The 105,562-nt window shown below is 41.4% G+C and overlaps 3 protein-coding genes across 3 annotated transcripts; 1 reads left to right on the top strand and 2 right to left on the bottom strand.

Moving 5' to 3' along the window:
- Positions 1–2,369: 2,369 nt before the first annotated feature.
- Positions 2,370–39,635, top strand: SLC2A12 (solute carrier family 2 member 12). The gene is made up of 5 exons (XM_074948453.1): positions 2,370–2,657; positions 11,459–12,796; positions 30,940–31,062; positions 34,050–34,182; positions 36,960–39,635. Exons 1-5 carry the CDS (start codon positions 2,531–2,533, stop codon positions 37,057–37,059), a joined length of 1,821 nt encoding a protein of 606 aa, XP_074804554.1. The 5' UTR covers positions 2,370–2,530; the 3' UTR covers positions 37,060–39,635.
- Positions 39,636–43,825: 4,190 nt separating this feature from the next.
- On the bottom strand, positions 43,826–68,599 carry TBPL1 (TATA-box binding protein like 1). The gene is made up of 7 exons (XM_074948452.1): positions 68,444–68,599; positions 58,977–59,163; positions 57,480–57,562; positions 51,869–51,932; positions 49,723–49,826; positions 49,528–49,622; positions 43,826–45,771 (listed from the first exon to the last, which is right to left on the bottom strand). Exons 2-7 carry the CDS (start codon positions 59,109–59,111, stop codon positions 45,692–45,694), a joined length of 561 nt encoding a protein of 186 aa, XP_074804553.1. The 5' UTR covers positions 59,112–59,163; positions 68,444–68,599; the 3' UTR covers positions 43,826–45,691.
- Positions 68,600–81,176: 12,577 nt separating this feature from the next.
- On the bottom strand, positions 81,177–84,204 carry TCF21 (transcription factor 21). Its single transcript, XM_074946957.1, has 2 exons — positions 83,623–84,204; positions 81,177–81,692 (listed from the first exon to the last, which is right to left on the bottom strand). Exons 1-2 carry the CDS (start codon positions 84,070–84,072, stop codon positions 81,603–81,605), a joined length of 540 nt encoding a protein of 179 aa, XP_074803058.1. The 5' UTR covers positions 84,073–84,204; the 3' UTR covers positions 81,177–81,602.
- Between the last annotated feature and the right edge of the window lie 21,358 nt (positions 84,205–105,562).

Raw genomic sequence — 105,562 nt, 5'->3', positions numbered from 1 at the left:
AAAGTAAATAATACCTGCACAGATTGCTGAATCTGAATGGGCTCAAAGCAGGGGGTAAATATTTTATGAAGATTTACAGTGTCACCTTGAGGAGGGAGGAAGGGTAGAAGCTCTAAAAATTCTTGACATTTGTGAGGAGGGAGGAGATAAACCTAATTATAGTACTTTCAGTGCTGCCTCCTCTGTTTTCTCAGCCCATCCTTCTAACTCCTCAGGGGCTGTCTCTGTTTCCAGCAAAACAGCCTCTTCTTAGTTGGAAGGCAAACATAATGATAACCCACAGAAACAAAATCAGTGTAATCTCTGACATATATGATTACTTACTGATGGGCCATATTTTCAGATCTGATCCATCAGTCACTCCATGAACCCAAATTTTAAGGTTTGACAAAGTTTTGATTAGCCCCACCACCAAAGGAGAATGAGATGGTGGAAATCCACCATGGTTATTATTCTACCTTTATGATTTTCTACTAGGTCCTCCTCACAAACACAACCCTTACCTTTGCTAGACACCAGTGAGGGCCCCTAGGTCCTCTGATAACTTTTCTGTGGGGCCCCAGCTGCCACTAAACTGAAATCTCATATACTCTTGGATACGCAATGTATTATGGTATATATCACCTCAGGGTTTGAAACATTACAGTGGGTCAAACAAAGAATCTGGCTACCCCACAAACTAGCAGTCAAGAGAGGGAAATTGAGCCGCACATGTGCTCTCAAAGACAAGCATCCAGGACGAGGGACTTGTTTGCAGCCAATATGCCACATAGGATAATGCCCTCAGGCATCCCAAGTTCATTAAAGAGAGAGGGGCTAGGGATTTTGGACACTAGAAGAAACAAGGGTCTGTTTAGAGGTCTAACTGAAAAAAGAGTCTAAGAGTTTTGTCTAAGAGTCATGTTCAGGGAGGGAGCTATTTGAGAATCGCTCAAGGAGCAGGGCAGGCCCTCAGACTGTCACAGGGAAATCTCGCCATAGATAAAATTTTCATAATTAAAACAGATTTTCCAAAACAAAATTACAGCTCCCCCCCCCATGGAAACAGCGTCCCGTTTTTATCAAAAATTAAAAATAAACATGAAATGTTTTTTTTCTTTTTTAAATGTACCATATGTAAACATATCTCACTGGCAGTAGTGAGTATTTTTTTTTTTGACAGACTCTGACAGCATCCAACAGCTGCTGACTCCTTGATATGCTCTTATTTGATTTTCTTTCTAAAAAAAAAATTTACCAGTAGGAGAAGGATTAGTCTGACTCTTGTAACACAATGCCAAATGTACCGTCAAAAATAAATAAATAAATAAATAAATAAATTAAATAAGGCCACAGCAAGAATCTTTGTTATTTTGGAATCCAAATGTTCCTGCCTGTAGACTTTCCTGTGACCCACCTCTCAGAAAAGACATTTATTTTCTCTTCTGTAGAATGTCCTTGTCAAACAAAGACTGATAAGGGATGTTTGGTGTCTGTTTTAATTAAGGTGAAAAACGTTTAGGAATGCTCCTTCCTGAAAATGCTACTAGGGCAAGAGTTACCAGCCTTCCACCTCTGCCCTCGCCTTCACTCCCGTTCTGTCCCCACATGTTAATGCATTAACTGCAACAAAAACAAACAAAACAAAAAAGAAACAAAATTAAAAGTCTACACCACCCTAGCGGCTCACTTGGTGCATGCCTACATTTGCAGCTCGCCTCACTGATGCTCAAGTAAGGGTTGCACAATCTAGCCCTATGTACATAGCTCATCTTTCACTGTTGTAACCTTTGTCTTGCTTCCCCCCCCCCTTTGTTTATTATTGCCCCTTTCTTTGGTTGTAGTTAGTGGGAATTGTGGGTACTTAGCAGTGCCCAGGATTGGGCCCTTTGACTCTAAACTCATGTGGCAGGTGCTTGTCTTTTTATTCATCTGTAAAGTGCCATGCACAACTCCGGCATGGTAGAAATGACTAAAAATATACCATCACTACTACTGGGCACTGCACTCAGAGGCTGAAAGACTGACGCTGCTTTGCTCTCTAGAATTTATCTCAATAACTTGTTCATCGTTCAAAAGAATTAATTGACACCATCTGTGTGTATTCAATGCCCTAACTTTAGCTGACGCAGCAAATAGTTTAAATCTCCCTTCATGTTCCTTCTCTGTTTTTATTTTTTTTTAAAGGTACATTAACACAAAAGAGATCCTTTAAGCTAATGGCTAAAGAATGTGCCTTGAGCTCTGTGTGAATGCCTAATGGCTTCAACTGTTTGTTTAAAGGCAAAACCAATACTTCTGCAAGATGGCCCTCCCACTTGCCTGTGATAGGCTACCAAGAATAGCAACAGCCTGTGTCACTAGAAAGGGCAAAGCCTTCTGAAATAGAAACAAAGTTGTTCACAAATCACTCTGTGCCATACACTCTGTAAGCTTCTGTATCACTCTGCCATGAGGAAAATAACCTGTGTGTTTGTTGGCAGCATGGGACGGACAATTGCCCTGTGAAGTGTTTCTACCCTGAAGTGTGGAATAGAGCTGTTAAAGGGCAATGGTCCCTGTGCAGAATGCGGAGGACCTCAACCAGCAGGGCAGGAAAATGAGAACAGGGGAGAGTGACGATAACAGAGGCAGCCGCAGCAGCAACACCAACCTACACAAGCTTCCCACTCAGACAGGTAATGTGGCACAGTTTGAATGCCAGCTGTGACTGAATGACAATAGAGCAAATATGTGTAACTAATGTTCGGGTTTGGAAGAAAATAGCCTGGCAAAAGCCAGGAGAGTCTAAATTAACACCTTTCGTCTGCCCCCTAATTCCTGGCATTGCAAGAGAGGGAAAATGTGAGCAAAAAACAAAGTGTCACCTTTCCTTTTCAATGAGGGTGTTTGAAATACTTCCCCCTGAAGGCCTTGATCCTACAGCTCATGTATGCACCCTCTAATGTGTAAATACTTCTCCTTTTGCAGATTAGTCACCTGAAAGATCAAAAGAGCCACTGATGCCCACAATGGCTATTCTATTGCGACCCATGCACACAAAGGACCAAATTCAACCCTCCCTTTGAAATCACTGGAGCTCATGGACTTCATTGGGAGTTGCACCTGCTTATGGCAGTTTGACTTTGGGTCTGCAGACTAGGAATCCAATATGAAATTACTACTGAAAAAAATATTTGCAAGTATAGAACAACTTTAATCCATCTGCACTTTGCTGTTTTAACTGTCAGTTTCTCCCAATCTCTGGTGTAACACATTTTGTACATCTAGAGATTCTTTTACTGAGATCAGAAGGAGGGGACACAAAATCGTTACATTCTGTTACCGTGATTTACAACTGAGGCAGAAGAAGGAAAATATTGCTGAAAACCAGAGAGGGCTATGCCTGAGTTAATGTTCACTTAGAAATAAATGAATTGCAATGAACTAACTAACCCAAATATGTTAAGATACTATTGGCACAAATGATATTGTTGGCGTGTAATAAAAAGTTATTGATAAGGCCAGCAATATCCACTGATATCTGGGATCGCAGGGAAGCTAAGGTTAATGAACAAAAAGCCATTCAGTTTGCGGACACATTATTGAACTATTGTTTTTACAATCTGTGCATTATTTATGCAACATAGTCGTCAGGTTACAATGTATCCAGTACCCCATACTTTCCAACACCTCAGTCTTTTGCACTTACGCAGCCACGAAGCGTGAACTGGGTTGGGTTTTCTTTTTGTCTTTGTTTTCTTTTTCAGGCACATAACAATTGTACAAATTTCAGTTTTAAAGTACTGTGTTTTCAGCAAGATTTTTTAAAAATATTGTTAAAGGGCTGGAGAATTATGAATATATGAAATATGTATTCCACCAGCTGGCTTGAAAGTAATCTCCAGTTTAAAGGACCCATATCCTTCTGAACTGTTTTAACTTCCATGGGAAAGAAAAACTTTCCCCCCTATGTAAATAACAAATATCGCTCTGTATATGAATTCTACTGTGTTCTCACACTGTGTGGTGGATAGTGCCATCAGCAGGAACTGAATTACTTAGGTACATGGCAATGGGTGCTGCATATACCTGAGGTTTAAAATGAAGCTCCCAAAATGAACAGTGCTTCTGAACTTGCTACACCATCTAGTCAAAATTTTGGATAGTAAAAGTGAATATTATTATATGGGGTGCAAATAAAATGTTATCTGACAAGGAAAGAAATGAGATTCACATTAAGCTTGCTACGTGACTCAGGTCCCAATTCAGCAATTGTTTAAGCCTCTTGAATCCAGTTATAAGGCTGGGGCCTAAAGCAAGTAAATTTAGGAACTGGCAATTCAACAAGAGAAAACAAAGATATTTTATGCCTACCCTTTGGCCTCATGCTGGGTCTAAAGAAGCCTTGAACATCAGAACAGGTCAATGACATGTATCTTTTTCACACTCAGTTTTAGAGAGGTAGACTGACTACATGATGGTATAAAGGTTTTATTGCATGAGATTGGGATGCCAACTTGCTTACAAAAGCCAGACCCAAGAATGAATTATGCAGCCATTCCCAACAAGCGCCAGCAAACCACACCACAATGTATACACAATGTATTCTGCATATGCGACATGTTTTAGAGAAACACTATTTTAGAAACATATTTGAGCATTTTAAAAACTTTTGTTAATACTTTTTTCCCATATCCTTCCACCTGTAAAGCCAGGCTCTCCTTATACTATCCAGTCTAACTGTCCAGCTCTGAGAGGGAGAGGAAAGAGATAACCAGGGGAAAATCAATTTTCCATACAAATGTTGCAGTTTTAAGGTTTGATATCTCATGATCTACCAAGGCTACAAACAAATGCCTTGTCCCATTGGAGAGGGGGAATCCCATTGTTTGGTAGTCATATCTATGTGATGAACTCCTTTCATCATGCACTTTTGACTGCCTGACCTATTTACCATTAACCTATTTTTGATAGAACTGCACCTAACTTTCCAAATCTCTAGATAGTTGCAAATAGCGAACATTTAAAAATATAAAAAATTATAACCTTCCCGAAAGCTGTTTGCTTCTTTCCCGGAAATGGAGACTTTCTCACTCCAGATTACCCTTGAGGCAGTTCAGGAAGGTGAGGGATTGAAAAAAATTCATCTATTTCCAGACACTCTGACAGTGGGCTGGATTTGTAGCAAGGGCGCAGAGATGAAAGACTCCACATCCCATAGCCAACATACCTGTTTGGGCAGCAATTTCCTTCTGTCTGCATTGTGGGCATTAGTGTACTACAAATAATAAATTATAACAACAAAATAATTTTATTTACAATTTTTTTTAAAGAAATTGTGTCATTATGGAGACAGAGAAACTGAAATGTGCTTTGTGGAATAATTAAAAAACAATGTAGAAACATTTGTGCACAAGAGGAATCTCCATGCCTGGAATAATCTCAGCTGTGAAGCTGCTGTGATGTGCTGGACAGAGTTCGAAATTTCCATAGTCAGGAGCCTGCTACAAATTGAAGGGCAGATAAGGATGGTTTTACTTGCCTCTGATGGAATCACCCCTTCTCTGAAAGCTTGTAAATCTCCCCTGCCAGAAATGACTTACCCGTGCATCTCATAATATACAGTTAACTTTAAAATGGCTCAGATTGCACCAAATGACAGGTTAAAAAAATTATGGGGAAGGATTCACTCCTTCCATAACATTTTCATCCCCCATCTCCACCCCTAATTTCAAATTACACATGCTGAACTCTAGGCTATACTGTTACTATCCTCAGTCTGTTTTTCAGGAACAAAGCATAAACCTTTTAGCAAATGCTCTTAAAGATAAGTTTGTTTGCCAGGCAGTGCTGCCTTCTTCCTTGGTTGTTAGAAAGCATTTTTATTGAAATGGAAAAATAAATGAATAGCTTTCTCAATCCTTTTTATTTTTAGTCACACACCCATTGGCCATGGGGTTTATCTAGAATTTTTTATGGAAGCCTCCCATTAAAATATATATATTAGCAGCTCATGACTGTGAATTGCTATATATATTTTAGGGTTCTCACAAAAACAAAAGAAATATATATATATTTTTAAAGAAGCATTTTTTAAAGGGAATGTCTAAACCCCTCTCCGCCCAGAAATATCACAAAAAGCCTGCATTTAAAAGGATTCAGAGTAACAGCCGTGTTAGTCTGTATTCGCAAAAAGAAAAGGAGTACTTGTGGCACCTTAGAGACTAACCAATTTATTTGAGCATAAGCTTTCGTGAACTACGGCTCACTTCATCAGATGCATACTGTGGAAAGTGTAGAAGATCTTTTTATACACACAAAGCAGGAAAAAATACCTCCCCGCACCCCACTCTCCTGCTGGTAATAGCTTATCTAAAGTGACCACTCTCCTTACAATGTGTATGATAATCAAGGTGGGCCATTTCCAGCACAAATCCAGGGTTTAACAAGAACATCTGGGGGGGGGGGGTAGGAAAAAACAAGGGGAAATAGGTTACCTTGCATAATGACCTAGCCACTCCCAGCCACTTTGTTCTACAAAGAAGATAACAGAACGCCACTAGCCGTCACCTTCAGCCCCCAACTAAAACCCCTCCAACGCATTATTAAGGACCTACAACCTATCCTGAAGGATGACCCAACACTCTCACAAATCTTGGGAGACAGGCCAGTCCTTGCCTACAGAGAGCCCCCCAACCTGAAGCAAATACTCACCAACAACCACATACCACACAACAGAACCACTAACCCAGGAACCTATCCTTGCAACAAAGCCCGTTGCCAACTGTGCCCACATATCTATTCAGGGGACACCATCACAGGGCCTAATAACATCAGCCACACTATCAGAGGCTCGTTCACCTGCACATCCACCAATGTGATATATGCCATCATGTGCCAGCGATGCCCCTCTGCCATGTACATTGGTCAAACTGGACAGTCTCTATGTAAAAGAATAAATGGGCACAAATCAGATGTCAAGAATAATAACATTCATAAACCTGTCGGAGAACACTTCAATCTCTCTGGTCACGCGATTACAGACATGAAAGTTGCGATATTACAACAAAAAAACTTCAAATCCAGACTCCAGCGAGAGACTGTTGAATTGGAATTCATTTACAAATTGGATACAATTAACTTAGGCTTGAATAGAGACTGGGAGTGGCTAAGTCATTATGCAAGGTAAGCTATCTCCCCTTGTTTTTTTCCTAACCCCCCCTCTCCTCAGACGTTCTTGTTAAACCCTGGATTTGTGCTGGAAATGGCCCACCTTGATTATCATACACATTGTAAGGAGAGTGATCACTTTAGATAAGCTATTACCAGCAGGAGAGTGGGGTGGGGGGAGGTATTTTTTCCTGCTTTGTGTGCATAAAAAGATCTTCTACGCTTTCCACAGCATGCATCTGATGAAGTGAGCTGTAGCTCACGAAAGCTTATGCTCAAATAAATTGGTTAGTCTCTAAGGTGCCACAAGTACTCCTTTTCTTTTCATTTAAAAGGAGTGTCTGTAAAACTACTGGAAGTGCTAAAGCAAAAGTCACATTGAAGTCAATGGGAATTTTTTCAGGGGAAGCCTTGGAGTTTGTCTTCACATACAGTGCTACAACTGCACAACTGTAGCGCAGGTGAAGACATTACTACGCCAACAGGAGAGCTTCTCCCGTCAGCATACTTAATCCACCTCCATGAGAGGCAGTAGCTATGTCAACAGAAGAAGCTTTCCTGTCAACAGAGCATTGTCTACGCCGGGGGTTAGGTCGGTATAACTCCGTCGTTCAGGGGTGTGGATTTTTCACAGTTATACCGATATAACTCTGTCGTGTAGACTTGGCCTGAGTGGAAGCTGAATAAAGCTCTCAGGATTTAACCCATTGGAAATTGTGCCCAAGTAAGGACTGAGTATGGTAAGGGACATTAAGATTTGGCCCAATAATAAGAAAAATAGGTATAGTCTTCAGGGAAAAGCAATGACTGCTGATTAAATGTGATTCACATAGAACTGCTGAGAGAGTTTGCTCCTGAGATTGTAGAATGTTCTATTTGCCCTTTTCATGCCAGGAGGTGCTGTACATTCAAGGGCCAACTTTGAAAAGGCAGCACAATTCATTTCCAAAGGATGTTAGGATTGACAGATGATAGGCTCATCTGCAGAACTGTGGTGGGTGGGGGTCACTGTCAGACAACAAATGGGAATCAGAGTCTTCCCTAAAAATTAAAAACCTGCTCGACTGGTATAACTCGCTGTTCCAAAACCTGCTTTGGGGAAGAGAGAGGAGGTGAGAGCTGTAGATCAACAGCGTAACACTAGTTGCCGCAAGTTTGTAAAACTGAGTAGGTCTAATAACATGAGCCTCAGGCCTTAGAGGAGGTTCTCAAACTAGGAGTGAAAAAACAAAGCTAACATTTAAAATTACCAATACAATAACCATCCTATTCTTATTAAACATTGGCATGTATCAGTGGTGCACAACCTTTGTGGCCTTGAGTCCCACACTGGCAAGTTCCAAGCTGTCTGAGGGCCACACCAAACTGGCATACTTTTTTAAATCAAAAATAATTTATTTTAAAATAACCATAATATTTACCCCGGGGGCATAAGTAATGTCTTATTCCTGCCCCACTGAATTCCTCCACCGGGACCTAACTGGAGGATTTTTTCCCCCAGCACTACTAATGTATTAAAAGCAGAAGATCAAAGGTGGGAGAAGGTTAATTTCTGCAGTGAGGTTAACACCTGTATCACATATGTATACCAGGAGCTAGATTTGTAGCAGGTGTAAATTGGAGTAGCTCAGTTGAAGCCAATTTACGTCCCCTGAAGATCTGGCCCACAGTGTAACTTTGCACAAATCAGTGCTGCCAATAAACCTATTGTTCTTGGATACTGTAGGCCTAAATGGAGAAAAAAGTATTGGGTACAGTGCAAAGGAGATCACAGCAACTGAAAATAAATACAGAGCTATCCATTAAATGCAGAGCTATCCATTACTTTCCGATGGACTAGGTATCTTTCTACCATACACCACGCTCAGGCCAAGTTGACTGAACTACTCGTCCAAAGCTGCCCCAAAAGAATTAGTTGAAATACTGTCTGTGCTATGTTGCAGAAGCCACTTCCCACTGGTCCATGAGCTCTCTGCAACTAACTGGAAAATCAGCAGTCAATTCACTTGGGCTCTAATTGTGTGGCAGCCAACTGAGAAAAAACAACAACTATGCTGAGTGGAAGAATTAACCCAACAATAATAAACTAGAATTATCCACCAAAGGCTAGGGTGCAAAGGCTTCACAACAAGCAGAATATGATTAGTTACATCTTTCTTGTAGTAATAAACAATGAATCTCAGTTGTATAAAACACAGTTTATTTTAAAGTGGAGATACAATGGCACATGTTCTCCATTTTGTCTATTCTAGCACCATCTGGTTTTTATTCCCAGTGATGCAGCCATCAGAAACTATGTGAAACAGAGGCGATGCTAGCCCATCGGGGGCCCTAAGCAGGAATATTTTTAGGGACCTCCCCACACACAACACATACTAATAATTAATAGGGAGCACCCTTGAGCTGCTCGGGGCTCTAAGCAACTGCTTAGTCTGCTTACGCCTTGTGCTGTTTCTGATGTGAAATAGCTGATCTTTTTGTTAAAAAGAACTCAAGGATTAATGATGAGTGAATCCCAAAGTGTTCAGAGGTTTGCACCCCAAAATTTGGCTTATCTGAAATATCCAATCTATCTATCTGGAGCAGCAAAACTGGGTTGGAAATCTTAGTCTGGTTTCCAGTGGATAAGTGTCCACATCACAAAGGAACACCCCCAGAATCAGCAACCGTAGCATTCTCAGCAAGGCCAAGGATTTAATGGGAGTCCAGGATAAACTATATTCTCACATGTTTCAGAGTAGCAGCCGTGTTAGTCTGTATTCTCAAAAAGAAAAGGAGGACTTGTGGCACCTTAGAGACTAACAAATTTATTTGAGCATAAGCTTTCGTGAGCTACAGTTAGTCCCTCCAAGGTGGGACTGAAGCACTTTGGTTAGGAAGCATGAACTATTCTTGTCTATAATATACCAATTGTGTGGATAAGGGTTCTAGGGCTGTCAGTCTGATGCCTTTCGTGGCGACTAAATTCAACTCAGGAAAAATGTTGGAAATTTAACAGGAAAAAAATGCTTTCTTGGCAAAAGCCTCTGTATTGGATGTCTGTTCCATTGTCACTGTTGGGCAGGCTTACTTCTTTAGGGTCTGATCCAAAAGCCAGTGAAGTCAAATGAGAGCTGGACAAATTTATGAGTGTGACTGTCTGATGTGGTTGCTTGTGATGATAGGGGACAGGGCTCAACAGCCCTGCGGTTGGCCCACTTCTTGTTTACGTCTTACGTTTCTAAAAGTTCATGTGTCAGGGCTTCAGCTTACCACTTGCAGGGGTTAGGATTGGAAGGGATTTCCCCCAGCACCAATTTATTTTTCTCTTCTTCTTCTGAAGCATCAGGGATGGCCCCGGCTGGAGATGGAACACTGGACAGAGAGCACCAGGGCTCTGAGGTGGCGCCAAACATTTTCTCTCTCAAGTGCTTGGCTGGTTGGTTTATGCTCACATGCTCAGGGTCTAACTGATCGCCATATGTGGAGTCAGCAAGTGGCAGTGACCTTGTTTTTTCCCCCCTTCTCCTGAACTGTGTGGGTGTGGGTCACTGGCCAGGATTATCTGCGTATATCTCACTTACTCATTCCCCAGGCACTGGTGCACCTTGGTCCCTCCTATTCTCTGTCTGTGGCACATAATAGTTTAGTCTCCTGTGGGCCGTAATACTTTGGTCTAATTGCAGAGCTTGTCTTCACGTACAGCACTACAGCAGCACAGCTGCGCCACCGCAGCACTTTAGCGAAGACGCTACTATGCCAACAGGAGAGCGTCTCCCAGCGACATAGTTAATCCACCTCCCTGAGAGGCGGCAGCTATGTCGACAGGAGAACTTCCCCACCAACACAGCGCTGTCTACATAGGGGGTTAAGTTGGTATAACTACATCACTCAGGGGTGTGAATTTTTCACATCCTTGAGCAACGTAGTTATACCAATATTTATCTGTAGTGTAGACCTGGCCTCAGTTGTTGGGTTTAATGTGCAGGTGCTGGGTAATGTTGCTGGCCTGTGATATACAGGAGGTCAAACTAGATGATCTGGTGCTCCCTCCTGGCATTAAACTCTATAACTGAATGGGAGTCTTTCAATGGGTTTGGGATCAGGTGCTTAAGAGATACTAAAAATAAAGGGGAAAAACGAAGTGCATTACATGATGTATTTTTTCCTGCTTTCAGCAATGTCAATTGATATGATCAATGTTGTTGGGTTTTCTTCATTTGATCCTATCGTTTCCCCCCAAACTGAGACCTCAGAATAAGATTTTGAGGACAGGTTTATAAAATAACTTTATTATTGATGACTAGAATGGTACAGAGCTCATTTTGGTTTTCTTCTGTAATTCCAGGATGTGGAACATTTACTTTTCTATCATCTACCATTGCTGCCATCAGTGGATTCCTAATGGGTTATGAACTGGGACTCATCTCTGGGGCTCTTCTTCAGCTAAGCAGTATACTAGCACTTTCTTGCAAACAACAGGAAATAGTCGTAAGCTCCCTCCTCATTGGGGCCTTACTAGCATCACTTACTGGTGGATTCCTAATAGACCGATTTGGAAGGAGAATTGCGATTATTATAGCATCTTGTTTACTTGTACTGGGAAGCCTGATCTTGATAATCAGTTCATCATATGGCATACTTATTGTAGGACGGATTGCTATTGGTATTTCAATATCATTATCCTCAATTGCAACATGTGTATATATCGCTGAGATAGCCCCACAGCATAGAAGAGGTCTGCTTGTATCATTAAATGAACTTATGATTGTGATTGGCATTCTTTTTGCCTACATTTCAAATTATGTATTCACCAATGTTTCCCATGGCTGGAAGTATATGTTTGGCCTTGTGATACCAATAGGTGCCTTACAAGCTATTGCCATGTATTTCCTTCCACCGAGTCCTCGGTTTCTTGTTATGAAAGGTAACGATGAAGCTGCTAGCAAGGTACTGGGAAGGCTAAGGGCAACTTCAAATACTGCTGAAGAACTCACTGTGATCAAGTCTTCTTTGAAAGATGAACATCAGTACAGTTTCTTGGACCTGTTCCGTTCAAAAGACAATATGAGAGCCCGAATGCTAATAGGCCTCACGCTAGTGTTTTTTGTGCAAACAACAGGACAGCCTAACATTTTATTTTATGCATCCACTGTTTTAAAGTCAGTTGGGTTTCAGAGCAATGAAGCAGCTAGCTTGGCCTCGACTGGAGTTGGAGTGGTTAAAGTGGTTAGTACAATCCCAGCCACTGTTTTTGTGGATCAAGTTGGAAGCAAAACCTTTCTGTGTATTGGTTCTTCTATTATGGCAGTGTCACTGGTCACCATGGGATTGGTAAATCTTAATATACACATGAATTTCACTAATATCTGTAGAAACCAGTTCCTGGAAGATTCCATTTTTCATGGACCAGGAAACGTGAGTGCCAGCAATGAGAGTCTCAGGGAGCAGTTTGCTGGTATGCCTTCCCAAGGCAGAACATCGCTAACCACGCTGAGAAAATTTGAAACTGCTAAGACAGAGGAGCAGAACAGCACAGCCTTGGCAGGAGGAAAGACCTCTGCAGCAAGCCAAAGAGGATCCCACATAGTAATAGACAATGTAGAAGTTCCAGTTGCTCTGAAATGGCTGTCTTTGGCCAGCTTGCTTGTTTATGTTGCTGCTTTTTCCATAGGTCTTGGACCAAGTAAGTGTTTCATATTTTTTATTCCTTTTAATGATTTATTTAAAAGTAAATTAAGCACTGGTTTTAGATGCCCGTGTTGACATCACTGGAAACTGAAGTTCTCAATCCACAGAACAAACATCACACTAAGCAGCAGAATGTGTTTCCACCATGCTGCTCTGCCAACAGACTCTGGAGACACCAACCAAGGCGGGCGAGAGAGCAATTCAGTCTCCATTGCCCAGTCAGTCTTTGACCTCTCTGCTAAGATCGCCTCAAGAAGCACTAATGGTGATGAGGGCATGTTACCACTACAAAGTAGGTTGAGAAATTTTAAAATAAGTCTATAGAATATCCAAGTGATGGTAAGTTTCAGGGTGAAATCCTCACCCCATTGAAGTCAATGGCAAAGCCAGGATTTCACCCTCAGTCACTGCCAACTGGTGTTGATTTGAATCAGCGACCTGTAAGTGAAAAACTCTGTATCACATTAACTGTGTCTAGAACCATTTTTAATTCCCCCACACTCCACCCCTTTTCTTTTCTTTTCTTTTCTTTTCTTTTCTTTTCTTTTCTTTTCTTACCATGTAAATGATAATACATAAGCTATACTGTGATGGCTCATAAACCCAAGTTAAAAACATATTGCTAGATGCTTCAAATGAGCATAGCATTCCCAAATCAACAGGAGCTACACCGATTGACTCCAGCTGAGGTTCTGGAGCATGTAGCCACGCTGACCATGTAACCCAACCTACTGCTAGGAAATGGAAAACATTTAATCCTACTGAGTAAACTCTCTTGGCCCATACACTTCCTATCCTGAACAGAATAAACAACAAAAAGTTAAGAATTGTTCAATCTATAAAATATCCATTTAAACCAAAGTGTGCTTTTAGAAGAAACACCACTGCAGGGTCCTCACTAATGATAGAAGACAACTTTCCTGCCATTCCCATTCCCAGTGACTAAAACTACTCTTTTCCTTCTTCTTTTTCACATAGGGTTGATTTTTTTTTAAACCAGATTGTAAAATGTGCATGCACAAAGCCCATTATTTATTAACAGACTTTGTGTGCCTGTGTGCCCTGACACACACTTGGCTTGGAAACATACTGTACTCCTTGAAGTTAATTATGACAAAGAGTTTACCAGGAGCATAACAACCCTACTGTCATACAAAAGGCAAAAATGTGAAGACAAAACCCAACAACAGTTATTTATTTAGGATAAATAGCTCACTAGGATAGCTGCCTGAGATAAATATTCATTGCCAAGAGACACCTAAAGGATAGCAGTTTGACAGTTACTCCAGCATACTTCAGTACATTATAACCAGTCTAAGGACTGTTATCTGTTCTCAGTTACATGGGTATAAATCCTGAGTTACATCACTAAAAAGAGTTACTTCAGATTTACACCAGTGTAACAGAGAGCACAAACTAATCCTAGAATAGCAACCAGTAGGGAAGCATCACAAATTCAATTCCTTTTCCATTAACAAGTTTTCTTAAAACAAGGAATTAAAAGTTTCTTCAAATGAAACAAAATGTGGACATCTATTTTATTGGAAGGGGCAACTTATTCCAGCATTGGGGATGCAATCGAGTTGCTTTCCACAGACGCTTGAGTTCTAGGGACTTTAAAGTAGATAGGTTTGAACAAGGGCATGTCTGCGATGTACACTGTATATGAAGTAAATCAAAATATGGTGGTGTATCTATGCAGTGTAGTAACTCAGTGTCCAATGCTCAGCTAAAACTGATTAAATACAGAAAGCTCAGATTAACTGAACCAAGGAATTGTTGGAGTCTATAAATAATAGAGGGTTTTATATATTGTAATTATATGTGCCGTGGCTGAAAGGCAGGATAAGGATTGAGTTTCATATGTAACTCCTGGCTTCTTCTGCTTGCAGCTCAAACACTTTAAAGATATTTCAAATGTGTAGATTTCGTCTGTTAAATTAAATTTTCTTAGTGTTAGCTTTTTTTAAAAAAACAATCCCTCAATTATATAAAATGGCCCATTTAAAATGTTTGGATTACTCATCCCCTCAACCTGTTACACTGTCTACCAAATTGTTACTTTTAAACCATGTCCCATGTGGGAAAGGGAGGGGCAATGCCACAGTATAAGTTCCAGAACATTCTGACTGACAAAGCCAGACAATCTGCATGGGGCCCCAGATGGTGCAGACTGTAGTGGAGGTTTCACTACCCTTTCAGTGAGTGCAGCATGCAACTTCCCTTCCATGTCTGGCTTGCTCTGTTGGTTGATATGAAGAAGGAGAGCTGGGGCTGACCTCACTTGGCATCTGTATTCTTTCTTGAGTAATGAGCACCTCCAGGCAGATGGAATTGTGCCTACCCTTGAAAGGGGCAGAAGGTTTCTTGCACCCACCACCTCACCCAGCCGGGCAAAGCTGGCTACAATAGCCTTTTGTCTATTTAGAAAACATATGATATTTAGAGTATGTGTAGTTCAAATCCTTATGGAGAGTGCATGTGAATCCATCATTCCAATCCAACTCTTTCATCTTCCTTTTTTCCTACTGTGCAAAGACTTTTGGCTCTAGTGTGAGGTCCAGTTATTATTGCCTTTCTTGGTAGCCATTTTTTGTTTTATTTTTGTACCTCAGTGGTTTCTTCTTTTTACCAAATTACTAGAAGCAATTAGATTTTCTAATGAACTGATTTGCTAAATATTACTGTCTATTACTGCTTATGAAAGCACTCAGGCACAACCGTAATGAAAACAGATAGATTAAAGCCTTTTTGCATTATAAAAGAGTTGTAGACAAGAGAGCAGCTGTCTAGTCCTAGTTTAATTCCAATATATTGTATATTTATATAAACAAGCCCTTATGCAAGATAAGAGGGGCAGCTTTATTTCTCTGTTTTGCATTAAGTTTGATGAAGTGCGATCCAGCTTTTCACTTACACTCGGTTTCAGACAATGATTAGGGTATATTACAAGCACAATAAATCAGTGTTGCACCACACTGCAGGACAGCACACATTGTCTCGCTGACACTGCTCACATAAGCACCATCAGCTCCTATTAACTAAAGTGCAGATGTTAGACATACTTGACACACCTTTGGCTTCTTTATCTTCTGTCATCAACATCTGGCATTTCAAAAAGGTCAAATGGGGAGGAGTCCCCTTCATCAGGAAACAAAAATACTTGCACAGCAGATAATTATCAATCCATAGTGAACATGAAGCTGCAAAGGCAAGGTGAGTGAAGTAGAAGCTTGTTTGATTTCAGTGAGTGTTTGCAAAGAGATGTGGGCCCTCAGGACCTATGTTCAGGCATAAGAACTTGCCATACACTTAGGACTTGAGAAATCTGAGCCTACAGATGACACTATCCTTAAAACAGAACACAGAACAGAAGTGGGATGTTGAGTTTAATGCTGTACGTAGATGGATCACAGATACATTGCCTATATTGAAAGCTGGATGCAATAGTGAAAATGTATTTAATATAGACTAGGAAACAAACGTCTTCTATAGAGGGTATCTGCTCATGACCACATACTAAAGGAAGAAAATTAATTGGAATAATAGAAAGTAAGTCATATCTATGATGTGATAACCATTTGGGGACAGAAATAAAAAGTTCTTTGTTGTAAATAAAAGTAAACTCCTCCATTGGTCACCCTTAAGTTGTAAGACTGAGGCAATGGAAATTCCTAATGATGAGATTATTTTCCTAAATGAGACCCGTGAATTTGAGTGTGATAATCCTGTTGGTTAAAAACACATCTAAAACAAAAAACATGCAACATCAGCCTTGTGTTTTCCCCCCAAACAATACAGGCACTTTCAGACCTGATATAAGTGTGTACAGTTCCACACTAAGAGTAATGGAATGGCACCCGTTTACAAAGGATCAGGTCCCAATCTGCTCCCTTTGTGCCACTTAGGACTGAAGCTCACGCTGTGCAAAGAGAATGGAAAACTCCAGTAAATCCCCTGCTGGGGATATTCCCAGCATCTGGAATTCACAAAGAAACAAACAAAAGAGCTGGCAGAGCCAGCTCCTATGCATTCCACCCCACATCCTCCAGCCCAGGGGTTGTCTCAGGCTTGGGAAAAGTGAGAGAATAGCCATAGCATGAAATGCAGTTATAGCCAACTGGTGCGTGATTTGTAGACGACCGTACCTAGCTGGCCTAAGTTAGAGCAGCCTTCAACCAGCTCAAACCTGAAGCAGGGCCAAGGCCAGGGCAGATTATCAGGAGCCATAACCAGTTCCTGATGGCCTCTCGCTAAAATGGACAAAGCACAGAATGTATGGCAAGGTCTGAATTTATTCCAACAAGTGAAATTAAACTCATGGACATAAGAGCAATTCACAGTTTGAACAGAGCGGATAGAGTTTGGGGCAATGGCAAAACTAACACAGATAAAGGAAATTCTGCACGTGATTCTGAAATTGCGGGGACGAGTAATTGTCCAGATGAGATCTACACATTTCCCACAGCTTGTAAAGCTGTGAAACTGACAACACTGACTTCTGTTATAGAAACACCAGATGCAGATCACTTCTCCCAAAAGGTATAGGTGGAGGGACTTTTTCTGCTGTTTAGGAACATCATTTGGCACTTATTCTATGGTGAGGAATGCTTTTATTGAAGGGGAGCATAAATAATTTTCTGCATTTTGGTTATATATATATGTGTGTGTGCGTGTGTGTAACCACCACCCCCACAGCATGTTCTCTAAATACTTTTGCAAAATGACTCCTCTTTCTAATGTAAAATCTTAGCCTGTTCTCTTTGCAGATGTAGAGGCTTTTAGGCTCTTGAGCAATACACTTGGGGCCTAATCCTCTGCTGGTATAAATTAGTGCAGCTTCCTTGACTTCAATGGAGATGCACTAATTTACACCAGCTGAGAACTTGGTCCTTTGTTCCCAAATATCATTCTCAATAAAATCTCACCTCTGGCTCTGTCTCTACACACACTACAGAGGCCTGATCTTGCACACACTGACTATGATAAGTACTGCTGACTACCTTGATTATTCCCATTGACATCTATTACAAAGTAGGCATTTGCAGGATCAGGCCCTATATTTGTATTTGTTATCATTAGTTACATCGTGGGAATTGATATCTGGGAGCCTTATCCTGAGAGTGGAATTGTACGTCCTTTACAGGACTTCAGAGGAAAATGAATTTCCCAGTAAGCAGTTTTATAAAATTGCAGCGGCAAAGCCAATTTTAAGTTTTTGTTCTCGGGGGTGGGCTTTTTAAAAAATTAATAAAGCCTAATGTTCACAAGTTGACATTTTCACCAAGAAATAAATGGACATTCTGTTAACATCAGCCATTCATTATTCAGCATTGGGAGAACAGAACAGAATTACATATTGATTATTCAGTTCATCACTTTTTCCCCTTAACTTCTAGAGTCAGAAGATGTTGCATAGCTAAGCAAATGGGATCTACTCATGCCTCTGTGTTTGTGGAGAGGTCATGGCAATGCAATCACTGCACCGGGGGAAGGGCAGTGTTGAGATCAATTTCACAGTGGCCTTTGCATCCTATCATGCAGAAAGTGTTTGTGAGTATGGTATAGGGGACAGGGGAGGGCCTAGGCATTTTACGTGGACCCTCCCCTTTTCTGTCCCCACCCCGTCATGGAAGAAGTATGTGGAGGTCCAGTGCAGCCTCAGTGTTGCAATAGCGGTCATGGAGCAAGACCACAGCTGATCTGTAGGGAGAGAGGATTCCTATACTCACGCCCACCCATCTCCCGAGCACCCAACCTAGCTACTGTGGCTGGGCAATGGGCCCAGTAAGATAAAAATGATTCTATTTGGACTGCATTAAGTGCCCTTTCAAATTAATTTGCATTGAACAGAAGATTTTTGCTCACTAATATCATCACTGCAGAGCTAACTGGGTGGTCAGCACCAGGGTTACTTTAGTTCAGGTCTGAGCAGCCACACTGCAAAGCCTTACCTGAGTTACTGAGGTTTCATCTACACTTCGAGCTGGGACGTAATTCACAGCTTTGGAGACATGCCTGAGCTAGCTCTCATGAGCTAGCATGCTAAAATTAGAAGCACAGTGAGACCAACATAAGGGATGAGAGGGTCTCATAGCTCCATACCTGTGCTAGATGCTAGCTACATACCTGGGTGGCTCTCCCCTCCCTCTGCTGCTGCTGCTAGCCAAATATCTACTTAGCATTTTGGATGTGTGTGTACTGGGGGTGGCTATCCCCTCCCACTGCCACAGCTACACTTATATTGTTAGTGTGCTCTCTCGATCAGAGCTAGTGTGATATGTCTCCTCAAACTGGAAAATACAGCTTCCAGCTGCAATTTGGACATACCCCGTCTCCTCACACTGGTGCTGCATTCACCCATGTGTATTGCTAGGACTTCTAGGGGCATATTAGATAGGGTGAGATCCGAGTTACCCAGGAAAGAATTTTCTGTAGTATCTGGCTGATGAATCTTGCCCATATGCTCAGGGTTTAGCTGATCGCCATATTTGGGGTCGGGAAGGAATTTTCCTCCAGGGCAGATTGGAAGAGGCCCTGGAAGTTTTTCGCCTTCCTCTGTAGCATGGGGCACGGGTCACTTGCTGGAGGATTCTCTGCTCCTTGAAGTCTTTAAACTACAATTTGAGGACTTCAATAGCACAGATATAGGTGTGAGGTTTTTTTTGTAGGAGTGGTGGGTGAAATTCTGTGGCCTGCGTTGTGCAGGAGGTCAGACTAGATGATCATAATGGTCCCTTCTGACCTAAATATCTATGAATCTATCAATCTATGAATCTCATGGTCCTTTATTCTGCAGTAAGCTGAGCCACTCTCTGTTTCTATCTCAGTGAATTGTAGGACAACACGTCTGTCCTTCTGGGCAGACAGAGGGAACAGTGGAAAAGCATTGAAGGATTAACAGCACTCCAATGATTTAGCCCACATCCGTGGCACAAAGGGAAAGGGGGTTACTAGTTTGAGTGTAAGAACCACTTGGGTTTTAGCGTATATCTCAGGAGAGGCCAGTAGCCTGGATGTAAAGCACCACTAAGTTCTGATGAGAGGGTTTGTGCGTGGATGGGAGCCACATTAGGGGCAACCCAGTGAGAGCCTAACTCTTGGCTGAAGACATACCCTATGTAGGACCAATGTTTACTAGAAGCCTGTGAAACTTCTAATAAAGCAGGATGAAACAAGCCTAGCATCAGGTTTTGCTACAAACCCAACTTTGGGCCAGTTTTGCCAAACTCACCAAGAATGGGTTGAAATTCAGATGAGATAGAAGCCAAATTCTGGGTGAAACCTAGATAATTTATGCTTAATCTGGAAATGTCAGTTTTGGATGAGTTTTGCTGGGAGTTTTTGAGCTTATGTAAATCCAAAGACTTAAGGCAAGATGCAGGAGGCAGTATGTGTGTATGTGGAAATCTAGTCAAAGCAGTGAAATATTAACCACTGAAGGAAATGAAGGGGACAAATCCCCATCCAGCTTTTTACTATTTTGTAGTAGTCCTCTTCAGTGGGGACACATACCTCATGTGTTTTCATGTGGTTTAGAATAATTAACTTCCAAAAAAACCAAGTATCTGTCTATACTGACATGCCCTTGCAAACTGAAACCATGATCCTTGCAGTAATTCCACTGAAGTCATTGGAGTTACATCAGGGATAATATTGGCCCACTGCATTTTGCACATCTGTAATCATTAGATTTACTTGTTACATGGTTTGAAGATGCTAAGTGTCTTGTTTTGTACATTTCTTTAGCATATTCCCTTCAAACACTTCATGCAAATTTAAAACAGAACAAAATAGCCAGCTTCACTTCTGGCTTTGATCAACCCACTGATGTGATGACAAGAGTGATACACCATGCCCATATTTATGATCAAGACACTATTTCCCTCCACCCCTAACATATTACTGCAGAACCCAACTTTGATCAAATTTTAAATGGGGACATCGCGTCTCCTTCAAGAAATTGGAAAATCTGGTAACGAAAATAAGTGAGTGAGGATGCAGTGTCACTTGCAACATCATTAGAGCTGTGCAAAGTTGAAAAATATTTGTCTGGATCAAATGAAATGTTCCATTAATGCTTTTAAAAATAAAACAACATTCAAAACAAGTCATTTTGAATAAAAAAATTGAAACATTTTTTAAAAATGTCAAAATGAAATGTTTTGATTTTTTCAGGGGGTTTTTCCTGACCGAAACGATTCTGCAAATTTGACATTAATTTACAAAATGTTTCAGACAACCCCAGTGTGTATTTTTCAGTGAAAAAAGTTTCAGCCTTAAAATTTTGCCCATCTCTAAACATAACCCATTCCTCTCAGCAGTTGTTTTAGTTGGATATTATTCAGCTACAAAATAGCATAAGCCACATGGCCTTACAATAGATTGGAAGACACTGGTAGAAGATGTGTGTGCTACAGCTCTCATCAATATCTCTGACACTAGACAAAGTAACATTTCAAGCTTTTATAAGACATCAATTTACTATATTTGTTTATAGTGCACATACATTTAATGTTAATCAGTCATGCTACAGTGTTCCCTTGTACATTTGTTTGAAGCATTGTATTTATGAGTTCATAAGTTTTACAAACTCTTCATGATCTTGCCTTACAGTTCATATAAATAAAATGTCCAGCGTTTACATGACTTAAAAAAGAGCAAAGCGCTTAAAGTTAATCATGTGCTTAAGTGGTTTGCTGGATTAGAGCCAGAATGCTCAAACCTGGAAAACATGTGTTTAATCGGTTTACAGCAGGGGTTCTCAAACTTCATTTGCACTGCGACACCCTTCTGACAACAAAAATTACTACACGACCCCAGGAGGGGGGACCGAAGCCTGAGCCCACCCAAGCCCCACTGCCCTGGAGGGGAGGTGGGGTAAAGCCCAAGGGCTTCAGCCCCAGGCAGGGGGTCTGTAACCTGAGCCCCGCCACCCAGGGCTGAAGCCCTTGGGTTTCACCTTCAGCCCTGGGCAGTGGGGCTTGGGCTTCGGCCCCAGACCCCAGCAAGTCTAAGCCAGCCCTGGCGACCCCATTAAAATGGGATCCCGACCCACTTTCGGGTCCCGACCCACAGTTTGAGAACTGCTGGTTTACAGGGTAGAAACCCTCATGTTCAAACAAAATTAAAAAGTGGCATATTTTAGGGTTATTTTTCCTAGAAAACAACTGATTCATCTTTTTATTTTGAGGTTCATAGCATAGCCAACATGCACAGCAGAGTCATTTGAGAGTTTGCTCTGCTCTACTACACTGATGTTGTTTTGGATTTGATGCAGATAGAACTTATCCAATTCATTGTTCATGTGCTATTCAAATAACACCACATGTAGTCTTCATAGAATCATAGAATCACAAAAAGAAAAGGAGGACGTGTGGCACCTTAGAGACTAACCAATTTATTTGAGCATAAGCTTTCGTGAGCAACAGCTCACTTCATCGGATGCATTCAATGGAATCACAGAATATCAGGGACCTCAGGAGGTCATCTAGTCCAACCCCCTGCTCAAAGCAGGACCAATCCCCAACTAAATCTTCATTTCATATAATGTCCACAGGCTGATAGGCTGCAGTGTAGTGAGCGCAGGTGCCAAAACACAAGAGAAAACCCTTGCTCTGGATTGAACACCATCCATCTGCCAGCATTCAGTTTGAATTTTCATAGACTACTTGATGCAAGTAAAGTGCCAGCTAGCTTGAATTATGCTTAGGTAGTCTGAAGCTGAATTATAAACATCACAGAGCAGTGTGAGTTTTCTAAACTGCCCTTAAAATAGATTAATCTGAGCCAATGTGATGGAATAACTAAGTATTGTTTATTTTATAGCAAGAAAGAGATTTACTTAATCTGTGCATAAGAGTACTGAAAAATTTCATAGAAATCATTTTTTAAAAAATGCTGAGATTCCAGAGTTTTCCCTTTGTTCAATTAGGATTCAATTCTGCAAGGTGCTGAGTAGTCTGGCCCAATTCAGCAAATCACTTAAGCAGGTGCCCAGCTTTTAGCACAGGAGTGGTCCCTCCCAGTGACTTCAAAGGGCCCACTCAAGTGCTTAAACTTAAACCTGGAAGAAGTGCTTTGCTAGATCAGATTGAAGTGCTCAGCGCCCTAAAGGATTAAGCCTTTAGCTACCTCCAAACAAATGAGTTGCATGTTGAGAGCATAAACCCAATTCTGCTCTCCCTGTAACCCCACTGAAGTCAATGGAGTACACACATGTAACAAAGGGCAGAATTTGGCTTTGTGAGAAGAAAATTGATGAGGACTGAGGCTAGCTGCCTATATCTATAAAAGACCTTCAGTACAATGGATTAAAACTTGATGCTATAATGTTAGGTATTCTGACCCCAGTTCAGCACAGTACGTAAGTAACTTTAAGCTTTGCGTAATCCCATTGACTTCAATGAAACTACTTGTGCTTAAAGTTAGGCATGTGCTTAAGTATCTTGCATAAGCAGGGCCTCTGGTAGGTGCAAATGGAGTTCCGTATTGCTAGGCCATAGAGCTCTACTTAGGAGCAGAACCCGTGTAGTTCCACTGTGCAAAGTGGGAGGTTGCATGTAAGGGAGCTGTGCAGGAGGTGCACGCAGGGGCTGAGAGGAGTAGGACCTGGTTAGCTAACATGTGCAAAGTGTTTTGAAGAGCCAAAGCACTACATATATGCTGAATCTTATTTAGTAGCAGCAACAGTAATGCCACTGACCCAAACTCATGTCGAATGAATTTTACAAATGCATGCAGACCATCTCATTCATATATATATTATTGTAATAACAATTCATTCTAACATTTTATTTTTATGTGACGGTGACATTTTCCTTTGCCAGGCAGCACACAAATAAAAATATAGAACCTTTTATCTACTATCAAAAGGCCGCTATTAGTTACTGTATGTTTGAATTTAACATTTGCCCTTCATGTAATGTAGGTCAAATATTACATTCAAATATGCAGTAAATAGTGGCCTTTGATTATCATAGTAAAGGGTTTACATTAATTTCACTTGACATTCACTGGAGCACGTCTGTATGTGGTCATTGTGTGAAAAAGTTTTTTAAAAGTGTGTCAAATTCAACACAGTCCAGTTTCTACACTTGGGAAGATGGTATTTCAGAACTTCCTTGATCTTGTGCAGGCTTAGTACAAAAGTCCAGAGCAATTTTAATTCAATAGGATGCTAAATGCAAACACATTACTAGATTTCACTGGCAAAGATAAATACATCATATCAAATATTGTAAGGTGACAAGGTGCTTGATGCCAAAAAAGTATGTTTTTTAAAAAGTCACAAGTTTATAGCTTATCCAAAGTAAAGAGTTCAAGGGGGCATGTTTTTCAAGGAAACAAATGCCAAGAGCATTTTAGTGGCATATGAAGTTAGCTCAATCCTGCTGCTGCATTTTGCTGTATGAGGCCTTGATCCTGAAAACATGCGAGGGCTTAAATTTAAAGCATGAGAGTAGTTCCACTGAAGCCAACACAAATAGAGTTGTCTGCCGGATTGGGGCTTTAGGCTCCAAAGTAACTGACTCATAAGGTAGGTCTGGATTTACAGCAGTGCAACTGTGAGAAAGATCTAACTCATTCAATGTGACTGTTTGCTATGGGGAATATATACATGGGCTTTTCTGAAAAAATAAAAAGGCATGTGCAGTATTGCCCATATCAGGCCCAACTCTACAAACTTTCCATGCACAGAACTTTGCCTTCAGTGGGACTTGTAGGATCAAACCTCAAAGGGAGATGCTCAGAAGACAATCAAGAACAGATATGCCCTGAACAACCTCACTTCATAGGAAGGAAACATCAAAAACATTCATACTTTTTCCTGTTAAAAGAATACACTTTCTGTTTGAAAGCACAAAACTAGAATTGTCCCTGTTCCTGGGTCTCAATCAGCAGTCATTTCTGTTCCGCGGTCCCCTCAGGAGTAGAATGTACCCTGTCTTCTGTACTAGAAAAGCAGGTACATTCAGCCACCCAAGTTGTGTACTTTTTTGTCTCCATACTTTTCTGGACTGAAATATGCAATAATCCTGAGTAGTTTGTGCATAACTTGTTTATGAATTAGAGCCTCTGGCTTCTATGGCCATTCCTGTGCAAATGCCTCCAAGGATTATCTTAGATTCAATATTCAGAACAAACACTCACAAGTAGAAATACATATTCCCCATTTTAATAAGAAAGGCATTTCTTAAACTACAGTATGTGACTTACTCTAAGCAATTTTCCATTGAAGCTTATTTTTTCATTCTTGTGTGCTTGCCTGCCAAGTGGGCTGTTTGTTGATGGAGCAGCATGAATGCCGACATGGGCAAGAACAAAAAGGAAACAGATTGTGTAGTAAGGTTACAGAGAGAACCTTTACCTCATGCTTCAGGGTTTAAACCAATCTCTATTAGAGATTAGGATGAAACCTGATGTGGGAGGCAAATTGCCCCATATCTGTCTACTGCGAGGGTTCTTACACTTTCCTTTGAAGCATCTGGTACTGGCCATGTTTGCAGACAGGATATTGGTCTAAGTGAAGCTGAGTCCTGATGCAGGATGGCAATTTTTATGTTCCTATAGAACAGACCTGCTCTTACGTAACAGTAATCACCTTTTATAGGGAAGCAATCCACATTCATGAATATTATAGGGAATTTTATAGGGAAATTTAATAGGGATTTTATAGGGAATTTTATAGGGAAATTTTATCAGGAAGCAATCCACATTCATGAATATTATAGGGGATTTTATAGGGAATTTTATAGGGAAATTTTATCAGGAAGCAATCCACATTCATGAATATTCTTTTTCTTCTACATATAACTGAATATATTCGAAAAAGAATATTGTATTGCTTCCCAAAGACACTAGAGTTGCTACAATTTGTATCAAGTATCTAGCACACAGAAAAGAGGTCATGGGTTCTAACAGGGATGTTTAACTGCTCTGTTTTAACATGAATTGGAGGAGCAGACAGAAGGAGGAATGAGGAAGAAGTACATATTTTAGTTCAGAAGAGGGCTCCGCAAAGGATGCTGATATTATTGCTCAGCTTATCTCCATATCATTGATGCTCATGGTTTGGACACAGACTAATTATTTTAAGGACTTGAACACTGTTTTCTACAATCCTGATTGTCTTCCATATGTGACTTCCAGGATTTGGCCCACAGAATTTATCATAGCAGAAGGGGAAAAAAAGTGCATTTAAAATTTGCCTCACCAGTCCAGACCATTGGTCCATCAATTCTGGTATCCTGCTTCCAGCAATAGCTAATGCCCATTTCATGTGAGGAAAGCAGAAATAAGATACCCAAAACATCGAAGCACCTGGAAAACTGTAGAATGAGGTACATGGGAAAATGTTTATTTCCTGATCTCCCAAAGAGTTGGGATACACACTGAGGCATGACATTTGATTACCCTTGTCTTAGCTTGCTAGTCTTACCAATGGTAATTAAATGCAGTCCTTTTTCAAATCTAGACACAGTTTTTGACTTGATGTTCTTTTACAGCTATGAATTCTAATAGTTGATTACAGGCAAAGTAATATATCCTTTCACTTGTTCCATATTTACTGATTATTAATCTTGAGTGACCACTCTTGTCATAGTATGGGGATAGAGCCAAAAAGGAGGATTGTGTTCATTTACACAAATTTTAAGGCCAGGAGAGACCATAATGAGAATCTAGTCTGACCTCCTAAACAAGACAGGCCATAGAATTTCTTCCCATTATTCATGCATCTTAACTATCTTCTCTGGTTTGGAATAAAACAACTGCCTCTAACTCTGCCTTTTTTCAAGTTTAAACATTCCTAGCTTTTGCACTTGTTTGTTTGTAAGCCTCAGCATACTTCTAGCAATCTTTGTTGTCCTTCTCCGGAGTTGCTGCTAAAGTATTTGCAAATAATCAAATTCTCTGGGGTCAGTGTCAAAACACTGTACCGGGTGATGTTAATGAGGGTCATATGGCTGTAAGCTCACCACACAATTTACAAGAGTGATTTTCCACAGTATGTTTTATCTGCCTCAGAAGAAAAAGGTTCGTTTAGCCGTGTGACCTCACTCCCGTTCCTGTTATATCTTTAGTTGTCCCCCGTAATCACTTGGAATCCTGGACCTGTGGATCCCTTAAGCTGGGGGGAGGTCCTTTACCAGCACTTCCTGGATCCCAACACGGATCCATTTAGATGGTGGAGGAGCAACTGGAGAAGGAAAGGGAATGGGTAGAAGTAAAGTGTTACCAGTATGGGGCAATATCTGATTTGTTCCAAGGGGGAAATAAAGGCAAGCCAGGGAAGGAATTGTGACTCACTCTTTGAAAGCAGCATAAACTAAACTAGAAAAGTCTCTTATTCCAGAATAAGAGTGTCTGCACAGGGAGCTAAAGTGGCATAACTGTAGAGGTATAATACCAGTATATCTCCTCATGTAGACAGGCCCTCAGAGTCACAGAGCTACTTGTTCAATCTAGACCCCATTACATGTACTCCAAAGGCCTGTATCTTACTCTGCAAGAAGTCCCATTGAAATCGGTGGAAATTCCTGTGAAATAGCATACTATTTTTTGAGAGTAAGCAGAGAAGCATCTGGCCCCAGGTAGGTTAGCAAAATGTGGAGATGTCCTTCACTGCAAAGTACTTGATCATCTAACTCTTTGGAAATGCTTAGAGCCAGGAGTCCAGCTGGAGAAAGACCTAAGGAGAGTTTGCCCTCAGAGCAAACTTCATTCATTAGCTGCACCCTCTGATTCATTGCTTCTCTGCACAGTTTCAGTGTCGTGCCTGCTGTTTTATTTGCTCGCTTATTTCTCTCCTTGACTTTGAAAGTTTGTTGCATCTCTAAGCACCCTTTGCCTACAGATATTCTGCTGACATTGCTTATGGGATAATCCCCTTCTTATCTTCAGTTTGGACCTCTTGTTGCTAACAGACCATTCCATTCCTTTCAGTCTTGCATACCTCTACTCTTTCATTTCTAAACTGTAAATCCGCCTAATCTCTTCTCACAATTTATGCTGCTAAAACCCTGAATTCTTTCAAGTACTCGTCTTTTTAATTCTGTCCATCAAGGACTTGATTCTGCACAACACAGGTGCAGGAAGGGAAAACACGAGCTGAATGCACAAGCCCAATTTCTCATTGAAAGCACGGCTGTGCAGCCACTCTGCGTACTAGCAGGAGTGAGGTCAGAGAGGGGACTTCTTAGTCAAGTGCCTCATTTGCGGATTGAGGATCACACTTAAAGCCATGTAATTCTTCAGATATGCTCATTTTTACCACACCCTGCCCCTGGTGTGTGGTTTTGTTTGGTGTGGTTTGTTTTTGTTTTGTTTTGTTTTGTTTTGCACTCCACGCTTGAGTGTAAGTGAGAGAACACACAGGGGCTGAGGCATATTTTCACTTAGGCCTCACCCAAAGCTCATCTGAAATCCATGAGAGACTTTCCCTTTGACTTCAGTAGGCACAGGGCTTAGCCCTCAGCTCAGAGGCTCACGCTTAGGCTGCATCAACACTCAAGCTGAAGGCACAATTCCCACCACAGGTAAACGTACATGTGCTACCTTTGATCGCACTAGTACGCAAAAAATAGCAGCAGAGCCATGGCAGCACAGGTGATGGGATGGACTAGTCACCCAAGTAAGTGCCTAGGATCCTGGCTGGGACTGTACTCCGGGCAGCTAGCCCCTCTCCTCACCTGCACCACCACAGCTACACTGCTATTTTTAGCATGTTAGCTCAATCAAAGCTAGCAGATGTGTCTCTCCCCTACCTGGAAATTACACCTTCAGCTTCAGTGTCGATGCACCCCCTATTCTTACCGTTACTCCTCGGCTCATACTCAAGTTGAAAAACCACAGCTTTGTGCTCTCTGCAGAATGCACACCACCCAAGGACTGTCCAGATGTATGCTGGGTGATTATTACTATAATGCACACTTGAAACAATGCTGGAATGCTGTACGTGGTGGGGGAGGGGCATTATTTTCTGACCCAGAGTTGCGGTTTGGGCTTATTGTTATAGTGCTGAACATATCTGCTGAAGCGAGTGCAGGTGAAGCAGTCAGTTACTCTGCAGAAGTGGCTTTAGAGATAGGCAGATTAGATTTTCAGAGCTTTGCATGGGGACTAGAGTCACAGCTCTCAGTATTAATTATGACGACAAACAGAAGCTGACACCTAGTTACTGGTATCCCAAGAGGAAAATACAGCCCCTTTGTGCCTCCTGCAGCTGCTGCTTCTTGGCAAAAGGACAAACGGTGATAGCGATTCCAGAGAGGTGTCAAAAGCCAAGAATCGTTCATTATTTACTATTCAGATTAGGGGAAAAGATGGACAGAACATATTAGGGCACGTCTACACTGGCAGAGTTACAGCGCCAGCAGTTACAGCGCTGCTCAGAGAGCACTGAAGGGAAACCTCTGTTGTGTGTTCACACGGACAGCTGCCTGTGCAATAGCGTGTTCACCCTTGCAGCGGTATTTGGAGCGGTGCACTCTGGGCAGCTGTCCCACAGAGCACCTGTTTCTCTTCTGCCGCTAAGACTTGTGGGAAGGCAGAGGGGGGTTGCGGGGCATCCTGGGTCCTGTCCCAATGCCTCATGATGCATTGCTTCACATCCCAGCAATCCCTGTGCTTCTGTCCGCATTTGGCACCATCTTTCAACGGTTTGTGTCCTGCGCTCCCTGCCTCTTCAGCTGCAGGAATGGATCCCGAACTGTTGATCAGCACGCTGCTCGCTCTGACCAACACGTCACGAGTGGCAGTGGAGTTATTCCTTAAACTACAAAGACAAGAGGAGTGGCTTATATTTCTCTACTTCCCCTGGGTACTAAACCCAACCACTCGGAGCCAGCAAAGTGCAGGTTATCCACATTTTCCTCCCAAAAATGTCTCTCTTTTCCCCACCTTTGTCACTGCCGTGGTGTAATGAGTTCTGTCCCTGCCAAACAGGAACCCTTTAGTCATACTTGGTGTGGCATACGGCCCAATGGGAAGCACTGGCAATGTTCTGTTTTAAAATTGTAATTTTCAGTGATTTTAGTGTAAGTGAACAGGAAACAAGCATTTAGTGTTCTATAGAAAGAAAATCATTAAGGGCCCAGTTCTGGTCCAGAGTCATGGTTGTGACCAAAAACCTTTAGATGCCTGTGCCCCACCTGTGTGCTCTCCTGATGTTGTCCACTCCTCCTGCATAAGCTATCACCATCCTCCGGCTGATCTAAGTTATGCTCTGCTGCCAATGACCTAAAGGATCTGTTATGACAACAATGAATTGTCAAGGCACAGGAAAGGCCTAGTAGTCTTACTTGGGACAGGTGGGCTTAGGGTTCACTGGGGTTCTCCTCTTGTGTCTGGCTAAAGCAGTTTTTGGATCACTTTGCCCTAGGGGTATGAAGCATAAAGCAGCCACAGCACAGCCAAAGATCAGGACTCTGTCTTCAGTTCCACCTATGCAATCCAATTAAAATCACTGTGTGTAAATGAAGTCAGAATTTGGCTTTATGTGTACATGGATATTAGAGTGATATAATATTATATATAAGACAAAGGCAAGACACTCATAAAACAAGAATAGAAATATATTAATCATATCTACCTTTACCTCAAGAGGAAAGAAAACTTACATATATAGCATATGGCTGGAATAGCAAACTTGCTGTATTTTTGGCAGGTATTCATAATTCAACATAACATGCAGTGCTGCTCACAAACCAATGGGTACTCTGTCTCGCTACCTCCACGTACGTTAACCTGTATTCTGAGAGAGAGGTTTAGTCAGTTCCCTCTTTCACATTCAGCTGTGGAGGGATAGCACTGTCAAACCTTGCCTCACACTTTTCAGACATGTAGTGTTATGCACACGCTTGAAGCAGGAAAACATTGTTCTAGTGTTGGGTTGCCCCTGAAAACCCTATAGTACAGCAGTTGACAGGCATTTTATTGACTGAATGTGAGTCACATGACTAAGGTACCACACACAGCTTGGAGTTCAGGCCTTGGTCCTGTGGGAGCTGCTGGTGTTCAGCACCACAAAACAAAATAAGGTCACTCATTCAGGTGCCTAATTGTGGATTTATGTCCCTAATTTTAGGCACCCAGGTGTCCTTTCAAGAATAATGTCTTTTTTCCCCTTCCTTTCAGTGACCTGGCTAGTGCTGAGTGAAATTTTCCCTGGTGGGATCAGAGGACGGGCCATGGCTTTAACCTCTAGCCTGAACTGGGGTATAAATCTCCTCATCTCCTTGACATTTTTGACTGTAACTGGTAAGAATTCTTTGTTTCTTCTTGAGTGTATATGCCCATTACCGGGCATTGTGATGCATTCTCAGGGTGTCTAGCACTGTATGTCATCCTGTTAGCCCTGTCTCTCATCATAAAAGGGAACTGTTGATGTTAAACTGAGTGACAAGGGAACTGTTGATGTTAAACTTTCCTGCCACTCCAGTTGGTTAGCCAGCCCCACAGATCCCTCAGGACTCTGCCAGTCCTAACTTTGCCTTGCAGGTTAACCCTTGGTGCTCTTCAGTTCCTGAACACTCCAGAAGCATCTCCCTTCAGCATCTAACCCGTTACTGGACGCTCACAGAAATTACGAAGTGCGCTGGCTCTAAAGAGGCTTGATTTCACCAGGAATTCACACTCTACTTATCACAACAGCACTGAGATGTACTTACAATGAAACAGAGAAGTTTATTAACCAAGAACAGAAATTTAGGTGATACTAAGCAGAGATAATACACAGACAATGGTTACAAATAAAACAAAAGTATTATCACACTTTCTAGTGACAAACTTAATGGGCTTCAATCCTTGTCTAAGGCAGACTTCTCAACTACAGCCATTTCTTAGTGACAACAACCCGCCGTTCATGGATCCACCATTCATGGTTACAAAGAGCACTGACCTCTTTGTCCCCTCAGTGTTGGATAATCAAAGCTTATTTTTGCTTCTCCTTATATTCCCCAAAGTTGGTCCTTTTCACTAGTCAGGATGAACCCCTGGGGATCAGACTCCAGTGTCTTCCTATGCTGATTTCTCATCCTCATGTTAATTTGCTCCTTCTGTTTACCTCCAACACAAAATGAACTGTCCAATGTTTCTGGCATCACCATGCTCAATTTATATCAGAATGAGGGAGATAACTGTTCTCCCTCTTGTCTGGAAGAAAACCTGTTTCACCCTTTGGTTACAGATTTTAAAGCTTAATATCAGTAAGTATCCATAATTCCTCCTATAGTGTTAATACACAATGTTAATGTTTCACAATGATATTAATGACCAGTGTATCACCAGCTTTCATTTGATATCTCACACAACATTCTTTACAGATAAACACTATGACAGCAATGTGTGAGGTGTAGTGAGTTTTTCAGGCCTGACAAGAGTTGCTGATGCAGTAGTGAACTGCCAATGCACCTCTGCATCACAGGCATAATGAATCTTTCCCATATGGACAACATAACAATCTCTGAAATGTTAGAAATAAAATGCAAGGGCCAAATTCAGAGGTGATTGCTGGTGGGTGTTCCAGTCCCCACAGAGAGTACACTAGATCAGTTTAGACTTCATCTGCAGTCCTGACTGCCTTCTGCTCACACGCCAGTAAGTAGGGGGTAAATATGCCTGAGGAAGCATAATGGATTCAGATTAAGAGACTAACTTGTACTACCTCTGAATCTGGCGACGGTCTCTTACTCGGGCTATCAAAGACCTCTTCACTAATAAGCTATACAAATAACAGTTAGGACTCAATCCTGTTTCCTTTGAAGTTAATGGAAGTTTTACTCTAGAGTAGTGCTGGTTGAAAATTTTCCAGTGAAATTTTTTTCCATTTAATCAAAATTTACACATTCCTGCCAACTTTCAATTTTGATGAAGTTCTGTTTAGAAAAAAAATGGAAAAAAGTGTTTTGATAAGGCTGAAACATTGTTTCAACCTTATCAGAATGAAATGTTATGTTTTTTTGTTTTGAAAAATAAAAGACTGTTTATAAATTATAATGTAACAAAATAAGAATGATTTGATCAACCTCAAACAGTTTATTTCCAGAACTTGATTTCACCAGAAGTTTAGAAATGTTTTGGTTTTAGACCATTTCAAACAAAAACAAATTTCCAAATGTCAGAATTTCCTGCAGAACAGAGTTTCAACCAGCTCTACTAGAGTTCAGCAGAAGCAGAGTCAGCTGTCAGCTGATTATCTTGGAACTCGCTGCAGGTCTGGTAGAGTTCAGTAATGTTAGATGGAGTGCTGAGATTAGGTTATCAAGAAGAGGTATGATCCAGACTTAAAACAGGGTAAGGAAAAATAGTCTGCTTTTCCCTGGTTAAAACTCAAGAGAAATTTCAGGCCAAATTCTGTTCAGTTAAATGAGTGTAAATCCACAAGAATTTGACTAGCAAAAGTGGAGTTAGTCTGGATTTACACAGGCTGACAAAATTTGGCTGTTAGTCTTCAGGCAAAAGACTGAAGGTGCATTCAGGTTCCATTGAATCAAACAGGAGTTGTACTTGCATATCTGAGCGTACAATACAGCCCAGAGTGTCAGCCTTAACTTTCAGCTCATGACACAAATTGACAGATGCTAGGAGATTGTGACTCTGATCTCTTGTATTCTCCATTGTTCCAAATGTATTTTCAAAACCTGGTTATTCACTGGAACCAACAGGAGTTAACTCCTAGATCCATTACTGGCACAGAGTGGACTGTCAGCAGTGGAAGTACTGGAAACTGCCAGCATGAAAGGATTAGTTAGAGCTGGCAACTACAACTGTGTGAAATATGTTTTTTTTGCTTCATAAAATGTTCACATCAAAAATACATGTTGGAGGAATTTCAAAGAGCCTCTGAACTTTCAGACCAGCACCAGTGGTTACCAGACCTGCTATCGGGGGATAGCAGTTAAAAGTCAAGCCAGTAGAGCATTGCTGAATTCTATTTGTGGTTTCTTAGTTCGCTTGCACAAGGCTAGAACTAGGGGTCCTGGGGATGCTGCCACATCCCCTGACTTGAAGTGGTTTCCTTCCATTATATGCAAGGTTTATAGTTGGGTTCAGTGGCTCTCAGCACCCCCACTATACACATTGTTCCGGAACCCCTGCACCAGGCACAATTAAAAATATAAGTTTTCCTTGTGGCATAACACTTACTTACAGATACGAGGGCTCAATGCTGTCAACCCTGATTTCAATGGGACTGCCTTAAAAAACCCTTTTGTAATACTAACAAAACATATTTTTTTCTTTTATAGACCTAATTGGTCTGCCATGGGTGTGTTTCATTTACTCAATAATGAGTCTAGCATCACTGGCTTTCATCATTGTGTTTATACCAGAGACAAAGGGATACTCTTTAGAGCAAATATCCATGGACCTAGCTAAACAGTAAGTATCAAGTGTATTTGCATCCCCACCACACTCCCAATTAATCTGTGGCCTTTTACTGCCAGATTAATAAACAGAAAGTTACTTTGGGTTTGCTTGCAAGATCAAATTCCTTGAGGGTTCCTTCATTCACTGAAGTCAATGGCAAACCCCTCAATGGTGAAGGACCAGGCCCCAAAAGAGGATTTACAGTCTCCCACTATCAACTTCATTGTGATGAATAAGTAAACAGTAAGAGTATCTAAACTAGAGTTCAGGTTCTCCCAGTACACTCCAGCTGCTTTGTATCAGAACAAAAGTGGAAGAGTGCACTAGTGAACCTATCCTTTAATGATGGGGAGGACCTCAAAGCTTCAGAGGTTCAGATGAGTTTTAAGCACACACAAATTCTGATCTGAAAGAACCTTCCAAATTGCTCAGGTCTGCAGATCTGTTGGGGAAATCTCACCAAAAAAGACCTACCAGGAAGTCTTGTGTATGTCCCTACTCAATGGTGTAGGGCAAACTCCAGCATAGCAATAGTGGAGTTAGATGGCTACATGGGAATGAGGATACTTGCACATTTTCCTTCTGCCTGGCCCATTCTGACCATCCTTTATTTGATGGAGTTCCATCTGCTCCCTTCCATAATGCATAAGCAGAGAAGGTCCTATGTGATTCCATATTTAACAATGAACCCCCAAATCTCATAGGGGCACAAAGTTACAGTTCTATAGTATTTATATGCTGTATCCACATTCTTTAGGTAGGAGCTTCACTGATCAGAAATTAACTGATGCCTTTTAACAGTGCGCTAATTTTTGTGTGTGTCCCCTGAAACAGGGATACACAGGACTGAGGTGTAAAACTCAGGACTTTCCTGACGTGTTCGAGATGGGTTGCAACCCTACATAGGGCACAGGACTGCAAAGGACCTCCTGGGTCAGAGGCTTCATAGGGAATCCAATCATATAAGCCTGTTCACAAATTTATCAAGCTCCATTTTAAAAACTAGTTCAGTTGTTTGTCCCATTACTCCAGTTGGAAGGCTGCTTCAGGGCCTCACTCCGCTGATGGTGAGAAGCCTTTAGCTACACCAGCTGGCTGCTTTAATGAAGATCAGCCTCAAAGGAGTCCAACATCATGGAAAAAGGGGTAGGGAACTCACAGAAAAAGATAGTTGACCACTGTAATTCTTATGGGGTCATGTTACAGATGTCATAGGGTAAAATCCTGGCCCAACGGAAGTCAATGGGAATTTTGCTATTGTCTTTATTGGTGAAATCCTGGTCCCATAGGATTCTTTTGGCTAATCAAATCAACCATTATCTGAAATTGAGTAGACTATTGCTATCCCATCTCTGCTGCTGCTTTATGCCCCTTCACTAGGTACTACTAATTTGAAGGACAGGATATAACAAGTTCCATTGGCTGGATGTTGAAATGAGAAAAATTCTTATAAGAAATAAGACATTTTTGACAGTGAGGGTAATTAGCTATTGGAGAAAGTTATCAAGGGAGATTCTTTATGCCTTGGAGTCTTTAAATCAAGACGAGCTTGGCCGTTCTCATTGGTGGCAGATGAAAGAACAAGGAGTAACAATTTCAAGTTGCAGTGGGGGATATTAGGAAACACTATTTCACTAGGAGGGTGGTGAAGCACTGGAATGGGTTACCTAGGGAGGTGGTGGAATCTCCATCCTTAGAGGTTTTGAAGGCACCGCTTGACAAAGCCCTGGCTGGGATGATTTAGTTGGGAGTGGTCCTGCTTTGAGCAGGGGGTTGGACTAGATGACCTCCTGAGCTCTCTTCCAACCCTAATCTTCTATGATTCTATGATTCTATGGATGTCTTTCTAAAGATACTCTGTAGTTCAACCAGAAGTGATTTGTCTTGAAAATGTTCACTTACATAGAGGAAAGAATAATTCCCTCCACTGTAGGAATTCATAGGTGAAATTCTGTTGCCAGACTAGATTATCATAGTGACCCCATCTGACTTTAAAAATCAATGAATTCCTTGAGAATACAATAAGGTAGTTGCTGACTACCAGTCTGAGGAATACATATTTATTGGACAAGATTTAAGGACTCAGTCTCCTTTGCTCTCACCATTCTTCTCTATCATTAAACAAACTGCAGAAAGAGAAAGAATCATTGTAAAAATCAAAGCTAGCAACATCCAAGTGTCTGTTACACATGGCATAACAAAGTATTTTCCTTTCTCCATCGAATTCCAATTTAAAAAGAAAAAAAAAAGGTAAGCCAAAACTGCCACCTAGTGGAGAAGTAGGGTAACATGCTCCCACAGTTCATGGGACCATGTCTTTCTCTTCAAAGCTCCAAAGATATCTATAAAAAGAAAAGGAGTACTTGTGGCACCTTAGAGACTAACCAATTTATTTGAGCATAAGCTTTCGTGAGCTACAGCCCACTGCATCCGATGAAGTGAGCTGTAGCTCACGAAAGCTTATGCTCAAATAAATTGGTTAGTCTCTAAGGTGCCACAAGTACTCCTTTTCTTTTTGCAAATACAGACTAACACGGCTGCTACTCTGAAACTCAGCAAATAATGTTTTATGTGATAAGCTGTAAAAACTGTTTATTGAATAAATCTACTCAACAAATCCTTGCAGCAGTTGTTGAATGTATTACTAGCAAATGATTGTGCATTATGTGACCAGCTGTAATCAAAACTTATTTCTGTGTCACTGAACTAGCCAAAGAGGTAGAAATATTTACAAGGGGAGAACAAACTTTGACCATTTGATTGAATGCTAAGTGTTTCTTCTCTTTCAGGAAGTATACAAAGAGCTCCATTTGTTGGATGGGCCAACGTAGAGAGAAACTAGTGCCAACAGAACTTCCCAAGAGAGATCATCATGAGCCATTCTACTAGACTGGAGAAGGATATTTGTCCAAGGGCAACCGAGACAGTTTCCACAATATTGACACTACTACACAACACTTAGTCTGTATTCCATTCTTTAGTAGCTTTATATTGCCACTGAAAGAAAAACATTTAAGATTTTTGTAGTTTAAAGTTTATTAAAATGGCTTAAAATAAGTAAAGCCAACATTCCTCACCTCCAAATTAACCCACCTCTGAAATAGGGGAGGTGAATGGGTATTGAAATAAAACAATTACAATATTTAACATAGGGATAGCCACACTCCTAACTTCTTCAACTTGTGGGGACCCTCAGGGAGATGGAAGGGATTGATATCTCCTCTATCCTAGCAACTGGAGACAGGAACAATCAGAGTTGACTCCCAGATCACTTTGTGTTGCAGCACAGGTCACATTAGACTGGAATATATGAAAGGAAGAATCTGTGCAGTGCAGTTAGCAGTTAGCAGCTTTATTACTGTATTCACATCTGGCCATGCTAGAAGTCTGCATGACTCTCTCAGCACTCTTGGCCCCAGCATGCACAAGGTCTTGTGTGAAACTTGGATTGGATTTCACTGTCTACTTTAGTTATTCCAGAGTCAGGAACATGAAAGTGATCTTCCCCAAACAATCACCACTCGCCCTTCATTAGGCACTATTTGGCTCATGGTCCGTTGCTTTGCTGAGCAATAAGCTTGATTAACTTTTAAAACAGCAGCAATAGCAATTAAAGCTACGTTGTTGAACTTCTAGACTTGAGATGCTATCTGGGCTGGTACCTGCTAAAGGAGTACTTGGAAAAAGCAAATCAGCGGAACACAAGTTGCCATTTTCCAGTGCCCTCTTACATGCTGAGACACATAGGATTTCAATCTGTATTCAGCGGTGACCATAATTAACTGGCTGTACTGCTTAGAAATATCAAGCTGTAGCTGTCACCAAATGCAGCCTCCAGTACTCAACAAAAGTAAATGGAGTGGACATGGTGGTTACCCTGGACAGCTCAAGTGGAGAGACTTCTACTCTCTTTGCCTAGAAGGTCATGAATGTTCTTGTAGAGTGAGCTCTTAGAAGACAAATAAGTCACCCAAACAGATGGGTATCAAGTCTTTTTTTTTAGGGAAATCCTGATGGCTCACTGCAACCATACAGTGGAACCTCTTCTCCTCATGACCAGGATTTAGTCAAGGAATCAGAAATGATCCCTTCAGTTGATATTTTAATGCAACTTTGGGCAAGAAATCTGGCACTGCTTTAACTACTCTCATCTCATTGAAAAAACAGATTTTTTTTGCACAAGAGGAACTGTAATTTTCCAACCCATCTGGCCAAAGCTATAGGCCTACTCAGGCTATAGGTTCTATGGCAATTAAGCTTTCCATTAAGGATTCAAGAAGTGCATATATTAAAGAATTGAATACGAAGTTCAAATCCCATAGAAAAGCTAGACAAGAGTCAAAGATACAATTTACTAGCAGCTATTAGGAATTTAGCTACCTCGGGATGTGAGCCTACTGATCAAGCTTCACCTTATCCTGCATGCTGTGGAGGGCTACAGCCTGATCTCTCAGAGAACTGACATCAAAACCCTACCCAATCTTTTTGTACAGGAAGTATCAGTTGTAGTCCATCCTCCTGCCAACAGTGGAGTTTTAATACCATGATATTTTCCAGAGCTTTCCTTGTTTTAAAGGACACAGGCCCTGGAGCTTCCAGCAAATCCCTTAGATCGTTGCTTCGGAGACTGGTAAGATCTCATGGCTGGCCATCTTTTCCTGACACTGCTGCCGTCAATATTCACATTACCGTGCATGTCAGTTTTGGGCTGAATTCTGATCAATCAGACAGATCAAGAATTTTGCATGAGTCATCTGCAGTTTCCCTTTTTGACTAGAGCTATAGTCACTGCTAAGAACAGAGGTATTGCTGTGCTCTCTGAGTGGGGCAGAGCTCCAGAGCAGGTGAAGCACAACAGGGTGAACCCATCCCTTCTACTGAGCTCAGCAGCAGCTTCCTCAAACTCCCCCTTTCCCTCCAATAGCACTACAGTGCAGGAAGGAGGAGTTAATAGAGGTAGGAGCCTCACCTGCAGGCTGGAGCCAGAAGGCAGCTGTTGGAGCCTAGAGGGGAGGAATTGTGGGGCAGCTGGAGTTTGGCAGTGCGACGCTAAGAAGTGGGGGGGCTAGAGAAGAGTGGAATCCAGGAGAGCAGGATGTGTGTGCACACATACATTTTCTATGCATTTCAGTTTAAATTTCCAACCTGCCATTGTTATACACACTTTGAAGATGGCAAGGGGGTGTGCAAAAGCCAGAGAGCAGGCCAAAACCCATAATTTATTCACCTTTTGAAAGTCTCAGGAAATTTTTGGTTCAGACTCATGATTTTCAAACTCTTAGGGTTGGCCATACTGTAAGTCAGCCTGAATTTTCCTTCCCTTAAGGCAGTATAGGCCGGTTAATCATTTAAAAATACTAGTGTCCTTCCCTGTATTAAATTCTCCACTTTGGACTATTGAAATAGAAGAATATTAAAGTTTATAGTGTACTGTTTATGCCATGTTTATTTTGTGTTTCTCACCACTTGGATAATAAAGAATCTATGCTGTTATGTTTTATGTTTTGTTTATGTGTTAAACACACACCAGACCGAAAAGCAGACAGATTCATTTTCTCAGACATTAGCAAAATATTGTGTTAGGGCTGCAAATGCTGCAGTGTTAAAAAAATACAGTGACAATAAACAAAGTCACAGAATATTCCTGTTGCTCCTAGACATTTGCACAAATGTACTTTTAGAAAAGAAGGTTTGGGCCACATGTAATGCAACAGTGTTCTATTCTTTATATGAGGTTGTTCTCTGGGCTTCCATGTGCAACTGCTTTTCTCATTTTTATCTTTTTGGAACTGGAGGAGAGTGACTCCCCAATCAGCAGACCCCCTTCATGGCTCAGGATTGGGTAGCAGGCTCTCATCACCTGGAACCCCCTGCCAAACACCACTCCAGCCCTACTTCTTCTCATGACTCAGCTCTCTAGCCAGGTCACTTATAGTCCCTCCCCTTCCAGGGGTAACAGGAAGTCCTACCAATAAATTATTCCGTGACCTTGTATTAGGTCTTCAGCCCCTGACTCTGGTCTCTGTCATCCTTACACTCCTTGTCTCACAGCCTCAGACCGTCTCTACCTTCCCATGTTCCCTGGCCTCTCTAGGTTCACCCTTTTTTCAAGGAAGGGGCTTCCAGGTGTCTACTCTAGAATTCCCAACAAATTCCAACTAACACCATGAACTTAAACTGCTTCTATCCCCCTTAGGCTCAATTTTTCATCCCTCTTAAATTACCCTTAGGCGCCATTCCTTAGCTGAACATGGAGTCCCAAGGCTACCTCTCTTAGACTCTAACTCCTATTTCAAGGCCCACCACAGAAGCTACCTCCCTCCTACAGCTTTCTCCCAGTTATCCTGCTACCTAACTTCTATCAGGCTTAGTTCAAAAAGAGGGAACTCTCAATCTTCTAGGTACATTCCCCCAATCTCTCTCTCTCTCTGTCAGCCTTCCTTTCCCAGCTGTCCAATAATTGCAATCAAGCCACCAATCAGGATCAGCAGGAGAATAGTTACTGCATCACAGGTGCAGCTGAGCTGACCCCCTCTCCCCCTTAAAGGGCCAGCTAGCCTTTGACAGGCACTGATCCTGCACTGAGCTCTACCCAGACAGATCTCTAAGCCCTCTTCATGGTTACACTTGTAGAGAATTATCAGTATCGTATTCCAGTCAGGCAGCTTTGGACAAATTATTTTTCCCCCCAAGTCATCCACTTCAGTCCTTCAATCATTCTTGTTACTTGATGGATAATTTGCTGCCAATTTGTCAACATTTTTCCATTACTAAGAAGTGCCCAGGAATGAATGCAGCATTCTTAAGTTGGTATAGTCTTAGCAATAGCATTTGGCAGGAGACTGTCAGCTTCCTGATTTATGCCTCTATAGCTTCACGATGCCTCTACGCAGGTAGTCGGAAGCTGTATTGGTTTATTATTAGCACCATACTACATTCTTTCTACAGGTCTCATGTAATTTACTTTCCACTATCAACCACTTGGTCCTTTGCAGTATTACCGTTTTCTAAATAGATGTCTGCCACTGAATATTGGTGTTATATCCTGCAAGTGTTCCCACAAAAAAAAAGACAATTGGCTGAGGAAATCCTATGGCAGTTACCTCCCAACCCATTCTCATGAAGGACTGGACATGTTTGTGCTCCAGCTCTCACCTCGCATTCCCCATTGACCGGGCACCTGGCTAAATAAATAAATAAATAAATAAATAACTCTGGGTGCAGGCACAAAGCCACCATTAACTTTGCTGCAGCTATCTAACCGGACATCCAACATCTCCAAAATGAGATAATGTAGACTGTGGCGTTCCTTTTTTTTGGGCAAAGCTCTATGCAGCCCCATCCCCCTGGAGCTCCAGTAGGGGGATTTACACAAGGTCACAGTGAATGATGTATGATGGCACAGAACTGGCATTTCCATCTCCATGGTCCACCTAAGTAGGGTCCCCTTTGGGATGGAAGTGGAGGGGAAGATAAGGATCTATAAATCTAATCACAGGGGCCTTTTGTATTATTTCTGTCTTAACACAACCTCCCAATTTGCAATTATCAGGAAGTTTAACTATCACACATTTTGTCCCCTCTTCCAGGTTTTTAATAAAGATATTAAATAAAATGAACACGGATCACTGCAGCAGCCCACCATATGCCTTCTCCCATCTTGGTGCATTGTTATGTTTCTTTATCCTTCATTCAAACTCCATCAGGCAGCTTTCACTTCAAGTAACTACTAATATCCAAGACAGTATTCTTCCTCAAATAAATTTTAATGAAAATCCAGAAATATTTCACTGACTGCACCCAGTTGTTTTATGATTTGATACAAAAGCAGCAAACAAAGCCACCTCTTGCAGTTGTGTACCTCAAACTCTCCTTCAGCAGTTAAGGACTGATGGATCACAACCCAGATTTTATACCATGATTTTGTTCTTTAGAAACTCATCATATTTACTGCTCATTGTCCTGTTACCTAAAGCAGCATGAATTCAGAATTGCTGCATTCCTCGCACACACTGAACCTGAAAGTGAATTATGCAGCTCCTCCAAACTAACACCACTAAAAACTTTATACCATCATGCATTTCTTTAAATGACACATTTTACATAAACTGTTTTAGAAATTATAGAGTTAAAAAATTGTCCCTATAAGTTATTTTTCAGAAATGAACAATTGGTTCAGTGATCAGGGAAAAAGCCTGGGACAGGCGAGTCCTGGGTTCATGTCCTTCCTCTGCCACATTTTCTCTGTATGACCCTGGGCAAGTCACTTAAGGATAGATTCACAAAGTGGGCCAACACCTAAGTCCTAGGTCTTCTGCCATCTTACAGAATTCACAGCCCCAAGGTAGGCATCCAGGCTCCCTATACATTGTAGAGTCAAGTGCCTAAGAAGGAGAGGCTCAGAATCCAGCAAGATGTCTAACCTAGCCAGCACTGAAATGCAGAGGAAAGAAAGGGGTGGAGCTGAGGGCCCTGAGCCACAAAGGTACCTCAGCACTAACTCTGATTGAGGTAGGCCTTAAGTGCCTGAGTGACAGGTTGGAGGTAGGAACCTATTTCCACTTGGGATTTGGCCTCCTCACCCCATTATAGCCAATATCCCAGTGGCTACAGTATTTACCTGCTCTGCTATATAGCAGGAACTTGAACCCAGGCCTACCTGATTCCAGGTGAATGTGCTGACCACATTATGAGGAATTCTGATGTGGGTATCTCTCACTCTCTTCTGTTGAAGATGGATAAATAATTAGTCACCAGGCAACAAAACACAAGAGGCTAATTTTATAGCCCAGTGGTTAGGGTACTCACATGGGCTGTGGGAGAGTTGGGTTCAAGTTCCTTCTCCAATAGTTAACTATTTATACCAATCTTCAAACGGGAGAGACTGAGAGAAATCCACCCCAAATACTCAGAAGCTGGTAGTTTGGGCACTCACATAGGATTCGGGTGACCTGGATTCAAGTCTTTGCTCCAAATCAGGCAGAGGGGGGATTCAAATCTGGGTCTCCCCTCACTCCAGGTAAGTATCCAATGACTAGGCTATTGGGTACTTGGGAAGGGACACACAAATTCCCAACTGGCTCAGTCCCAGCTGTTTTGTGGGGGCTAGTAATGCTCTGAGTACGCCTACCCGATAGGCCCCACAGGTGATGTGGGTGAAAAACCTCATTTGAAAATTCTGCTGAGGCTTAGGTGTGGTTGCTCCCGGCAGCTCATTAGGTGGTGGGGGGAGGGTGTGTGTGTGTGTGGCAGCAAGACAGCTCTGTACATTCCTGCTGGCATATATGGGGACTTGAGCCCCTACAGAGTTAGGTGGCAGCTCAGCAGTGGTTTTGTGAATGTCAGTGGCACTTAAATGTTAGACTTAAGTGCCTAGAGAGGCAGTTACATGCACAAGTCCCTTTATTTGTAAAATGTGGATAACAGCACTTCTCTGGCTCACAGGGGTGTTGTGAAGATAAATAAGAATTGTGAGGCACTCAAATGCTATGGTGTTGGGGACCAGGTAAGTACTTCAGACAGATACAGAGCTGCTTAATTTCTTAATATGATAAATGCAATATAAATACTTAAGACAGATACATAATTTTATTAGGCACATTGACTTAACAGTAACGAACAAGATTGGCTATCACATTTGCTTCCCCCTTCCTCCCTCATCTTGTTACCACCGTTGTTCTCCATGATTTTTCAAATAACTCCCAGTGGTTCAGGACACTCTAGAATCATAAGATATTATACAAACATGCCAATTTGTATTAGCAAGTATTCCTTTAACTTCCTTTTAATCAACATCTGTACAGACATATTTCTCTTTTTATTTGCTTAAAGATACATTTTAAAAAACATTTCTGTGATTTTAGACTCAGTTTAGTTTCCCACATTTATTGAAGGCCAGACATGCTCTCTCTATCCTCACACACACCTTCCTTGATACAACTGTAAAAAACTATTCTTATTTCACTTAACGTTTTGGCCACCAGTAATTCATTCTGCCTTTTGACAGCTGGATATTCTTTTCCTCTACCAACCTTGACTGTCTATTCACTGTTTGTTTCTCTTACTCTACCATTTCCGCATGAAGACACAGTGGCTGTTCCCAACTCCTTCCATTTCTTCCCCACATGCAGGATAAAGGGTAGGCTGCTGTGCGTTAGCTAGGACTTCTTTAGGGTGCTCTATTTTTGTTTCACATTTACGGATTTCATGTCCTATGGAAGTTCACAGTATATATTTATGACTCAAGTTAAGGTTGTACACCACCTGCGGCACCAAATATGCACTTTGTGTTAATTTCTGAAGGTTCAGACAGGGGGAAATAGACCATATATACATTTATACATATTTATTGTAACTTTTAAAAGTAACATTTTCATTTACTTTAAGTATTCACCCCTCCTGTGCTCTACATGTGCATGTATTAAGAGGACTAATACTGGCTTTCAAGTCCAAAATTAATACCAATGAAATTACATGCCAGAACCAAGCTTTGTTGCTTGTTGGCAGTTCTTGTCAGGATAATACTATTATACAGTACCAATATGACACAGGACACAGGTTAGTCCTTCAGAAATAGCCTAGGACTGGCTTAGCATGGTAATTACATTGATTCGCTTCATCTCCAAGAAGATAATCTTTCCTTCATGGTCAGGCACCAGGAACAAGCCCATGCGATGGCTCCTTTTTCACATCCACCCAGTAGACAAGGGCTCCTTGTTTTTTCTACCGAGGCTTCTTCAAATGTAAGCTTTTTCTGTCACCAAAAGATGAAAGCTCATCGGCCATTATGCTTAGAAGCATATTCTCTTCAACACAACAGCAAGAAAACTGTTAAAATCTGGCATTTAGTTGAGAACTAAGAGTATAACAAACCAAATTCTACCCTCTGATACACGTACGCAACTACCACTGATTTCAGTCTAGCCCTCTGCATATTACTTTAGACACACACACTACAAGTAGGAACAAAAGTATCAGCAAAAGACTACACTTACATTGTTTCCAAATTAATCTGCAGCTGTACAATTTTAATTGCAATAGAAAAAGGGGAAAGGAATATAACAACAGGTATTAAGAGAGATATTTTCCAAATTTTTATTTGTGCACATTCATCAAGTGAAAAAGATAACTTTTACAGCTTCTTTGGTGCCCAATATTCAGCATACAAAAATGTAAAAGACTATTCACAAAATAAAACACAAGCTCAAACTAAAAAAATGTTTGAAAGGTAGTGCACATCGTGACAGGTTTGCTTATGAATACACAGAAATTACTGCAAAAATAAATAGAACGTCTTTTTAAAAGCAGCAATTTCATATCTTGTAAACTTTCGTTTTTACAATACAGCACTGTTCAAAATAAAATCCAAAGGGACTGGAGTTTACACTGTGGCCATGAACAAGTAAAAGAGTCTGTATTTCCTCAGCTATTGTTGGTCCAGTTTTCCATTTTTTGCTTTTAGTCCAATGTGCAGCAGTCTTTAAAGGTGCTTGGTTAGGGAACCTAACCATTAAGTGGTGAATTATAAAATTTCTTTCCTGCTTTCAAACACGAATGGGTAAATCTGCTCCACAGCACTGGCAACAGCCTTTACGTTTGGCCCTGAGACATTTTAAAAAATAGAGAGAAGAGGGAGAAAAAGTCAGGGCATTAAAAAAGCAAGAATGTAACAGTACCTCAAAAACCATTCAGAGTATATCAGTTAGCACAACTTTACACGGTAGACACACCTTTTCTCATATTCAAGAAAGCTACTAAGTACTCAGAGGAAGAAAATAATATGCAACTTCTTGAACCCATAATGACATTTGAACTGGTTGTTGACTAGATTAGAAATTAATAACTCCACATCTGTCACTTTTATCTCATAAGAAATTATATACTGTCTAGTACACTGGAATAGAAGAATCCCAGCAAGAGTAGGGTTAGAAAGCATACCATGTGCTTTCTGATTTGCTACTGTCCTCAGAACCTGTATACCCACATGAAAGGATGGCCACTTCAATTTCTCATTTCATTGAGCTAACCAAGGAAACTATTTGTAAGTGATGGATTTTAACCTCTGTCTCAGTTATTCGACAGTTCAGTATAACAAAAACTTGATGGGTCTGTAACTTTGTAGTTTGGCTTATTTAATACCTCTGCCATCAACCTCAGGACACAACTGTTAGCCCAAAATCTGGTTATCTCCTCAAACGGGAAGAATCCTCAGGTTATCATCTAAACCAGTGGTTCTTAACTTGGGGTGCACGCACCCTCTGGGGGTGCAAGACATGCCAGATTTTTTTTAGAAGGTAAATCATCGAAAACACAAATTAAGCACAGGCACGTAAGTACAATTACTTTGTTTCATCAAACCTATGTATTTATTAACATTATACATTTTTTAACAATTACCATAATATACAAACAAAAAATATATCTAGGTTTAAAGAACTGACCTACTTCAACGATTTTTGATAAGGGGTGCGAGAATATATTTTGATTTTTGATAAGGGGTGCAGTAAAGGTTAAGAACCACTGATCTAAACTAATTTACTGATGCTTTGGAGACAGAAATGGAGAGTGAGTTGGTGATGTCTGCTGGTGGCACTAAGTCACTGTGTAACAAACTATGAAGGTTGCAAATGATTGAGCAGAATGACAAAAAAAATTAATCTTGGACAGGCGTACAGTGATGTATTGACCAAAATAGTCAACTTTTCATCCATTCTGATAGTGTGTGAAATTGTGATTTCCTCCGAGGAAAACTATTTTGGAGGCTCAGTAAAAAGGGTCCGCCTAATTTGCAGCAGTATTTTAAAAAAAGTGTAGAAAATGCAGAAAATACAACTAAAATTGTATCAAATGCTAGCATGCCCCCATTTATAGTACTGCCAACTTTTGGTGACCTGAGATTGTGTCTGTGGACTTTCTCAATTAAGATGATGCTTGCCCTTTATGCCTTTAAAAATCCCTTTCTAAAGATATTTTGGATTGTGTAGGTGGAAAAACTAGGATTACGTACCCCAGAAGAGAAAAGAGTTAGAAAGGAATTCATTAATTTATTCAAAATTTTGCAACCCATAAAGCCTTCTGGGTCACCCAGTGAAAACAAGCCAGTATTTTTAGGCAAAATAAAGATAAGTTCAATAATATTTCAGACAACTTATATAATTCACTGCCTCTCAAAGTCAGTATCAAATATCACAGCTGGATTTTTAATGGCCTGCATAATTTAAAAACTATTAACAAAATTTGTATAAATGAAAACTAGGACAAGGGTAATCAAGTCACATGTTTCATGGCATAAACTGATTACCGCTGGGGTCCCTCTCTGCCTCATGGATAACATTGCCAGTTTGGTTGAGTGAATTTGGGGAGGGTTTTCTGCCTTCTTGTAAAGCACCAGCTATTGACCACTGTCAGAGACAGGATACCAGACTTAATGAACTAATGGTTTCACCAGGAATGAGAAGAGGACTTCAGAAGTTTCTTCCTAATGTAGTGATCTTTAAAGAGATCACAAATCATTGTATATCCTATTTATGTGCAAATTTCAGGAAACATAATTTTCGTGCTTTTTTGTACATTTACGAAAATAAGAAAATGGACCAGGAAGAAGATCCTTCTCACATTTTCAAATCTTGTGAGGATTATACGAGGCCTATCAGCCAATATACTCTGCTTTCCAGGCAGGCACTACTGAATGCACTGCACCTCCCTCCAATTTATCTGCTACCACAGAAATAAGAAGTTCTAGAGAGAAATGCCCAGTAACATCCAGCAGGCCGGGGAAAGCAGAAAGAGCATGAGTAGGTACATGGGTCTTGCAAGGATAGTAGTGATTCTCCCAAAGTTGAAGACCTGGAAGGGAACCTCCACAGCAAGACAGAGGATTGTGGAGGTTAGCACAGGGAGAGAAGAGAGACACAGAAGTTGAGGAAACCCAACACACATTTTAGGGGAAGGAAAGCTGGAGTTGATGACACTGCCACCAGCTTCCTCATTTCTTTTTCTCTCTTCCTCAAGCCTGTACCTCTCCCCACACACGTCATTTTTTGAAAAAAAAGTATTTCTCCTGAATTTTAATAGAGATTTTTAGTTACAAAATATAAATAGTTAAATCACAGTTCAATAAGTTGGCTGCATTTCTGGGGAACATTCAAGCTTCTCATTTATTTGAAAAGTAATTTTTCTTCTATGTTTGGCTGTCACTAGTTCAAATTAGCTTGCAGGAACCTTTACATTTTTGGGTAGGTTTCCATTTTGGATGTTTGTGGGTTTTAGCTATAATTATTGCAGTTAAAAAAAATGTATTGTATAAAGTGTTAGGACTTTGTAAGGATCCCATATCCCCCCCCCCCCCCCCCCCCCCGAATACAAGCATGATTTTAGATACCAATATCTTATCTGTCATTTCCAATCAACAGAAATTTAGCATGGGATAATTCCAGATCATGTGTGTCGGAGTTCTATTTTAATTTCCCACAGTTTTTGAATCTTTTTTTATTCATGTTTTTTCCCCATTTTAGCAGGTGTCGTATTTGCTCTCAGCTGATGTTTGTGCATATCTGGGAAACATGGTAAAGTCCTTCTTGAGATACGGGGCAGAGGATGCCAAGTAGGAATAAAGGGGAGGGGGAAAGGTGGCATAAAGCCTCCAAGAAAATATATATATACACATATACATACATATATATTTATTTTAATTTCAGGACCAAAGTCAACAAAAAAGTTCCAATGACTGAGGAAATCCATTAGATGTCTGGTATCTAGGAAGAGGTTTCCCCACAACTATTTTAATTGTTTGTTTCATTTTAAATTTCCAGCCAAGGTTGCGTGTAATTTTTCCATCCAAAAGGGGCAAGAAGAAGTTTACCCAAGCGTTTGCCAGACTAGGACCAAAACCTGAAATAGAGCAATCTCTAACATCCCCTAGTTGTTGGTCAAAGGATGATGTTGTACTGGCTGTGCCTCTCTAGTCTCAAGGTGCGTGCCTCTGATAGTAACTGTTGCTTAAACAGCAGTAGTTTATGGGACTGTACAGAAGAAAAATGAGAAGGAAGGTTAAAGTTTTAGAATTTGTAATTAAACAAGCAAATATCCTCAGTCTCTGGTATATAAGCTCAGTTTCCTCATATGCCTCATCTCCCCAGAAACTGACTACATCCACGTGTATAAAACAAACGTATTTGATCTGCTGGGAGTATTGCATTCTCCCACAGTTATTCAGGTATTTTCACTGAAAGACAAATTATCTGGCAGCATTAAGGACAAATGAAATCTCACATGCCTGTCTCTCTGTTGCTTTGAAAGTCTAACTGAACTCCCATGAAACAAAGTAAGTTAAATATTTATTTTGGCATCATAAAGTACCCGTTACTGTGATACTTCCTGTTGAAAAAATCTGTAAGGTAGCTCTGAGAGGTTTTATTCTGTAGCACACTGCAGGATGAAGCTCCGGTTCATAACTAGAAAACAGAAAAGATTGTCAAAGACACTTCTATATTTGCTAATAAAAAGCTGATACACTGAAGAAAAAGATAAGAATTCTCTTAAGACCTACTGTACCTAGCATGAGGTCTATTATTCTTCGTAAATTCTGGCAATCTGATTTCAAAGGGCATGTTGCATACCGCTAAAACATTGACAACCTTAAAATCTGTGAAAATTACCTTTTGGAGAGAGAAAGAGAACAAGAATAAGAAAGGTTATGATATCTGATACGAAAAAGATATCTTCTGACAATAATTTGATTATTTCAACCAATAAAACCCTGTGTTTAACACAAAGCTGACAAGAGTAGGAATCCAAACAGAACTAGGGTAGATTTTTAAATACCTAACTTAGTTCTGAACTATATTTGTAATCCAATAACTTGTCTAGCAAAAAAACCAACCAAACACACAATTGCCTTCTCATGTAGATTCAATTACATTTAGAATGAACACGCATGGTCTATATCACTGTAGTAAGCATGTGTAACTTAGTTAAAAATTAACTAAACCAAATTATTCATGAAACACCAAAATAAATGACACGGGGAAAGCTTGGTTTGTAGTGTTACTAGAACCCACTAAGGTGTTACATAGTTAGTTCATATTAACAGTTTATCATTATTTTATTTAACAGTTTCTCCCAGAGTTAAGAATAAAAAAGAAAATGAGAGAAAACTGCTTGTTTGTTTTTTCTCCAGTAGCTAGTTCACAGAAAGCCATTTCCTTTCTCTTTTTGAAACAAAAAGCTAAACTGCTGGCTTCCAATAGCCTTTTATCCACAGCCACAAAATGCTACAATATGGTGGTAAAATGCTTGTGGCGAATTACCAGCAAAGCCAGTGCAATGGTGGGAGATTTTCCTGAAGCTGTTAACACAGACATGGCCAATGGAAACCCATTTTTGCTCAAACTTAATTAAAAAAAAAAGAAAAAAAAATTTGCAGCCTGAGAATGAGTCTACCAAATTTCAGTTTGAACAGTTAAATTACAAGCAGATGAAAATGACCCCTTAGAATGGAAATGCTTGCGCAATATTAATTAGACATCAACATGTGCTCTGCCTATAACGTTCACTCTTACAATAAAGTTAGGCCGCATTAATCTGTTTCTGCACCTAAATGAACCAGTTTATATCCTATAAAGCCATTACTAAAGCTTTACCAGGGTATATATTTCATCTGACTTAATTCAACATTCCGCTCCATCGTTTTCACTTTTACATGATATCCAATATTTAATAGCCCCATCACTTAGTTTTTCAGTTTGATTTAATGCACTCAGGATAGTAAGAGTTGCTGTGGGCTGGTTGCCCACCTCTAAAATTTGGTGGTCATTTTATATGCTAAACAACCTTGGAAGTAGGCCATTCTTACTTTCATATCATCACTCTGATATCTAGCTACTTGCCTGATAGTAAATGTATGGTTTATTTAATTAAATTAGAGCAACTGGTTGCATGATAGCTCTAAAATGTCATTATATGCCCTTCTGCTCAAGGAACAAACACCAAACTGAATGGTTCTATCAGCCACGCCTAAGTCATTTACTGTAGCAGACCTTGCAACTGACTGGTAGATGCAACTGACTCAAGCTCAGGCAAGGAGGAGTTCCACTTTTTAAGTTCTAATTTAGGAGTAAATCCTGGTCGCAGTGCACAGTGGCTAACTAGACTATAGCAACTTGCTTTAGTTTAATTTAAAAAAAAAAAAATCAAACTTGTAGCAGTTAGGAATTGTTCACCATAATGGCTATCCGAAAACACGATCCATTGGGAAAATGTGTCTGTTCATATGACAACCATATTTATGCCATTCAGAATATTTTACAAATGGATGGGGCAAATTTCCACTTTTCTTCAATGCAATCCTTTTAGAGATTTTGAGTATAAGGAGGACATATATATTATATATATATGCAGGTGGTTAATTTACCCAGCCTCCTGAAACAAATTTCTGTTCATTAGCTGATAAGGATCCTGGTGCTGAACTACCAAGTGGGAGCCCCAAATACACTAACATAAATACAATCTCACGATAACTTGCATTGCTACACAATGAGAATTTGAGTGAAAAAATGCTGGTTATGAAATTGTTATAGCACCTCTTCTGCTGACCATCTGTTCTGAAAGGTCCAAACATGCTATCCCCTATCAATAGAAATACATACATATACTATTGTTCACCCCTAAAAGAGAAGGTTATCATCAAAAGGATCATTACCTGAAAACCTAGTTTCTGTAAAGTACGAGCTAATCGTCTGGCACCAAATTTAGCTTCTTCTTCACTATAATTTAAAGGAGAAAGATAATAAGCAACTAGTTTTACTAATAGTTACTGCAATAAAACTAAAATTTTAAGATGTATACATACACAAGTTCACATACTTACATATGTAATCACAACAAAAACTATATTAAAAGAATGTTAAAATGCAAAGTCAAGTGAAGAAGTGCCAGCATTAAGATAGCCTGTACATATGAAATCAGCCCCCTTGAGCATATGCATTATGACAGTGTTTTCCAAACAGCAGGTCCCAACCCACCAGTGAGTCTTGGAAAGCATCTAGGTGGGTCACTTGTGGCCCAGAGGTGCTCTCCCCACCTGCAATCTCACTTCCCCTGGAAGGCAGCAGTGTAGTGAGAGGGATTTGGGCAGCAGCAGCATGGAGGAAGCAGCTGAAGCCAGAATTGGACAGTCAGCAGCCTGGTAGTGATTGCGTGGTTGTACAGTCAACACCCTTATAGTGGTAGAGAGGCTTGCGTGTCTCAATGACCCTGAGAGCGATGCTGCCTGGAGTCATGTACTCCCTTAGGGTCACCCATGGCAGAACTGTCAAGGGCGAGGTTCCAGACAAAGTGTGATCCAAGAAGTCCCTAACAGCAGAGCAGATGGAGGATAACTGCACAATGGAGGTGAAACTGTTGTGTAACGTTATAATGGCTGTGAAGGTGGATGAAGGCTGCAGCAGATAGAGAATCTCCAGTCGTCATGGTGTCCATGCCACTGGTTTCAAGTCCTCTATCTGTCAAGGATAGTGTGGTGACTTTTGTGCACCAGTCTCCCCATTTTAAAAGAAGTCCTGCACAGGCATCTTCCAGCTTTTGGGAAAACATTGGACACACAAGTCCGGTGGCGATCCGCGAGTGGTGACGGGAACAGGACAGTGAAATCTGGATGTTCCTAGTCACAGACTGACACACAGGCGGTGGGTGTGTGATACAGTTGTCTTGCTCGAGGACTGAGGCGGGTCGAGCATCTCTGCAGCTGCACCCACAACTGAGCAGTCCTTTTTCGGATCCACTCTGCTCACCCCACATGGGAAGGGGGGTTAGAAAAGGTACCCTAAAAATAGTCTTGCCTCTGTTTTTCCTGGTTGGACAGCCGCATCCAGCAGGATCACCACCTCAGCGGTCGAAAATGTAAGAAACTTTTCAACTTTGGAACTTGGAACATACGTACCCTGATGGACAAGTCAAACAGCAACCGACCAGAGTGACATACAGCCATTATTGCTCATGAATTGAGTCGGTTTAACATCAATATTGCTGCTTTGTCCGAAACTAGAAGAGCTGATGAAGGACAGGTGAGGGAGGAGAAAGGAGGATACACCTACTTCTGGAAGGGAAAATCTATAGATGAACCCCGATTTCATGAAGTGGGCTTTGCTATAAAGAACAAACTCATAAGGAGTGGATTTGGGGGGTGGGGGGGGGAGAGAGAACCTGGATTTGTGCTGGAAATGGCCCACCTTGATTATCATACACATTGTAAGGAGAGTGATCACTTTAGATAAGCTATTACCAGCAGGAGAGTGGGGTGGGGGGAGAGAAAACCTTTTGTAGTGATAAACACCCATTTTTTCATGGTCTGTGTGTATAAAAAATCTTCTGCATTTTCCACAGTATGCATCCGATGAAGTGAGCTGTAGATCACGAAAGCTTATGCTCAAATAAATTGGTTAGTCTCTAAGGTGCCACAAGTACTCCTTTTCTTTTTGCAAACTCATAAGGTGCCTCTCTGAGGCACCAGTTGGCATCAATGAGCGGTTTATGACACTCCGATTGAGGCTCACCAAAAATCAACAGGCAACTATTGTGAGCGCCTATGCACCAGCACTGGATGCCAATGAGAATGTAAAGGAAGATTTTTATTCTCAGTTGGAAACCATTTTATCGGAGACCCCTACAGAAGATCAGATCATCCTTCTGGGGAATTTCAATGCAAGTGTTGGACGAGACTCAGACCTGTGGAAAGGAACAATCGGGAAAGAAGGAGTTGGCAAAAGCAATTCAAATGGAATTCTGCTCTTGACCAAGTGTGCTAAACATGAACTTATTATTACGAACACTCTTTTCCGACACATGGAAAAGTTCAAAACACCTTGGAGACACCCACAGTCAAAGCACTGGCCTCTCCTCGACTACGTCATAGTTCGTGCCTGATATCGTAGTGATGTACTTCGCACAAGAGCAATGACAACTGCTGATGACTGTTGGACTGATCATAGCCTTATTCGATCCAAAATGAAAATTAAGATCGCTCCCAAATGGAGGCTGCAAAAGAAGCAGGTCAGGTGCAAATTGAAGGTTCAAGATCTGAAGGACTCTATTAAGCATGACCACCTCCAAGCAGTCTTAGAAGAAAAGCTCCCATCAGAGTTTCCGGAAGAAACTGAGGAACATTGGAGCCAGTTGAAAGCAGTAATAATCAATGCCTGTGAGGAAACCATAGGCTACCAAACCAGAAAACATCAGGACTGGTTTGACGAGAATGATGCTGAAATCGAGCAACTCATCAATGAGAAGAGAATGAAATTTCATGCTTGGCAGAACGACATAAATCGTAATACAAAGAGAGAAGCCCATCCCAAGGTGAGACTGGAAGTCCAACGTAAAACCAGAGAACTCAAGAACAAATGGTAGACTGAGAAAGTACAAGAACTCCAACATCTCATGGACATCCACAATACTTGTGGTTTCTGTAGTGCCACCAACGCTGTTTATGGGCCAATTCATCCTGGTATCAATCCTTTTCACTATAAGGACGGAACCACATTTCTGAAGGACAACGAAGCCATCAATTCTCACTGGAAAGAATGTTTTGAAGATCTCCTTAACTGTAATTCAATGGTTGCAGATGAAGTCCTTGAGCAAATCCCTCAATGACTATTTAGGGATGAGCTCAGAGACTCTCCCAATTTTTATGAGGTACACAATGCCACCAAGCATATGAAGAACAACAAGGCAGCAGGTCTAGATGGGATCCCCACTGAAATCTTCAAAGACGGTGGACCAGAGCTAATTTGTCAGCTTTACCTGCTTACCCTTAAAATCTGGATAAAGGAGGAGATACCCAGTGAAATGAGGGATTCCCTGATTGTCACCCTCTTCAAGAAATGGGATAAAGTGGATTGTGGAAATTATCGTGGTATCTCCCTCCTAGCCATTGCAGGCAAAGTTCTGGCGCGGATCCTTGCAACCCGCCTTCGGCCCATCGGAAGAAATTTTACGAGAGTCACAGAGTGGTTTCCGAACAGCGCGGAACTTCAGTATGCTGATGACAATGCAATCTTTGCCCACTCTAAGAAAGATCTTCAAACTATCTTGAATGTGTTTGCCGATGCTTACTCATGTCTTGGTTTCACTCTTAATATCAAGAAGACTAAAGTGCTCTATCAGCCCTCTCCAAATGAGGTATTACCTGCTCCATCTATCAAAATCAAGGGAGTGGCACTGAAGAAGATCGATCATTTCCTCTACCTTGGAAGTCATCTTTCAGCAAAGGCAGATATTGATGCAGAAATTCAACATCACCTGAGCTGTGCCAGCGTAGATTTTTTTCGTTTACGGCACAGGGGTTTTGAAAATCATGACATTCGAACAGACACCAAGCTTCTTGTTTAATCAAGCTGTTATTCTCCCAACACTGTTGTATGGGTCCGAAACTTGGACAACTTATAGACACCACTTGAAAGTCCTTGAGAGGCACCATCAATGCTGCCTTCATATGATTCTGAAGATCAAATGGGAAGACAGGAGCACCAATATTAGTGTTCTAGAAGAGGCAAAGACCACCAGTATCGAGGCAATGATCATCCGTTAGCAATTCCTGGTCACACTGTCTGGATGCCAGACCATCGCCTCCCAAAACAGGTCCTGTTCTCTCAGCTGAAAGAAGAGTACCGTAACGTGAGTGGACAACAGAAGTGTTATAAGGACTTGCTGAAGGACAACCTAAAAAAGTGTAATATTGACATTGACACTTGGGAGACACTTGTCCAGGATCGCTTAATGGAGTGAAGTCCTACATGCTGGTCCCCTGCAGTTTGAACTTGCTCGCCGACAAGCTGAAGAGGACAAGAGGCGCAGGAGGAAGGAGAGACTGGCTTCCAGTCATGGTCAACAGCCTCCTGCTGAGCCCCAAAACATCTGCCCCCATTGTAATAGAATTTGTGATTCAAGGATAGGCCTTATTAGTCATCTGAGGATCCATAATTCCCATGGAAGATGATCATACTCGGTAACAAGTGAACGCCCATCATCATCATCATCATCACTGATCACGGCCCAGCCAAGGGAGAGAGGGACCAGCTGGGGCTGCAGGATGGGGCAAGGCAGGGAAAGCAAGAGCAAGGGAACGAGGGGGAGTTGAGCAGGAGGCTGGAGGGAGAGGGGAGTAGGAAGCTGGAGGGCTGAGAAAGGGAGGGAAAGGGAGGTGAGGGGGTAATGGTGGGTCCCCCAAAAAGACAAAATGCATTTGATGGGTTGCCTTAGTAAAAAATCTGGGAACCACTATATTATGTTACAGTCTTCAATTACAGGATCAATACTATGTTTTCCACAGGACTCTTGCTTCATTCAGTTCACAGCATGGACCTGCTCTGGGGATAAATCTGGGTTGTGTATTGAAGGGAACTGTTGTCTGTAGAACCCTGCTTCATTTCAGACCCCTTCCTCAGCCAGTCTCCGTCCTCCCTGTCCCAAGACCCAGATTCCGCCCCTCCCCTCCACCAGCCTGCAGTTTCACTCTCCCTCCCTCTGGCTCTTTGTCCCAATCTAGTCCCTTGTCCCCTCTGCATTGGAGCCACGCAGCAACCTGCTTCACGCAGCAGGAGGTCATGGAAAACACAAGAGAGCCAGGCTCCCAGTTCAGGTGCCAGGACCCAGACCTGGCACAGCCCACAGCAACCCAGCAATTGCAGGGAAAGTCCTGCTCAGTTCTGGGCTGGAGTATGCCAAATGGAGACCAAATCTTCAGGGAATGTAGCTGCTAAAATTGAAGAAGGCTCTATTGAGAATGTGCAAATGGAGATTCCCCCCCCTCCCAGGGTTTAGAACTTGACCAAATTTGGATGGATTTTCACAGAGACAGCAAAGAATACTCCCCTGACACAAAGTACCCCACTTCCCCACACTCCAATTTCAAGTCATTGCTCCAAAGCATGGAGATGCTAGAGTATTTCAAAGAAAAGGTTGCCAGACTTTTTTTTTTTTAAATGTGGGTAAAACAATGTATTTTTTCCCTAGTGTCATTCTCAGAAATAATGGTTGAACTGTTTTAGTTGAAATTTTCAAAAAAATTCAGCCTGAAGCAGACATTCAGCACAAAAAAATTCTACCCAAAGGGTTAAAGTTTGGCAAAATTATAAGCAACTGTAAACAGATTCTTATAATGGGAACTGTCGTGCAACCTTCATAATAGGTGGTTGTACCAGAGCTGCCAATAATATATGCAATAGATTTCATGACAGTAAGTGGTATTTTCCAATGTCGTATACAAGAGTTTCATCCAGGAACAATTTTTTCCCTCTCCTTCAAAAGAGGGAATTTACCTTGTGGCTCCTGTGCAAATAACTTTTCCTGAGGACCAAATTGTGGCCGTAATCCTAGGTTTCCTAAGCTTCATTAATACTTTCTGAAAGAATTAGAAGAAAAACAGGTTTTAGTGTATGTGTGATTTCATACTGAAAAAACAAGTGTTATACTAATAAAATACTTCCTTTATTCTATTTTAGCCTTGAGGACTGTTCCTTTCTTGCCTTCAGAAGTTAAATCAATATCAACTCCTGAGAAGAGCAAAATAAACCTGAAGTATCTTAGCCAATGAGCAAGTATTAAAGTAACAGGCTGGCTGGTGGCTCAAGTGAACAGAAATCATTTAAATAAACTTTTTTAAGGCTGGTAGCATTGTGCTATAATCATCTTCGCCTGTCACTATGACCACATCACTGCTCTGACTCTTTCCACTGATTGTCTCCTTCTGCACAAATTCAAACTCCTTGATCTCATCTGCAAAGTTTTACACAACTTCACTTTGTCTACATTTCAGATCTCATTTTCTTTTGCTTCCCCAAGCATCCTTCCTCTGCTAATTCCCTCTTGATTTCTCACTGTGTTTGTCTCCTCCTCTAACCTGTGAAGCTGCCCATACTTTCACACCATCGCCTATACCTGGAATAGCTTCCCTACACCAGTATACCTAGCTACCTCACTATCTTGCTTCAAAATCCCACCTCAAAACTTGTTCTTTGACTAGCATTCAACATTGATCACCACTTGAGCACTTCCCTGCTACCACTCATACTTGACCATGCCAGAATTAATAAACACAAGATTGTATAATACCTTTCTAACAAAGTGTTCCCCTATACATTGGACCTAACTGTACACATCAGATTTAGTTTCTCAAGGCAGTGATCCGAGTCTTACTTTATTCCTGCATAGATATGTGCACATCTACAATAGGGGGCTATATAAATAAATAAGATTCAAGCCAAGTTTTTGGCATGTCAGAATGGGTATCTTTCTGGCCAGCCCAACTAACCCTGCATGGACAGGAAGATGGACTAGATCAGTGTTTTTCAACGACCAGTCCATGGACTCGTGCCTGTCCCCTGAAACTTCATTGACACAATACAGAAAGGCAGCAAGCTGGTCCCTGGGATCAAAAAGTTTGAGAAACACTGGACTAGATGAGGGCAACAAGACTTTCTCCCTGTTTACTTTAATATTGGGTAAGGGTGCACCAGAAACAAACTGCATAGATTTAATTTCACAACATTTCTTATGGCTTCAAAGTACTGCAATATTTGTCTCCTCAAATTTAGTATCCAAGAACAGATACAAGCCTGGCAAACCTGAACAAGAAAGAAACTGGAAGAAGTCAAAGAGATGAGAATCCAGCCGTTCTAAACACAGTTCTGCTACATTGACTTTGGAATTCACACTACCAACTACATCCAATATATGGATATTGACAGAGCTCTAGTTTGATAAAAATGTATAAAAGTTAGTCTAGTTTGGCATTTGAGATACATTAAATTTCTTACCCCAACATCACGCTTGTAGATCACATTTGCTCCCTCTAATGCAATCTTCCTCAAGTTTAAATGACATCTTGTTCTAAAAACACATACTACATTTGTGATTAAAATGTCCAATGCAACATCACTGTCTGCATCCATTGGGGTGGTTGAAAACTCAGATTCCCCACCAGCATACCATGAAGATCACATTCTGAAAAAGAAAACAATACAATTAAAAATACTGTGTCACACAGTTGTCTAAAACCATCCCTTTCATGTACCTTTGTTCCTTAATTGAGATAGTTTTAGAATCTGGAACTGAAGAATAAATTGTATGCCATTCTGACTCATTTATGGTCTGTGTTAACCACACAGTTTTGCATCCTGTGTATCAGAAAACAGGAAACCTATTGCTTATTAACACTCATGTTTCAATACAGTGAAACCAACTTATCAGAAATTGTCATGAAAGAACTAATTATATATAAAAACTGGGAAAAAAATTAAAGGAATAAGATATCTTAATTATACTATGGTGTTCATTCAACAAAAATATTTTTAAAAGCTGAATATGAAGATGAATTAGTATTTCTATGAAAGAAAGGAAAAGCTTTATAGCACCTATAAGTGATAACCTTTCCTCAATTCCTTCCTCAAATCAGTGCAGGATAAAGTTAAACATAAAGAAAAATCTGTTTCTCTTGACTGTTTCGATTAATGATGATTACATGGATGAAATTTAATTCCAAATATAAGGATCAAATATTTGCCAAAGTTTATGCTTTGGAACTATAAGCCTTCTCATTGCCTGTGAAACTGTAAGATATGCACAAAACATGAATACGTTAAAAGAATAAACTGACTTTGAAAAGTATTTTTTATCCTTAAATTAGTTTCCCTGTGTATAGTTAATGCTATGAATGAACTGGGAGGAGAGGCACTTGCTTACACTATGTCATTCTATTATATTCTTAACATTGTGTTTCAGTATAATGTAGGACTACAACAGGGGTGGGCAAACTTTTTGGCCTGAGGGCCACATCAGGGTATGGAAATTGTATGGTGGGCCATGAATGCTCAGGAAATTGGGGGTAGGGTTGCAGGAGGGTGTGAGGGCTCTGGGGTGGGGCCAGAAATGAGGAGTTCAGGGTGCGGGAGGGAGCTCTGGGTTGGGGTGTGTGGGGGGGGGGTGAGGACTGGGGAGGGCTGGGAATGAGGGGTTTGGGGTGCAGGAGGAGGCTTCAGGCTGGGCCCAAGGGGTTTGGAGGGTGGGAGGGGGATCAGGGCTGGGGCACGGATTTGGGGTACAGGGGAGGGGTGTGAGGGCTCCAGCTAGGGTGGAGCCAGGATTAGGGGTTTGGGGTGCAGGAGGGTGCTCCGGGCTGGGACTAATGGGTTCAGAGGGCAGGAGGGAGATCAGGGATGGGGCAAGCTATTGGGGCACCAGGGCGTGGGTGAAGGTTCTGGCTGGGGGTGTGGGCTCTGGGGTGGGGCTAGGGGTACAAGAGGGGGCTCTGGGCTGGGATCGAGGGGTACGGAGGGCGGGAGGGGGAATAGGGCTGTGGCAGGAGATTGGGTCACGGGGGGGAGGGGCTCAGGGGTGTAGGCTCCAGGAGCCACTTACTGCAAGCAGCTCCCAGAAGCATGTCCCCACTCCGGCTCCAAGGCATGGCCAGGCGGCTCTGCGCACTGCCCGTCTGCAGGCGCTACCCCTGCAGCTCCCATTGGCCAGGAACCACGGCCAATGGGAGCTGCGGGGGCGGGGCCTGTGGATGGGGCAGCGCGCAGAACCGCTTGGCCACACCTCCGTGTACTACATAGGAGCCGGAGAGGGGACATGCCGACTGCTTCCTGGGAGCCGCGTGGAGCAAGGAAAGCCCCCGACCCTGCTCGCTGGCTGGAGCGGGGCAAACCCCCAACCCCACTCCCTGGCGGGAGCTGAGGACCAGATTAAATGGTTGGATGGGCCGGATGTGGTTCGCAAGCCGTAGTTTGCCCACCCCTGGACTACAATATAAAAAAAAGAAACTTTCACCATTTGATGGTTAAAAGTAGTTCCTGTTTTATTCCAGAAACTACTTCAGAATTCTTCTCTCCTACAAATAACACATACTGGCATATCAGATAAGGTGAGTGAGGTAACATCTTTTATTGGACCAACTTCTGTCATACTTAAGGATTGTTCAGTTTCTCATTTGTGAAAATCAGACCAACTCTGAAACATCCCAGGGTTCAAGTGCTCTACTAGTAATACACTGAACTTTCACTTCCCACTGCAGACTTGTTTTTTTAAAACCAATTATTTCAACACAATATTGCCACTAAGAATTAAAATTCAAATAGAACTATGCAATAACAGCTTCAGTGTTTTTTGTCATTTTTACCAGCATACACCCATCCTCCCTAAAATTGGATAGGAAAGTCAGCTCCTTTGGTTTTAGTTTTGTTTTTTGAGCAGAGAGGAGGTAGGGGAAGGAAAAGAGAAGATATATATATAAGGGTATATCTGCACTGTAGTTGGGACCATGCCTTCCAGTCTCAGTAGACAGATAAGAGCTAGCTCCACTTCAGCTAGCCTGCTAACAACTGCGGTGTTGCCACTGTGGCATGAGCTAACCACCTGAGCCCAGGCATGCCTAACCCTCCAGGTCCAAGGTCAGGTGTCTAGCCAGTGCCACAACGATATCTCCACTGCTATTTTTAGCATGCTATCCACTTAACTCAGACTCAGGAGATCAGGAGTGTCTGAGCATGGGTGATTAGTCACTGCCACAAAGTCTGCACTGCTAGTCAGTGTGCTAGCTTGAGTGGAGCTAGCACATCTCTGTCTATCCAGGCTGGGAAGCATGCTCCCAGCTGCAGTGTAGACATACACTAAGGGTCTCACCGAAGCACTGCGATTTATTTTTGTAACTTTTTACAAGAAAATATAGAAAAGTAAAAATTTTAATGCTGCTTGTTAGGAAAATCCTTGAAAAATTACTGGCTGGCAAAATGGGCAAGAATTTGGCAAGGAAAGATTCAAAAGCTAAAGCAGACCACAACTCAAGAGATGGAGGACACAGTTAAGGTTAAGATTTTGTCACAGTTATTTTTAGCAAAAGTCACATACAGGTCGCAGGCAATAAACAAGAATTCATGGAAGCTGGAGCCTCCCAGCACAGAGATGACAGACTGAGCCTCACCACCCAGGACTGATAGCCCAAGTCCTGAAGTTGCAGAGGTAACGACAAAATCACGGAATCCGTGACCTCCTTGACAGACTTGTAAGCCTTAGCCATAGTACATCAAAACACTGTTGATCCATTAGCTGAAAATCCAGTAACACCCCATACTGAATGCACACAACAAACAGCAAAGAGTATAATGAAAGAAAAGCTGTCAGCCTTAAGATAAATTCTCTACACTGATTCATGTTATCAAAAAAGCAGGTGGCCAGGAGACAAGAAACTGCCACATGTAAAAGGAGCCCATCACATATACTCCCTTGCTAAATGAAATACAGAGGCAAGGTCAAAATATTTTTGAGAAATAAGCAAGAGGGAAACCAAGATTGTTAGTATCAACTTTTCCACCTAAGCACTTTTAATGTTAATTTGCCATGCATTCTTGGCCTCCTATCACATGGCACCCTGCCACAACTTCTGACCAATAGTCTTCTCAGACACACCTTGAGTGGAGGACTACAGCTGGATAACAAGAGAAGCAGGTTTCAGAGTCGCAGCCGTGTTAGTCTGTATCCGCAAAAAGAAAAGGAGTACTTGTGGCACCTGAAGTGAGCTGTAGCTCACGAAAGCTTATGCTCAGATAAATTTGTTAGTTTCTAAGGTGCCACAAGTACTTCTTTTCTAAAAGAGAAGTAGCAACCATCATATAGTAGTGACACATTGAAATGCAGATGTGTTTTACATATGGAACTGGCTGCTGTGTGATCATTGTCTATTTCACTCTGCAGCTGGCTCCATATCTGAAACATTATGTCATAGCTCTTGGCTTGTCAGACAGAGGAAAAAGGAGGCAGGGGGGAGAGAGTAAAAGAATCAAAGCAAAGGCAAAAGAATAGTGAGAAAGCACAGAAGCTGATATAGGGTGTGGAGGAGAAAGAAAAATGGTAACTAATATTTTTCTACTGAGAACTATACATATCCCTAAGCTTCCTAATGCCCTATCATGTCTGTTTTTGATGGCCTATTACAGTATAATGCTTACTTAACCACACCACAGCAGCTGTTAAATAATGTAACTGCTTTCCTGGGAGATGCCTCCAACTTTTTATCACAAAACACCCATCTTTTAGAGGTAAATGCCAGCTATATGATAGAAGTGGTTAAGAACAGTGGGTAGAGGGTGGCGAGATCACAAAAACAAACAATCCACAAGTTCAATGTGGGAGCTGAAAATTACCAGTAAGAATACTAATATACTGTGGGGCCCAGTCAATCAGAGTGATTTCATCCACAAGAATATCATCAAGAACAATTTAAATATGCAGATTTTGGCAAGCTGAAGTTTTATATTGTAATAGTAATGCACCTATTTTCATCAGTAATATTCTGAAAGTTCAGATGATACAAAGCACATAACTGGAAATTTGAAAATGAAGTTTAACTATAACTTTATAATTGTAGTCTACAGCTTGTGACAGTTACTTGGTAAAAAGTGACATTTGTTATACAAGCAATATCTGAGCCCAATGTAAAAGACTAAAACCACCTTCCACTGGTTGAAAAAAACAAACGTGAACATTTAATATTTCAATGTTGAGTGTTTACACAGTAAACTACTTCAGATGTATAATACTGATTTAAGTTTCCTCATTAACAACAGCATGTTGAACAAGCTATTTAATACAAAACATTATTACTTTAGTGTTCTTTCAGAATACGAAGCCACAAGAGTCAGGAATTTCATAGTTGGAGTTCTTGTTCACCCTTTGTTACACATATGCATAATGATAAGGTCTTTCATTACATGATGTAATGACATTGAATAAAACAAGAGAGTTCCCTTTTGTGGTGTAAAAGGCGGGGGGTGGGGAGGAGAGCTGTCTTTGTCTCAGTAACAGTCCAAGAAGTTGGATAAAGGAGGAAATCTAAAACAAAATCTTCAGACATTCATTTTAGTACAGTATAACATACTGAGAACAATGAAAAGATTCTGGGGAAATGAAGTGTGGTGGGCTACCGTCCTTCAAGATAGAAATACAGATTCAGCTTCATGGTTATTCCTTTTTAACAAAAGGGCAAATCAACAATATTAACAAGAGGAAAGATGCAAAAATATATTCAGAGTTTATATATAACTGTTCTTTAAATTATACATAACATATTTGCGAGGCGGCATGGTCCAGTGAACATGGTACAGACACGGGGCAGGACACAATAGGGTAAAATCCTGGCCCCAGTGAAGTCAATGATTCACCTCTAGTATCTAACCCTAACTCTGCCACTGACTTGCTATATGACCTTGGGCAAACCACTTAATCATTGTACCTCAGCTTTTCTGTCTTTAAAATGAAGATAAAAGTGCTTATGTACCTTTGGTAAAGCACTTTTTGAGATCACTCAACAAATAGATTTATAGGGCTCACTACTATTACTCCAGATGTAGGAACTATACTTGTAAAGCAATGGGACAAGAATGGAAACAAAGTTTCCAGTTCTTTATAAATTGTGCATTTATTATTATTATAATAACAGGCCAAATTCCTAAACCTGCCCTATTAGACTCCACTAGATTTTATTGATTAGCTCTGTTCATGAACTTTCCGACCTAAAAGTATTAAAAAGATACTGTCAACTTAAAGAGTATTGCAACATTGTGCCAGTGCTTGAGAAACACTAGTTAGTGTGCTTTTTATTGTCCTAGCTTAGAAAAATGCCAAAGGTAAACAGCCTATTTGGGGGGAAGCAAATTCAGTATTATGTTTTTCACTTTTAATAACCTAAAATATTAGTAGCACATGCACAGAAACATTTTAAATAATACTTAACCTGACATATCATTTTAACTGATAAAGCTACTACCTTAAGATAGCTAGAAACAATTAATTAATAAAAGTTCAAACCAGTCTGTAATACATGGACACTGTCATAGGTTTACTGATGACGAGCCTTAAGGTCTTTTGGCATCTGAATCTTGATGCTATAAAGTACTGTGAGGGAGTCAGCTGATGTAAGGGAATAACTACTCATGGTTTATGGTGTTACCAGAGTCTTTTAATGAAAGACTTAATGACATACACTTACTTTTATGGAGATACTAGTCTTGCTCTGCAAACCACTTTGGCCTCAGTCTCACTTTGGATCTGCGTGGGAAGACCACTGTGTAGTTGCAGAGTTCACCCATGCAGCTCTGACTGCAGAACTAGGGCCTTCATAGGCTGTTAGCCAACAGTGGTACTGCCATTCTATTGTACCAACATCCATGTGATGAAATGATTAAAACTACAACACTTATTTTGTATGATAGAAATAAAACTGTAATAGAATGCTTTATGTTTGCTTTCTTTTGTAAACAAAGATTTAAGCTCTATTTGGACATTATTTTACCTAAATGCTGAAGTGTTCCTTAAAACATAATTGATGGTCTGAATTCAGCAGAAAACATTCCTGGCCTCAGTAAGCCTTGGGGGATGCAGATGTTGACTTCACAGTAATCTGTTTTATTTAAGGGAAAGGTTAGCTTGCCACAAGAAAAAAACCCACAAAAACTCCCTAAACCTCTAGCTCTGTGGCAGGAACTTGGGAAGCTACTCTGGGCAGAGAGCTTCCCAACCAACTAGTAAGCTTGCAGCTCTCAAATCTTAGGAAACATCAATCCCTCACCAATGCTGTGTAGCTCATAGGTAGGTCCCTACCAAATTAACGACCATGAAAAATGCGTCAGACCATGAAATCTGGTCTCCTCTCTGAAATCTGGTCTTTTGTATGCTTTTACCCTATACTATACAGATTTCACGGGGGAGACCAGCGCTTCTCAAATTGGTGGTCCAGACCCGAAAGGGAGTTACAGGGAGGTTACAAGGTTGTTGGGTTTATTTTTTGGGGGGTGGGGGGGTGTCCTGGTTTCCCACCCTTACTTCTGTGCTGACTTCAGAGCTGGATGGCCACAAGGCAAGAGCTGTTGGCCAAGCACACTGCTCTGAAAGCAGCACCCCACCAGCAGCAGCGCAGAAATAAGAGTAGCAGTACCGGAACCCCCCCTACAATAACCTTGTGACACTCTGCACAACTCCTTTTTGGGTCACGACCCCTACAATTACAACACCATGAAATTTCAGATTTAAATAGCTGAAATCATGAAATTTACGATTTTTAAAATCCTATGTCCATTATATTAACCAAAATGGACCGTGAATTTGGTAGGGCCCTACTCATAGGCGTTCCAGTAGCACCTGTGTAATGCCTCTATTGTCTCAGTGGGGAGATGATTTAAGAGTCCAATTTCTTGAACACTAAAACAGACTTTAGAAGAGGAGGATGAACCTTTCCCTTCACCTTATTGGTTGTCTGCTGGGTCTGAAGTATGTTTTTGTGCGCGTGTATGTAATCTGTATATCACAATCTCTCTCTCTCACACACACACACTTGTCATGCAGTGGTTCCTCTTAGTTTCCTAATTAGATGACTGTCAGTCAACCAGGAAGAAAGAACCCACCCTTACATTAGGATACCAGATGATAAATATTTTGTCTCTCAATATCATAACCATCATGTGACATGGCTGTCAAACTGGGCAGAGGAAAATTTTTTCCCCTGATCAAAGATGGCCACCGTAATGCCTAAAGTAATATTTTGTTTGCACTGTATCTCATTTCCCTCCCTTGTGTTTGGTGCGTTGTGTTTATTTAGGTTTTTTTTTTTTTTTATAGAATGTAAGCTTTTAGGGCAGAGTCTGTGTGTTTGTACAGCACCTACCACACAGGGGCATTGGTTCCTACTGAGGCCTTTAAGTGCTGCTGCATATAACTATTATTGCTTGTATCCACTGTCAAGAAAGTACACTGGCCCCTCACTAGAATGCGTGTCTATATAGCGTGAATTCGCATATAACGTGGTCGCAGCCATGGATCCCAAATTTAATTACTATAATTGCAATTCATTTTAACATGGTCCCCACGTTAACGCGGTACCTCGCATGGATCCCAAATCTCGTGTTCTAGCGAGGGTCCAGTGTATTTCCTCTTTTGAGCTGGTGATTCTCTACAGGTTCACAGTTTAGGAAACTCACTGCATCCAAGACCACTTGCTCCCAGGTTAATTTTTCCTTTTACAGAGCACTTACTTAGCAGCACAAAATTGTTAACATGTTCCATTCATATTTTTCTTAGGGACACTGTCGGGCACTTTAGACCCCCAATCTAGGTTTTGGAGGGAAAGGAGGCTTTGTAAAGCCTAATATTTATAGAAATATTTTCATTAAATATATACAAAATAGCTTTAAAAGCTTTTATAAAAGCTGTGTTAAACATTCCTTTGCAGTAGTTGCTGCAATGTCTAGGTTGGATTATGCTGCTGCACCAGAACCAAAATATAAAACTGACTAGATTCTTGTTTTGGAACAAACTGAATGAAGTACAAAACATAAATGAACAACATAAATAGACAAAAGTAAGCAATGTTTTTTAGCAATGATTTGTTTTTTAAACTTAGCCAAAATCTTTTCATGGAAACATGAACGTTAGATTTTTACTTAAACTTTTTGTTAAACTACAAAGCATTCAGGCCTAAATCATGTGACAGTTTCCATTTCACAACGCTGATCACCTGGGATAGATTCTATATCTCGTTTAACATGCCGCCACCAAGGGTTAATCTAACTAACAAATGTTATTTTAGGAACTTACAAAAATCACCCTTTGGGGGAAGGGGGTGGGGTGGGTGAAATATTTGCCACCCTGAGAAGCCTCTACTGGTTGCCAGGAAACAGTGTTTCCCATGGAGGATGCTCTTGTCACGTTCTCCTCTTCCTCACTTTCCCCTTCCCATGGAAAGGGACAGTGAGAGGGCGGGGTGGGGCGGGGGGGTTGGCCATGGGCCTGAACTACGTTTTGTGCACGCACCGTTATTTCCGCAGCACCCTAGCTGTGGGGACGAGGGGAGGGCCCAGACACTGCTCTGATCTCTGCCCCACGCCGCCCAGGAAGGAGCCACTAGGCGAGAGTAGGGGTGGGAGCGCCACAGGGCTGCGAAGCCCGAGCCCCGCGCCCCCCGCTCCGCAAGGGGCAGCACCCAGAGGCGCCTTTATTAGGGTGGGGGGCGACATAGAGGCCGCGGGCGGCTCAGCGCTCGCTCTTGGGGGACCGGGCCCAGACCGCGGGGCGGGGAAGGGGTCTCGGAGCGACCTGGACGCAGCGGGGCTCCCCGTCCCCCGCGCGGCACCTGCCTGCCCGGCCCCCCCGGCGCCCCGGCCCCGCAGCGCCCGCCCCTCCCCCAGCGCCAGACCCTCCCCGGCCAGCGCCGCGGGTGGGCGGCGGCGGCTGCAGTTACCGCGTGGGCCGGCGGTTGAGTGTCCCCGGCTCCGCCGCGCGCGGCCCGGTTGCTACGCGCCCCGTCGCTCTCGCTCTTTGTTGTTCCGGGTCCCGGGCCCTGTCCCCGCGACAATAAACATCGCAAAACGCGGCGGCCATAGAGACGGCCCCGGATAGAACGGCCGGCGGAAGTGCCACGAGGGCCGCGCTGCGCGCGCGCTTCCGGTTTTTCTCTCCACCTCCCTTCCTCTTCGCCTTGCGCTAAGCAGCCCAGAGCAGTATGTCTGTGGGGTTCGGGGCCGAACGTCCTGTTCAGGGCAGGGCGGGCTCGAGCCTCTTTACTCCCTTCTGCAGCCTGAGCTGCCCCTGGGTTGCTAGTGCGAGCCCCCAGGCTCCATGCACTGCTCAGCAGCCTGCGAGGGCAATGCAGCGCAAATCACTGGGGATGCAGCTGTTTGCTCCCCCGCAGCCGGGTTATAATCTGGCGGGTAGTATCTATCCCAGCCTGGCCACCTTCTGCCTTTGCTTGTTCCAGGTATTTTGCAAAGTGGTTTTGTCCAGCGGGTTTGCCACTGCCCTTTTAACTTCAGTGTCATTTCCAAATTTGTATGCTGTGTTGTTGGTCCCAGGATATTAGAGAGACAAGGTGGGTGAGGGAATATCTTTTATTGGACCAACTTCTGTTGGTGAGAGAGACAAGCTTTTGAGCCACTCAGAGACCTTCATCAGGTCAAGCTCAAAAGCTGGTCTCTCGCCAGAAGTTGGTCCAATTAAATATATTACCTCACCCACACTGTGTCTCTGACTTCCAGATCTGGTTTAAATTTACACCAAAGTAACATGAGAGAGAGGATAAAGAAGAGACTGGATTATATTTTATTTTGTTTGTTTTTAAGTTTATCTGGTCAAGAAAATCATCTGGAAAGTCAAACTTCTAAGAGGTCTACATGTGACTGCAGCTAGCAGAAAACGTTACTGCTTACAGCCTGACAGGCTTCACTGTTGTGAAAGAAATGGTCCTGTGGCTATGCACATAAAGAGTGTGATTGCACTATATTCAATATTCAGTCTCGCAAAACATACAGTTTCAGTCCCATACATTGCTCTTTAAAATATAATTTAAGAACATGTAATAGCAGAAAAACTAGATTAATAGGAGTATTCCAATAATGTCTGTTGGCAGGGGGCTACATGTGATTATGGTGTAGTGGTTAGAAAACTTGGGAGTCAAGACTCCTGGATTTTGTTCCCAGTTCTGATATGGACCTGAAATGTGACCCTGGAGAAAATCACTTAGCTTCTCTGTACCTTAAATTACCTCCTCATAATATGGAGATGATACTACTTCACAGCGGAGTCGAGAACCTTGTCTGAAAGGTACTATATAGTGCAATGTATTGCTCTTATTTAAGGTTTTCTGAAGCTTTAGTTCTATAAATTAGTACTTTTTATGTAAGAAATTACAGTGAAATAGTACTGATTGTGCATAGGACAAGTGAAACTGATTTAAAATTGTTACTTTAAAAACTCTTTCAGCATTGGGACAACTTTTTCTACATCCACATTAATTTTCACCCCAAAAATAGGAATTGATTAGGAGCAATTTTTGCAGATTTCCCCGCTTCAAATATTTTCTCTAGCCTCTAGGAGAATATTAAGAATAGCAGTGCTTCTTATAGCAATTTTTACTTTTTGCAGCATTGGGAACATTACATGCCCTGTCTTAATGCTTATGTGCAACAGGACTGCCACCTTGTGGCTCATGAAATGGACAGAAACTTACATAAGGTGAGGTGAAAAGAAAAGGAGTACTTGTGGCACCTTAGAGACTAACACATTTATTTGAGCATAAGCTTTCGTGAGCTACAGCTCACTTCATCGGATGCATGCAGTGGAAAATACAGTGGGGAGATTTATATACACAGAGAACATGAAAGCATGGGTGTTACCTTACACACTGTAACAAGAGTGATCAGGTAAGGTGAGCTATTACCAGCAGGAGAGCGGGGGGGGGGGTCGGGGGGAGGAGGAGAGAACCTTTTGTAGTGATAATCAAGGTGGGCCATTTCCAGTAGTTGACAAGAAGGTGTGAGGAACAGTGGGGGGAGGGGAAATAAACACGGGGAAATAGTTTTACTTTGTGTAATGACACATCCACTCCCAGTCTCTATTCAAGCCTAAATTAATTGTATCCAGTTTGCAAATTAATTCCAATTCAGCAGTCTCTTGCTGGAGTCTGTTTCTGAAGTTTTTTTGTTGAAGAATTGCCACTTTTAGGTCTGTAATCGAGTGACCAAAGAGATTGAAGTGTTCTCCGACTGGTTTTTGAATGTTATAATGCTTGATGTCTGATTTGTGTCCATTTATTCTTTTACGTAGAGACTGCCCAGTTTGGCCAATGTACGTGGCAGAGGGGCATTGCTTGCACATGATGGCATATATCACATTGGTAGATGTGCAGGTGAACGAGCCTCTGATAGCGTGGCTGATGTGATTAGGCCCTATGATGGTGTCCCCTGAATAGATGTGTGGATACAGTTGGCAACGGGCTTTGTTGCAAGGATAGATTCCTGGGTTAGTGGTTTTGTTGTGTGGTGTGTGGTTGCTGGTGAGTATTTGCTTCAGGTTGGGGCGCTGTCTGTAAGCAAGGACTGGCCTGTCTCCCAAGATCTGTGAGAGTGATGGGTCGTCCTTCAGGATAGGTTGTAGATCCTTGATGATGCGTTGGAGAGGTTTTAGTTGGGGGCTGAAGGTGATGGCTAGTGGCATTCTCTTATTTTCTTTCTTGAGCCTGTCCTGTAGTAGGTAACTTCTGGGTACTCTTCTGGCTCTGTCAATCTGGTTCTTCACTTCAACAGGTGGGTATTGTAGTTGTAAGAACACTTGATAGAGATCCTGTAGGTGTTTGTCTCTATCTGAGGGGTTGGAGCAAATGCGGTTGTATTGTAGAGCTTGGCTGTAGATAATGGATCGTGTGATGTGGTCTGGATGAAAACTGGAGGCATGTACGTAGGCATAGTGGTCAGTAGGTTTCCGGTACAGGGTGGTGGTTATGTGACCATCACTTATTAGCACCATAGTGTCCAGGAAGTGGATCTCTTGTGTGGACTGGTCCAGGCTGAGGTTGATGGTGGGATGGAAATTATTGAAATCATGGTGGAATTCCTCAAGGGATTCTTTTCCATGGGTCCAGATGATGAAGATGTCATCAATGTAGCGCAAGTAGAGTAGGGACATTAGGGGACGAGAGCTGAGGAAGCATTGTTCTAAGTCAGCCATAAAGATATTGGCATACTGTGGGGCCATGCGAGTACCTATAGCAGTGCCCCTGATCTGAAGGTATACATTGTCCCCAAATGTGAAATAGTTATGGGTGAGGACAAAGTCACAAAGTTCAGCCACCAGGTTTGCCGTGACATTAATGGGGGTACTGTTCCTGATGGCTTGTAGTCCATCTTCGTGTGGAATGTTGGTGTAGAGGGCTTCTACATCCATAGAGGCTAGGATGGTGTTTTCAGGAAGATCACCGATGGATTGTAGTTTCCTCAGGAAGTCAGTGGAGTCTCGAAGATAGGTGGGAGAGCTGGTAGCGTAGGGCCTAAGGAGGGAGGTGAGGTGATATCTGTTACTGGACAAATTGCCTTTGATGAAAGACAGAGTACCTTTCCCATTACTAAAAAGAAAAAAGAAAAGGAGTACTTGTGGCACCTTAGAGACTAACTGGTTAGTCTCTAAGGTGCCACAAGTACTCCTTTTCTTTTTTCTTTTTACGAATACAGACTAACACGGCTGTTACTCTGAAACCTGTCATTTCCCATTACTGAAGAAGAGCTCTGTATAGCTCAAAAGCATGTCTCTCTCACCAACAGAAGTTGGTTCAGTAAAAATAGTACCTCACCAACCTTGTCTCTTTAATATCCTGGAACCAACATGGCTACAATCACACTGCAAGAAACGTACATGGAAGAAACACAGTAAATTGAAGAAACTCTTTGAAAGGAGGGATTCTTATAAGTTTAGAGCAGCCGCTCATATCCTGTAACTGAGTGACACCCCAGGGAATCTCTAGCAGTTTTCTGGGGTGTGTCATGTTACTTTTAATTCCTTGTCTGTGGTCTGCTAAGTCACCTCAGATGTTACAAAAGATCTCTTAGCCATTAAACAGATTCCTATGGTGCCTCCTGTGGAACTTGGCAGTTCCTCTGGGGTGCTATATATACCATCCCAAAGGATGCTGAAGTTCTTCTCTGGAGATCTGTGGTCCATTTGTGAGTAACCAGGCAGCCATGTTACGAAAAAAAGATAAAGTGCACTTTAGCTAAACTTTTGGCTTTAATGCCCTGCTTTTTAGCATGTTATTAAATGCCTGGTGTTACAAACAGTGTCTCTCTAAATGTATTTATTTTCCACAAACCTACTGTTACTTTTTCAGGTCCTCACTTCTTCTAGTGTTACTTCCATACAGATGCTTAGTCATGACCCTGATGTTATAAACATATTTTTGTATTATAAAGAAATTAATCCCATATTATTTTGAGCTTACAACTATCTGTTTACCACTTGTTCCTCATTCATACTGGGCTATATTTTCAAGACATGGCCTCTACTTGTCCACATAAGTATGCCCAGGCAGGTGCATATACAACTATTGTATTTGCATGTGCAAACAGACAATTATGCATACAAATTCTGTGATTGATAAGTTTGCATGCAAATTTGGCAGTTGTGTAAGCAAATGCTTGCACACAATTAGAAACTAGGTAAAAAGTTTAGATGTTTAATCAGATACCTTGAAACTCTTCCCTATGCTCTCCCACAGCCATCTTTCCCTGTTTCTTCTCTACAAGACCTTGGATCACTTGCGCTCCCCTACAGCATTCTAAATTGGACTAAATTCTAAATTCTTCCTCCAACACACAACTAATTCTTTCCTGCCTCCCTGTAATTCTCTATAGGTTGTATGCTCCCTCTCACGTTCCTTTGAAGATCTAGTGCACGGGCTAGCTATTGCTATCTTTTTGATCCAGTGGATAGTGCCCTGAATTGCGACTTGGGAGACCTGGTTTCTATTCCTGCCTCTGTCATTGATCAGCTATGTGACTTTGAGCAAGTCACTTCACTCTCTCTGCCTCTGTTTCCTCTTCCAACATTTGCGTTGTCTGTTAGATTGTAAGCTTTTGGGGGGGTGGGGCAGTCTCTTATTATGTTTGTACAGTGCCTAGCACAATAGGGCCCTGTTCTCAAATTTGGCCCCTAGGTGCTATGGTAATGAAAATAATTACAATTGAGCCCTAAGCACCTCCAGTTATTGTTTGTTTTGTAATGGACTTGCTAATTAACTAAGTATCCCAGACTATACTGAAACAGCTAGTGTGCACTCTGTTTTAATAATAGTTATCTAGAGACAATCAGATCCTGCACCAAATCTTAAAGTGGAGGCAACAACATCTTATTGGGGAGATCATCATCAAGAGAGAGCTTATACTGAGTGTCTCAGGGATTGTTGAGGAGCTCTCAGAAGGCAGCAGTCACTAGGGAGAAAGATACACATGGGAAGAGGCTTGTAAGGGAAGGCACCCACTGGTTGTTGAGTATAGCTATAGTAAATAGTATAAGCACTCTGGCTTATCTGCTGCCCTTGTCTTCAGTATACTCATATGCTTCTGAGATAGATATGCCTTTATGTGCCGTATGATAACTCTCATTCGGTATATTCAATCATATGATTATATGTCTGGTGTAAATAGTAAAAACAGCTCAACAGTGCCATTTATACTCAAGCAAACAAAAGGTTATTTTACAACCTTATGCATGAAAAAGAATGTAGAGAAGTGCTATACCAAAAAGAAAAAGGAAAAGATACAGAGCAACCGACAAGATTGTCCTTTAGTAACTTTACAGCAGGCAGAATGGTACCATCTTTCCTGCTTAACTATATCTAATTTCAGCAGCTGGGATTGAATCAAACATTCAGATCATATCCTTAGCACAAAAAGACTCTGTTGGCAATACCAAGGAAATAAAGAGAGGAATAATAAAATTAAAAGAGCAACAGAATATTAACCAGGGCCTAGAACATAAGAGGTGTTGAATAACTCTTGTGAGATGCTGAGCACATTAAATTGTCACAGATTTGGCTTCTGCTTTCCACTGATAAAGTGGCTGGATTGTGGTGTGGGATAAAATGGAGAAAAGGGGAAATGATTATGTTTCTGTTTGTTTCTAGTTTCTTCCTATATTCTTCAGAATCACTCAGTTTCAGATTCTGTATTTCTATCATCAGTTTCTCCAGGGCCTGATCCTGCAAAGTGCTGAATTCTCTTTGCACAGAGGTGCTGAATACGCTCAACTCCCAATGGCTGTGCTCCTCTGAAAATACAAAAGCCTTGTCCTCACTAAGGAAATTGTACAAATGTTTTAGTTGCTATTACCGGTTCCGTTCCACCAGTGTTAGCAATGTTGGGAGCCCTAGTGTAGATGGGTTGCAGACTGTGTTTTTCTATTTCTACATTAATTTTCACCCAAGAAGTATTGTTAACTAATCTTTTATCTTGCCTCTGGGAGAACATTAAGTATAGAAGAAACGTGAAAAGCACTATATGTAAGTGGTGGTGGTGTTATTCTGCAGTCTCTTATTTTGTTTGTATAAAGGACACTGCATATTATTGTTATTGTTTCAACGAAGAAAAATATTGCCTTGATGATTAAATATGTCACAATAGGCACAAACCCAAAAGCCAGGGGTAACACAGTCATTCTGGTCATTTGTCATACACTGGCTTTTGTCTCATATATGTTTGAAGGGTGAGAGGTATATAGCTGTAGTGATTTGGGCTGCCGTCCAGTTGAACAGTTATCTCTGTGTGTGTGCTCCATCCCTGGGAACGTGCATTGTCTCTGCCTCCTCCTCCTCCTTGCTGCTGTAGTCCAGAATTTCACAGATGTTCTTCCCGGGGTAGACAAAGGCAGCTGCAGCTCTCAGGCTCACTCAGCTATGTTTCCTTTCTCTTTGGTGGTCTGACTCCGCCCTTTTGTGATCTAGATGCTGATGGTTCCTCCCCCTCCCTTTTGAAGGACTGAGCAGTAGCCGGAGGAAGAAAGATCATTCTATGGCTGTTCATTCACCTTTACTCTTGACTCCTCTTTGGGTAGCTACACAATCAGAGGCTCCTTCTGGGAGCTAACTTACTACCTCTCCTGGCCTCTCTGATCTGGAATGACATTGTTTGCAGTGTTGTTGTAACCATGTTGGTCCCAGGATTCTAGAGAGACAAGGTGAATGGGGTAATATTTTTTTTATTGGAACAACGTCTGTTAGTCCATTAAAAGATATTACCTCACCCACATTGTTCTAAACAACAGCTAAATAACCCAAAAAGGACTTTTCTAAAATATATGCCTTAGGAATTATTTTGGGGGAGTTCTATAGCGTGTGTTATCCAGAAAGTCAGTTTAGATGATCAGAGTGGTCCATTCTGGCCTAGGAACCGATGAATCTAGTAAACAGTTAATCCATATTTATAGCTGGGAAATGGACTTGGTTACGGTTTATGCAAAGAGTGCAGTGTCCTATAGATCTGCTTGTCTTTGTCACTCTTTCTCTGAAAATTACCTCACATATTTTAAGGAATCAGGAGGGATATTTTTCAAATGTCTTTCTCACCAGGGACACTTCAAATTCTTCAATTGATGCCTGTGCCTATTTGTACACACATCACACACATATTAATGTTTCTTTAGTAAGTTTAGAAGTTCAAATTTCAGGACAAAACTGCAAGTCACAAGAATGCTTAATTTCAAGACTGTTCTGACAGTAAGGGCTTGGTCGCAAGGAGTTTTTGGATTGCTTTAGCTATATCCATTTGAAACCTGTATAGTTACAGTGGTACACCCCTTGTGTGGTCATAGTTATGCAGATATAGCTTGCTCTTGTAAATGTATGGGCACCTTCATTTGGGTATAACTGCATCCACAGAGGGGTTGCATTGATTTAACTATTTCAGTGAAAAATCACACCTCTGAATGCCATAATTAAATCAGTACAAAAACGGTGCAGACCAGGCCTAAGGTTTTTCATCTGTGGGAAAGGACCATGTGAAACCAATATACTATGATCAGACACTGCAAAATATTGTATTTGGTTGAAGCATGAACATTTTTGACCCCACACTTGTGACTGACTGCCTAGGAAAACGTGCTTGCATGTGACTTCACCAATGGCATTGCTGTCATATTCTTCATAATACCTATTTTCCAAAAAGAAAAAAACCTGGTCCTTAGATCTCATTGGTGTTATTGATTATCAGTGCTGTAAAAACACAGTCCCTATCCTCAATTCTCAGTCTAATTCAGATACAGATAGCAAAGTTCACACACGTGATGCACAGGTTGAGGGTACAGTCTTAAAAGACTGCTGCGTATGTTTTAATGAACATCTGGATTATTGAGCCTAGACTACTGTACAAAGGCTCCACAGAAGAAGTATGTTTTCATGAGGGATATGAATGATGAAAGGGAAATCAGGTAGGGCAGGAGGGTGAGGGGAAATATTTGTATAGCAGAAAAATACAATACTTTAATAGTATTAGGGGTTTGGAGGATTGAGATACATAATTTCTGTGATGTTTAATGGTTCAAATTATCCCACTTTGTTCCTGAGATGTACGGCAATGGCTGCTGTGCAATTCCCAAAAGAAGGCAGCGCTTCCAAGTCAATGGGTTTACATGGAATAAACACAACTCCATGTTCATTACACATCTGTGGATTGCACTATACAGCAACCAAGTGCACCTGACTGCAGAAGGAAAAATGGTCTGACCTTGGGTGGAGAGAGGTGTTTTCCGTCTCAAACCCCACACCTTTCTACCTCCTTGCTCTGCAGCTGTGAACCGCAGGTGTCCCACTGCAGAAAACTTAATTCAGGCTCTAACCTAAAATAACAGACTGTGCTGCAATAGGCCATCTGTCTTTCTTTCCATAGGGGAAGTAAGGCAGCCACCATTTGTGGCTTCCCTGCCCCTGATATGCTAGCAACAATACTACTGGTGTTTTATGGGCTGGTGGTTCCATCATACAAAGTAACAGAGATGATAGCATAGGCTTAAATGAAGACAAGCATTTGCTGTCCAGTCCTCCTTGCTTCATGAAGATTGCTGCTGGCAAATACACTCTGAACACGAAGCCCTGCAGCCTGGGTGAGGACTGGTTGAATAGTTTAAGACTAGATTTAGGATCCTAAATCCCATTTTCAAAAGAGACTTTGGCACTCAGGACTCCACAATTCAGTGAGAGTTAATGGGAATTAGACTCCTAAGTGCCTGAGTCACTTTTCAAAATGGGACTCAGACTTGCAAGTCACTTAGAAGTTTTTGAAAATGTCACCCATTATCTCTTAAATACATGTAAAGAAAAACATTTGGTTAATTTTTTTCAATCTAAGTAAAACCATTTGCTTTTTTGTTTGCTGCACAATTGGTCTCACTGGGCCACATTCCAGTGCCTTTACTCATTTTGAGAAGTACCTTACTTCACAAGTAGTCTTGAATGGGACTACTTGCAGAATATAAGGTGTTACCCAAAGCAAGTAAAGGTGGCAGAATCTGTCTCTTTGTATCTACTATGTGTCTATGAACCTGTTGTCTCTACATTGTTTTCAATGCAGGCTTTTATCCATGATTGCAATTACATTTCTCATATTTCCATTTTAGATGCTTTCCTTTTTCACCACCCTATTCTTGTACATTTAAAGTGGCAAATATCCCTTGAAATCCTAGCCTCTAATGAACTATTAATATCACCAGATTAAAAAAGGAGCAGGAAAGTGTTGACTGAATTTAGTCATTGTTGAGAACTGGAGTGGTGAAAAGATGGAACCTGTTTATGTAGGAAATCTGGGGTCCAATCCTGCATTTTTTGTACACCCAAAACTCCCATTGACTTCAAGGTGTGAAAAGAGAACAGCACTTGGTTTCAATTCTTTAGTAAGCAGTAGTTAATATTGACCCAATTAATGATTTTAAGTATCAATACAATTATTTTTTCTATTTCATTAGGTAACATAAAAATGTGACTCTCAAGGGATCCTTGATTATAAAGTACACCTAGTTTAAGGTCATGGGACCTGATTCTGTTCCTCTTGAAGGGAATGGTAAAATTCCAGTTGATTCTGTGGAAGTAAGAACACACCTCTGGTCCTGCAATTTTTATTCAGGCAAGGTTCCCATCATCTTTAGGTGTGCAAAAAATTAGGATTGACCCATTTATATTTACCCTATAATAAGTAAAATATTCAGGACCAGATCTTCAGGTGTTTTAAAGTGGCATAGCTCCACTGAAGACAAGGAGATTATGTTAGTTTGCCCCAGATAGGGATGTGTCTCTGGGTTTTTAATTTCACCAAGTGTTAAGTTAAAGATGTGAAGAAAGTTAAATGACATAGCACTATTATTAAAAAGTATTAGAACAATTACTTCAAATTCACACATACACACCCGGATTATATATATATATATATATCCTACACAAACATGTTTATATATATTATATACACGCACCCACACATATATGTTATAGGTAGTTATTTTCTTTAGCTGTATTTATGAGACCATAATGTGTTTATCAGTTTAGTGTTAGTTACATGAATTTACTAGATCATAGTTCTCTTGTAATCTGGATTTGGGTCACTTGAGGGACTAAATAATTTGTGAATCTAAATGTAAAATTAAATTAGAGGTTAGTAAAATAAAAATATAATCAGTAACTCACTACACTGATATATTGGACAAATCAGGAAACCGATCTGCAAAAAGCTATTACCCTAAACTGCTATTAGCATTCATCTAATAATACAGAGTCTGTGACCTCACCACTCCTTCCTATTTGAGTCCGGACTCTGTTTATGTAAAACAGGGCAGGATCCTTCAAGAGGGATTTTGCCTGAATAAAGGACCGTAGATCAGACTTACACGGAGACGTCAGAAATGAAATGGAGGAAATGACAGTGTGATGGAGCCTAGAGCAAAGAGAAGAAACGTTAACAAAACATCACTAGAAACAGAAGAAAGTGCGCAGGCTTTGGAGATACAAAATCAGAAATATATACCTGGGCCCCAATCTCGCAGTCCTCACTGAAGCAAAACTTCTATTGGCTACTATCTGATTTATTTATCTTGACCAAAATGATCAGCTGTAGATGTCTGATGTCAAGGGGAGTTTTGCCGTTGACTTAAAGGGTTCAGGATTGAACCTTAGGTAACTAATGTTTGGCACTGAAAGAAGTAGTCTGTTTCCCGCAGGTTCGGAGCATCTGCAGCGCCCATTGACTTCAATGGGCTTGTAGATGAAAATCAGGTCATTAGATAGCTGAGGTCCCACAAAAACTTTTGCACCTACCTTGACTTAGCCCAGGGATCTCACTGGCTTTGGAATACACAAAGTTACTTAGGTGCAAACGTGCTTGCAAGATCAGGCCAGAAATATGAATGTAGGTGCCTAATTTTAAACCACTAACTTTGAGAGTTCTGGCCCTGGATTTTTCTCGCCGTCTTCCCAGTGATATCGAATCGGATCACCACCTAGCCCGTAGTGTAAATCAGCTATATTGTCTGCGAGGTCTTGTCTTCCCCTGACTCCCCCAAAGCAAACCCTTAAGGTTCCCATGAGACCGTTAACTTGCATTACAGCGGTTGTTGTTTTGTTTTGATTTGATTTTTGTTCTTGTGCATTTCCCGTTTCCTGGTAAACTCTTCCTGGCGGAGACAGAGACAGTGTAAGGCAGCGACCACAAAGCCAATGTTGTCTATTTTCGTAAAGAAAAAGAAAATACCCAGGTATCAAATTGAACTGAAAAAAATATTGAAATAGCAAGTGAAGCGGAAATTTAAAGCCCCTCTGCTAATAATAACAGTATAAATAACCGAAGACATCTTGTAAACAGTGCGGTCATAACCCTGAAACATTAAACAGCTCGGTGGGATCTGGCGCATCAGCTGCCTGTGGACTCCGCTGGCGCAGGGGAAAGAGCCCGGCGCGCTCTGTTTATCTCAACTTTAATCTCCCACAGACTATCTGATCAATAGAGAGGAAGATGTTTAAATTAAAAATTCTAGGCACCACGAACCTGGGCCCAGGGGGAATCCTTTCTCTAGCTGCACTTCATCAATAAGTAACTCATTAAGTAACACCCCTTTCCCCCGAAATTAAATTGTAGGGGAGGAAAACCGCTTCCAGCATTGATCAGGCCTTGGATTTTCCTCCCCCGTAGTTACTAAAAGTCAGTCTTTTTAAAATTAGAGTAAGGAGTTAGCCTTGACAATCGATATTAATGTGTACTTCGCAATACGGCTGTGCTATGAGACCTCTAGCTGCACACGTGGAGCAGCAGGCTGTGAACTTTGTTGCTGGTCAGTTTCAAATGGCAGGAGGCTGCTTTAGAAATGCTGGAATCCCCAATCTGCCAGGTTATTATCACACTTCAGAAGTAATTCTCTTTCTCCACAAAATATTAAAAAAGAAGCGCGAACTGGCAATCAGGCTCCAAACACCATCATCCCCTGACCCCCAAAGGATAGGGTCTAAATCTTCTTAATTAGGAAAATAAACACCTTATAATCTGGCGTCAAAGAGTTTTGTTCCCGGATCTATCATCCCACATAAATGTGATTGCTTTCAGGAGAACCGAGAACGTGGGGTCATTCCACAAAACGCTCCAGCGCTGAAATGAAAATTAGACCGCTCTGTATTTATTTTCTATAGAAAGCAAGATTTATTCACAGAAATATAGCAAAACCTGTTTGAAGAAAATATATCTATATATCTTTAACGTGAATTACTTTATAGATGTGACTATCAAAGTCAATTATTCTATGAATCTACATATGTCACAATGTATCATACAAAAGATACACATTTTGGTACGTTGTGTTTGATCTTCCTCGCTATTAGCACTTGAACCAGCAAGGCTGCTTTGCAGGACAACCAACTGTACACGCGTTAATAAAGTTAAATATATGGGATCTTTGGGGTGGAGTCTTTGCTAATGTACATTTGGTCTCCTCTTTAGTGAGACTGAATCTCCTCGTCTCTATAAAGTGTTCCTTAGCGGGGAGTCTCCAGCTTCCCTCTCCATCTCCCCCGCCTTACACACACACTGAAGATGGTCTCCTAAGCTTGAGGTTGGTCAGGATGCTGTAGGTCCACACAGGCGATTTGTGTTCACCACTTCTTTCAGGTCACTCTCTGGTTTGCCAGCCACCATAAAAGGCCAAGTCTGTAGCAGGAAATGACATGGGATGGGCAAGGGGATAAAAAAAAAAAATGGGGTTATCACTGTGATATTACAAGTGTCTAGTGCGACTGTGATACACCAGAACACACGAGCAGAGTAGCCTCTCCACATTTTTACCAGCAATAAAAAACTGTTGAGCTAGGCAACCAGGTGCTGGGTTAGTCATTTCTAGCGATGACTCCGCTGGATTGTACTCAGGGGCAACGCACATAAAAACGCTTAGCCTCCCAAAGCCATTCGTCTCTCTCCCTTGTGATTATATATAGTCCTCCGAGTGATGAATCGTGGTCTAGCCATCCCAGAAACCGCTCTCTGTTGCTTTTTAGATAACTGATAGCGTTTTCATGACCACAGAATTAGTACGAGTAAAGACAGATCAACACCGTTCTTCCTAAACTGGGTAATGTCAAGGCACCGCTCTCGTATGTTGCTCCTTTGTTTTTAAAATGAAATCCATTTGCTGTCTTACCAAAAGTCTCAGCATTCTACACTGTACCGATTACTGTAATTCTACTATTAGAAGGCCAACTCATGCTGTTCTTACTCAGGTAAAAGTCTCACTGAGGTTAAGGGGAGGTTTAGCTGAGTAAAGAGTGCCGGGTTAGACCCATAATTTAAATTATATTATTATTTTCCCCTCGCTTTACCGCTGCAGGAAGAGCAGCCTCCTTTAATAGCCTTAGCACTAAAAAGCTGCACCCCCGAAAACATTTTGCAAGGCGTACAAAAGGGTTGCCCTCAGACTGCAGTCTGCCCGCTTGTTCGATTGCTGTGTTTACCCACGAGTTAAGATGCAATTATTTTAAAAATAAATAGCTCAAGTCCTTATCAAATCACCTCGTGGATAGCAAACTGCCGGCTATTTTCCCGCGGAGTCCCAAACGTTTGAAAAGCAGCTCAAAAGAAGATCACCCCACTGAACGGCCGCAGTGTTTTATGAAATTCATTTATCATGCAATGTCCAAACATGTATCAAAATTTAAACGCTAAATGAAGAATAAGAATGATCTATTTTAACCACCGATTTTAGAAAATGTATTCAGTTCTTGCAGTGGTTTGAATTATTACTATTATGGATACGGTTGGCAGTACAGCAAGAATGAATTACATCAACATATATATGAGGGAGAACTTGTGTTTCATTTATCTTTACTGTACTTCCAACTCTACAGTAATAGCTACAATTACCTAATACATCTTTTAAATCCTTGGTGAAATTAGAGGACTAGGATTTAGAGGGTTTTTTTTCCTACTCTAAAGTTCTCATTTATAAAAGAAACATCCCGAGACCAGTAAATCCGAGGTATTGAAAGAATAGATCTATGGTGATGTTTTTAAAAAGCAAGGGGTTTTGTGTGTGTGTGTGTGTGTGTGTGTGTGTGCTATTTTACAGCAATAAACACCAGAAAATAAAGAAGACATGAAGACTGACTCCCGCGTTAAGAAATCGGACCTGTTCCTATATACTGAACAATGTTAAAGTACTTAATTGAACAAGAAACCCTGTGTGTATAAATACTGCGTGTATAATGAACTTGTTACACAGGTTTTTTAGGGATGTCGTCTCTCTCCCAACAGTGTGTGTGTAAAAGACGTTACTGAATCGATTTGCAGAGTTGCAGCGCTTTTGACCTGTCACCCCCTTTTGAGCAGATGAACACAGAAAAAGGAGTGCCATTATAACGTTAAGATCTTTTAAGATTTCAGCTAACAGCGTTTGGGGAGGGAGGTGACTTGGAAGGCGTCTGTTTTATTCTAATAAAACGCAACACCTCAACGCCCCAAATATACTCTCAGTGGATCTGCCAGCAGTCCTGTCTGAAGGGTACAACACATGTTGATTTCCCCCTCCCTTCACCTCAGCCATCAAGTGTATTGATGAACTATTAAACGCGCCCAGGCTGGAACTTACCAGATTGACTGGGTGAATGTAACCATTTTCGTACTTGTCATTGGCCAGGATCTGTCTCAGGTGAGCAATGTAGCTGGATGCCAGCCTCAAGGTGTCCAGTTTGGAAAGCTTGGTGTCTGGAGGTACCCAGGGCAAAGTGGTCTTAAGCCTCGAGAAAGCTTTGCTGAGTACCCTCATCCTCGCTCTCTCCCGGGCATTGGCGGCGTTTCTCTGGACTTGCTTCCCCTCCTGGCTCACTCCATTTAAAGGGTTCTTTTTGGTGGGAGCCTTTTTCCTCTTGCCTGAGGCGCCTCTCCCCTTTTGGGGGGACGCGTTCTCGCAATTGGAGCCCTCTTCGTTGCTCTCGTTCGACGTCCCAAACTCTTTGTTAGAATCCATTTTCAGGCCATCGCATTCCAGCATTTCCACCTCCTGAAGGTCTTCCACATCGCTGAGCGAGCCAGTGGACATGGTCTGAGAGATGCACAGGGATCAAAGCTCCCACAGGGGCAGGCGTTGGGGGAATAGCTCAGCTTGAGAAGACGCTTGCCCTCGCCCTGGGGTGTGATAGGTTTGCAGTCAAGAGAGGATCCCCGCCCCACCCCCGCTTGTTGCCCGTGTTTGAGTGAGAGAGAAAGCTGAGGAATTTGTTGAGGACACTAGTAATTTATCTGGGGAATAGAGAGGCGGATCCGGCTGCAGCCCAGGGGAGGGGCCTGTCCGGCCACTGCCTGTTGCTGCTCACCACATTCACAAACTTCTGCTCAAGAGCAGGAGGGGAAAACAGGCACCAAAGAAGAGTTCCAGTGATCTCAACGTTGTAATTCAAATCTTCCCAACTGGAGCAAGGCAACTCCCCCCTCTTCTGCCCCTTGGAACTCTGCATGGCCCTCCCTCCTGCCTGCTAGATGACCCAGGCGTCTGGTGTCATCCTTGTCCATGACTCCTGATGAAAGCTAAAATGCCTCCTGATCAGGGTGCCCAGCCGGTCTACCAGGCAGCTGACTTGGCCATGGATTGTTAACACATAGCTTCCGAACTGTGTCCTGTAAACTCATCTGAAAGAAATTTGTGGATGATTGTTTGAGAATGCATCCTATTAGGATATACTCTGAAACACAGAAGCTGGGTCCCCTAGTGAAAGCACAGAGATTGAACCCAGGAGATCTGAATTCAGTTATAGGCTTCCTGTGTGACCTTTGGCTAAGCACCTTCATTTCTCTGTGTTTGAGTTTACCCATCTGTAAAATGGGAATAACAACAACAACAACAATAGTAATACTAATAACAACAACAATAACAAATATAATTAATAATTAATTCTTCCCTAATTCTCAGGTATGCTGTGCAACTTATTTCATCAGTATCTGCAAAGCACTTAGAAATTCTTCCAATGGAAGGCCTTATATAAGTGCAAAGTGATATTATAATTTAATGTTAGACTATTTTCTTTTAATAACAAATAGAATAAAAATACATACCTACAAATTGAAATGAAATCAGGAAAATTATTTACCAAAGTTTGCATAAAAAGTTGCCTTTAAATAAAACATCAGTTTAAATAAATATATTTCTTTCAAAGATTTTGGTACTTATGTTAATATTTATTTTGTTCATTTATATTCTAAAAATATGTCTAGTTGTCTATATTCAGGTTACTGCATGATCCATTACCAAAGACCGGCTGGGAGGTTTGTCTGAGTAAATACAGCATGGGGTGGCCCATAGAGTAGGAATTTCAAAAGAACTCAGCTTTGGCCTAATTCTGCTGCCACTGAGGTCAATAGGAATTTTACCGCTGTTTTTAATGAGTGCAGAGTTAGGTCAATACTGAGTGTTTTCATAATCCCACCCATAATGTGTAAATGTAATTTGGTAGGTTATTAAGATCCATGTAAAGCTTTTTCTGAAATATATATAGTAGAGTTTTCAAAAGTACCCATCGTTGGCCTAACTCCGCTTCCACTGAAGTCAATGGTTAAATGCCTCTGCCCCTGGAACCAAGTGTAGAGGGAGGTCCATAGAAAAGTAAATGCAGCATGTTGTATTTCCTTCCCTTTCTTGTCCCCTCCCCACCCATAGATCTTGGACCAAAAATAAATCTCTCTGGAGATTGGGTTGTACATATGTGTGGGAGGAGAGAACAGGACTACAGGGAAGCAGATCCACATATGGGTGGTGCCCTGTGTGTGTATGTGGAACGTACAATCTGGACCCCAGGGAAAACAATTAGGAGACTTAATCACAATGTGTAACTTAATTGCTCCAGGCCTGATTGAAAGCTCCTTGAAACCAAGAGAAAGACTTCCATTAGCTTTTGTGGGCACTGCATCAGGCTCTTTGTCCACACTCCTAAACCCCCACCCCCCCAAACCAACATAATATTTAGGGGATATTGTGATGCTAAATTAGTAAATGGTGGTATAGTGGTATGAGATCTTCAGATGAGAGTTTTTATAGATGAACAAAATATTATTGAATATAGATTTTAATAAGCAATGAAAGTATCTCTTACCTTTTCATCCGTTTATGTTTTCCCTTAGTTGTATAAGCCAGAAAAAGAAGTGCAGATCTAAACTTTAAACCAGTCCTTGCCATTTGGTTGCAAGATAACACCCCCTCCTCAGAATAGGATAAGTACATTAAGATATCATATCTTCAAGCTCTGGGATCTGTTGGGAATTCACTAACCTCTAACGTCATGTTATGTTAACTGTGCCCTGTTTGTGTTTTCTCTGTGCTATAAACTAAACAAATTGTCAGCATATAACTCTAATTAATGAATTAGGATTTCTTTCTTTATAACATCCTTGTTAAAGATCCAAAAATTACTAATCACCAGCACGGAGATTTATGAGCTTTCTTATTTTCTGTGCCTGCTTGTTGTTTGTGCAGGTGGAGATTTAAATGACCATATCCACTGCAAAGATTTATGGCCCAAGTGATTGATGTTATTAACCAGCAACAGGATTCTTCCCAGAACAGGGATGACAGAAATATCAAGTTGAAGGTGCTTGTTTCTTTGAGCACAAGTGACCACAGAGTGCAATATGCAAAGCACAAGAAAAAGCCCAGAAAATAGTAAAAGGATATCAAGCAGCATGTCTACATAGGCTTTCAGTTAAGTGACTTTTAACTGCATCCTATAAATTTCTCAAAGTCTTGAATAGATGGGAAAGCAAAAATAATTTTCAGATTTTATGAAAACATCTAAAACACATGCTAATAAATACATTATAAAATGCAACTTCACACACATACAGTATGCATCTGAATTTTAGAGGAAGTGTGCATCTTTGGCTTTCATTGACTTCAAATAGCGTTTTGAGTCCTCAGCACTTCTGAAAATCAAACTAATATAGATTGTATTTTTTTTTATAAAAATAGATACAGAGGATGTGTGTGTATATGTGCATACACATGCACATATACTCTGAAAATCAGAATAATCTACATCATATTTTTAATATAGATACATATGGAGTGTATATATATACATGCTTTTTTGTGTATGTGATTAATTTTGTAATAGTCTTCATTGAGAAATAGACAATGAAAAGTACAAAAAGTTAAATGATTTACAGCTTGTATATGTTTCCAAATCTCAAACATTTCACAGGATAGCCAATAGAATCAGGCAATTATGCTGTTTTACAACTGATCAAAGCCAGAAGGCCAGACACTACAAAAGCAGACAATACTTCATAGACATAACATATTAGAGGGGTGGTGGTAGTGGTGATGGTAGTGGTGGGGGTCCTCAGGCTTATGACAGATGAATGCTGCCCTGCAGAATTGTATTCTATCCCTATTTCTGCCACAGAGTTCTCATGGAACGCTGGGCAAGTCATGAAACCAAACTTTTCAAAGGTGGTCACTAATTGTCCGTTCCGTATTTTCTGGGTACCCATCTTGAGACCCTGAGATCTGTTTTGCGGAAGAGCTGAACACTCGCAGCTGCAACTGAAGTCAGTGGGGGCTATGCTTTGCATGTATCAAGTGCTAGAGAAAGTTAAATACTGTGAAGAAGCAGGTCTTAAAAGTCTCAGATTGGGCACCCCAAATTAGTGGTCACGTTTGACTTTAATCTCTCTGGCCAAGATCCTCAGAGGTATTTAGGATCCCAACTTCCATTGAAATAAAATACTGAAATACCTTTGAGGATCTGGGCCGCTGTGGCTCAGTTCCCCATCCACCCTCAGCTTCTCACCCCCATCCCAGTCTCTTTGCCCAGCCAGTCCAAGTATCCTGCACTGGGCCCCTCATCCCATCTCCGTCTCTCCCCACACCTTCCCTAGCTCCTTGTTTCAGTCTGTTTGCCCAGCCAGTCACAGTTCTCCCCTTGCACCCTGGCTCCCTACCAGATATGTCTTGTCTTTCCATAGCTCTGTTCACCCCTGTTCGTTCTCAGTCCCAGTCTCCTTGTCCAGCCATCCCCAGTTGCCCCCAATACCCAGTCTCAGCTCTTTGCCCCCAACAGACTCCCAGTCTTCCCTCCTTGTTTCCCTTCCTGGCTCCCAGTCTCCTTGTCCAATCAGTCCCAGCTTCCCCTTTCTCCTCACCCTGCTCTCACCCCTCGTCTCTCCCCAGCTCTCTGTCCCAGTCTCCTTACCCAGACACTCCAAGCATCTCCCTCTTGGCCACTCAGTCCCAGTCTCCTTATGCAACCAATCCAGTGTTCCTCAGCTCCCAGTCTTTGTCTCCTCCATTCCTATCCCCATCTTCTTGCCCAGCCCCTCTGTCGCTCTGCCCTAGCTCTCAGTCCCAGTTTCTCTCTCTCTATCCCCCGCATCAGCCTCCAGTTGCTGTCTCCCCGCTTTCATTAGGCTCCTTATCCCAATGTACTCCTTCACCCCACCACTCCGTATGCCTCTTGTCCACTCTGCATGTGCATCAGGCACCTTTCTCCTCAACACTGCCTGGGCCTCAGAAGGGAATCATTGAGAGCGCAGGTGAGACAGGACCCCACGGTTCTAGTTACCTTGTGCAGTTCCTATTTTCATTTTATAATTTTCACAAAAAAATCTTTTTGGGCTGACATAGCACACAGGTGTGTTTGGTCTGAGCTGAAAGCTAAATCTGAGAGAGTAGAATGACCCAACCCCCCCCCCCATACAATGCTAATTTTAAATAGCTATCATCATGATAATAATTACATACAAAAAGCTACATTCAAAGAACATTAGGTTTACAAAGTCAATCAATCAAAAGTTACGAAATGCTGGAATTAAGGTTGTCCTTGCAACACTAATTTGACTCCTTTTGTGCTTACACCTTATGATACAGTCTTTAATTACATGGTCACATGCTATTTTTTCTACAGGACCCCTGCCTCATTCAGTGCACAGGAACTGAACCAGAGTTGTGTAATGAAGGAGGCTGTTGTCCGTAGGACTCTGCCACATTTGCTGTAGAAGTTGGAAGGTGTCTAGTGAATGAGACAGGAAACTGCAGGAAGAAAAAGGATGCTCTTGTTTTTAAGGCAGCCGAATGATGCCCTGGAGAATTGGTGCAAAAAGCACATCCATGACACCAGAGTGATTCCCCTGCCAAATTTTAAGCTCCTGCTCCAAAGCATGGAGATGGTAGGGCTTTTCAACAAAATGGCTGCAAGAACTATTTATCAGGGACCATGCAACATATTTTTTCCCTAACCTCATCCTATAAAATAGCTGAACCATTTATGCTGAATTAAAAAACAACAAACAAACAAAAAGAAAGAAAAACAGCTCAAGCCACCATGGAAAATTTCAGCCAGAATTGTTAAAATTTGCCAAAATTATAAGCAACTGAAAACAGGGTTTTATAATGGTAACTGTCATGCAACCTTATCTATAGGTCATCATCTATAATTGTCTAGATTCTGCCACTCTTACTCATGTAGAGTAGTATCTTACTAGTTATGCAGTCCCACTGAAATCAACAAAGCTGCCCACAAAGTGATACTACATGAATAAGAGTGGCAGAATCTGGCTCAGTGTGAACAGTGTTGACTTCAGGTGATATTAACGTTCAAGACAGAAGCTGGAAACAAAGCAAGTGTGTGTGCATTTGTGGCCCTAGTTATGAAGGCTGCAGTCAAGTCCCTGTGTGACTCATTTCCTGCCTCTGTGGCAGGTCTCAGATAAGGAATACTGGGAATCCTCTTGCCTTGCTAGGTGTTAAGTTTGTATGGGATCTATTAATTACCTTTACTGGTGAACAGCACAAAATGTAGAGGCATATTTATAACAGCAGAAGACAGATACATTTTTCCTTCAAGAGACACATTACAGTTATAGGCACACACAAACAAGTAGTCCCAATATTATCACCAACATAAGTTTATCATCATAAGTTACCATTTGTGCCGTCGTCCATGAGCAAATGAACACGCTTACAATTTGCTTTTCACAACCATGCACACAAATAAGCCTTGATCTCTCCAATGTTTGTAGAAACCGAACACAGAAAGGGTACGAGCACGGCTGATGCACATGTATTTTAAAATGCAAGCAAGAACTCACAGACAATGATGTGTGGTATCCGCCCAACTGTGCTACACAGTTATTATCTAATGCTTATAGGATGCATCTCGGAAACATTGCCACATAGTTGACATTATAAGTCACAGGTCCCTCTACCAAATACTCAAAAGAGAAGTATGCAAGAAGCAATATATTTCATGAAAAATTATCATGGAAGGATTAAAGAGCAGACATAACTGTTTTTATTTTGAATATCTCTTTTCATACTGTTTCTAAGTTGGCTAATTCTTTGCATTTTTGTGGTTTTAAAACACGATGAAGTTTGTTGATAAGAAATAATTTCCCTCTTTTGTCTTCCAATAGTTAGTACCTTGGACAGACGGTTTCAGCCTCCTGAAAAAATGGAAAAGCAGGGCGCAAATGCCCAGAACTTGTTGTCACTGCTGGGGTGTGTGTGAGAGGAGGAATCACAACAATTTAGGTGGTTTTTGTGTCTTTGGCAAGACACACACACACACGCTGATTTTCAGAGAGGTTGAGCATCTGAAGCTCCTATTGACTTGAACTTCCTAAAATCAGGCCCCAAGAATACTCATCTTTTGCCAAGATAGGGGCTGCAGTGGCAACTTTCCAAGATGTCAAGGGACACAGGTATGTGGTATAAAATGTAACAGATAGCAGCTACTGCCCTCACCCTTAATAGAGTGGGTCATTCTATGTCCTCCATCTACATCCAAATGAAGCATCACATGCTGGGATCCATTGTCTCCATGGGCTGCATTTCTCTCTTACAGGCAGAGTTAACCACAAATTGCACTGGCTCCATTGGTTCCATTGGGCATGTGGGGTGCCACTTTTCCACCCCTGATATGGGGCCACATTAAGCCTTCAGAGGCTGAAATCGATGGGAGCTCCATGCCCATCAAAGCCAGTATTCGGCTGAAAATGGTACTACAACAAACCAGAAAACTAGTCACATACATACACACACATATGTGATTGCATGCAGGGACATAGATTTGCTCAACTCAGTAGTTTCTTGGAGATGTGTATGTGTGTGCATGGCTCTGAGCTGGGAACAATTAGCCAGAACAAATGGAGCTGGGGCCGGGGGTACGCAGAGGAAAGAAATGATGCAGCTCCTAGGGGGTGCAGAGACCACAGTCACCCTGCACTCCTTTAAGCTCTGACAGGCCTTGTACATGTCTCACAAACAATGACTCTCCTAGCTCCTGGCACACCCCCAAAGTGGGGTCATGGCTGTTTGCCACAATCCAGCCCTTTGGTTTTATGATGCGATTAATAGATGGAGAGCTGTAATACATATAGAAAGCATGGTTGTTTTAGAAGCAGTGTTGCAAAAGCACATAATAAAACTCAATGTATAGAATTTAGAGAAAAACAGTTTTTAAAAACAAAATGGGGAAGAGAATAAAAAGAAGACCAGAAACACGTGTGTGTGTGGGGTGTGTGTGTGTGTATGTGTGTGCGTGCGTGCACACTGAAGGGGAATTTAGCATGGTTGGGAAAGGACTGAAGAACTAAAATTACAGGACAAGTGAGAGGAAAAGATGACAAAAACCACAGAGTGGAAAGGAGATCTCTTTCTTCCCCCATATTACTACTCCGTAGGTATAGCTAGGTACAGATGGTATAGATATAGAAGCCAAGATTTTCCAAATAAACTAGAGATCTGAATGCCTCTGCTTTAGGTGTCCAACTTGAGACCCCTTAAAGAGCCCTAATTTTCAGAATGTGCACCCCCTTTCTGAAAATCAGGCCCCTTTAAGGTGTATCAGGTTGGGTCCCCCAGAACTGAGGAATGCAAAATCACCAGTCACTTCAAAAGAGCTGGGCCACAGATTTTTTTACAACTATTTTCTAGGTGGCTAGTATGGAAAATAATACTCACAAGCATCTTGCTACCAATTTCCATTTATTGTCCTCTACAGCTGTTGTTCTTGCCCTTTCCTCGTGTGAGTCATACTCTTTGAGGTTGCTATCTTCTACAAATAATAATCCTTTTCCCTCAGAAGTCTCTCACTGGGTAGAGTAGAAGAAATACTTCTCTACTCTTCTGGGGATTATTTGGGGGCACACCATTGCATCTTAAATAATATTATCTTATAGTTAGGTTGCCTTTCATCCTAGGTTATCCCCAAACTATAGGAATTTGTCCAGGACATATGGTTTAACAGAGTGGTCTTTGCTAGCATATCCCAAGGAAGGATTAGGTCCCAGACCTGGACTTGCTTATCTTGGGAAGATCTGCAGAGATCACAGCCCAAGGTGGTATGAGTTGAGATGCATTTTATTTTATTTTACTTGAGATGCATTTTATTTATGTATTTCAAATGATGCCTTTTAAAAGTTTTAATTCTTGCTGTATATTTTTATCCCATAAATGTATATGGGTTTAACGTATTTTAATTTGTTCTGTCATCTCTAAGACAAGATAATGGTAAATCTTACATTTACATCTGAACTTCTTTGATTGTAATTTATGAGGAGAATTTAGATAGGATATGGAATAGCGCCCATAATCAAGGGTCATTTTGGTAAAGCTTGAAATCATATGACATTGAGGCAAATTGTACTATGCTGCAAATGTACATCACGGTTTGTTAGGGGGAAAATCCTGATCCAACTGTTGTTGAACTGAACAAAGAGATAAATGTGAGCATTGTGGCACATATTGCAATCCCATGCAATATCTTTGGGGACCATATTGCATTAAGTTCATATATCTCTGTGGGGCAGAGACTGTATGCAACTCCATTGGAACGGTTATTACAACTCCTTCAGGAACCAAATATAGTGGGAGATGATTAAGGTGAATCATATAGGTTGTAAAGAGACAAGGTGGGTGACGTAATATCTTTTATTGGATCAACTTCTATTGATGAAAGAGACAAGCTTTTGAGCTACACAGAGCTTTTCTCCAGGTCTGGGAAAGGTATTCAGAGTGTCACTGCTAAATACAAGGTGGAACAGGTTGTTTAGCATAAATAGTTCAAACATATCATAAGTGAAGTTGCCTGTTAAAAGGCTTAGGACAAAAAAGTGAGGCTAGTGGGTTACGGATTGTTGTAATAAGCCAAAAATCCAGTGTCTTTATTAAGAACATGATTTTTAGTGTCTAGTAAAGTGATGAATTTAAACTCCCAGACTCATCTTTTGACGGCGTTGTACAGGTTTTATTTGAGGACGAGGACTGAGAGGTTAAAAGTGTTCACCCATGGGTGTTATGGTGTTTTTGTCTTTTATCATTTTTCTGTGTGAGTTCATTCAGAGAGGTAGCACCCCCGAGAGGGCTTGCATAGACTTGTTCAAACTGGGATTTTTGGAGACCAACAGACAAAGAAAGGGCATTTGGCACAAAAAAGCTGCAGTTAAACTGCCTCAGGTCCTCCTTTCTGGTCCAGCAATTGGACAGGATCTTCTGTCCAAAGGGGGCCCAATTCTTGCAGAAGGGTTAGAAAGACTGGCCTACTAGGGCCACATGGCCTACTAGGGCCATAAGACTGATGGGTGACATCTGATGAGCTTTTAGTATGCATATAGGAACTTTTATTGGTTTTATATGTTTTCTCTGTAATGCTCATACCTTAAGAATAAATGTGCTTGCTCAGAAAGAACTGTGTGGTAACTGGAAACTGCTGGCAATACACAGTTCATTGCCCTTGGAGAGAAAGCAACACACAGGTGCTCACCTTTAGGCAGACTGGCTTGCTGGAGATCATAGTGTAAAGTTGGGAGCTGACCACCCTTAAGCCCTCTGGTCAGAAGGGAGTGGGATAAGGGTCCCTGCCCAAAGACAGGGGATGGCTAGAGACTTGAGACCTGACTAGGCACTCCTAGAGTGGACCATGAAGAGGGAGACAAAGGTGCAGTTACCTTGAAACTGTGACAACAACACACCCACACTGTTGACAAACCCTATTGCAGAGATTCACCCCAAAGTTGGAAGGTGAACATAAAATTAACAAACATGTAGCTCTGCATCCAAGCCCTTCCTATTCACCACTGTAAGTGAATTCACACTCCAGATTTGTACAGGTAACACCAAGACTTACATGGTACTGTACAGCTACCCTTCTAGGACAGGATTTTCAAAGGGAGTTAAGCGATCAATTTCTTTGGACTTCCATTGGGCATCTTAATCTCCTAGGCCCTGTGACGGGGTGTTTGACCCAAACTAGCCTTGGAGGCAAGAGAGGCCAATTAGCCATAAGCTGCACCTGGAGGGGAACTAGGATGCAATGAGGCTTAATTGGGGATGAAGCTCATGTGGGCAGAAACAGGCAGGGCTTCTATAAAGTCGGGAGCTGGCAACAGAGTAGTGAGGAAACCTCCAGTCACACGTCCTGATACAAGGGGGAGCCTATAATAGGAATGTAGGAAGCAGTCCAGGGAAGGAGCAGTAAAGTCTGAAACCATATAGACCTGAACTACTGGTTTGAGGGTCCCTGAACTGGAACCTGGAGTAGAGACTGGGCCCAGGTTCTCCTACCAGCTGCTGTGGGAGTGGCACAGTCAGTGTAGTGGTGGGGAGACTGCCTGAGAGAGTCTGATGGGATCCTGGAAGGGGAGGGTGACTGTGACTTGGCTGGAGGGCTAAGCTACAAAGGTGAGGCGCTGCAACTCTGGATTAGAAAGATAGGAGCTGCAGAGCAGGTGACTGAGGTAACAATCTGAGTAACTACAGGATGGGGTGTGGATGGTGATGAGTTAATTCCCCAGATGAGCCATGAGGAGGTGCTGCCAAAGAGTAAATAGCAGACCCCAGGAGAGGCCCCTTTGAAAATCCCAACCCTACAGCCATAGTCTACCTTTAAGGTATCAGCCTATATAAAAACTGGTGTGGAAATACCCCAGGCAAAGCTCCCCAGATCTCCCTAGTATACCTCCCACCCTCCCTCAGCAGCGTGCAGTGTGTTCTCTCTTCTTCTGCTTTCTTCCTCTTCTGGCTGTCATGTGGGAGGGATCACACAGTCTTTTCTGTACCTCTCCTTGTCCCTTTTGAGGTGATTGGTGCCCCTTTTTGGGTACTAGCCAAGTGCAGTCCCTTAAGTCACTGAAGACAATGGGACTATTCATGTATGTAAGGGACCCTCCCCATGAGTAAAAGTTACACATTCTAGTCTATAAAGTCTACAGTGTGAAGATAATATAGTACAAAGTAGGCTAAGGCAAATGAGGAAGAATAGCCCAGTGGTTAAGGCGCTAGCCTGGAATTTTAGATATCCACATACAATTCCTTGCTCTGACCTTGGGCAAGTGTCTCAGTGCCTCAGTTCCCCCTCTGTAAAACAAGGATAATAATATTTCTCTACATCACAGGCCTATTGTTTGCTGCTCAGTCCCTATAGCAACAGGGACCGTATCAATGCCTAGGATAAATAGACTGATAGATAATTGGAAGGTAATAATTAATGTCAGAACAATAGAAATATAATGAAAGTTTTGAATCTTTGTTCTCATCTTATTTCTTGAAACCCCAATTAAGATGGTACATTTTTATACCCATGTGTCTTGCTCACAGGCAGGATGCTTTACTGTCTTTAAGACATTTTGATTTGTCAATTTATATTATTTTTGATAATAGCACGGGTATCCCAACAAAGTGGAAAAACAGATTCTGTAGGAAGAAAAATGCTAACTTTGGTCATTTTAGTGATGACCTCAGGATTTAACAGTAAAACCAAGAAGGCCATTGCTGGTAACATTATAGCACAAGTAGCAAGTGACCTTAGCCTAAATTACTCAAAAGTCCCCAAGCTCTCCAGAAAAGAAAATAAAGTGTTGCTCAAAGTTTCCTGTAATTCTCTCTCATTGATGACACAGGATTCCCTTGGGAGATCTAAAGACATTTATAAACGTTCCTTACACCCTTTGTAGCCCTAATTCCCTTCTATAAAGAGTCTTACTCCAGGCCACTTCTGTTGAATAAATAACTAATTCATCTGCTCAGGGTGAAATGATGGCCCTATTGAAATCAATGGCAAAACTCCCATTGACTTCAGTGGGTGAGGATTTCAACCCTCATTGTTTAAAGATTACCTTTATTAACCAGTTATCCTCCAAAATGATTTATTTTCTGAGCATTTTTTAAAAGCATCTACACAGTATTTTAACATCGAACAGTTTATGCTGACACATGACATGCTAGAGGTGTGCAGAGAATCAAACCTTGTTTGCCTCAGTCTGTTTTCAAAACCCATCAGTTTCACACATAATAAATAGGAACCTTTTTATTGTTTTATATTTTAAAAAAGTTTCATTTAATGGGTCCATCTGAGGCCAACAGCTTATATTAAAAAGAAAATAATGAACATTTACATTCCCAAATACATATTAAGACATCCTGGTTTAAACAATCCATGAGCCGAACAATTGTGACGATCATAAGGGCCATATTTTCACCACCAGATTTGGCTGACCCATTAGGGATTGAACCAGAGACTGACAGAGCTAAAAGCATGAATTGCATTAAAGAGCAAGGACTTGGATTTGAGAACTGTAACACACAAACCCAGAGGGATACACATAACACACACACACCGACACCAGTGGGTTTTACACACACATGAAAATGAATACCCCGCCTTTCCAATGAGTTCAGTGCTCAGCAGCTCCGACAGGAGCTGTTGGATGACTAGCCCTTTTGAACATGCAGCCTCTCCCATAGGGGAGCTGAGCTCTTTTGAGACTCTGACCCAGGAAGTTTTTGCTTGAGGGCCTGGTCTTTGAGCTCCTCAGCACACCTTCAGCTCTTATAGTACAATGCTACTGCGGGAAATGAGCATGCTCAGCACCTCACAGGAGGCATTCAGTACCTGCAGTAGCAGGATCGTCCCCACAAGTTAAGTACTTTGTACATCATAGAAGGACATTTGTCCATTGCAGATAATCAAACAGCAATGATCAAGACACAGGACAAGTATGAGTTCGATATAATGACAGCTGTAGCTTTATTGGCTTTTACAGCAGAAGTGATAATAGAATAAGTATAAACAACTTTAACTCATCAAGGGAAACCTAGTTATTTCTGTTTTCTAGTTTGGATAGCTCCATATACGCTTCCTTTCTTCTCCACATAAATTCCACATTCTTCCATTCTTCTTCATCCTCCTTTGCTTCCATCCTATCTTTTTCTTCTCAATCTGCAGCATCTCTTAACAGATCTGCCTTTCTGAGCTTTCTAATCTGTCTTCCAGTGGTTTTCTTAGTGATGTTAACAACTGATATGAGTCCACATTTTCAAAGGGGTTCCTACATGAGATGTAAAATTATACTCACAACTTTTCACAATTAAATGTGAAAAACTCAAATTTGCATGTCCATAAACTGCATTTGTGCATGTAGGTCTGATTTTCTGTGTATACAAATATGTAGCTGTGAATACCTGTGGGCACAATTTGAGAGGCTGATTTTGCAAATGTAGCTCTTTAATATTAATGTTACTTTTATGTAGTGGACATGTAAGTATAGATGGCAAATACAACAACAATAATAATGTTATTTATCTGGTGCTCTTCTTTAGTGAATCTCAAAGTGCTTTATGAAGTATTATTCTCACCAAAATGCATTATTAATTCTCTCCAACAGTTTTTGTTAAAGATAAATGGTAAAAGACACACAAACTACTCTAAACTCTTTGTTTTCACTTTAAAAAATGGATAAGGAAAGCAAAACAGCTCTGGAATACATGTTGGGATACAAGGAGGTGTTCGGGAGGGGGAGGGGAAGTGCAGTGATGAATGATCAGTCGTTCAATTGTTTTCTTTCTTGAAGAAATCAGAGACAGAGTACAGTTTATCTTACCCTGACATTTAGCAAGACAGATTGCCATGCAAAACCCCCAGGCTGAAATCATCCAACCACCAAGCAGGGTGAAAAGACCATCGCAGTTGCACTCTCATAGCTCACACTAGCTCCAGCTCCCGTTAAGATTCTGTTTTTTTTCCCACTGACTCTGAAAACATTAGCACGGCATTTAAAATCCTGGGTTTGCTAAATTAAAGGTAAGATGAAGTGATTCATTTAGGGCCAGATTCTGCTATCCTTACTCACACTTAGTACGTTAATCCACAAGTAAGAGTAAGACTACTTGAAGGGTAAATTATTACTCACCCTGAATAAAGGAGGTAGGCTGGGGCCCATAAGTAATGTGCCGCTTGGCATATTACTTTAGATTAGAGCTGGGTGAAGTTTTTCAGACTAAACTTTTTTCACTCAATATTGCAGATTTGGGTCAACTGAAATATTTCACAAATTGAAGTCACAATGCCTTTATGTTTCAAATTTTGCTTTAATTTTATTAATTTGTTATAATGGTAAAAAAAAACACATTGAAAGCAAAACGATACATTTCATTTTGGCTCAGACAAAACATTTTGTCTGACCTGGAATGATTTTTTTCAACTTTTTCAGTTTGTCAATGCCCCCCGCCCCCACAAAAAAAACCAAACATCCCCCTGCCCAAGAACATCCATTTCAGGTAGACCCCCAAATAAATTTGGTTTTTGATTTTTCGGTTTGGCCCCCAATCTGAGAAATCAGTTCTTTGCACAGCTCTGCTTTAGATATCACTGAGCCTGAGTCTTCTCTCAATTGCATCAGTTTTATACCAAACTTATTCCACTGAAATCTGTCAACTACTCCTGTTTATACTGGTGTGCGTGAGAGAAGAATGGGGCCATATAAAGCTAAAAACCTCACAAAATGGCAACCTAATTCCTAGAAGGGCTGTTATTCATTTGGAGTATCTTTCTATTTATCCTTATTAGCAAAGTTTTCATCTTTATTCCTTCTCACTGGAATCAGCACTTTTGGACCCAAATTGAGTATTATTTATTTGTTTAATGAAATCCAGTGGAGGTGAGCAGAGGGCAGGTCAGACAAACGAATGTGCTAGAAAAAGAGAGGCTCAGTACAGTATCTGTAACACACCAGCAGTGGCCAAGTGCTCAGACAACTGTTCTGCTTGTAGGCTAGCTGATAATAAGAGGGAGGTATCAAAACTAGAGATTTTAATGAGATTTATATAAGTGATGAATTAAGAAAGTAGCAGCAGATTCAAACCCTGCTTTTCTCAGTGTGGGCGCAGGAGTTAATGTGGCTAGCTGAAGGAGACAGGAGGTGGAGGGAGAGGGTTAAAGTATACTACCAATAAAATTAAATTTCAAGTTGATCCTAACAGTTATAGATTATAAAATTATAGATTATAAAGACAGAAGGTACAACTGTGATCATCAAGTCTGATCACCTGTATAACTCAGGACATAGAACTTTCCTAAATTTATTCCTGCTTGAATAAGAGCAAATCTTTTACAAAATCATCCTGTCTTGATATTAAAATTTCCAGTGATGGAGAATCCACCACATTTTATCCAGGCATTTTATAAATTCTGACACCATTGGACAAATGTTTTTGTAAGGTTCCAGTTCAACAATCTATTTGATTATGTGGTTAAGTCCATCCCTATTTAGCAAAGCACTTAAGTGCATACTTAAAGTTAAGCACGTGCGTAAATCCCATTGGAGTGAAGCTCATGCTTAACTGCTTTGCTGAACTGGGGGTGACTAGCTCCTAGGTGGGCAGAGCAGGCTTTACAGATGACATGATCTCTGTGCATGTTTCTGATCAGGCAGAGAAGTTGTTACCTGTTCTCATCTCAGCCCATGTGAAGGGTCATAGGAGACTGTCCTCCCTGTGCACTACCCAGATCACTCGGCCAATTTGTCAAGAATCCCATTGGATAAATAGCTGTCTCCAAAGACCTTTATAGTGACAAATCCAAATAAATCAGAGTCACTTTTACTGAGCACTTCAGTGGACAGCTCTGGTTTAATGAATCAGCCGTCAGACCTCCAAGGAAGATCCCCCTTTCCAAGCCCACGGGGAGCAAACATTTGCTAAAAGGTGGCTTTTAGAGTGAAACTTTATTGATCCGCTGTATGATATTGCATAATTGCTACTTGGCAACGTCACAAACAACGGGACCAGTCTGCCAAAGAATGGGGGTTCACTGTGCAGCGCTGCTTTAGAGAGGCTATTGGAACCCCTAAGAGTGGCTAGCAGGTCTCAGATTAGTTGCATGATCAAACAATCCAGTCCACATGAACAAAGCATGCCATAAACTAGAGGCTTGCTATAAGTCTGAAGATTTTACACATTAGTGTTTAGGGAGAGAATCTGGCATTTCTTCATGGTTGCTCCTCTACCCTCTCAGATGGGAAAAACACATCACATGCCCAAAACCTTGTGGACTAATCATCACAGGTCTTGCAAACAGTTTTAAGGTTTAATGCCTTGATCCCCGCCCCCCCCACAAACTTCCATCTCCATTTCTTCTCCTCCCCCACCCCCTTTGGGATCCATCCAGCTGCCTGCTCAAATACCTGCTGGCGCCAGAGGAAATTCCCCTGTAACAGATATCCTGTGGTGTAAAACCAATATTTTGTTTCCAGGGTCATCTCTCCCCCTTTCCCCCCTGCCCTTCTTGCCTCACCAACCTGCCTCTTGGCCAAGCCAAAACATCAGGAATTATTGTGAATCCTCTGGGTGAGATTTGGGAGCACTTTAATAGGCTTGGTGATTGCTAGCTTACACGTTTCTTCTGTTTTCCCCTTACTTTGTGGAGGTTTCACGTCATAATTTGTCAGGTTATCAGGCTGCTAGGAAGATCCCTAGCCAGACTTTGTTTAGGAGAGCTTTACTGTAATTTAACCAGACTGCAAGTGCTTATTGGGGCCAAATTTTCACACCCTTCTCTCACTCTGTCCCCTACTCCAGGTGAAGACCCAGTGAAGTCAAAGAGACTATTTATGGAGTAAAGTACTACCAAACTTGGGTGAGGGCATCAGAATCTGGCCTTAAATAAGAAGGTTCTATTAAAAATGCTGTACAGAACTCCTCCTATGCTAATGTACAATTCGGGTTCCATTTAGAAATACCAAACACAGGTTTGAAGTAACACAACGATCATGTGATCATTCCTGATATTTTATTTTGGGAGTAACGTCATCACCAATAAAAAATGAAATGTTGTAATAGAAATGCTGTCAGGAACTCTTATCTGATTTATATTTTACTTCTATTTTCATTTTAATTATGCGGGTTTTTTGCAATATATTATTCCTAATATATTTGACATAATAGTTGCTAACTTGGTTTAGATCAGTGGTTTGCATTTTGTTCTTTACTTGTTCTAACAGGTGGCATATAAATTATAGATCCAAAAAAGGATATAAAATGAACACACATTCTTTGAGCTGCCCATTTTTCATTAAACTTTGCAATATATCACAACTTCTTTACTTAGAAACACATTCCCTTAAATAAGTAGAGCAGGTTAATATAGTTCCACTATACAAAACCATGGAAAATGATGTGACTATGTGAAATTAAATTAAAAATAATAAGAAAAGACACTTTGCCTTAACAAATTCTTGTCACAGGTCTTTATCACTGGACTTCATTTGAGTTTATGTCTAAGGGCTTGTCTACATGGTCCAGCAATGAACACCAGAGGGGAGTGAATTCTACTGCATACCAATGTGTTGCACACTACCTGGTCCATGTGGATGCTACTGGAATGCACTAAAAGTCCATCATGCATCTTAACATAGTTGAAACACTACTTTATCAATGCACACTAGGAAACGTTTAGTTTGCACTAGCAGAGTCTACCCAGACCAGTTAGTGCACAACACACTTGTATGTTTTAGAATTTACATCCTGCTGGCATGCATGATCACACCATGTAAACAAGCCCTAAGCAAGCCTACTTTTTTACTGCTTTCTCATGAAGGAAACAAATATAGTAATGGACTTTTTGTTTGCTTTTCATGTTCTTTAATTTAAAAAAACAGGTCACAAAAAAGAGCAAGATACAAATGTTCATGTGATTATAGAAATTTTTGCAAGATGACCTGCAACTTAGGCCTCAGAACAATTTAAGGAGGGAAGTTTACTGCGCTACGGAGTTGTCATTCAAACTCTTGTATAATGTGCCAGAAGCCTTTTTCACTTCTTAAGAAGGTATCTTCCATTTTTTACCCAATATATTGCATAAGTTACAGGAAAATCATAGTAAAAATGTGGGCTATTAAGGGCTGATCTTGCTCGTACTGAGTCAGTAGCAAAACTCCATGGAATAAAGAGCCCCCATTGAATATGTGGGCACAAATAAGATATTGTTTTCTGTGGTCTCTCTCTTATTGAGAACAAAATGTAAATACAAATATTTGTGCATGTTTTATAACTAAATTATCCCTATTACCTCCTATTATCCCATCTATATAAATCACTGAACACAGGAATTTGTCTATTCTAATCCTGAAGCTTGCTTCTGGGACCCACCCAACCATAATGGACCAAGCTTATTGTGCAGTGATGTACATAGGGTAGATTCCTCCCTGTCCCCAGCAGGTGGCCAATTTATTCATTGAAGCATGAGAGTTAATTTCCCATATTGTAAACTTACCTCACCTACACAAATGGTGTTAGTGATTCTAAAATCACCCAACCCTTTCTTATATGCAGCTACAGTATTTGGTAAAAGTACCAAGTATCTTTGGGCCAGAGCTTGCTTGGCTCTAATGCAGCCACACATAATGGGAGTAATGCCCCTCATCCTCCTCCCCCTTTGTGACCTGTCCACATCTTAGCATGGGGGTGTGTGTGTGTATGTGTATGGGTAAAATGGGGCTGCACACCTAATATTCCTGGTCACCCCTCTCCCTGCTCTGCCTCACCCCAGGTGGGAAATGGATGAGGGAAGGGCAATTGCTAATCTTGGCTTTGCTCCAGCAGTCCACACAGCCATTGGATTTGGCAGAGCATGGGACTGGAAGCAAGGTGGAGGGATTAATCAATGCCAGGTAAGGGAGTGGTGCACATTATTTCCCCCTGAGAGTGAATGGGGAGTAGAGAAGGAATTCTGTCTCTGCAAGTCACAGTTCCTTCCTAGAGCTTCTGCTGGGGAGGTACAGTGAGCAACACACTGCCTTTATACAGGTGGTAGAACCAAGGCTCAGTCTAGCTCTTTGTAAGAAGAAATATTTGTGCAAAGACCCAAATAGTTGTTAACAGAACCTTCAGGGGGCAAGGAAACGATTTTTAAAGCTCTGCTTAATTACTTCAATGGCATAAAACATGAGTCAGCTTATATAATGCCTTCCAAGCAGACTTGGAGTTGTGTGAAAAAATAATTATTTCAGAAATAGGAGGTGGATCATGGTGTTGTTACTGTTCTGCAGTAACGTTATTAGAAAGTGTGAGGGAGTGTGAGGGAGTTATTTACGATAACCTACATAGATTCCTAAATTGGTCAGACAATTCATCAAAGAAGTCACGTGAAACGTGCAAGGCAAAGTGAGTCGACACAATCATTTTCGTCTCCCTTTGTAGCATCCTGGTGGGTGACAGAGTATAACAGTGTTGTTTTTGACATTATTAGGTTATTCTGAAAATAAATCTCTTTTGATAGCCCTAAAAGGTGAATAATTGGACACAGCTTAGTGCAGACAAAGCGGAGAGGAAGAGCGAGTCCATCCCAGGAGGCCACCAACAGATGAAGAGCTTTAAGCCTCACCCTTGTCTGTGCTTTTGCAAATGAGGATAGTAGTTGCTGCGATAAAAAATCAAACTGCACTGGTGGTTTCTGAAACTATTCTTGATCCAGTAAAGAACTGAGACATACCCTGTCATGTAATCTAAACTGTGAAAAGTATATCGCTTCCCCATAAAATTAAAGGGCAGTAAATTTAGAACAAGTAAAAGGAAATTCCCCACTTTTCTCAGTATTTAGTTAATATGTGGAGTTCATTGCCATAGACAATCATTAAGATAACATATTGTGGCTGGATTTTTAAAGGATAATTTTACGACTGTCAGCAACATCTGTAACTATGCAAACTAAAATTATGATAAGGGAAACCTAACCTCCTATTTTATGGCATAAAATGATCTCTGTTGAGGCTGAGGAAGGAAATTCCCTCTTGTTCCCATATAATTGGCTAGATACATTATGAGTAATTTCCCCCGTTCCTTTGACACCTAAGATACTGGTCACAATCAGAGACAGAGTACCAGACTATGTTCTTGAACCTACTATGCTTCTGAAGTAAACGGTAAGGCTCCCATGACATGGAATGGCACTTCCTGTGGTCCTATGGAATTGTCTGAGAGATTCAATACCAAATACCTGTATTGCCATTGAATGTGTGAGAGAAAGAGTGTGCCTTGTGTCTAAGGACTGCACTGGGACAGGGGATAATATTCCCTTTCTCCCACTCTAGTTTTCTTGTCTATTTAAACTATAACTTCCTTTGGGCAGGTACCGTCTCTTACTATTTGTTTGTGCAGTCCCTAGCATAAAGGGATCTCTTTAATGGGCACAAATCACATCCAGGATTCATTTGCGGGCACACCTCCCACTCGTATTAATGAGCCCAAACCTGCAGTCCTTACCAGACAAAACTGCCATTGACATCAGTGGGCATTTAATCTTATGAGGTCTTCAGAGTTGGGCACAATGAGAATTACCTACATGCATGAAGGGGAGAATAAAGTCCTCAAAGTGGAGGAAACCTGTTTTACCATTTTTGCATTTACTTTAACCCTCTTGTTAAATTGTGGGGTAGATGTGCTTTAAGGGCCTGACCTTGGCCCCATAGAAGTCTATACCGAAGCTATTGAAAGATCAGGCCATAAATAAGAAACACAAGGGCCTGCTCCTGTCTCTTTATATTGGGTGGAGCACCAGTGGAAAGGGCCCTAAAAGCCCCAGTTCTGAATAGGGTGGATTTCCCCCTGTGCAGGCACTGTTGAAGACATCCGGAATGTCTTCCGGAATGTAGCAAGGGTCGTGCATGGGTAACAGGAGCACAGCAAGCAGTGCTGTGGATATTTGGGGCAGTGCTGAAGCCCCTACGGCAACCCAGGGAGGCTTCTGTAACTTAGACTGGCTCCTAGAGCTATATAAACTACATTAGGGGCCTTTCCAGCCCCTGGAGCAGCCCAGGATCAGGAGCGCAAATATGTGACTTAAAGCCACCCTAGCTCCCTCTCCCCCTTGGCTGCAAGTTCTGAGCTACGCCTGCTAGAGGTGTAGCACAGAATGTCACCCAAGATGTGTGTTTGTCAGTAAAGATGGAAAGATAAGGGTCAGAGGGATTAGCAGGATGGGACGCCCAGTCTTCTCATTGCCCTTAATGTTCCAGTATTTTTAAAGTTTTGTGAAGACATACGCAAGCTTTTTACTTAGAAAATATATGGTGATATGCTAATTCATGGCAGCAAAACACAAAAATTAAATTAATAATTTACATAATTCACCAGCTTCTAAGGTTCTACAAAAGCCAAAACTAAACCTAGTGCTCTATGTTCTCAGGGAACTTACAAATATATGTTTTTTGCAAATTACATTGGATAACAAGGAGCAAGCCAGAAAATCATTGTGATAAGGCTTTAAATGAAAAGG

Source organism: Natator depressus, chromosome 3 (assembly GCF_965152275.1).
Source record: "Natator depressus isolate rNatDep1 chromosome 3, rNatDep2.hap1, whole genome shotgun sequence".
In the NCBI taxonomy this organism is placed as follows: Eukaryota; Metazoa; Chordata; order Testudines; family Cheloniidae; genus Natator; species Natator depressus.
This window is presented reverse-complemented; position numbering and strand designations above follow the sequence as displayed.

What these genes read in the sequence shown, in the direction of transcription:
- SLC2A12 (XM_074948453.1), top strand. Translation starts at nt 2,531, where the DNA reads ATGGTCCCTGTGCAGAATGCGGAGGACCTCAACCAGCAGGGCAGGAAA. An exon ending in TTCCATAGGTCTTGGACCAA is followed by an intron (nt 12,797 to 30,939) that starts GTAAGTGTTTCA and finishes CCTTCCTTTCAG; the next exon opens with TGACCTGGCTAGTGCTGAGT. An exon ending in TCCATGGACCTAGCTAAACA is followed by an intron (nt 34,183 to 36,959) that starts GTAAGTATCAAG and finishes CTTCTCTTTCAG; the next exon opens with GAAGTATACAAAGAGCTCCA.
- TBPL1 (XM_074948452.1), bottom strand. Translation starts at nt 59,111, where the DNA reads ATGGATGCAGACAGTGATGTTGCATTGGACATTTTAATCACAAATGTA. An exon ending in TACAGAAACTAGGTTTTCAG is followed by an intron (nt 49,827 to 51,868) that starts GTAATGATCCTT and finishes TCTCTCCAAAAG; the next exon opens with GTAATTTTCACAGATTTTAA. An exon ending in AGGAAGTATCACAGTAACGG is followed by an intron (nt 45,772 to 49,527) that starts GTACTTTATGAT and finishes AAAATGTCTCAG; the next exon opens with GGCCAAACGTAAAGGCTGTT.
- TCF21 (XM_074946957.1), bottom strand. Translation starts at nt 84,072, where the DNA reads ATGTCCACTGGCTCGCTCAGCGATGTGGAAGACCTTCAGGAGGTGGAA. An exon ending in ACATTCACCCAGTCAATCTG is followed by an intron (nt 81,693 to 83,622) that starts GTAAGTTCCAGC and finishes TTCCTGCTACAG; the next exon opens with ACTTGGCCTTTTATGGTGGC.